This window comes from Ahaetulla prasina, chromosome 1 (assembly GCF_028640845.1).
Source record: "Ahaetulla prasina isolate Xishuangbanna chromosome 1, ASM2864084v1, whole genome shotgun sequence".
NCBI lineage: Eukaryota > Metazoa > Chordata > Lepidosauria > Squamata > Colubridae > Ahaetulla > Ahaetulla prasina.
In genome coordinates this window covers 111,855,856-112,000,034 of record NC_080539.1, presented here as the reverse complement: position 1 = coordinate 112,000,034, position 144,179 = coordinate 111,855,856, and positions in this window count along the sequence as shown.

Genomic DNA, 144,179 nt, shown 5'->3' with positions numbered 1-144,179 from the left:
TACTGTGGAGATTACCTAAATATCTCATGGAATATGGATGGATGACTTTAGACAGAATGAGACTGCCTGAACTGAGGGCTTACTTCTTTAATGAACACCTGCTGGGAGTGGACATTTAGTTGTTGCTCTTCACTCTAAGGAAGCTTTAGGGTGCCCTTCAGGTTGGGATTGCTTCTTTCTCTCCTTCCTCATGCAGAATGTGCCTGTGATGCAAAACAATCTCTTCAGTGCATCAAAACTATCTGAGAATCTCCGAGAATGTTGCTGGCAGATGTAACTGAAAAGAAAAACCTCAAAACAAAGTGACTGCATATTTGCCATTTCTGTTAGCTTGTGTGTATGTTTCCACTCCCTTGCATGTTGTATGCATGTTTCTTTGCATGGCTGTTTGCATGTATTAAAAGCACAAAGGAATACACGAAAAGCCAATTATGAATCATCAATCAGTCTGAATCATGTAACCAAGACACAGGAGGGAAGCAGTCTTAGAATGTCATCGTTGGCAGCCTTCTTAGGACCTGTCCAATTGCATCTCCCTCAGAGATGGGACTGGGAACATTTTATCCCGGAGTATTGTTCTCGGCTGTATCTGGCCTCATCTGGTCATCTTTTAAAATCGACATCTTTTGCTGTCTTCTGCCTCCGTGTCAGTTTTGGTTCTGTTACATACTGACTTCAGGGAGTTGAATGGAACAGCAGAGAAGCATAATTGCCTTTTATGGCACAAAGTAGGGAAAGATGCATGGTGGAGAAACCTCAGCTCCTCCATTCAGGTGCAGAAGATGAAAATGAAGAGTGGGTGGAGAATGGCACCAGATGACAAAAATGCCTAAGATTGCCTCTGGCCTTTCAAAGTAGTGCTGCATATGCTTTATAAATAAATCACAAGAGTTGGGAAGAAGGAAGTAATTCTTCTTCTAGGAGATAATAACGCTGGGCAAATCTGCCTTCAAATGCACACAGCGTATTAAGGCAAAACTAATGTGTATGTATAATCATATGGTACAAAGAGTATCCCTTTAAAATCCTGCCTATTACTCTGTTTGATACTTTAATTAATGGCTATCAATAGAACGTGACTCTAATAGAGGCTTTTGCTTTGAGTGGAGCCCTGCCAGGCGCACCATGTTCCAGATGGTTCTTTATACTGATTTAGTACAATCGAAATGCTTACTGAAAAACAGAACAACAAAACTCCCTCCCAACCCCGACTGGCAAATATTTCATTTCATTTCCCCCCACCCCACCTTGGTTTCTATCTATAGAGGTTCCTCAACAAATCAAGGAATATTTAACTGCAATACAGCAACATCTTCTGGATGGCATGTTTTACCTTATCGTTCTTCAGCATAATGGCATGGCACTGCAATTTGTCAATGAATAACACTGCGGGACATGAAACATCAAAGAAAAACCAATATTTTCAGCAATATTAAGTGGCCCGGTTTGAGTAAACGGCATGCCAGCCTTATTTTGTTTAGATATGTGGCCAAGAATTGTAGGTGGGTGGAGAGACCAGCAGGACAACACTTCCTGATGAATGTTCTATTTACAAGTCAGTGCTTTCTTCCCATGTGTTCCAGCTTATTTGAAAAATTAACACTTGTAAAAATGATGAGAGTTTAATTCCCGATTCCAAAAACAAACAAAACAAAAAGCCCAAACCCACCATTTTTGGAACTGCAGTTTGTGCCCAAATAGCACAATTGAAACTTGCCTCGCTCTTTAAAAAAAAGATTGTCAGACTCTTGCTGGGTTACAAGTTGAGAAGAATGCAAACCTCCAGAAATATTCCTCTTATAATAGAATAGTTCTCAAATGTTAACCAAAACTGGGAATGGAAGAAGAAAATTATGCTTGTTCATCTATCCACCTCTCCGCTGTAATCACCAATCGTGGAGAGGGAGAAGCCTTCAAGAATAAACAACGTTTCTGTATAAGGCAACAAATGTGCTATAATAAGAGAGAAGAACATGGGAAAGAGAAAACGTTATGATTCATCTATATATTTTTATTGTGGTATGAATATGCCTCACTTATCCCATTATTCTGAGGTAATTGTACATGCCCTGCGTAAGAGACATATCCATTTTTCTACCTTCTATGTGGCTCTTTCGATTTTAGGTTTTTGATCTAGCAAAACTAGCTGATTCTTTTGTCTTCTTTATTAGAATTGTTTGGAAATATTCCTTAGTTTTGAAGAACACCAATACTTTATAAATTTCCTTTTTCTGATATGGACTCCTATATAACAGTGCTATAAGCCAGTGGGTTTTAAACTGTTTTACCCAATGTCCCCTTTTCCAAGTCTAAAACAAGGTCATTACCTGCTCAAAAATAACCAGATTCTTATTTTACACAAATGTCTTGGCAGTAGCAGTTCCAAACTGGATCCTCAACTTGTAAACAAGCAGTAACAAACATCTCAACCACATCTAGGATATGCTCGAATTACTCCCTTGAGTAGTTACCCCCTCTCCCCAGTTTAAGAACTACCAGTCTAAGTTGTTTAAATCTGTTTTTAGTTGATATCAAAAATATCAGCATTACATGGTCATATTCCTCTGAGTTACTACTCCTACTGTTGTTGATTAAGACATCCTTATTAGTTAGGGTTAGGGTTAGGTTAAGGATTGTTGAATCCCTGTGTGAATCCCTCTTCTTTTGAATGAGCAAGTTGCCGTCAAAACACACCAGGAGTTTTCTAGTAGAGCCATCCTTTACAGAGTTTGTCTTCCAACAGATGTCAAGGTAATCAATATCTCCTATCACTAGTACTTCATTAAAAAAAACACCAAAAAACACCTTCATTTGCTTTTGGAAAACATCACCCAGAGTTTCTTCTTCATTGTATGGTCAGAAACACCATCAACAAAGTTGCTTTTATTTAATCTTCTACTTCTTTTAATCCAGATAGCCTCTGCAGTGACAATAGATTCACGTGATTAGTAATAGAATCCATGATACCAAATGCTAACCTACTAAACTTTAGGAGGAAGGTTTTTTTTTATACTTGCAGTGTTTTATTTTGGTGGTCTCTGAAACTCAGGAGCCTAGTTGCTGCTATCTGTGCCTCTTCTAAAGACCCTTGATTTCAGGAGTAGTCAATGCTTCATATTTTCTTTTTAGCTTCATCTCTACCCACTGCTTACCCAGAAATTTATCAGAAAAGATCTGTTACTGCTGAAGTACACATTGCCACTATTGAGAGTCTCTGTTGGCTTCATTACAGCTATACTAAATGTGTTCAAATGGCTAAGAAGTATCCGAGTGTCAGATGTTTTGCACATGCTGAAATATAGAGGAAACAGCTGCAACAACCAAGGAGTCTGGCATGCTGCTGGCAGTCAGATTCTGTCTGCCCTTTTTTTATTTGGCTGGGGATTTAAATAGCATTTTAAAACATTTTCTATTAAAATAATGCAGTGCAGCAAATAAAGGAGAAGTCCGCAAGTATTTAGTATAGGTTCCATAGGTCAGCATATCTTCCATTCCTCAGGAGGAGGTGCCCCTCTGAATGATGTACAATAGTCTTCTCAGGTTTGGACACTCTCTAGATCGGGGGTGTTAAACTCGCGGTGTCACAGCGGCGTCACATGACGTACTGCGACTTTTTCCCTATTCGCTAAACAGAGTGTGGGTGTGGCCAGTGTGTGATGCATCTGGCCCATGGGCTGTGAGTTCGACAGCCCTACTCCAGATGAATGGATTTAAATTCCTGAAATTCACAAAAGTAAGCCTTGTTCAATTCTGGAAGCTGAAAATCCACCTATCCGGGAGGCATTCCAATCGGGAACAGTAGTTCCATCATAAATTCTACCTATTTGTCTTTTACATTTTTGTAACTTGGCAACCTTTCATTCTATTTTTTTTTTTTGACATGAGTACAATGTAACTCTTCCTTCAAGAGATTGAATGAATGGTTATATGGTTATCCTGCTGATAATTTTTTTTTTTTTTTTTTTTTTTTTTTTATTGAAAGAGTTTTAAAAAAAACAAAAACATTTTCCCCCTTTTTTCCCCCTCCCTCCCAAAAAAAAAAAAAAAACAAAACATCCCCCTCCCCACCCCGGCTTCCGGGTCAATCACAAGGTAAAGTCCAATCCAAATAACCACATCCAAAGCTTTTCGTCTCCCAACCCCCTCCCCATTACATAAAATAACTTTCTAATTATTCAAAGGCAATCTGATATTTCTTAATCTGATATCTGTTTTGTAGATAATCAATCCATTTTTTCCATTCAATTAAATATCTTTCCTGCGTATTGTCTTTTAAAAACGCTGAGATTTTAGCCATCTCAGCCAAATTAATAACTTTCAATATCCATTCTTCTATTCTAGGTATCTCTTCTTCTTCCAGTATTGTCCAATCAACAGTCTTGCTGCTGTTATTAAGTTCAAAATCAGTTTAGTCTCAATCCCTGTACAATCCATTATAATTCCCAAAAGGAAAAATTGTGGCAGGAACTTTATCTTCTTCTTCAGTACATTTTGAATAATCCACCAAATTCTTATCCAAAAGACCTTAATTTTCTTGCAAGTCCACCAAATATGAAAATATGTAGCATCATCACAATCACACCTCCAACATTTCGCTTGGATATTAGGATACATACATGATAATTTTTTGGGATCTAAATGCCATCTATAAAACATCTTATAAAAATTTTCCCTTAAATTCTGTGCTTGTGTAAACTTAACATTTCTAACCCAAATTTTCTCCCATGTTTCCAACATTATTGGTTCCTGAATATTCTGTGCCCATTTTATCATACAATCCTTTACCAAATCCTTTTCCGAATCTATTTCAAGCAACACATTATACAATCTCTTTATATGCTCCTGGGTCTGATTTCTAATTTGCTTTATTAAATTTTCCTCCCTTTGCATTATACCAATTTTTTGATCTTCTTTCCATCTAGCACTTATTTGCCCATATTGAAACCAAGTATAATTCCTCCCTTCTTCATTTAATACCTGTAATGATTTTAATTGCAATCTACCTCCTTCAGCATACAAAAGTTCTTTATATGTAATCATTTCCTGTTTCTGTTCTATATTTATATTCTCTATTGCATGTCTAGGGCTCGCCCATATAGGAATCTTATTATCTAATTTTTAGCGATATTTATTCCAGACCATAAAGAGCACTTCTCAACACATGATTCTTAAAAGCCCTATCCACTTTTTCCATAAAATAAGTACGCATGCCATCCATATAACAAGTCATAACCTTCTATATTCAAAATTCTTTCCTCTGTTAAGTTAAACCAGTCACTTATTACTGAGAGGGTTACTGCTTCATAATATAGTTTAAAATTAGGCATTCTTAAACCACCTCTTTCCCGTGAATCCTGTATTATTTTCATTTTAACCCTCGCCCTTTTACCCTGCCATATAAATTTATTAATCCCACTCTGCCAATCTTCCAAATTTTTATCCTTTTTAATTATAGGTATCATCTGGAACAGAAACAAAAATCTAGGTAACACATTCATTTTAATAGCCGCAATCCTTCCCAATAGGGATAACTGCAATTTCTTCCAGCCATTCATATCATTCTGAACTTTTTGCCATAGCAAGTCATAATTATTCTTATAAAGTTTCTTGTTCGATGAGCTAATATAGACCCTAAATATTTAACCTTTTTACTACCTCAAATCCTGTCATTTCCTCTCGTTTTTGTTTCTGTTGTATAGACATATTTTTAATTATCACTTTTGTTTTTTCTGATTTATTTTAAATCCTGATACCTTTCCATATTTATCAATTACTTCCAACAAAAATCTACTTGAATTTATAGGATTCATTAACGTAACCACTACATCATCTGCAAAAGCTCTAACTTTGTACTCATATTGTCTAATCTTAATTCCTCTATTTTCATTAATTCTCGTATTTTATCTAATAATGGTTCCAGAGTCAAAACAAACAATAATGGTGATAAGGGACATCCCTGTCTTGTTCCTTTCGCAATCTTAATAACTTCTGTCAAACTACCATTTACTATAATCTGTGCTGTTTGCTCTCCATAAATCGCTTTAATTATTCTAATAAAACAGTCTCCAAATTGCATTTTCTCTATTAATTTAAATAAAAAATCCCAATGCAATCGATCAAAGGCTTTCTCTGCATCCAAAAAAATAAGTGCCGCTGAAGTATTCTTCTTTTCCAAATATTCCAATATATTAATAATCTGTCTAACATTATTCCTCATCTGCCTCCCTTTTATAAAACCAGATTGATCAGTATGAATTCTTTGTTGTAAAACTAACATTAATCTATTTGCTATTATTTTTACAAAAATCTTATAATCATTATTTAAAAGTGAAATCGGCCTATAGTTACCAGGTTTAGAGCAGTCTTGCTCCTCTTTCGGTATCAGTGAAATAAAAGATGTTTTCCATGACGGGGGTATGCGCAGTCCTAATTGTATCTGATTAAATAATTCTTTAAGTGGGCCTAATATTTCATCCTGTGTTTTTATAATAAGTTGCTGTAAGACCATCTGTACCAGGGTTTTCCCATTTTAATTGTTTAATTGCCTCCACTATTTCTCCAGTAGCTATCGGCCGGTTCAGCTCCTCCTCTGTTCTAATGTTAGAATATTCACCTTATAATCTTTCAAATAATCATAAATGTCCCTATCCAATATTTTGTCTTTTGCATATAGTGCAGTATAAAATTCTGAGAATGCCTTTTAATTTTATCCTGTTGATATGTCTCTTTACCTTTATATTCTATTTTTGTATGACACGTGCTTTCTGTTTCTTCCTTAAATTATATGCCAACCATCTCCCAGGTTTATTTGCATTACAAAAGTATTATGTTTAGCATATTGTATATTCGTTGCCACCTGGTCTGCCATTAACATATTAAATTGACTCTGTAATATTTTTATAGCCTCTTTAAGTTTATGATCTTGTGGGTTTTGAATTAATAACTGTTGCTTCCTTTGAATTTCTTCTTCCAAATATCTACGCTGCTTTTGTTTATTATTCCTTTGCCTGTTGTCCAAATAAATCAATATCCTCTAATAAACGCTTTGCTCGCTTCCCACACAGTTCCTATAGGTGTCCCTTTGTACATATTAAAATCAAAAAATTCTTTTAACTGTTTCTTACAATAAGTTACATTATCCTCATATCTAAACAGATTTTCATTCAACCTCCATGTTCTACCACCTTTTTTCCCTTGTAATAATTCCATCCATACTGGGCTATGGTCAGTTAAACACCTCGAAAATATCTTCGTTTTCTTCACCCTAGAAAGCAAGTCATTAGAAATTAAAATAAAATCAATGCGTGAAAAAGATTGATGCCTATCAGAAAAAAGTAAAATCTCTCTCATCTGGATTCCGTAACCTCCATATATCTCTAAACTCAAAGTCTTCCATCATTTCAAAAAGATTTTGGTAATTTTGCATGTATAGGTATCTTCTTGGAGGAAGTTCTCTTATCCTTCTTGTATCAATTACTCCATTCCAGTCTCCTAATAAAATAAACGAACTATAATCCCAGAGGGTCAACCTCTCATGTAACATTTTGTAAAACTTTTCTTGTTGCTGATTAGGTGCGTAAATACCTATCAACAAAGTCTTTTTTGCATCTATCACCAGTTCAATAGCAATAAATCTTCCTTGAATATCTGCCTCAATTAGCTTAGCTGGTATATCCTTCCTGATATATACAACAATTCCATGCTTCTTTTCCAAAGCTGATGCAACAAAATGGTTACCCAATTTTGAATTAATTAAATATTTTTGGTCTGATAATTTTATATGTGTCTCTTGCAAACAAATCACATCATTTTTAAATTGTTTCAAGTAGTGAAATATTTTCCTTCTTTTCTGAGCTGAATTCAAGCCATTAACATTCCATGACAAGATTCTATTTGCCATTACTGGCCTCCTGAAGCTTTGAAGCAGACAACGGAAGCTCCTCCTCCGGTATCTTCCGTCTAGCTCCTCCCACAGCTTCCATAATGGGATCCTGACTTTTACTTTGAGACTGTTGCTCTTCTTTACGCTTAAGGGCTCCTCTTGTCACCCTTTGCTCTTGTGGTTCCTCTAATACTGGCAGCAATAAAGGCTCTTGGGTCACCACGCCTTCTTGAGTCTCTTGAAGTTTTCTATCACTTCTATTTCGACTTTCAAAACTGTAGAAAGAAAATCCTTTGCCTTTAAAACCGTGTCAATTCTATATCTCCTTCCTTGATAGAATAGTGTCAGTCCAACTGGCACCTCCCATCTGAATTGAATCTGATGTTTTTTAAGTTCTTGTGTAAAAAGCAAATTCTTCCTGTCTCTTAACATCTTTGAAGGAATCTCTTTCAACACCTTCAACTCCTGTTCTCCAATTTTTAAAGTTGTCTGATATGAAACTTGCAGAATTTGATTTCTCATAGTCCTTTTCACAAAATAAACCACAATGTCCCGAGGAAGCTTTCTCTGTCTTGCAATCCAAGAATTAACTCTATATATTTTATCAATTTGGTAAGCTACCTCTTGGGGTCCGCTTCAATAAATTCAGCCAATGCTTCTGATATAATTTTCTTAAGTCTTCTCCACGCTCTTCTGCATACCACAATTCTAAGAGCTCCTTCCATAAGTTTATATTGTAATATCACAACCTGATCTTCATTTTGATCCACTTTTTCTGAACACCTTTCATTTCATCTTCTAAATACTTATTTGACTGAGAGATCTGTTGCATTTCCACTTCCAATCCTTCAATTTTTTACTCAGTCCTTGAACTGCCATAAGAATATCTTCTCTTATTTTTGCATTAAAATTCTCCATCATCTCTTTTGCCTATCTTCAGAAAGTTTTAATTGTTCTTTCAATATTTCCTCAAGACTTGGTTCAGATCCCTTCTTCCAGAAGGCTTTAAAGGTTTAGCTGCCATTCTGTCTTCAAAAGAATCAGGAATTCAAACTTAATAACTCTCCTTCCCTCCTTTCAGTATAAAAAAAACTCCGTTTGTAACAATCCACAAGTAACGCTGCTTCATCGTACTAAAAAATTTTACTTTCACTTTTAGACGCCATTTTAAAAGTCAATTAATCAAAGACAAAGAAAGGTTTCAAATTTCAAAAAGGGAGTCGGTACTTGCCGTGCTGATTCTACATCAAAGTTCGAACGCTTGTGAAATTCCCGTCTGCTTGGAATATCAATCAATTTAATAAGTTCTCTAGAGCAGAAGCAACATTCCTCTCCTTTTCCCTGATAAAAACAGGGGCGTGCTGAAGTTGGAAGGAGTGGAATTCGGTGGGGTCATAAATCCAGGAAAATTCGCTCTTAAGAGCAAACCCCCTGTCAGACCTGCCACTCTTCCACAATTCTGATAATCTCTTTCACCCAGAGATTATGCTAAGCTCAGTGAACAGTGATTTATTTTCTGTTTCACTGACTTTTACAATCTTCTAACACGGAGTGCTCTGTTTGAGCACCCAGCAGGAGGGTGACGTCACTGGAGCCTATATCATCCTGCTGATAATTGACTCTATATGCATCCTTGTGTTATAAAATACAACTGGATATTTATTATACCTGTTACAGAGCATTCTTCATCATATAGATATGGTGTCTAGAACTATATGCCTCTATTCATACTAGTAATAATAATAACACAATAATGTCTCCCTAAATAAACAACATTTCTGTCTAGCAACAGAACCCATCTTATTCTTTTAATTCCAAATTTTCACATATAGTCAGACAAAGCAATTTAGGGCTGTTGTATTGACTGACAGAGTGAAGAATGACATTTTTTATACAATTCATGTTCCTTCCTAATGTAATTCTACTTAAAAGTAAATGTGCTTCTTTCAATAATTACATTTAGAAAGCAAAACAATTGTCATAATTTTGATTGCGATAGATATTTGGAATAGGTTAACAGACCTCCTAGAGAGCTATCTGATCTATTAGCTAATTTTATTTTATTTTTTAATTAAACATGTAAGTACAAATTTGAAAAAATAAATAATCCCAACTCCGCAATGAACTGCAACAAAAGCAAATCATAAGCAAAAATAAAAAACACCAAATTAATTAAAAAAAAGAGAAATAAGAGAAAAAAAGAAAGTTATATACTTTATACAGTACATATCAGTATTAAATGCTGTATGAAATTTTCAAACACAAAAGTATCTTGTAAAATATGAAATTTGTGCTAAACAAAAGCATATTGCTTTATTTATTTTTTAAAAAAAATTGAGGCCTAGTGGCTAAGGGTCTGGCCTAGGAGCAGGAAAAACCTGGGTTCTAGGCTTGTTTTAGATGCAGAAATCAACTGGGGGACTTTGGACCAATTTTCCTCTCAGCCCTTGGAAGAAGGCAAGGGCAAAACACTTCTGAACACATTGTCTAGAAAACTGCAGGGACTGGTCCAGGCAGTTGTAAGAAGTCAACAATGACTTGAAGGGTAAGAGGTAAAAATGGTTTCCATGGATATATGGAAAGGAGCTGGATGGATGAATAAACAGGCATGGATAGATGGACAAACTTTCCAAAAGAGAAATTATGGGCTAGAAGGAATTGCCAGTGCAGTTTACCATGACTAGTAATTCCTGAAGCTCAAAGTTCTCCTCTCCATTCTTTGAAGAGAGGCCATCACTTTGATAAATAACATGAACTCCACACTTTATTTTTCAATGAAATAATAATTATAGAAGGGAATCTTCCTTATCATGCATAAATGGAGGTCTCTCTTTTCCCTTTTCAGCATGATTGAGACAACCTTTCTCCCAACAAATGTTCGGATAAATTCCTCTTATCTGTCACACGTTTTATTGTAACTCTAATTATTGAAATTCAATGGACTTGTAATCAAATGTCAAAGAAGAGGTGGAGGGTTGCCACTGTCTCTGGATTGAAGTTCATCTAAACAAGATAACAGTCTTAAAGTCAGGGGAATAGATGACTGTTCCCACTGGCTGCCATCTCCAGACTACAAGCCATTCCATCATGATAGTTCATTAAATGAAACAAAGATTATCCTCCTATCCCTGTAAATCTTTTTGCAGAACACAGCAGGTTGTGAGAGCATAATGTTGAATGGAAGCCTCTACAGAAAAAGCAATTTGGAAAGGTGGCTAGGTCACATGTCCCAGTCATGAATGTAATGAAATTATTGGATGGCAATGAGTAGAAGAAAGCAATGTAAAAACAAAACTGAACCTTAAAGGAACTTTTTAAAAGTGCTGCAGTATCAAGTCAGATACCCATTCAGGGCCATTCAAACCTTTCCCTCCAATTAGTATTGAGAGACATGCTGTCTTTTATAATGAGAAGTAGCCCTTCTGCCTTTGCCTTCTCCTCCGTGGATGTTTCTAATCTCCTTTGAAAGTTTGAAGTTATTGCATACTTTCCTGCTTCCCAGTAATTCACCAGCTTTTGCAAACAAGCAAGCATGAACGAAATGCGCAAATTAAAATGTTAACATATAATAGATTGTGACTTGAAAAATGCAGAGGTGGGAATCCAATTACTGGGACTTTGGAAACAATTAGGCCCATATGCCAATCTTTTTTTGAGCAGAAGGTAGAGACCTCTATAAATTGGCAGTCACTGGCTTTTAATTGCAAGTCATCTCACCTATAATATATTGAATATCTGGGTTGGAAGCTTCTGTGGTATTGAGTAATTTGGATAATTCACGGAAAGATGCCTGGCATGTTTTCCCACAATACTGAGCAATAAATTAGAACATTTAAATGTTACATCTGAGCATAATTTGTCCCACAGAAATATAAGTGACAGTCACTTATCTGAAATGGTATAAGTTCTTCTGCTTGAGCAAGGGGCTGAACTAGAAGATCAAAGTCTCTTCCAGCTTCTATTCTATTCTATTCTATTCTATTCTATTCTATTCTACCTGGAAAACAGATTACAATATTCTGTATGTTCTTTATTTGAAATCTGCAGAATATAATTTTTCATGTAAGCATTAAATTGGGTCCACAGAAAAATCATTTAGAAAAAAAAAATCCCTTCTCACCTCATGGGTGGTCTGTGCCTTTCTCAATCTCAATCTGGGAGTTTGAGAGTTCTGTGCAATATCTTAACTGTTCGTAGTACTGCACTCTTCTGGAGAGATAGCTCTGATGTTGTTCCTAAGATCTATTGAAACCACTCTCCCAACCTAGGGGGTCACTGGATTTCTCCTTAATTCTAGGTTACTTCTCTATTTGATTAGTTTTCAGCCATTGTTTCTTGTCCTGCCCTTGGGTGCTTTGGAGAACAATTTGACTCCCTCTACTTTGTGGCAGCCCCTCAAATGCTGGAATACTGCTATCATGTCACCCCTAATTCTTCTTTTCTTTAAACTAGCCAAACCCAAAACCTGCAACCATTCTTCATATGGTTTAGTCTCCAGGTCTTTGATCATCTTAATTGCTCTTCTCTGAACTTTTTCCAAAGTCTCATCTTTTTTGTACTATGGTGACCAAAATTGGTTTCAGTATTCTAGATGTGGTCTTACTAGGATTTTGTAAAGTGGCACTAACACTTCATGTGATCTTAGAATAGAAGAATAGAATATAAATTTATTACGGTCATCGACCAGACAAGATCATGTGATCTTGATTCTATGCCTCTGTTTATACAACCCAGAATTTTATTAACTTTTTTGGCTGCTGCTGCATATTGCTGGCTCATATTCAAATGATCATCCACTGGGACTCCAAAGTCCCTCTCACAGTTACTGTTTTTGAGCCAGGTCTCGCCTTATCTGTACTTATACCTTTGATTTTTCCTGCCTAAATGTAAAACTTTGCTTTTCTCCACATTCAAATTCTTTTTGTTGGATAGGGCGCATTGCTCAAGCTTGTCAGGATCTTGGATCCTAATTGGTCAGTTCCTGCCTATTCATCTGGATCTGAAAGCCCCACAGAATCTTAACCTTGTTAATTAATCCATTATCTTCTGTGGAATTTCCCTTCTGGATTTGAAAGTGTCTAACCTTTACACTCTGCAGATGCTTCTGTACACAATGATTCCTGCTATTTCGTTGTGCCATTCAATGCATGTAATTCCTGCCTGTCTCTTACACCCTGCCACTATGTATTGGACTGTCTTTGACTCTTTCTGCATTGTTTGCACCTGTATTGATCTGGTGCCAAGTGCTGTTCATGTGCTGCTATGATCAATGCCTCAGTGCTGACTTACAGTCCAGTCCTTTCCAGCCACTGGTAGGATTTCCCAATGTCAGCCACCTCAGCTATTTGTCAAAGGTACATCCATGCAAGGCCTTGTTTTGCCATGTTTTTTCCATTGAGCTGGTTTTTCAGATGGTTTCTCTTACTCTTTGATAGTACTTGGATGTTGTTTTCTTCCTTGCCTCCTCCTTATCGTTCCCATTGACTTTGGAATACCAAGATAGCTGGTCTTTATAGCTGCTATGTGACCCACTGATAGTTCCATACCATCAGTCTTGATCATCAGTCTTTCCTCTCTTGTCTTCCATCTGGCTACACTTCTCCAGTCTGAATAACATCCCAATATCTCACTGTTGATCTGTGTCAGGTGGATCAGCAGATCAACGTGTTGTTCACTTCTAGCATACAACTTAATGTCATCTACAGTACATAAAGGGGGTGGTTGATGATAGTTCCACTCTTGAACTTGAATCCAAATTCAGTCCTTGAGATTATCTGGTTGATGGGAGTTAAGCTTATGCAGAACAGTAGCAAGGGCAGTGCATTACATTGGTATATTCTGCACTGGACGACAACTTGTCTGATCTTTCTTAATTTGAGGTTTGCAGATTATTTATGCCAACACTGAATTCATTCATATTCTCTAAATATTTCTCTTAATCAGTGTATATTTCTACATTTGCATCTGTAATATATTCACGCATGCATATGTTTGACAAACTATATCATGAAAAGATATTGGGCAGCCAGTTGTCTGAAATGGTATAGGGTTTCCTGTCTGAGCAGGGGGTTGGACTAGAAGACCTCCAAAGTCCCTTCCAACTCGGTTATTCTATTCTAAGTACCATTTTTTTTTCCACAAAGGCACCTATAGAGAGATTTTTAAAACATTTTTGTTAATACCTTTAAATAAATGAAATGATTAATTCCAGTGATTTGGAAGCAAAAGCTTTCATTTTTATAGTCATTAGAGCAGTGGTTCTCAACCTTTATAGTGCTGCGACCCCTTTAATACAATTCCACACGATGTGGCGACCCCCAACTGTAAAATTATTTTCGTTTTGAATTTATTGCGCCTGAAGCCATATTGGCTAGCGATCTGAACTGCTTGCGATTGCCTTGAGGACGGAGGCATTAAAGTGGAGACTCCTCCCCTATTAAGTTTATCGCGCCTGAAGCCAGATTAGGCTAGCGATTGGGAGTGATTGCAGCTGGCTTGAGAGGGAGACATCAGAGCAAACATTTCTCTCTTTTTTAATTCATCGCGCCTGAAGCCGAATTCGGCTAGCGATTTGAAGAGCCTGCAGCTGGCTTGTGAAGTCAACCATTGGAGCGCGATTCTTCAACTCGCAAGTATACTTCCCACATTTCCGATGCTCTTAGGCGACCCCTGGCAAATCGTCATTCGACCTCCAAGGGGGTCCCGACCCACAGGTTGAGAACCGCTGCATTAGAGCATCCGTGAGGTGAGAAATTTGTCACGCCAAGGGACTTTTAAAAATTAATAAAGTAACCTATTTTTTTCACCCCCAAATCAGTGGAAATTACCACGAGAAACAACATGTACTTTATAGGGAAGCCTCAACCCTCACCCCCATGATTAAATAAATAAATGCCAAACATTTAACTTGGGAGTTATTTGGTTTTCATTTCTGCTTGGCTTCTATTCTTACATCCCTCATGAACTTTGAAGTGGAGAGGCCATTTATGCAGAGAAAATCAAATCACTCACTCACTCACTAACCAGCAACAGGCTTTTCAGGGAATCCGTATGGCTCCTGGGAAAAATGGCCATTGGGGGAAAAAATCATTCAACTATTTTTCCACAAAGAAACATGCTATAGGTTTATTGTCTGTATTACCTGAGGCATATAAATGGATGCAACGTGAGAAATTGATTCAATACTTATTCTTGGCTGCAACTATTATTTTTTTAATCAAGAAATACAGGGAATCTAAAATACATCTTTCATAGGCTCAGTAGTATTTAAAAGTTGGGGAATTTGTTTGGCTGTAACATTAATATAGCAAGAAAGACCTTTGAAAAAAAATCCAACATGAAATAAATTCATTGAAAGTGGGTCATGATTACATTGTCGCCTTTTGCACTAATGTGAATTTTTTTATTGTATTTCATAGATAGACAGTCAGACAGACAGATGATAGATAGATAGATAGATAGATAGATAGATAGATAGATAGATAGATAGATAGATAGATAGATAGATGATTTGTTGTTGTTAGTTGCGAAGTCATGTCCAACCCATCGCAACCCCATGGACAACGTTTTTCTAGGCCTTCCTATCCTCCACCATCCTCTGGAGTCCATTTAAGCTCACGCCTACTGCTTCACTGACACTATCCAGCCACCTCATTCTCTGTTGTCCCTTTCTTTTTTTGTCCTCAATCTTTCCCAGCATTAGGGTCTTCTCCAGTGAGCCCTTCCTTCTCATTAAGTGGCCAAAATATTTGAGTTTCATCTTCAGGATCTGGTCGTCTAAAGAACAGTCAGGGTTGATCTCCTCTAGGACTGACTGGTTTGATCGCCTTGCAGTCCAAGGGACTCGCAGAAGCTTTCTCCAGCACCAGAGTTAAAAGACTTCAATTCTTTGGCGCTCAGCCTTTCTTATGGTCCAATCTTCACAGTTGCAACTGGAAAAACCATAGCCTTGACTATACGTACTTTTGTTGGCAGGGTGATGTCTCTGCTTTTTAGTATGCTGTCTAGATTTGCCATAGCTTTCCTCCCCAGGAGCAAGCGTCTTTTAATTTCTTTAATTAAGTCCCCATCTGCGGTGATCTTGGAGCCCAGGAAAATAAAATGTCACTACCTCCATTTCTTCCCCATCCATTTGCCAGGAATTGAGAGGGCCGGATGCGACTTCCGGGTGGCTCCACCTCTTCGCTGAGCCCTAATTAAAGGGGCTCCGCACTGAACATCGTAAAGCCAGGAAAAGCCGGCTTTAATCTTTTTCTCTGGATGAAAGAGGAAAGATAAGAGCAGCAGGAAATGTTGGTAGACCTCCCCAGAGGCTTTGTTTTAATTAAGCAGAGCTTCGAAGGGTTGATGGGTCCCATAAATATTCCTGCCATTCTCCGACTTCAGTGCGCTCCTGCAAAAGCAGGAAAAGAAGAAAGTGTCCATCTCTGCTAATTGTCTTATCTTTATGGATCTCTTTAAGCAGACGGAATGAGTGCCAGCGGACAATTATTGGATTGCAAGTATTTTTGACTTCCTGACTTCTACCTTCTAAAAAAGAGAAAATTTTTTTTTCCTTTGTTCTAATTGACTCTTAAAGATGGCGCCTGAACGGGAGTGAAGTGACGAATGGAATTTTAAACAGTCTGTCCAACTAAGAAGATAAGAAATGTTATGTGTGGATTTTAATGAAGTGAACTGAGCTCTCCTATACTTAAAGGGAAAAGAAGTTTCTAGACTTATATTTTGTGAATTTTAAAACTGAAATGGCTACTAAACCACCTAAGACTGGGGGCAGAAGGGGTTCTGAACCAGCTTTAGAAGATCTGATTAAAGAGCAAGGGAAAGTGTCTGAAGAAAGGTTTAAGGAGATTATGGATAATAATGAGAAAATAAGAGAAGAAATAAAAGAGAATAATAAAAAAATAAAAGAAGATATCTTGATGGCTTTTCAAGGTTTGGCAAAAAGACTGGAGGTGGTGGAGGAGGAGGTGCAAGAAATTGTTCAGTCAAATCAACAAATAGAAAATAGAATGGGGGGAATGCAAATCAAATTGGATAAAAATGAAGATCAAGTGGTGGTGATGCAGTATAGAATGATGGAAGGAGCTCTGAGAATTAGAGGTTTGAATGAGGACAAAGGGGAAGATTTAAAAAAAATTTTATCAGAAGCTCTGGCTGAATTTATTGAACTTGATCCACAAGAGGTTGCTTATCAAATTGACAAAATTTATAGAGTTAATTCTTGGATTGCTAGGCAAAAGAAACTTCCTAGAGACATTGTGGTTTATTTTTTGAAAAGAACAGTGAGGAATCAAATTTTGCAAGTTGCTTTTCAGAAAAACTTGAAAATAGGGGAACAGGAGTTGAAGGTTTTGAAGAGATTCCTCCCAAGATGTTAAGGGATAGAAAGGACTTTACATTTTTCACTCAAGAACTTAAGAAATACCAGATTCAATTTAGATGGGAGGTTCCAGTTGGCTTGACAGTGTATTATCAGGGAAGGAGATATCGTATTGACACAGTGCTTAAGGCCAAAGATTTTCTTTCTACAGTGCTGAAACTTGAAATAGAAATAATAGAAAAAAGAATTCAAGAGACTCAAATGGGTGTGGAAGCTGAGGTGATTCCAGTGATGTTACCATCTGAGGAACAACCACAAGAACAAAGACTGACGAGGGGAGCCCTTAAGCGTAAAGAAAAGGAGCAACAAACTCAAAGTAAAGTTCAGGATTCTGCTACAGAAGCGGTGGGAGGAGCACGGCCGAAGATACGGGAGGACGATCTTCAGTTGATTGCTCAAAGGCTTCAGCAGCCCAGTAATGGCAAATAAAATCTTGACTTGGAATGTCAATGGTTTGAACTCAGCTCAGAAGAGAAGAAAATATTTCATTATTTGAAACAATTTAAAAATGATGTTATTTGCTTACAAGAAAGCATATTAAATTATCAGATCAAAAGTACCTAATAAATTCAAAGTTAGGTAAACATTTTGTTGCTTCAGCTTTGGAGAAAAAACATGGCATAGTGGTTTATTTGAGAAAAGATATACCAGCCAAGTTAATAGAGGCAGATATTCACGGAAGATATATTGCTATTGAACTTACAATAGAAACAAAAAGGACTCTCTTGCTTGGTATATATGCACCCAATCAGCAACAAGAAAAATTTTATAGAATGTTATATGATAAGTTGAATCTATGGGATTATAAATCGTGCATTATATTGGGAGATTGGAATGGAGTAATAGATACACGAAAGGACAAGAGAATTTCTTCCAAGAAGATACCTGCACATGCAAAGCTGCCTAAATCCTTTTTTGATATGATAGAAGATTTTGAATTAAGAGATGTATGGAGACTGCGAAATTTGGAGGAAAGAGACTATACTTTTTTCTCTGATAGGCATCAATCCTTCTCACGTATTGATTTTATTTTAATTTCTAATGATTTGCTTTTTAGAGTGAAGAAAACTAAGATATTTCCAAGATGTTTGTCTGATCATAGTCCTGTTTGGATGGAATTGCAATATGGAAAAGAGGGTAGAAGAACTTGGAGATTAAATGAAAATTTGTTTAGATATCAGGATAATGTAAATCAATGTAAAAGGAACAGGATTGTTCTAAACCTGGGAATTATAGGCCAATCTCACTTTTAAATAATGATTATAAGATTTTTGTTAAAATAATAGCTAATAGATTAATGTTGATTCTGCAGCGAAGAATTCATAATGATCAATCTGGATTTATAAAAGGGAGACAGATGAGGAATAATGTTAGGCAGATTGTTAATTTACTGGAGTACTTAGAAAAGAAAAATTTTATTCCAGCAGCATTTATTTTTCTCGATGCAGAGAAAGCTTTTGATCGATTGCATTGGGATTTTTTATTTAAATTAATAGAAAAGATGCAATTTGGAGATGGTTTTTTAAGAATAATTAGGGCAATTTATGGAGAGCAAACAGCACAGATTATAATCAATGGTAGCTTAACAGAACCTTTTAAGATTGCGAAAGGAACAAGACAGGGATGTCCTTTATCACCATTATTGTTTATTTTAACTCTAGAACCATTATTGGATAAAATACGAGAAGTAAAGGAGATAGAGGAATTAGAGTTAGACAGTATGAATATAAGTTATGAGCTTTTGCAGATGATTTGGTGATTACTTTAACAAACCCTATAAATTCTAGTAAATCTTTGTTGGAAATAATTGATCAATATGGGAATGTCTCAGGGTTTAAGGTAAATCAGAAAAAGACAAAAGTGATAATAAAAAATATGGTCAGACAACAGAAAGAAAAACTAGAGGAAGTAACAGGATTTGAAATTGTAAAGAAGGTTAAGTATTTAGGGGTTTATATTACGTCATCAAATGTGAAATTGTATAAGAATAACTATGAGGTTTTATGGCAAAAAGTTCAGAAGGAGTTGATTGTTTGGAAAAAATTGCAATTATCATTGCTGGGGAGAATTGCTGCTATTAAAATGAATGTTTTACCTAGATTTTTATTCCTCTTTCAGATGATACCAATAATTAAGAAAGATAAGAATCTTGAGGAATGGCAGAAGGGAATTAACAAATTTATATGGGATGGTAAAAAGCTAGGGTTAAAATGAAAATAATTCAAGATTCTCGGGAAAGGGGAGGTTTAAAAATGCCTAATTTTAAATTATATTATGAAGCAGCTGTTCTCTCTGCAATAAGTGATTGGTTTAATTTAACAGAGGACAGAATTTTGAATATAGAAGGTTATGATTTGTTATATGGATGGCATGCATATTTAATTTATGACAAAAAAGTGGATAAGGCCTTTAAAAATCATGTGCTAAGAAATGCCCTTCATGTGTTTGGAAAAATACTCTTATAAACTAAATTATAAGGTTCCTATATGGGCAAGTCCTAGACATACAGTAGAAAATATAAACATAGAACAGAATCAGGAAATGATTACATATAAAGATCTTTTGTATACTGAAAGAGGTAATTTGCAGTTAAAATCTCTGCAGGTATTAAGAGAGGAAGGGAAAAATTATACTTGGTTTCAATATGAGCAACTACGTGCTAGATGGAAGGGAGATCAGAAAATTGGTATAGAGCAGAACGAGGGAAATTTGGTAAAGCAAATTAGAAATCAGTCTCAGGAGCATATAAAGAGATTGTATAATGTGTTACTTGAAATAGATTCTGAAAGGGACTTGGTAAAGGACTGTATGATAAAGTGGGCACAAAACTTTCAGGAGCCAATATTATTGGAAACGTGGGAAAAATTTGGGTTAGAAATGTTAAATTCACGCAGGCACAGAATCTGAGGGAAAACTTTTATAAAATGTTTTATAGATGGCATCTAGATCCTAAAAAATTATCGTGTATGTATCCAGAAATGCAAGCAAAATGTTGGAGATGTAATTGTGATGACGCTACATATTTTCACATTTGGTGGACTTGTAAGGACATAAAGGCCTTTTGGATAAAAATTTGGTGGATTTTACAAAATGTTCTGAAAAGAAGATAAAGTTCCTGCCGCAATTTTTCTTGTTGGGAATTATTACGGATTGTACAGTAATTGAGACTAAATTGATTTTAAATCTAATAACTGCAGCAAGATTACTAATAGGACAATATTGGAAGAAAAAGAAGTACCAACAATAGAAGAATGGATATTGAAAGTTGCCAATTTGGCTGAGATGGCGAAGATATCAGCCTTTTGAAAGACAATACGCAAGAAAGATACTTAAAGGAATGGAAAAATGGATTGACTATATTCAACGTAGATATCAGACTAAGAGTTATCAGACTGTTTTGAATGATTATGATGTATTATTTTGATTGCTTTTGGGGAAGTTAGGAATTGATGATTGTAGGGGTATAATTAAGTTGGGACGAAAATTTTTAGCATATGTTTGTTTTATTTTTAACTATACCTTGTGCTCGTTCCGGGAAGTCGGGGAGGGGTTGCGAAGGAGGGGAGGGGGAAAGGGGGGAAAAAATTTTGTAAAACTTTTTGAATAAAAAAAAAAAAGAAAAAGAAAAAAAAAGAGAGGGCCGGATGCCATGATCTTAGTTTTCTTAATGTTGAGTTTCAAGCCAATTTTTGCACTCTCCTCATTCACCCGTATCAAGAGGCTCTTTAGTTACTCTTCACTTTCTGCCATTAAAGTGGTATCATCTACATATCTGTGGTTGTTGATATTTCTCCTGGCAAACTTACTTCCAGTTTTTGATTCATCTAGTTCCACCTTTCTCATGATGTACTCTGCATATAAATTAAATAGGCAGATAGATGATAGTCAGGCAGATAGAGATGGATGATAGATAGATAGATAGATAGATAGATAGATAGATAGATAGATAGATAGACAGACAGACAGACAGACAGACAGATGATAGATAGATAGATAGATAGATAGATAGATAGATAGATAGATAGATAGATAGATAGATAGATAGATAGAAGAGAGAGAGATACTAGACAGACAAACATATGGACATGCACATTCTGTAAAATCCCAGGACTATACTGGTCTTGTTTGGTTCTAAGGCAAATGATTATCTGTGAAAAATTTTATGGTTTTAGTTCTGGACTTCTTTCACACTATTGTGTGCTCCAAGCAAAATCTGTCACCCAATGTGAACAAGCAGAAAGGCCATGTTGTAGGTCTCCACCCTAAAGAATAATGAGGAATATCCATGGAAATGAGCCTTCCGTGGTTTAAACCCCTCCCTTTGGAAAAGATTGCCTCCTAAAGTCAAAACAGTTCCTTCCTTAATATTCAGGAAGATAGCGAAAATACTGGTTTTCTGCAGCACCTTTTTTGAATGTGTGTTATGTTATGCTGCAACAATGTTAACTGCCAGTTACTGTATATGCGGGCTTGATTGAGTATGCTGGCTGGGGAATACTGGATGTTTAAATCCACACATCTTAAACTTGTCAAATTTGAAAAACACTGATTTATTTTATTTTGGGATGAACGAATGAGTAAATCGATCAATGCACTGTTTTGCTTTGAAACATTGTCTTGAATTAGAATATCCCAGCAATCCAATTGAGATAAAGAGCACTTCTCTTTATACCTCTGTAGTATGGAAAAGGAAGTTGGTACTCTGGCATCCCCCTCCTTTTCCATATCTTTTGTTTGATAGCAATGATACCAAACATGTTCATAACTGTTGTTACATTTAGAAATGCTTGAACTGGGGCCAAAGTGACAATCCAGCAAAAGCAACTTGGAAGGTTTGATGTCTAACCTAACCTAAGTGGCCTTTTGATTTGAATAGCTTCCATTTAATGTTAGCATTTTTGCTGAGTAATTTGTCTCTCTAGGAGGAAAGTGGTATGCATGCTAAGAGCTGCTTGTCTAACCTGATGGAAATAACAGTAATGTGGCACTCAGTAATCTTATACTCAGTGGTACAGCCTACAAAATTGCTCAGATCCTGTTGTTTTCAGCTGACCCATAACAATTGCTGTATGCTGAACTTTGCCAAAGTGCCAATGTTTTCTAGTGAAAAAAAAAGTAGAAAAGAGAAGTTGGTTGGTAAAGATGTTCCAGAACTACCCCTTTATTTGTTTTAAAAAAGAAAAAAATTCTGCTCTTACAAAGGTCATAACGAAGCATGAAATGGTTTAGGAATCCAAACAGCTCTTAAAGAAGTTAAGATTCAGTGGTTAAAAAGAAAGTATCCATACAATTTTCTCTCTTTCAAATAACAGAGATTCGATTTGTTTAACCTGTTGCCTGTAGCAACAAATCCAGAAACAAGCCTTTATGATGTCAGCTGGTGTCTTGGTTGCTTATGAACTTGAGAAGGGTTGCTATGTGATCAAACAGAGGACGATAATCTCAGGTTACAAGTGTGAAGTCACTGCCTGAACTTTGATGGCCATAATTCAGTGTATCTGACTTGAATAGTTGAACAGGCTCTGCTATTTCATATCAAGACAATGTTATTTTTTCGTACGCACAAGAATCATCCCTCTTTAGATCCATGAAAAGTAAATTAAATATTTTCCAGAGAGAATCTGGCATTCATTTTTATTCAAATTTCAATTCAAGGTTTCTCTGTAACCTGTCATACCTGCTTGTCTTTGTCATGTCAGTCAAAATTATTCCTCATTACTTCCCATCAACATGTAATTCATTACAGTGATCATATTCAGAGTTTAAAAAACATATATGGAAGTCATATTAATACAACGTTAGATTTTCTTTCACTGGTATTTAATTCAAATTCATTGTACTGGTTTCTCTATATTTAACTGTGTTAAACAAATCAACCTAAATCCAATCCATGTCAATGTGACACAAATTCAGCTATTATACTATTCTATAAAAATGTTCATACATCAATATTTAAATGTAAGACCATATCCTGAATGTGTGTCAGTACACTGCAAGCACTCCTGAGTTGATAATAAGCTGGCAACAGGATTTTGGCTTACAAGATAGTTTTTGGATTCAAAATCCCAGTTTGTATAGAATAGTGTGAACATGTACATATTGGTCAAAGTAATTTGACTGATGAGTGCTGCCATTATGATAAGGGGAGAACATTTCATGTGACATCAACATGTCTAAGGCTGTTAAGCTACTCCATACTTTACCTGTCTTATTAAAAACTGTTATGTCATATGTGAAAATCTTGACTGACCAAAGCCATAATGGAAACACAGAGACTATCTATGAACTCACCTAGCAGTGGTCATTTTTTTTTCTTTTGTTCTTTTTCTTGGGTTTCCCCCCCCTTCAGCATCAGTGTTGACTCCTGGCAACTGCCTGGGCAGGTCCCTAAAGTTTTCCTTCTTTTTGGGAAGTGGTTTCCCAAAGCCTCCTTCCTGTAGCTGAGAGAAAGTGCCTGGTTCAAATGGTCACCTGAATGGCTTTGTGCTTAAGGCAGGAGTAGAATTCATGGTCTCCTGATTTTTAGCCTGGTGCTTAACCAACATACCAAATTGATTGTCTTAGTACTGACCATGGGATATGAGTCACTTGATAAAAATATTTTATTGTGACTTGGAAGATCATGACTTGGAATATAAAATGGCTAAATGGTAAGTTAGCAAATGAAGTGACTGGAAGAAAAATAGCTATGCTTATTATACTAAAAGAAAGGAGGTTATAATAGATTTGAAAGGAGATGGTTTGATCTTGTAGAAAGGAATTGATAAATTCTTGCTGGGAAGTGAACATGAAGATTTAATCATGAATTATAGAGCAAAAATGTATGTCAGGAAGTACAAAGTAATATCATTAAGTATGAGTATATACAGTGTGAACATAGGAACCCATAGGCTGGTAATAATTTTATGTTATACTCCAGTGAAAAATGTGGGCTTGAGGGAATCTGAACAATCTGAATCAATATGACACAAGGAAAAAAATATTCTGTTAGATGACAATAATGAATGTGTGGAATGAGATGAGATAGTACAGAAACAGTGGTTAAGTTATTCCAAATTCCAAGAATGAACAAAGCAAATGACTGTTCTGTTTTATTGTTGTTTTGAATTTATAGCTTAAAAACTTTTGATATACATGCTTGGAAAATGGATGGATTAAAAAGTATGATTGATTTTATTATTTATGAGTAAGATTGAAAGAATCTAAGATATCGGCTGGAATTGGAAAGCACTGCATACCACAGAAGCTCATTGGGTGACTTAGGGGCAGCTACTCTCTCTTAGCCCACTAAAAATAGGACTATTGTGGGGAAAAATAGAAGGGGGGAACACTACAAAAAGAGCTCCTGAACAAGAGAGACTGTAAATAAATAAAAAAAGAAAGAATAGATATTTGACGTGGCAATACCAGAAGACAGTAAAATAGAAGACAAAGAATTGGAGAAGATCATAAAGTATCACGATCTGAAAATCAGTGTTGACAGATTATGACATAAACTAGTCATCGTGCTACCACGGGTTATTGGCACACTGGGTGTTATACCAAAAAATTATGGATGGCAGATTTAGAAAATGTGCATTGACAAAATTGTCATCTGTCAGTTGCCAAAGGCCACACTGCTTGGATCCACACATATAGCAAACTGATACATTATGACATCCTAGGTTCTTGGGAAGAATTTGATGCATGTGAAGGCTATCACCAGCTAAAAAGTGGCAGCTGTATTTTTGCATTGTTATGCAGATAATAAATAATAATATCGCAGAACCACTAGAGCACCACTTGAACACCATGGACATTGACAAAATAACCATCAGTCAATTCTAAAAGGCAGTTTTGCTTAGAACAGGTTACATCCTACAATGATACCTTTAACACCATCAAACAACAATTATATTTATGTATGATGATTGGTGTTACTGTTGTCCGGATATAAAGACTAATGTAACAAGACTGAATGCAAAAGCTGCAGTGGTATTAGTTTGTTAAGTGCCCCTGGAAAGGTGTCATCCCAATTAGGTAGACCACACCAGAAAATCAACTCCACAAGAAGGATTAAAAAGGTAAAGGTTCCCCTCGCACATACGTGCTAGTCGTTGCCAACTCCAGGGGGTGGTACTCATCTCTGTTTCAAAGCCGAAGAGCCAGTGCTGTCCGAAGACATCTCTGTGGTCATGTGGCTGACATGACTCAATGCCAAAGATGCACGGAATGCTGTTACCTTCCCACCAAAGGTGGTCCCTATTTTTTCTACTTGCATTTTTACATGCTTTTAAAACTGCTAGGTTGGCAGAAGCTGGGACAAGTAACGGGAGCTTACCCCGTTACACGGCAGCACTAGGGATTCGAACTGCTGAGCTGCAGACCTTTCAATCGACAAGCTCAACGTCCTAGCCCCTGAGCCACCGCGTCCTTATACAAGAAGGATTAGAATCACTTTTATTGAAATTGGCTACAATAACAAAATCTTGTATGTCTGATCGCATTATACACCCTACCACTCCCTGCTTCTTATACTCCAGTGAATCAGAGAGATGTCTGCCTGAGCTGCTTACAAAATTTATCTTGTTTCTCAGTACCTAAAAGTGTTATCACCCCTCTTTGCTTAAGTAACAGTTTTGGCATATTTCAGTCAGAGTCATTTTCCGTATTCTTTACAGAAAGACAAAAATTGTGATTAAAAAACTAATGACAATTGACTGCAAAAATAGCAATTGCAGTTTGAATTTTTATTAGGTAAGGACAGTAAGACAAGGTTTTTCCTCTTCACAAGTTATTGAAAATGTATAAATATGAGAAAGAAAGCTAATTGTATGACCCAATTTAGAAGTGTGCAACAAAATAAGTAGACTTCAATATTGGAGTTTGCATAAATATGGAATTGAAGATTAATTGCTGAATGCAGTTAAGAACAACAATGTATGGTGGAAGTAAACCACGCATGGAAATAAATGGCATCCTTAGTGAATGGTTCAGCACTGAGCATGAAGTAAGACAAAGATCTGCAGTCTCCTTAGTTGTTTGTTGTATTATGGATAAATGACAAAGAATGCTTATAGTGAAGTTGGAAGCTGTTGGTTGAAAATGCATTATGACTTGCAAATAGCAACAGTGAGATAGTGGATAGTACATGTTGTTTGTATGTGGGACTAACTATTAATCAAAAGGGAAAAAAGTAGTTTCATATGATAGCATGCTTCTTTGCACTTCAGGAAATATATATAAGACGAATGCAGCAAGAATATGTGTGGTAAAAGAAGAATAAAATTAAGAATGAATGAAAGATGACAGAATCTGGAATAGCTCAGGCTGTTACGAAGCCTGTTATTAGAACACAGTAGCCTGCAATTACTGCAGGTTCAAGCCCGGCCCAAGGTTGACTCAGCCTTCCATCCTTTATAAGGTAGGTAAAATGAGGACCCAGATTGTTGGGGGGGCAATAAGTTGACTTTGTAAAAAATATACAAATAGAATGAGACTATTGCCTTATACACTGTAAGCCGCCCTGAGTCTTCGGAGAAGGGCGGGATATAAATGTAAAAAAAAACAAAAAAAAACAAGAATGTGAATGGAATGTAGGTTGAATGTAAAAAATGATAACTAGTACAAAAGAGGTATGTAGGCATAGTTTACTTGTATGTGTGTATGTATGTATGTCCTAATACACAGACATATATACATATTTAAATTATTTTTTAAAGAAGTACTCCTAAATTATTCCCAGCCAAAGATGCATTAACATTGATCTTCAGGAAATAATTGAGACAGTTTTGTCTAGTGATTAAGGCACCAAATTGGGTGACTTTGGGCCAGTCACTTTGGGCCAGCCCAACTCAACTCAAAAGGTTGTTATGGGGAAAATAGGAGGAGAAAGGTGTGTTGCAAAATCTCCAACCATCCAATGCTCAACCATCCATTGTTCATCCAAATGTTGAACAACCATCCAACCTCCAACCATCCGTCGTACATAACCCCCAACCAACTATCATTCAAAACTAGATATGCATGCCCCTTACTTCTTCTATACCAAACACTGCAGATTTTAAATGCAAATTGATAAATGCAAGAAGCATTGTAAATAAATTGCCTGAATTTATCCTCTTGTTAAACATTAGTACATTTGATATTATATTTGTTTGCAAAACATGGCTGAACTCATCCCTCCCTGACTCCATTATTTCAAACAAAGAGTATCATGTTTTTCGGTCAGATCGCGAAACCCGCAGAGGAGGTGGAGTGGCTATCTCAACCTGCATCACTGCAGAAGACCACTATAAAGTGTTCCTACTTGAAGTCAATAGAGTCATTAATCTTTAAAAAAGCTCCAATCAAAAAAAAATCCCTCTGGAGAAGAAACAAAAAGGGCTATGTAGCAAATTTCAAAAACTGCTACAGAAAAATATGCAATCAAATAAAAACTGAATGCACCAATTACCACACCAAGCAAGAAGAAGACCTCTTGAGCGCAAATTCCAGTCGTGCTTTTTATAATTTTGTGAACAACAAACTTAAAGATTTAAGAACCTTCCCACCACTAAAAGATTCTAACGACAAAGAATATAATGATGAAACAATTAAAGCAAACCTCTTTAACATATTCTTTGGCACAATCTTTGTTAAAACTGTAATGACTTATACCCAACATTCCCCAATCGTACCAACAATGAGTGCAACGACCTAAAACACATAGATTTCACAGAAGATAATGTTGAAAAAGCTCTTCCCAAACTTAAACCATCCCTATCTATTGGACCTGATGGATTATGTGCATACTTCTTAAAAAAGATTTCCACTAATATAGCAGAACCCCTAAGCATAATTTTTGAAAAAGCTTTCACGACCAGTTCTCTTCCCAAACTTTGGTCACTTGCCACGGTCATCCCTATCTTCAAAAAAGGAGATCCCAGCCTAGTTCAAAATTACAGACCTATCTATCTTTGTTGTGTCACCTGCAAAGTAATGGAATCTATCATCAACCAATCCATTACCCTCCATCTAGAAACAAACAACCTACTCTCTAATAAACAATTTGGTTTCAGAAAAAAATTATCATGTAATTTACAACTTCTTCACTGCAAAAACATATGGACTACAAATCTTGATCAGGGCAAAGCAATAGATGCAATCTACATAGACTTCTGTAAAGCCTTTGACTCAGTAGTACATGATAAACTTCTCCTAAAACTAAAATCCTACGGCATCTCAGGACCCCTCCACAATTGGATAACAGCTTTTCTATCAAACAGACAACAAGTGGTCAAAATTGGCAATGCTCTATCAAACCCTGTTCCTGTTAAAAGTGGCGTTCCCCAAGGCAGCGTTCTTGGACCAACACTCTTCATATTATACATGATCTTTGTGACCATATTACAACTAATTGTGTTTTCTTTGCTGATGATGTCAAACTATTTAACACCACCAACAATACAGCTATCCTCCAAAAAGACCTGGACTTCTTATCTGAATGGTCTAAAACTTGGCAACTCCAAATTTCAACCAGTAAATGCTCAGTCTTACATATTGGAAAAAAGAATCTAAACAATAAGTACAAGCTTGATGGACATTACCTTACTGATGACCCCCACCCTGTTAAAGATCTTGGAGTTTTCATATCAAATGCCACTGTAACTACATCGCAAAAAAGGCCTTAAAAGTTGTAAACCTAATCTTGCGTAGCTTCTTCTCCAAAAACACTACACTATTAACCAGAGCATATAAAATATTTGCTAGACCAATTCTTGAACACAGCTCGACTGTTTGGAACCCATACCACATTTCTGACATTAATAGAACTGAACGTGTCCAGAAATATTTTACAAGAAGAGTTCTCCATTCCTCCAAATACAACAAAATACCTTATGCCACCAGACTTGAAATCCTGGGTTTAGAAAATTTAGAACTACGCCGCCTTCGACATGCCCTGAGTTTAACTCATAGAATCATCAATTACAATGTCCTTCCTGTCGAAGACTACTTCAGCTTCAATTGCAACAATACACGAGCACACAATAGATTTAAGCTTAATGTTAACCGCTCCAATCTTGATTGCAGAAAATATGACTTCAGTAACAGAGTTGTTAATGCTTGGAATACACTGACTCTGTGGTCTCTTCCCAAAATCCCCAAAGCTTCAACCAAAAACTGTCTACTATTGACCTCACCCTATTCCTAAGAGGTCTGTAAGGGGCGTGCATAAGACACAAACATGCCTACCGTTCCTGTCCTATTGTTTCCTTTTGTTATATCCAATTAATATAGTTATTACATACTCATACTCATATATATGCTTATATATTGTATAATTATTTCATGCTTATGCTTATATATACTGTGTGACAAAATAAATAAATAAATAAAAATAAAAGCTTCGTCCTCTGCTTTGTATATGTTTTTGTTTTTGTGGCTTCTGGGGGTTTGCCAGGAAGGACCTTTGGCAGTTTGCCTAATTGGACTGAGGTTTGTGAGATAACTGAAGAATTTGTGTTGGGAGGCATTTGTTTTACTTTGAGTTGAACGACGCTGGGAATGAAGTAGTTCCCAGCTGTTCGAATAAAGTTTGTTTTTCTGCGGATTAAGTTTATTACTACCTACTTGGGCCCGGGTTACCACAGTGAGACAGCCTGATTCATTTTAATTAAACAGGCCTAACAACTCAGCCTTCCTATCCCCTGTGAAGAAAACCATTCTTAGTGAAATGTATTTCTTCCAAATGAAAAACTTAGCCCTAGGAGGTAAAGGCTGCTTGCTGAAGTGTTATTCTTCTGCTCTTTCTACACAACATCCTTCGGGGACTAGATGCTGCTCCTTTTGCCTTTGTTTTCCAAGCAGATACTTCCACATCATGTCCTAAGACATCTCTTATCCTTCTCCTTCCACTACTTCTTTTATGATGAAAAAAAAAAAGAAAAAACAAACTTGACATTTTCATCCGTAATTTTCTTTCTTTTTGTTTTAGCAGATGTTTTCTTCATGTCTTTGGAAAACATGCATTCTATGCTTCTGCTAATAGCAATGTTGCAGTTACAATGATTTAAAAACCCATTTGGACTGATCGTATGTTTTAAAGTAAGCCGAGCTGTGTTTTACATTTTCATAAAAGGAAATATTATCAACCATCAATGTAAGTGTACAGACACACAGACATGTACAGGCACACAAACTGCTAAGTAAGAAGTGGCTGACTATGTGCTTGTATTATTTCTGCCACTTTTCAGCCTGACTTTCAAATCCTTTCTATCAGCAGCCGGGTGTTCATGAAAGCTGTTCAGTCAAATGCACAGTAATTATGCTGCTGTACTTCAGTAACTGTGAATGCAAATGTTAAAGTAGCTAAATACGCAAATCGATAAAGGAAATAGGCATTCCTTTTTTTTTTTTTAGGATCTTGTTTTTGCATGATGACAGCAGATAGCACACCTGGCATGAAAACCATTCCTATGTCACAGTGGGAAATGGATCGGGCCATTTTCCTCAGTGCCCTCCCTTCTCACACATGTTTATAATCATTCACACCAGGCAGAAGAATCCGATCTCCACAGAGATGGGATTGATTGAATGCCTTCTCTGATTGCATTATATGAAGGCGTAGGGAAAAGAAAGGGTAGAAAATACAAACATGCTAGATGCCAAATTTGAAAAGCAAAAGCTTAGTAGGAGATCTTGAATGGCATCCCATGTAGCAGAAATCTCATCTTTTGCTTTTTCTGCACAGTTCAAAATTATGAAACATTTTATGGCCCCATCACTGCTACCACTGCCACCTCCTCCTTGACAACTATCCCGGAAAGTTGTTAAGTAAATGAAACGAAATGAATTCCGGTCATCCCACATTTATTATCAAGTGATTCATTACGGGTAGTCCTTGACTTATGACAATAACTGAACCCAGCATTTCTGTTGCTAAATGAGACACTTGTTAAGAGAGTTTTGCTCTATTTTACGACCTTTCTTGCCACAGCTGTTAAGTGAATCACTGCAGTTGCTAGGTCAGTAACATGATTGTTAAATGAATCTGGATTCTGCAGTGACTTTGCTTATCAGAAGGACCTCAAGACCAGTGGTGGGATTCAAATAATTTAACAACTGGTTCTCTGCCCTAATGACTGGCTGGGTGAATGTGGCCATGGTGGGCATGACCAGGGGTTGTGACAGGCAGCACTTGGTCTCCTGCATCCCCCTGGGAGCAAAAACAGCTGGGGAGGGCATTCCGTACACACACACACACACACCGAGCCCTGTTTTGGGCCTAGTAGGCCTCCCTGCAGCCTCCTAGGAGCCAAACGGATACGTGGGAACTCCTGAAAGGGGTGGGGAGGGAAGGGAAGGGACCAGCCAGCAATCTAACAACCGGTTCACCTGAACCGGCCCGAACCAGGTGAATCACACCACTGCTCAAGACACTGCAACCGTCATAAATATGGTTCAGTTACCAAGCGTCTGAATTTTCGTCTTGTTACTATAAAGATGCTGCAGTCATAGAGATCATAAGTGTGAAAAACTATCATAAGTCACTTTTTTCAGTTCTATTGTAACTTTAAATAGTCACCAAACGAATGGTTGTAAACTCAGGACTACCAGTAATTACAGTTCTATTACTCTTAATTTAGAGAGTTGGTTAAATCTCAATTATTATGAGAGGAAGAAATTAGGTCTGTGCAAATATTCAGATTCAAAGGGCAAAATGTGATTTTGAAGGTCCATGGACTCTAGCACCCACTTTAAACCAAACATTTATTTATTTTTTTCATGATACTCATTTGTATTCCCTGTACTAATATCTGGAGATAGGTAGCTATCTGGGAGTTATTGTTAACCTTATTTTTCATTGAAGTGTGTAATTTCTCTTTTAAACTGCTACACTTGGTGATGTATACATTTTAAATGAATAATAGTATAGTCCACAGCTGCTCTGCTATTAATCAGCCTGTAACATAAACCTGGTAAACCTGTAATAGACCTATATCTTTTTATTTGTTTTTATTTATTTACTCAATGTATATGGAAGCCCACTCACTAAACAACTGTGGTAGTTAACATGAATTAAAAATATTACAGTAAAAGAAAAATACACAAAACACACCACCCTGGGGGCAATCACATCCCCTTGTTAAAGACTATTGGGGCCATCTCAATCCTGATAGGGAGAATGTTGTTTCGTAGGGTAAGCATTCAGTAACTATAGAGAAGGTACACCTCTTAAGGTATCTCAAAAGGGACACTGTTTCTCCGATAGAACCCAAAGCCTATCTGACCTTGAATAATAGGTAAAAATAGTTGGAGACAGACAGTCCTACAAAATATTCTGGCCCTGTGCCATGCTGGCCATTAATTCCTTGAATTGCACTCAGAAACACATTGGTACCCAATGCAGCTTGTATACTGGTGGTGTTACATGGTCATACCCCAAGATCATTGGGAAAATCCTACTAGTTTGGGTGAACCGGTAGTGATAAAAGCTAGCGGTTCAGTGAACCAGTAGTAAAAAAAAAGCTACTGGTTGGTCCGAACCGGTATTTCCAATGATTAGCTGCACCACACAATTTTATATTCACTAGAAAGCAGGAAATCCTACTTGCTAATGAATCTAAATAGCATGGCACAGCGGTTCCCCCCCACACACACTGTTCTACTTACCTTAGAAAGCGTCCTCTTTCTGCACAAAACGTGCGTTTGGCGTGCACTGCGCATGTGCATTGTGCATTTGGTGCGCACTGAGAATGCATCTGCACACAGCGTGCATTTGACACCCACCACGCATGCAAGGGCAGCGAACTGGTGGCAAATCATGGAGGATTTCACCACTGCCCAAGATATATCCTTAACTACCAATGCTGCCACATTCTGGATAATCTGTAATTTGCAAATGGTTTTCAGTTACAAACAGACTATGTTACAATACTCCAAGCAAGTGACAGAACAGATCTTCTTCTGAAACTGGCAAAATTGAATGGATTTGCTATAGCTTCTCACATATTATGGCCTATTTCTGATAATCTATCATGATTACACTTGTCACTGTTTCACTGCACAGCTCCTTGGCCATAAGCACCCTGGGTTTGCTAGCACTTGCTCTCCAATTGCTCTAAGGTTGGAAAACAGAAGGTTGATCCCTTGTAGGCCTCCCAATGTTCTGTTTCCTCCTATTCCTTCTACCAGCAAAGTTGCTTGAAATCTGCTTAATAAAAATTCCTCTTTAAATAATTAATATTAATTAAATAATTAATTAAATTTAAATAATTCATGTTTAATATAATTAAATAAATACCTTAAAATATTCATTTATCCTTTTGTAGATGCAGTTAGAAACACATAAAATATGGGTATACGCACACACCTTTAGATAATCAAAACAGACTCAATCTGATAATGACCCCCAACATCAATTTCTCTGGAAAGAATTCATGGCTGTCATTCGGTATAGAACTTAATTATGAGATCTCTGTGAAATCATTTTAAATTACCATTTCTACACATCATCCGTGTTCAAAATGTGGCTATGTTTCTCAGTACCTGCCTATGTAATGCTTTTGATACGTACTTAATTAAGACAGAATAAGATAGGAAATACAGGAGACATAGGAAAAGATCACATATATTATTAGCAAAAAACTCTTTCTGCTGAATTAGAAAAGGTTACAGTACATTACATAATAAATATGTTTTATTTATTGGACTACAGCATGTTATTTGAAAAATGAAGTACCCTATCATTGAAGGAGAAAATGTGTTTGTGTGTGTACAGAGTAAAGAAGATGACCTTGACAGAAATATGCAGGAACTGGGCAAAAGGAGTGAAGAATTTTTAAGTCAAGAATTATAACGTCTGAAAGTTGTTCAGAAAGATACCTCCTTAATTGATTAAATGTAAGAAGGAGGAAGAGGGACAGCATGTCAGACTTCTAAGATTCGGTTGTTGTTGTTGTTGCTGTTGTTATTGTTGCTGTTATTATTATTATTATTTTCTTCTGTTACCCCCTTCCTAGGGCTAAGAGAGAGTTGCTGGGCCAAGGTCACCCAGTTTGTTTTGTGCCTAAGAAGGAACTAGAATTCATGGTCTCCCAGTTTCTAGACAGGTGCCTTAACAACTATGCTAAATTGTTATTTCTGCTATTATAGGCTATCTAAATAAAAGTACCTTGACCTTCTTACAGAGGCAATTTCCTGATCTGGCTATTGGCAGACAGTAACCCCCAAATGGAGGTGGGAAATTAGACTGATGTGACAGAAATTTGTGAAGAGAAGAAAGGAAGTTGATTGCTAGGAATGTGGTCTGGGGGGAAGTTAGAAGCAGAGGAAGTAGGATCTTTGAAGAGGGAGGGAGGGAGGGAGGGAGGGAGAGGAAGAGGGAGAGAGAGAGAAAATGAAATTTAGATGATTTTTTTGAGATATAAAAACCTGCTAGTGTATCTGCTAGTCTGAGACAGAAACACAGGCACTTACACAGGGAAGAGAAAGGAGGGAAGTAGAAAATGTCTTGCCTGAAGGCAACGGCTAGGAAAAAGAGGAGCAAGAAAAGAAAACGATTGTAGCAAGAAGTAGCCTAAGGAGGTAAAGAGAATAAGAGTCAAAGCTATAAAGCACAAGAGACAGAAGGAATACCTGCACATAAAAAGTAACAGGAGGAAAGCCCAAGGCTTGTCGCCATTCAACCTGTGGCCCAGCTGGCATTCCAGTCTCTGCTGACACAAAAGGAGTGGGCAGGCATCCAAGGGATTCAGATTGGCTGGCATATATAGTTGAGAGGAAATAAAAAGGCTGGCAAGTTTTACTAATGAGAAGCTCACCCGATGGATTTGCCAGGGAGATTGTCACGGCTTGCAAAGCCAGAAGAAGGGAAGCAGTCTGATGGGATGGAATTGGTCCAGCCCTTTCGAAACAACCAAAATGTTAGAAGTAGAATGAAAGGAAGACATCAAAGTTATGCAAAATCCGAAGGCATTTTGCAAGTAAGGGAGAGAATTGGATTGTTCAAATATGCACTGTGCTTTTCAAAGGGACTGCTCCTTTAAGGAGACTGTGCAGCACTGGGGAGGGGTGGGGGAAAGAGCTTGCTATCTCTGAGCAAACCTCTTAGGACACACACAGAGGGATTCATTCCCACTGAGTCCAATAAGTACTGTTGTTTAAAGTTATAGTTCTGCCTGTTTAATACTATTTACTATTGGTTTCTTCCAGGGGTGGGCTGCTGGGGGTTTTCAGGGGTTTGGGAAGAACCTCTAGCTAAGATTCTGTGCAGTTTGGAGAACCCACAAATTCCACTCCTGGCTGGCCCTGCCCACCCTGCCCTACCCTTCCCAGGAGTCCCCACGCAGCCCATTTTGGATGCAGGTAAGTGCAGGGCATGTGCGGTGGCTTAGGGAGGGTGAAAAACAGGCCTACTGGAAGTTTGGAAAGGCCGTAAACATCCCCGTTTCCAGCCCCCAGAGGGTCTCTGGAGCCTGGGGAGGCTGTTTTCGCTCTCCTGGAGGCTCAAGGAAAGCCTCCAGAGTCTGGGGAGGGCAAAAACGCTCCCCTGTGGTGCAGGAGGCTGACTAGGCCACGGCCACCAGGGCCACACCCACTCAGCAACCAGGCAGAGAACCCCTTGCTAAAATTTTTGAAGCCCACCTCTGGTTTCTTCATGCAACTAGTAAAATCGTCACAGCTCACCAGAGGTGGGAGGCACATGAATTAACAACCGGTTCGCCCAGCACTGAAAATGTGAGCACGCATGTACGGGGCTTAAAAAACACGGCTTAATAGGACGGGATAGTGCCAGGGATGGTGGGGGGCCCCACTCCACCCAGAGGTCACAACTGCCAGTTTGCCCGAAATGGTCCAAACCAGTAGCAGCCCACCTTTGGAGCTCACCTATTCATCTGACCTACTCATCCCATACCATGAAGGTTTCTATCAGATTCCCTCCAAGCACAGTAATAAAGTTTAGGAAAAACTAGGCCTCCGGTTGCAGCTTTTGAAGATTTTTCACTAAACCTTGTAGCTACCTATTGGAAAGGCATGACAGCTAAAAGGCACTAAATGTTCATTCCCTATAAAAGAAGCTCTGAGAAACAATGACCTTTTCACATCTTTAAACAAAATATTTTGAGAAAGAGGTATTGCTAAGTTACAGCACCAGCTACTATCTCCTGTATTAGTGCTGGTGCCTTTACTGCAAGATCGGTGAAAAGTAATTGGAAAGTGATGCATAACACATTTCCTTGGGTGTAAAGTATTCCTAAGTAATGGTTGACTATGCAATTCAGAATTAAGCATTTATTTTAATAACTGAAGCAGTGTTTCCCAACCTTGATAATTTTAAGATATCTGGACTTCAACTCCCAGAAATCCCCAACCAGCCATGCTGGGAACATGCAAACCTCCCAATTTTATTTCATGTACAAATTTGACAAGTATTTATTTTATTTATTTATTTATTTTGTCACACAGTATATATAACCATAAGCATGAAATAATTATATGAGTATGTAATAACTATATTAATTGGATATAACCCTATAAAGTAAAATATAAATACTATAAAGTATATAAATATACTTATATAATATAAAATATAAATTATATAGTATAAAATATAAATACTATAACGTAAAGTATAAGTAGCCCTATAAAGTGAATACTACAGATCCACTGTTCAATATATAGACAATGTACATGTGTTGACAGTGTTGGCTGGGCTGACATATCAGGCTCCTTCTCCCCCTTCCCCCCATAGACAATATACAGTCAATATATAGAATAATGAGTAAATAAATATAACCTAAATTTTAATTTCTCTAAATTATTACTTAAAGGCAGGTCAAATATTATTTTTTATTATTATTATTATTTTATTTTGTCACAACAGTATATACAATCATCAGCATAAACAATAACCCATCATGAGAGAAAAAGTATATATAAATAAAAGTATAAGTAAAAGTATGCATATAATACTATAATGAAGGGAACAATAGGACAGGAATGGTAGGCACTTTTGTGCTCTTATGCACGCCCCTTTTAGTCCTCTTAGGAATGGGGCGAGGTCAATAGAAGAATACATTTATCTCTAGAATTACCAAGAATCCAACTTGTTCAACTTGGCAGCACAACGTTTATTTATTTAAAATATTTATTGCAAAGTTTGGTTTTCATACTTGAACAAAAAAGACTGATGTGAAAATCCACAGTATTGCCAATGAGGTCAAGTCAGAGCCTGTCTTAATTCCAAATGCCCTGCTTTGTTTATTTTTTGATGTGAAAATAGAAGCCTCAATCTCTAGGAAGGAAAAGCCCTGAGGATTAATTATATGCCCTTTTTACTCTTGTACTTATATTTTATTCACTTGAAAGTGATTGGAAATTCCTGGCACTCTTGACCCTCATTATTATAAGGAAATTATTAGGTCTTTGATCAGGTTGATAACTATCCTCAATTACAGGGTACCCAATCATTGAAAGGGTTGCATTTCCTCTTCCAATGTTCCTAAATTAACTTCCGTATAATTCTTGGAAACTTTTAACCAGACCTTAGGCTTCTTTAATTCGTGGCATTATTTCCCAAAAGGAAATGTCCATGACATACTAAAGTCAATAATATCTACTTAAAAAGAAGTAAGTCTGCAAAACTACATTTAATTTGAAGACTCTAAGACATTGATAGATTATAATATCTCTAGGCTGCTATTTGCATTTAATTTCTTTTCTGTATTCAATTTAAATTATTTAAATTGTTTTTAATCATTGTTCATTTCTCCCCCCCCCCCAAGTCACTGATTTGAGATAGGCTATACAAATGGAATGAATGAATGAATGAATGAACTTTAGCTTTTTTTTTTTTACGACCCTGTAATTCCTTTTATTAAAGTGGAATCGGGGCAGATGCCCGTCCCGATGCCTATGCAGAGTTTACAGCAGATATTTTCTCTTTGTGTTTTGGAAGAGAAACATCTGTCGTTGCCTAGGATTGAACTCTCAACCTTCTGAGTGTGAGGCAAACAGCTTCACCTCTACACCACTGTACCATCAATTAATGAACTTTATTAATGATAAAAACACATATTTCCATTGCTTTAACCACAAATCAAGCAAGTACAATATTTCCTTTTTAACCCCTGGTATCTTCAAATTGCTCTGGATGATCTCCTACCTATCAGTATAGGAATGTTAGCAGAAATGAAGTGCTGGTATGGTACTGTATACAGGAGCTTTCATTCTGTTGAACTAATAGAATGAATAAGAATCAGGAAAAAACAGAAAAAATACAGATCAAAGAAAAATGGAACATCATCCATCTAAATGTTAGATGTGTGCACAGATCTATCTTATTTCATATTCTTACTTTCATCATCAGTCAGGATTTACAGTATTTGGATGCAGTAGCGATGGGGGAGAGAGAGAAAAAAAAATATTGTTGCATATTAATATGCAGAGATGACTTAATAGCACTTCAGAAACTTTGGTACGTTCTTAACTAGCACTGTGAAATTCTGAAGTACTCTCCCATACCATCAATATAAATATGTGCAAATGTGCCTACCGTTCCTGTCCTATTGTTCCCTTCATTATATCCAATTAATATAGTTGATGCATAATTTTAATTATATATATATATATATATATATATTTGTTTTCTGAGGTTTTCACGGGTGTTTGTATGTAGGTCTTTGGTTGTTCGGTTTTCTCGTGTAAAATTGGAAAACTTCCAATTTTATATATATATATATATATATATATATATATATATATATATATGTATATATATATATATATATATATATATATATATATATATATATATATATATATATATATATATATATTCTTCAAGATATGCTGTTTTATCTATGACATTTGTTTGTGTATACTGTTGTGACAAAAATAAATAAATAAATAAATAAATAAATAAATAAATAAATAAATAAATTGTTACACTATAATTGCAAAAGTGTTACAGTATTATGCAAATATAGCAATCATAAATAACAGTAATTCACATCAACTTTGTTTTTGACACTAGATAAGTGCAAAAAGTTGCAAAGGTGACTATTGGTTTCATTTCTATTTTCACATTCCAGATTTCTATTTGTCTGCATGAATTTACTCAAGGAAGCTGGAATAGATGCAGCATGAACTAAGCCTAATTGTCTAACACCTTTCGATGCTTCAATAAGTGAAGATGTGCAGCTTGATAGGAAAAGAAATGTGAAAATAGCATCAGAGGAAAGAAAATGGAACAGATATTCATGATCTCATGGACAATATGCCTCCCAAGCTAATAATTCTGTTACTTTATTAAAATATACCAACATACAAACAAAAACCCTTCTGGCCCACTGAATAATTTTTGGCAGTTCAAGATAAAACTCCATTCAGTCGGAATAATTCAGGCAGTTCAGGCAGAGAAGTTCTAGTTTGGGAAATTGGAAAAAATCTCAGCACAGACATGATGTTGCACTCGAAAGAATTCTGCAGGCCAGTGCTCCTGAAGTTAATTGCAAAACTGAGAATAGATACTCATGAAGAAGCCGGCGCTGCTTGAGAGTTTATGAAAATAGTAGGGAATGCATTCCCAAGAATGCTGCAGCATGCAGCAGGTTCTTAGAATAAAGTTTCATTTTAAGGACAGGAAGAGAAAAAGGATATATATATATTTGGTGAAAAATATAAGTGATAAATGGTTGCTTAGTTTTGTTTTCTCCAATCAACAACCGGAAACTATCTGACCTGAACTGTACTTTTCAAAGTAACATGCCAGTGTGAAAGACTGTTGAGAGATGTGGGGGGGTGGGAACCAAAGAAAAAGGTCCATTTTCTTCCATTTAAATAATCAGGAGAAAGTAATTCAGTTGGCAGCTTATCTCATAAATGGCAATTTAGCTCAAGTGGTGGGGAACCTGGGAAGAAGCATTTCATTTCATTCAAAGAGTCTCCGTCTTACTTAACTCACCCTAAATGGGGTGAGAAATTAAATTCCCATTTCAGTTTTCAAAATTCTGTACTTACCCCAGATTAATGTTAAAAGATAGTTTACTGAAATCCCTGTAGCTCTTGCTTCCTTCATCCTGTCCAGATGAATGAGGTTTGACAATCAATAATAAAATATTGAACCTGAATGTGTATAGATACACATATGCACACATTCCTCTGTGCACACATATTCTATTTAAATGTTTAAAGTTGTCTGGGAATAGTATTTTTGTTGTTGTTAGTTGCGAAGTCATGTCTGACTGATTGTCACCCCATGGACAACGTTCCTCCAGGCCTTCCTGTCGTCTATCAGCCTCTGGAGTCCATTTAAACTCATGCCTATTGCTTCAGTGACTCCACCCAGCCTTCAGATCACAATGCTCTGACTTTTTTTTTTAAGCCCAGGCTGGGGGGCAGCCAATCATGTGGAGCAGATTGCAGGGAAATCGCAACCATCATGATGAAAAGAATGCAACCTAATGTTTTGTTAGATGGAGGTACTACTTCCTCCTATGGAATACTTTTACTGCATCCAATTAAAGTCAAACCAGAAGTAGCTTAATTTTCCTGAGATACAGGACCTTAGAGGAGAAATGGGAATGTGCATAAGAGCCTCTACTGATCACTTTCAGAATTTAGTTAGTTTATTTATTTGTACCCTATGACTATCATTAAGTGTTATACCTTAGAATTCTTTGTGAAGGTATCTTTTCTTTTATGTACACTGAGAGCATATGCACCAAGACAAATTCCTTGTGTGTCCAATCACACTTGGCCAAAAAAAATTCTATTCTATTCTATTCTATTCTATTCTATTCTATTCTATTCTATTCTATTCTATTCTATTCAATTGCAATGACTTAAAAAGGGAAATGTTGCCTTTTAAGGGACAATTGTCTCTTGCTGGGATAGGGAACACAAACCATTCCATGGATTACATTTCATCTACCCCAAACATAGTAAGCTTGGGCTCCAGGAAGAACAAAAACATTTTTTTCTCTTTTACGCCCTTCTCCATTCATCCAGTATTCCTTGCTTGGCAAATAACCAGCTAAGAAAGAGATCCTATGGGCAGATGGCTGGACTGGGTAAACTACAGATTCTCCATCCTGATCCACAGGGATCAATAGGGAGAAGAAACTAGGACAAAGAATTAAGCAAGAATTCCAACGACTCGAGGAAGGGGTAGATTTTCAGGACTTTCAAAGCTACTTTTCTCTTAAAGAGAGCCTCCATGAGGAACAGAATAAATTAGGTTACTTAGGCAAATAAGTGCAAATATGCTTAATCTGCAAAAAAATTGCAACTGCAACATTAATTATACACATCACAGCACACGTATTTAAAGTTAACTAAAACGTCTTAGTCCCAGAACTGAACCTGAATAAATTGATCCTCCCATCCCATCTTCTGTTTTTCTCAAATTTGTGTCATTCTTGGCTTACATAGGAAGACTTTTGTAAACTTATTCCGCTGCTACTTTAAGAAACAGTGTTCACTCAGTTCAGTTATTCTAAAATGTGCCATGCTTGCTACTTGAGGGCTCTGATTAAGGCCTACCCCATAATCACTTCACTTAAACCTCCTACACACATTTACATGCAGAACAGGAATGTGTGCATTAGTTGTACATGTATTAACTGGAGGCTGATTTGTATGGAAAACAATGTTCATAGAAATTGTATGCAATTTTGGAAGGAGACAATCACACTCTATATGTAAATGTTGTTGGAAGCTAACGTCACTCGAGCAGCATCCTTCAGAACCCTGGACTATTTTCTTGGACCATAAGATATCACCTGTCCATGGGCAACTCAAGTAGGAGGAGGCACATATCTGCTTTTTCAATAGGTTCTTCAATCTTACGATGTTATCCTCTTGTCACTGAATCAAAGTGAGATGCTATCTTAACTGAATTGTGGCAAAGGAACTGAACTGCAGTAAGATGGGAATAGGGACACGGCGGCTCAGTGGCTAAGATGCTGAGCTTGTCAATTGAAAGGTCAGCAGTTCAGCGGTTCGAATCCCTAGTGCCGCGTAGTGGGGTGAGCTCAGCTTCTGCCAACCGAGTGGTTCGAAAGCACATAAAAAATGCAAGGAGAAAAATAGGGACCACCTTTGGTGGGAAGGTAACAGCTTGGCATTTAGTCATGCCGGCCACATGACTACGGAGATGTCTTCAGACAGCGCTGGCTCTTCGGCTTTGAAATGGAGATGAGCACTGCCTCCTAGAGTCAGGAACAACATATGTGTGAGGGGAACCTTTACGTTTAAGATAGGAATAGAAACAAAATCTTCCTGAAAATTTCAGAAATTTCAGCAAAATTTTAAGTGGGGAGGAGAAAACAGTTCCTAGTGGTTAAGGATAGAACCCATTCCAGTCAGAAGGACACTCTAATAGCCATCCTTCGCTAAGTTGTGATTTACTTAGCAATATATGGGCCCAGTCATTATGTCTGGTTAGTTTGCTATACATTATTGTTTTTTAAAAACAATATTTTGTTTTAATGTAATGTAATGTTTTGTTTTGCTTGTAATGTAATGTAAGTGCAGAAAGTAAAGGAAAAGAAAAATATTTAAAGAATGACTTCTGATCTTTACAGCCATTACAGAGTTAATATCACTTCTCCCCCTTTGAAATTACATTATATAGATCACTTCTTCCCATTTCTAACCCTTTTCAGGTGGCAAATCAAAAGTAAATTCTGTCCATTTTCAGCAAAAAAAAAAAAGTCCATAAAGAATACAGTAACTTGAAAAGGTACTAATTACCTTATTATCCATCCACTGGAGTTGAGCATTCAATAAATTTTAATTAATAAATAAAATTAAAACAAAACTCTTTCTTACCAGAGGGGGAAAGTATTGTATTGTATTGTATTGTATTGTATTGTATTGTATTGTATTGTATTGTATTGTATTGTTTTTTCATTTGTTTTAAAATACTTTAAAGTCAATCATTTCAAATTTACCTACCTATCCCCTTAGTTCATTTTAAACTTTCTTAGTTTAAACATTTGGCAAACTTTTTGCTTTTAAATCCTTTAAGTTGTTTCTTTTTAAACACATTTTATCTTTAATCCAGAATGAAAGAACACTCGCCGGGTGGCTTGAATGCTTTGCTGCTCCAAAGATCTCTCTAATTTTAAGATAATGGTTTTCAAAATCAGGGGTGAAATCTAAAAATTTTCTCTACTAGTTCTGTGGACATGGCTTAATTGGTGGGCATGGCTTGGTGGTCAGATGACTGGGTGGGCGTGGCCGATAAAAATAAATAATAAAAATAATAAACAAAGTATACAAAACAATAAGAGGTACCAAAAACCAACTTTCATACTTTACACACACACAACACAACACAACTGACTCACACACAATGTAAAAGCAGCTACACTTCACCCAAAATGGCCCCTGCAACAAGCAGGAACCTCACACTTTCACACTTTATACACACACACAACACAACACAACTGACTCTCTCTCTCTCTCTCTCTCTCACACACACACACACACACACACAAAATGTCACATACAGCTTTGTGAGATTTTGTGTGTTTGTGTAGTTAGAGTGAAACACTACAGAAACACACCAAATCTCAGAAAGCTGCACAAATATTTTATTTTATTATTTTATTTTATTTATATTTTTTAGATCAGGGGTCTCCAACCTTAGTAACTTTAAGGTTTGTGGACCAACTCCCACAGTTCCTCAGCCAGCAAAGCAGGCAGATTGAGTTGCTCACCGAGGAGATTGATTTTAGGCAGGCAGATTCAGTTGCTAGCTGATGCAACTGATTATAGTAGCTGAAGCAAAGCATCGCTTTGCCACCCTGAAAGGAGCAGTAATTAGATAAGTGGGGATGGGGATGGGGTGGGCATGGGCAGGGGCTGTTGTAAGAGGTTGTTAAAAGCCTGTGATGATCAGGCAACTCATCTGGTATCGCCAGAGGAAAAAAAGATTTAAAAGACTCCTCTGATGATCCCAGCTGAAGTTGCCTCACCGTAGCCCAGAACCTCTTAAAAGGAGGTTTTCTACAAGCTCTTCGGCTGAAGAGCTTGTAGAAAACATGTTTTTTAAAGGTTCTGGTGATCAAGCAACTCAGCTGGGACCGCCAGAGGAGCCATTTAAAACCTTTTTATTTACAACCTCTTCGGCCGACAAGGTTGTTAAAAAAAAGAGTTTAAAGGTTTCTGATGATCCCAGCTGAGACGCAGGATCATCAAAGGCTTTTTTTTTTTTTTTGCTTTCAAAGGCATGTTTTTGGCTGAAGAAAATATGTTTTTAAAACTAAAAAAAACCCAAAACCTCTGATGATGACGTGTCTCAGCAGAGGCAGGGGGCGAGGCAAGGGATTTTTGCTACCGGTTCTCTGAACCACCAGCCGCCATCGCTATTGGATTGGGCAAGCCGATCCGAACAGGGAGCATTTCACCCCATTCCAAATGTATTTAAGAAAGCATGGGCATAGTTGTGAACCCAATATCTTTTTCAGACCCCATGAGCATGTTGTCTCTTCCATGGCTCCTGGTGCTTGGACTGTCAAGATGCTCATAAATCTTTTCCAATTTTATAGGTCTTTTCCTTGGAAGAAGCCTTATAGAGAACCAATGGACAATCTCCCAGGCTCTTCTCATCTGGAGAGGTGCCATTAACCTGGATTTAATGCCTGGTCATCAGTCTTCACTACAACTTTGTCTCCACTGTTCGCAGAGGTATATCGGTATGCTATTTTCTCCCACCCCAAATTCCCATTCACCTTTTTTCATCCCACGCCCAATATAGAACTTTAGAAACTCTCATCTACAGCATAGTCAGACTGACAGGACTTCAAGTCCAATCTCAAACAAAAGAGCACAAACAAATTAATGCCACCAAAGGCATTTATTTGGGTGGCATTTATTTGCTTCACAATGGCTTTTTACCACTCCTTTAGCAAAGGAATGATCAGAAAGTCAAATAAGAAAGACCTATTTCTTTTTTCAATATGCCACCAGAATTGGATCAGCAGAAGCTGATACCTTGGAGCTTCCACTTTTGTTTTTTTTAATTTGCATTTATATTTATATCCCGCCCTTCTCCAAAGACTCAGGGTGGCTTACACTATGTCAAGCAATAGTCTTCATCCATTTGTATATTATATACAAAGTCAACTTATTGCCCCCAACAATCTGGGTCCTCATTTTACCTACCTTATAAAGGATGGAAGGCTGAGTCAACCTTGGGCCTGGTGGGACTTGAAGCTGCAGTAATTGCAAGCAGCTACTGTTAATAACAGACTGCATTAGTCTGTTGAGCCATCAGAGGCCCTTGTTGCCTGATTGGGATGATATCCAATGGTTCTTGCAGTTTCTCTTCCCCAATGAAGGAAGAGTTGTACCAAATGAAAGGATGGGAGATATTTCTGCCCACGAAGAAATGTAAAACTGACAAAGCTTAAGGGGCATCAGCCCAGATCTTTGACACCTTGCAACTATCTGACCAAATCAAAAGTTCCCATTCTTACTTTATAGTAGGGGCACTATTCAGCAGGTTCTGACAGGTTCTGGAGAACCGGTTGGAGAAATTTTGAGCAGTTTGGAGAACTAGCAAATACCATCTCCGGCTGGTCCCAGAGTGGAGTGGGAATGGAGATTTTGCAATATCCTTCCCCCAGGAGTGGGGAGGGAATGGGGATTTTGCAGTATCATTCCCCTGCCACGCCCACCAATCCACGTCCACAGAACTGGTAGTAAAAAAATTTGAATTCCACCACTTAGCTAAAGGTATAAAACATTAAGTCTGTGAAATTTATTAACCAAACCATGGTAGAAACAAAATGTGCAATGTGTGTATACCAAATCTTAGAAAATGTAGCAGCTTTGGGGAATGACAACTGAAGCTAATAACACCATCTAAAAGCTACTAACAGTTGCTAGAAATAGCTCCATGCTATATAGCAATTTCAGTTAGACTTATATACCACTTCACCATGCTTTACAGCTATCTTTAAGGGGTTTACAGAATCAGCATATTGCCTCAACAATCAGATCCCCATTAACTTCAGAAGGAGGGGTGGCTGAGTCAAACTTGAGCTGGTAAATGGGCTATGTCTTCCCTGAGATATTGCTAACAGTGGCTCCACTGATGACAAATGGAGAAAGCAGGAAATGAAGGGATTTATTTGCCTTGGGTGGAGAGACAACAAAAGAGTTTTGTGGCACTTTGAAGAGTAATATATTTATTATGATATAAACTTTTTTGGGCTAGAGTTCATTTCAACAAATACATGAAGTGTCTCTGAAGATCTGTTGAAATTGATATCCTGTCCACCAAAGTTTATAAGGTATATTTCTTTTTCTTCAGTGTCAAAAGACTCTCTTTTACTGCAAAAAAGTCATGGCAGCCCACATTGGCCAATCTCATGGATGGATGGATGGATAGATAGATAGATAGATAGATAGATAGATAGATAGATAGATAGATAGATAGATAGATAGATAGATAGATAGATGGATGAAGATGAAGATGTAGGTCAGGGGTGGTATTCACTTACCTTCGCTACTGGTTCGCAAATGGGAGCTTGCACGTGCCACCTCCACGCATGCGCAAGACCTTCCGTGCCTGCGCAGAGCTTCAAAAACGGGATGTGATTACATCCAGGTGGGTGGGCGGAGCTACCAGTTCACCCAAACTGGATATAACTGGCTGAATACCACCACTGATGTAGACATAGACGTAGATGTAGATATAGATGTAGATGTATGAATTGATGCCAAGAAAATAACAGGAATGTTTCCACAAAACCAACTGAAGCTGAGCTCAATTCCAAGGATACACTATGTTTTATAAACCCTATATATGGAGTATTTCTCAGATCCTTTGGTAATTTCTGCATTTATGTCATTAATGCTAAATCACATTTCATAAAATGTAACTTCAATTGGCCCTGTCAAATGTGCTTTTGGTTCTTGACTGGCTATAATTACATTTTCTTGAATCTGCTAGGGCTGGATCTTGACATATAGTAATAAATGCAAATAGATTCCACATTGCATCTTTCAGCCTAATCTGTGCATCTCTTCACTTTCCTTTGACTTTTACTATGTCACCCATTATGATAATAAAATGATTTCTTTGACTATGAATCTTCAATCGTAATCTTAAAAGTACATTAGTGTTAATTTTACATTTTTATTTTAAAGGCTGTTAATGTTCCCATTGTATTCATCAAAACTGAATTATGGTTCAGGAAAATGCTCAGTATATGCTGTACCACATAAGTCCATAAATGAACCAGCTGACAATTAATTGCAATTATTTAGGAGCACATTGTCTAGGTCGGTTAAACTAGTAGTGAATGATCCATGAATCATCCAACTGGACATTTTATGATAAAACTCAGTATACTAAATTCAGAATTAATGGGGAATTTCATCGATAATTATCTTTTTCTAAACTATTGTAAATATTTCAGAATTACTTTAGTATGAATTCAATATTTACTTTACTGGAATGGATACAGAAAGGAAAAAAACAAACAAAAAGAACCTCCATCAGCAATAATGCTTGAGCAAACTTAACAGGTGAGGAGTATAGGAAAAGTCCTATTACAAACTATAGCTTCATTCAAAATTTCAGGTTACAAAACAAGAATGAATGGAAACTTCTTGCAGTGGATTGCAGCAGAGGACTTTTCAAGATCCTCCTTTACAACTAGTTAGTATAATCTCTGGCAACTGAGGACACCATAGGATTGTTAGATTGCAAACTTAATTTGGGGACCATTTTCCTTTAGGTGCAATCTGCTGGGTTTATGTAATCAGAGAAGATAAGGTTGTTTAAGCACCCTACTATGAGAGATCAAAAGCAGGAGTGCTATTCAGCAGGTTCTGACAGGTTCTGGAGAACTGGTAGCAGAAATTTTGAGTAGTTCGGAGAACCGGCAAATACCAACTCTGATTGGCCCCAGAGTGAGGTGGAAATGGAGATTTTGCAGTATCCTTCCCCTCCCATGTCCACCAAGCGATGCCCACAGAACTGGTAGTAAAAAAAAAATTGAATTCCACCACTGATCAAAAGTCATGGACCTCAAAGTAACCTTTCATAGCACACATAAAGGCGCATTAACACACACAAACTCACACTTTGCAATGTGAGACAAAGATAGTGTCAGGCTACCTCCGACTATAAATAGGAAAGAATTCACCTTGACTTCATTTGGAATGAAAACAAGTACTTTTACTTTTACAGTCTTGATAGCAACCAAGCAAAGTTGGAACTGAGACAAAATATGGCTAACATATCATATCCCCCCAATTGTCCCTCCTCCTCCAGGAGGTCAGGCTGGTCTGGTCCAATGCCAACTCCTTCACGGCCCCTCGTGGTAATCTTCTTCCACAGGTCTCTGGATGTCAGTCAACTTAGGAATGCAGTGTCGGTTAGAAAAGCGCGCGCTGATAACATTCAATCGTTAATCATCCCTCCCCCCTGTTATGTCAGCCGACACTCTTAATAGGCTCCTTCCCCTTACCCTGGACGGTGGTATGATACATCTCATTTCCTTAAGAGTTTATAATACAGAAATAAACATTTTACATTCTATCTACTGATATAATCATTCAAAAGCATATGAAGACTGGAGTGGAGGCTGACATTCGGCCCTCCTGCAACAAGGACGTCAGTCCTAGAAAGAAAAAAGAGAAGTTAGGGTTTGTCAGGATATTTTTTATAGAATTGTGCTATCTTTTCCGATGCACGAACATCTTCTTTGTTCACCCATTCAGCTTGGGATAACGGGAAGTGTTTCCAGGAAATAAGATATTGAATTTTATTTCTATGTTTTCTTGAATCTAAAATTTCTTTTATTTCAAAGTGTTGTTCTCCCTCTATGAGAATTGGTATAGGAGGGGGTGTATGGTTAGGACGGAAAGTAGACGTGTGTTCAGGTTTCAGCAAACTCACATGGAAAACGGGTGGATTCTTCTAAGTGTTTTTGGTAAATCTAGTTGTACCGTCACAGGGTTGATGATTTTACTATGGGAAAGGTCCCACATATTTGGGTCCAAGTTTCTTAGATTTCTGAGTGGTTTGAAGATATTTGGTGGAAAGATAAACCTTATCGCCCACTTGATATTTGTTCTCAGGGACCTTTTTTATCTGCTTGTTTTTATGCGCGGTGGCGTCGTCGATCGCCTTGAGTCATTTTCCATGTGCTTTGTATTTGATCTATCCATTCTGACAAAGAGGAAACAGTAGTTTCTTCCTTTGGGAGTTCGAGATAGGAACAAAATCTTGACCTGAAGCTATTTTAAAGGAGTAAATCCGTGCTACTATGAATTGAGTTGTTGTAGGCAACTTCAGCAAAAGGTAAGAGATCTGCCCAATTGTCTTGCTGGTAGTTAACATAACATCGCAGATATTGTTCTAGTACAGAGTTCGAACGTTCACAGCTTCCATTAGTTTGAGGATGATGGGAAGAGCTTAATCCTTGGGCGGAGCCAATGAGTCGTAAAAATTCTTTCCAAAATTGAGAAGTGAATTGAACTCCTCGATCTGAAATGATGCGATCAGGAACTCCGTGAAGTCTATAAATGTGTTGTACAAACAACTTTGCTAGAGTCTTTGAGGAGGGTATTTTCGAACACGGAATAAAATGGACTTGTTTGGAGAAAAGGTCAGTCACAACCCAAATAACAGTATTGCCTGAACTTTCAGGCAATTCCACTATGAAATCCATGGATATTTCTTTCCATGGGGTTCCTGGTCTGGCTACCGTTTGAAGTAGTCCAGGAGGTTTTCCCGGAGGCCTTTTGGATGATGCACAGATCGGGCAACTTGCTACATATGCTTGAATGTCTTTTTTAAGACTTGGCCACCAAAATTGTCTTTTAAGAAGATGCAAAGTTTTCACAAATCCAAAATGCCCTGCCATTTTGGCATCATGGCATCGTTGTAGGATGGTTTCTCTGAGTGATAGAGGAATATATAGTTTTGTTCCAATCCAAGCTAGTCCATCACGGAGTGTGCATTCATGGGAATGCGTTAAGTACCAGTCATCGGTGTTTAAAGCTTCTTTAAACGACTTGGTTAGTTCATCTGGGAGTGAGGGGTCAACTTTGGAGTGGCTTCTAGTTATTGCTGGGGCAGCCAACTGTTGCACGGGAAGTATTGGTTGAACCACCTTGGAGCGAGTGCAATTGTATTGGGGCAAACGTGAGAGAGCATCTCCTAAGAAGTTTTTCCCTCCAGGAATATAATGTAAAGTAAAATTAAAACGGTTAAAATATTGAGCCCAGCGGGCTTGTTTAGGTGAAAGTTTTCTAGGAGTCTTTAGAGCTTCTAGATTTTTGTGATCAGTCCAAACTTCAAAAGGATGATTTGAACCTTCTAAGAATTGTCTCCATGTCCGTAGAGCCCAATGAACTGCAAATGCTTCCTTTTCCCAAATAGCCCATCGTCTTTCAGTTTCAGTTAATTTTCGAGAAGTGAAAGCACAGGGTTGTAGATTACCATCAGTATTGTTTTGGAGTAAAATGGCTCCGACTGCTACATCACTTGCATCAGCTTGTATTACAAAAGGAACATCCATGTCAGGGTGCTTTAAAATAGGTTCGGCGGCAAAGAGTCGTTTCAATTTTTCAAATGCTGCCTGACATTCCATTGTCCATTCGAGGGGTAATGATGGTTTGGGTTTCGTGTCTCCTTTAGTTTTCAAGAGGTTAGTGATTGGTAAAGCAATTTGAGCAAAGGAGGGGATGAATTGACGATAGAAATTTGCGAATCCCAAAAAACTTTGGAGTTGCTTGCGTGTGCGTGGGGGGGCCCATTCCAAGACAGCTTTCACTTTTTCTGGATCCATTTCTAACCCATCAGCTGAAATGCGATACCCTAAGTAGTCTATTTTGGTTTGATGGAAATCACATTTGGATAGCTTGCAATATAGTTCTGCAGATAATAACTTTTTGAGAACAGCTCTTACTAGTTTAATATGTTCTTCCATTGTTTCTGTATAGATAAGTATGTCGTCAAGGTAGACAAGAACTCCTTTGAACAAATGCTGATGGAGTATTTCATTTATTAGTTGCATAAAAACTGCGGGCGCCCCCTGCAGTCCAAAGGGTAGTACTCGAAACTGGAAACATCCTAGTGGACAGTTGAAAGCGGTTTTCCATTCATCCCCCTCTTTTATACGAACTCTGTAGTAGGCTTCTCGCAGGTCCAGTTTGGTGAAGAATTTTCCCTTCGCTAAATGTGCTAACATATCTTTCATGAGTGGCATGGGGTATATGTTTTCGGCGCACACGGCGTTTAGGTTCCTATAGTCAACTATAAGACGAAAGGAGCCATCTTTCTTTTCCCGGAACATCACTGGCGCAGCCACGCGAGGTCTAGCCGGTTGGATAAACCCTCGCTCAAGGTTTTTGTCTATGAATTTGCGTAGCTCACCCAATTCTTTTTGGGTCATGGGATAAGCTTTTGGTTTTGGAAGCTTTACCCCGGAAGGATGTCTATGGCACAGTCAATAGGCCTATGGGAGGAAGTACGTCTGATGCTTTCTCACTAAAGACTTCATAAGTCCCAGTATTCCTTGGGTATTCTCTCCTCCCGTCTATCCGTTCGATTATTGCCCCAACGTATCCTGGTGCATGGCCACAGTAGATCCTTCTTGGGTTCCCCTTTTCCCTTTTAATGTTTTGGAACGGAAACGTAGGACTCCCGTTCTCCAGTTAATATGGGGGTTCCATTTCCGCAACCATGACAGGCCTAGCAACAGAGGTTGGTCCATTCCTGGGGCTACTATGAAGTTCAGAATTTCACGGTGGTCTCCTATTATCATTTCTATGGGTTCTGTTACGAAATGGGCGGGCCCTCCCCCTGCCACAGAGCCATCCAACTGGGCAAACGCTATGGGCCTACTTAGGGTTCTCAATCTTAGTTCCATTTTTTCTACTAGTTCAGGACTGACCATACATCTAGTGCATCCAGAATCGAGTAGAAAAAATGGAACTAAGATTGAGAACCCTAAGTAGGCCCATAGCGTTTGCCCAGTTGGATGGAAAGAATTCACCTTGACTTCATTTGGAATGAAAACAAGTACTTTTACTTTTACAGTCTTGATAGCAACCAAGCAAAGTTGGAACTGAGACAAAATATGGCTAACATATCATATCCCCCCAATTGTCCCTCCTCCTCCAGGAGGTCAGGCTGGTCTGGTCCAATGCCAAGTCCTTCACGGCCCCTCGTGGTAATCTTCTTCCACAGGTCTCTGGATGTCAGTCAACTTAGGAATGCAGTGTCGGTTAGAAAAGCGCGCGCTGATAACATTCAATCGTTAATCATCCCTCCCCCCTGTTATGTCAGCCGACACTCTTAATAGGCTCCTTCCCCTTACCCTGGACGGTGGTATGATACATCTCATTTCCTTAAGAGTTTATAATACAGAAATAAACATTTTACATTCTATCTACTGATATAATCATTCAAAAGCATATGAAGACTGGAGTGGAGGCTGACAGATAGGGAGGGAGGGAGGGAAGGAGAGAGAGAGAGAGAGAGAGAGAGAGATCTTAAATATTTAAGATAGAAGTTTTCAAAGGTCATAGTCTTAAACTCAGAAATATTTTTACAATTCTTTGCCTCCCAAGAAATCCCTAGGTATCTGTCATTGCAAATCTCAGTATCCAGCTTTGGCTATACTGTATGTGGCACTATCAGCTGAGACCATACCACTTTGAGACTGTACAGTGGTCCAGAACTAACCTTTCTTCTGTCCAGGACTTTACTTTGAATAATATGTTGATTCTGCATTGCACGTTTCACAAAAAAACTGGGTGAGTGAATTCTGCCACTATGTTTATTCCAGAGATGGTATTCAGCAGGTTCTGACCAGTTCTGGAGAACTGGTAGTGGAAATTTTGAGTAGTTCGGTAAACCAGTAAATACCACCTCTGACTGGCCCTGCCCCCATCTATTCTCTGCCTCCCGAGACCCAGCTGGTTGGGAGGAAATGGGGTTTTTGCAGTAAACTTCCCCTAGAGTGGAGTGGGAATGGAGATTTTACAGCATCCTTCCCCTGCGATGCCCACCAAGCCATGCCCACCAAGCCATACCAAGCCCATCAAGCCACGCCCACAGAACCAGTAGTGAAAAAAAGTGAATCCCACTACTGGTTTATTCCATTCATATTTGGCATTGCTTTTCATTATGAAAAAATGGGACAGAATATTAATCAACCTACAATTAATCAGTCAATCCTATAAGATTCTGGGAAGAATATCCACACTCTATAAAGCTGTTCAAACTTTACCTTCTGTCAGGAGAACTGTCAGGTAAATTAAAATAGAAATTGTTAACCTTATGGCATGATTTAGATTTCCTCTGTCACCTCTTCTGGCTTAATTCCACCCAAAACTAGGAAAATAGAAGAGTTCCACTGAATGAAGGGCCCAAGACTTTTGAAGATTGTTCCTGATCTTCCAACTGAAAATATTTACTAAGTTCTTGGAAATCCCAGGATTCTTCAAAAATAAATTACTCGGAAATATTTCTTAAATTTTCTTTAAAATGCTGTATGGATTTCTTCCACAGTTTCCAACAGTAAGACAAAATATTGAAAGAGAATGTTACTTTCATCATCACTATCAGCTCAAATCATTATCAACATGTTCATGCATTGGCAAATCCATATTTACTTTTGTGGGGAGGGGTCATGTGTTAGGCTGAGCATTTCCTGTTCCCACTTCACACTTTTCTGTGTGCGGCTTTCAACTTCTGTATTGCTTTTGGAACCATATATCAGCAGAGGTAGTACATAGTGATTAAACAATTTCCCCCATAATGTACATAGCATAGCATTATCAAGATGTTCTCTAAATTTAATCCACGACATAATTTCTGTTTTATGATGTTGATGTTAGCCTCCATTGTAATTTTTTGACCAAGATTACTGTGGCTGTTGACCTTCTCCAGTTCATGATTTTTGATTTTCATTGGTAAAAGTTGGGAGTAATTGTTGAACCAGGACTTGTGAGCTTTTCATATTTATTTTCAAGTCTGCTAGCTTGCTCTATCTTTCATTCCTGGTTAAAGGTTTTCAGCATTTGAAGAAAAGGGCAGTGCCACTAGCAAAACATGCACCTACCTTTATTCATATTTCAGACCATTCTCTTCCTGAGAATGGTTTTAAAGAAATTGGATCACTCTGTGAAACTCCCTTTTTATATACTGATGGTGGCAGTCTTTTCATTTATCTGGCTGATAGCTATAGTGTTATTATATTTTCATTTCATGAGGCTGATGTAAAGTTCCTTCAAACTTCATCCATATAGGGCTTTGAATATAGAACCACATTTCACACACACACATTCATGAAGACTAGACAATGTGTTCTTTTAGTGTTAATAGCAAAGTCCGATATGGCAATTTGCTGAATTATTAGTATAGAGCAATAGCACTTAGACTTATATACCCCTTCATAGTGCTTTACAGACATCTCTAAGTGGTTTACAGAGTCAGCACATTGCCCCCAACAATCCGGGTCCTCATTTTACAGACCTCAGAAGGATGGAAGGCTGAGTCAACCTTGAGCCTGGTGAGATTCGATCTGCCAAACTGCTGGCAGCCGGTGATCAGCAGAAGTAGCCTGCAGTACTGGACTCTAACCACTGCGCCACCACGGCTCTTATGATCTATAGAACTAAATTCAAAATTCACCCCCGAAACTAGAATGTTCTCTTAATTCTCAGTGTTGTTTTGATTCACTTTGCCCAGAGAATGGCCAATCATTTAAAACATATGATTTTTTTATGGATAAAAATCTTAATATCCTTTGATACTATCCCCCTCACATCCTTGTTTTCTTTTCTGTTACTATTAATTTTACATTTAGGATGTACCACATTCTGATTAGGGTTGATCTAAAATTGATCAATCCTAATATAAAACATTAGGAACAATTATCCAAATTGCAGCCAGAGGTGAAGAAAAAAGCAGAGGTGCCATAAGAAATGTGACAACTATGCATTATTATTGAACACTTATGACTTGTTTGGAATGGAATTGAAATGAATCCATAAATTAGACATAGCAGGCATTTTATTATCTAAATAAAGGTATGTTGGCAATATCTTCTATTGCAACTTGGTGTGCAGCAAGGATAAAAAAAATTACCCACTTGGGTAACTTCAGGCACTATATAGAGAGAAATATTATTACAGCTGTGTATGAAGAAATTACATTTTTCAGATGCCTTACACTGTACTATATACTCAACAAGCTCATAAAATCAACTATTACAAGTTTCAAATCCTGTATAAGAATCTGTCAAATTCATTTAACTTAAAAAAAGAAAGAAATATAGAAAAACAACCATTTCATGGCAGAAGAAACAAATATGTCCATAATGGGCAGAAATTCTTAAAAAAACAAATATTTTTGGTTTTTAAGGCACAATGCTATTAAATATTAAAGGAACAAAAGCAGATTATTAAAAATACAATTCCAATTTCCCAATGAAGGCAAATATTTGAAGACAGGGAAAAAGCCCTACTAAATAAAAATTTTAAGAGAAAATCTGAACATCGGAAAGAATAGCTGTATTAGCCAGAAAGTGGACCCAGTGACGATGGTATACAGCTTTCCTGGATTTGTAAAATTGTGCCAGGTAAACAGTATGGCAGCTGCTCATAGAAGATGGTGAAAAGCTAAAAGAAAGTAATGGAGAGCTAGTAAGTTCTCTTTTGTTTCCTGCCCAATAAGATGGTATGTGTTTCACAGGCAATTAGTAAAAGCAGAATGAAGAAAATAGTATTAAAAATTTGAGATTGATAGAAACATGATTACAAAATCTCTATTTACTTTGAATAAATCTCCAGGCTGGATGAATTGCTTCCTAAGGTGCTGAAGAAACTGATTTTCTGGATGAATCTTTTAAATATTTTTATTTTATCCCAGATGATATGTGAAGTAACAGGTGATGGAGAAGGGCGCAAATCATCTTGAAAACTACTCCAAGAGCATCCATTACAGATTCCCCATCAAATGGAAAGGAGGTAACAGGGGCCCTAGGGTTCAGACTTGATGCTCATTAACATTTTTTTATTATTGATTTGAATAGTAATTGTGGAAACCGTCATCACATTTACAGATGACAAAAAAAATGAATGGGATAGCGAGAAAACAGAAACAGATTTCAAAATGACTCACTAGAATTCCTTGAAATGATTGTACTGGCTGAGAAATTCTTGTTGTTTAATTCAGGAGTGTATCAGAAGTAGATCCAGACTGGAGAAGGCTGTCATAGGCCTTGGATTAATCCAACAAAACCCTTTTGAACTTTAAAGTATCTATGCAAAAGCTTTGATTTCAGTATTTCTATAGCCACGTTTCCCATTGGCCTAGATAATGACTTCAGGGGTGGGTTCTACTTACCTTTATTACCGGTTCACAATGGGAGCATGTGCACACTTCTGTGCATGCACAGAAGCTTCTGCGCATGCACAGATCACCCATGATGACGTTGGGCGGGTGGGCGAAGCCTCTCACCAGTTTTATTACCAGTTCTATAGAACCGGACCAAACTGGGAGCAACCCACCACGGAATGACTTCCCTCTCAACGCCAGTTAGAAAAGGTCATAGTTACTATTTTCTCACTATATCCTATAACATCTCCTGAACAATTGCCCTGGAATACCAGTCATATCAGTGGAAAGACTGCAGAGGAGGTGAAATTGACATCACTTACTTTTATCTTTCTGCTGTCTCAACCTTTTTATTCGTGGAGGAAAGTCTTCCAGTCATGGGACATTTTTACATTCAAGCTTTGTCCATTGGCATCCTAGCATCTGCAGAAATACGTCTTCCATTTCCCTGTTCACTTTTTCCAGATGCTATCTTAAATACCTCCATTTTCACATCTAATTCTGTTCTTGTCACCAGGAATAGGATGTAAAATCAACTGCATTAGAGCAAATGAAGGAGTGATACAGTTGTTGTTGTTAGTTGTGAAGTCGTATCGCGACCCCATGGACAACGTTCCTCCAGGCCTTCCTGTCCTCTACCATCCTCTGGAGTTCATTTAAGCTCATGCCTACGGCTTCAGTGACTCCATCCAGCCACCTCGTTCTCTGTCGTCCCCTTCTTCTTTTGCCCTCAATCTTTCCCAGCATTAGGCTCTTCTCCAATGAGTCTACACTGTATCTACAGTGATACAGTAGGAGGATATAAATATAAGCCTTAAAAGAAATATCTCAGGGCATTTCTAAACTGACATAAAAATAATCAATATGGTTAATGATCAGCACTTGAATCAACTTGTCAAATATTCTTCTTAGCGTGATGCCTTAACTGAATATGGAGGCAAGATCGGTGAAGTAAAAGAATAAAAAAAGAAGCCAGGTCACTCAATCAAATGACAGGACTGTGATTAAATTTGACAAACAGTAATTTTTTAAAATCAAAATGACAAACTAGTTATCCCCAAACTAGAAAAACAACATTTGACTCTAGGAAGATCAGCCTGAATGGCAAGAAAATACATGTGTTGATAAATTGGATAGATAAAACTGTGAAGAATGAAATGTTTGGTTGAGAGAAATGAAGTGACTCATGAGCATCAGCACTGAATATGAATGACAAATATAGATGAGGGTCAGAAATTACAGATGAGCTTCCACAAACAGTCTCTGGAAATACTTTTAAAATAGATCGATAAAAAATGGGCTGTGAGAAACAGGAAATGACAACACATGAATTAAACCAGAAAATGCTTCACAATAGCAATGAAATGGGGAACTCCAAAAATTCATAACAAGAACTTATGTTGCAATTAGAAATAGCAATAGCAATAGCTCTTAGTTATATACTGTTTCATAGTGCTTTACAGACCTCTCTAAGCAGGTTAGAGTCAGCATACTGTCCCCAACAATTTAGGTCCTCATTTTACCCACCTCAGAAAGATGGAAGGCTGAGTCAAGCTTGAGCCTGGTGAGATTTGAACTGCCAAATTAAAAGTCAGTCAGCAGAAGTAGTACTGCACTCAGGGGTGGTATTGACTTATCTTAACAACTGGTACGCAAATGTGAGCAACCACCTCCACATGTGCCACCACCACACATGCGCAGGACCTTTTGCGCATGCGCAGAGCATAAAAAAAAGGATGGGATGACATCTGGGCGGGTGGGCGGAGCCTCCCACAGCCCCAGCTACCGGTTCGCCCGAACTGGGTAGAACCAGCAGAATCCCACCACTGACTGTGCCACCATGGTTCAAATACTAAAGCACTCTTAGATTTTCATTCTGGTAACACAAACATGATACAAGGAAGAAAAGAGAAAGTGAAATGAAATAAATTCGGGATTAACAATGGGAAACAATCTATCATTATGATTTTTGATTACATGTAACATTCTGCATAGATAGGTATACCTACTTTTCTGAAGTTCCAAAGGAAGAACTACACAATATTTCTGATCAACCAACTACCTTATAGCTTTTTTAAAAAACTAAAATGACCCAATATGATGTCTATGCCACATTTTTTAGTTTTGACATTAGAGACAATGAATTCATAGCAGCATAGCAACTCATAGAGGTCAATAAAAGGCACTGTGTTTTCTATTGTAATAATAGCGCTTTATTGTCCACTGAATAGACTTCCATATGAATTATATAAAATATAATAAAACAATAAATATTATTTCCCTAAACAAAATTGGTAGAAATGCCAACTTCACTATCCTTAGCCTCATCAAAGCAAAAGACATCAGTATGACAATCACTTTTTATTGCTCTTCAATATTTGAAAGAAATCTTATATGCATATGCAGCATTAATAATTCAAAAAAAAAAATCCATGTTGTTGTTCCCTCTTCATTCCAAACTGTATATTAGAACAACTTAAAGATGCTTCTTCTAATTTCATGATGATTAGGAGGCTAAGCAACCCATAATAACACATCTCTCTGGTGGCTCAATGATACTTAAAGAATTGTGTCTCAGGATGTGAGAAGTGAAGGTTTAAATGGCAGGTTCTGAGATAATTATAACAGTTATCAGGAGAAGAGAAAAAAATTAACATCTTCTCTAGCTTCTCTCCAACTCCTGTGAAGATAATCTATCTGGATTCTTGAAGTAGCAGGGAGAAAAATATGTCTCTCTGCAAACAGCTGGCTGAAACCTTTCAGTTGTCAAATTATGCACAGATATTTAAATGAAGCCTTATGTGGCAAACTAAGATAAAGTGGATCCTTTCCAGCTGGGATCCAGCCACAATTACTAATAAACCTTACTGTTCCATTTTATATAATTTATCATTATATCAGAATCTTGGTAATTTGGGGTTATTTTGTTTGCCTTCACTGCCCTTTTTTTAGTTTTAATCTTGAAGAACACAATGCAATAATCAGAGTGGCTCAGCTGACAAAATAACTTATTCATTTGTATCATATTAAAAGATATAGCAGCCAACTTTCAAGCCTGGGAACCATAAAGATGTGATGAAATATGCTATTTAATATTGGAACATTTTTTCTTTTGTTCTGAAGACAAAACCAGTAGGCTGGGTGGTCTACAGGATTTAACAGATTTAACAGATTAACAGAGTTAAAAGGGACCTTGCAGGTCATTTAGTCCAACCCCTGCCCAAGCAGGAGACCCTACATCTGCTTACAATCCTACAACCTCCTGATTGTGAGGCAAGAGGTATAGATCAGGATCTACAGGATTATATTTTAGTTTATTTTTACCAGAATGGAAACCATCATTGGCAATTTCTGATTCAGGCAATAGAAGAGTTGAAGTCTCTAAATGATATATTCCTCTTTACTTTCCTAATATAAATTAGTCCAACCTAATTTATCATAGTTGGGTAAAATCTAGAAAGAGGAGTCCTCTACATACTACCATAGGCTTGCAGAGATAAAAATGGAGAGGAAAAAAAAGAAGATTTAATGTATCATAAAATAATTTCAGAATAAAACATAAAGAATAATATTTCCAGATCAAACAGAGCACTAATCATATACATCTATATCAACTCCTATGCTGCAGATTAGCTATTTTCATCATATAATTCTTGATGAAGGTATCTTTTCTTTTATGTACACTGAGAGCATATGCACCACGACAAATGCCTTGTGTGTCCAATCACACTTCGCCAATACAAAATTCTATTCTATTCTATATATAACACCTTTCACATAAAGGCAGGAAGTAGGTACAAATGCCAGATGAGGGTGATTTATACATATCGGAGTTCACTTGTGGTTGGTCCTTACAAAATTTGTAATGAAGTAGTTTTGTCTCACCTCTCCAAATGAATGGAGGCTAATTTTCACATCATTCGTATAAGGTCATGTTTGCATAGACTGGGTAGGAATGTGCAAGGTTGAAGTACTTATTCTGGATAAGAATGTGCAAGTAAGAATAATCTCAATTTCTTCCCTTTCTTGACTCTTCTAAAACGGTTTAGAAAAATTAGATAAGAAACTTACAAATATGAATCTTTCAATAAACTTTCTTTAGTGTCATCTTAAGATGAGGAGCAGGTTTGTGAATTATTCTTTTCCTCCTCCTCCTCCTCCTCCTCCTCCTCCTTCCTTCCTTCCTTCCTTCCTTCCTTCCTTCCTTCCTTCCTTCCTTCCTTCCTTCCTGTCTTCCTCTTTTACCACTTCAGGTATCAAGGGAGATACAAAGGTCTGGATCTTGCTCTTCTGTTAGCCTCAACCACTGTTAATTAATGCCATTGTAATGTCTCTTTATATTATCTCTCCATCTTCTTCTGGGACTGCCTCACGTTTTGTGACCTTCTCTGCTCCACTTTTTTTATATGCCTTGTATGGTATGGAATTCCATGACATCCTCACCAGGTGAGCAAACCCCTTTATTCAATGTTTTTGTATGTAGTTTCAGATTGCTTCTATGCTAATTGTTTCTTTTATGGTCTCATTTCTGGTTTTATCCTTTCTAGTTACTCCAGGAGCTTTCCTCAAATGTCTCATTTCCATGGTAACTAATTTGTTTATTGATAGATAGATAGATAGATAGATAGATAGATAGATAGATAGATAGATAGATAGATAGATAGATAGATATGAAATATCTTTATATGAGGATATAAGATGATATGAATAAACTGACATGATTGAAGTTCTGCAAATTTCTGAACTGGTAGTACAGGCCCAGATTAGGTAATTTCAATATACAGTAAATGTTCCCTCACTGAAACTGATATAAAAGACTCAAACACCATCAGTCTCTAGAGAATTTTATCCATTGGGAATAAATGTTTAACAGCCTTGTTTCCATCTAATGGTAGCACAATTTAGTCTACATTTTGAATCTCCTGAGAAATTTTGTCAAGTGTTTATCAGAAATCAAGATATACTGTACTTACCATATTCTTGTGAGCTACTAAAGTGATTATTCTGCCAGAAGGAGATCAAACTGGTTTGACACAATTCATTCTTCAACAGCCATGTGATCTGTGCCAAACAGTGCATTCTTTTCTAAATGTTCACAACCAGCTGCTTTATAATTGAAAAAAAATGTTCCAAAGTTTTGCCTGGCATCAACATCAAGCTGAGTGGTTTGTATTTAGCCCTGATTTCTTTTATTGTATTTTGGAAGATAAAGTATAACAAAAAAGGGCTTTGAGATAACAGCAACCAGTTCCTTTAAAACTCTTGGCTATTATTTGACTAGTGTTAATTGTTACAAAAACAATAGATAGTTCCCTAGCTATCCCCTTACTTATGGAAAATTACCACTGCCTCCTTTTTTCCATTGTTCTTTTTTAACTTTGGAGAAAAAGCCAAAGCAAAATAAAAGCTAAAGAACTTTGTTTTCTCCCTTTATATTGTGATAGAAATTCTTCCCTTAGATAATTGCGTGCAACATCATAATACAGGTATGAGGCAAAGCTTGCCTCATGATGCCACAATGCGTGTTTTGTCATTTTAGTGATTACATTGTTAGGGATGGACAATAATGCATCAACATGACTGGTAAAACTGAAGATATCTGACCATCCTTCCCAAAACAGTGGGGTAATCAATAATCTGATGAGAAAATCAAACAACCTAAGGGTAGATTTGTCACTTACTGAAAATAATGTGGCCCTTTCCTTACCTCTCCTCTGTGGTATTTGATATAAATACAGAAAGAGGAATTTGTACATTATACAAATATTTAGTTTGGCAATTAAACTTCAGTGCAATTCAAATTCTCCAAACTAAATCAAGTTTCCAGATCAGTTGAGAAGGTATTATCAGATCAGTTCCGTTGTCTAATCAAAAAGATCTTATGGACCTTTGCATATAAAGTACACAACTTTTTTTTCTGAATCAACCTGACTTTCCAAATCATATTGATGCTTCTATTTAGAGATTTACATTGAATTGATGGTCTGCATCAGATTGCTTTGGGTATCAAAGCAAAGCAAAGCAAAGCAAAGCAAAGCAAAGCAAAGCAAAGCAAAGCAAAGCAAAGCAAAGCAAAGCAAAGCATCAGACTGAAATCAATCTATATAACTTTTCCCCCTTTTCTTTTTGAAGTAGTCAGTGCAGTGCAGTGTTGCCATTTGCAAAATTCAGACCTCTGAGAAAACAAATTGTAATTGTAATTTCATGCATGTTTGTTGTATGAAATTATGGGGCCTTGAAGAACGTACACAGCAGTCATTACAAAAATATGAACATTGGGGTAAAACCTCAAATATTAAGGATGTCTTTCCACAGTGTTACACAACCTAAAACCTTTACATCAGTGTCTTGCAAATATATTTCCTTAAATTCCATTCCTTTTATCTTTTATCAAAGAATAAAAAAAAACTATTGTATGAGGAGGTAAAAATAATGTCCTTCCAGAGGCAATTTTACATTAGCTTCTGTGATCACTTGCAATGTTTTCTTTCAAAGGGGCTTTGATCCTCTTACCAGTTTACTCAACTGTTAATCAGGTATTTATTTACAACTTAGAATTAACACTCATTCTCCTGGGGGTGAGCTGTCATTCTATAATAGCATATACCTTTGTGTGCTTCCTAATAATGTACTTCCAGAATAATTCCAAAAATGCTTTATCAGTGTAATGGAAATCAAAGTTGTTGAATCAGAAAGTAGCTTAAATATTTTCCTGTTAATAATTTATAAGAATTTATAATTTATTTAAATATCTTATTTGTCTAAGAATTTAAATATATCAGGACATCCAGCTATTTGTATCAGCCAGAAAAATAGCCGCATGTATTAAACTTTCCATATTCAGCTCCATGAACTACCGAAACTTCTAAATGATTCTTAGGTTGTACTTGCTAAATTTTTATTTCAATCATTTTTGTTCTACAAATATAGTGATAGACTAGATTCAAGTTCTGGACCTGAACTGGGCAAATTCAGATTTGATTTTGGGTCCATGAAATTTGTAAGCCTACTTTGGGCTTGACGCTGATTTTTTTTTAATCTCAAAGTACTCAAAAAGCCCATAGCGGTTTATCTAAGAAAGTCTTAATGATTAAAGTCTTAAAGTGCTAATGAACTATAATATAAATAATCATGTCAGTCTGATTTTGTGAATGGTCACAACTTAGAGATTATAAGAATTGGATAATACTATTTTTTTTATTTCATTTTGTCACAACAGTATACACAAAACATTGACATAAAAAAAACAACACATCATAAAAGAAAAATATATATATAAGCAAAAGCATGCAACAGCTATGTTAATTTGATATAATGAAGGGAACAATAGGACAGGAACGGTAGGCACTTTTGTGCTCTTATGCTTTTTTGTCTAGCTGACAAAACAGAACTAAAACTGATGGAGAAATCTAAACATAGGAACTCTATTGCCGCAACTTCATAACAGAAACCTTTAATTCTACTTGGGCTATAATGAAAAAAATGTATTTGAGTTATAATGTGGTGGTATGCCTATTGGCAGCATCAAACATTTAGTTATTTATCTCATTAAACCAAGAGTGGCATAGTGGTTAGAATGTAGTACTGCAGGCTATTTCTGCTGACTGCCTGCTACCAGCAGTTTGGCAGTTCAATTCGCAACAGTTCAAGTGGCAGCGTCTGGAAAGATTGACTCAACCTTCCATCCTTTTGAGGTCAATAAAATGAGGACCCAGATTGTTGGGGGCAATATGCTGACTCTGTAAACCGCTTAGAGAGGGCTGTAAAGCACTGTGAAGCAGTATATAAGTCTAAGTGCTTTTGCTATTGCTAAACACTACAATGTGGGAGTCCAAGTTTTTAACTCATACAATCAGCCTCAATATGAGATATTTTAAAGTTTAAAAAGTAGTATGTAGTACATACAGTATATCCACTTACTTTATCTTTTAATTTCCAGTGCTACCAACTGTTTCTATATTAGGTGAAGTGAGGCCGCCTGTCTTCTGTCTTTCGAGAAGGTGTTGGCTCTGCCAGTTAGCATGGGTGTTTAAATAACGTACAATCCTGGAGATTGCTGGTGGCTTGAGGACATTTCTGTTGCCTTGTTAACATTTCTAGCTAGTTCAGAATAGTTAGCATTCTGAATTTTTAACATTGATTTTTACTTTTAACTTGCAAATTTTGTTCTTAACTCTGCTTTTCATCTGTGCTTTTATTTGGGTGTTTATATGATTTTAATCAGTAGTGAGTTTAAAATCCCATCGCTACCGGTTCGCTCATGGGTGTGCACGCAAAACTTCTGCGCATGCACAGAGATGTTCAGAGGGATGAGCAGAGCCTCCCGCTGCCACCGCTATCGGTTCACCTGATCTGGGGCGAACTGGTAGCAATCCACCACTGGTTTTAATACCCTTTTGTAAACTGCCCAGAATAACTTAGGTGAGATGGACAGTATAGAAATTTAATAGATAAACAACACATGGCCAAATTTCAATCCCACAGGAGTAATTTTGGATACATTTTATAAATTAGACCATTTGAGGTATGTTGTTTCAAAAATTGTTGCTCTATGATGCACTGTTTGACCCAGCTGAAAGTTATAAACAAACAGACATGAGAGATTTAGTAGTATATAAATAAGATAAAAATTGCTTCATTGGGCATTAAATTTATATTTGGATCAATGGCTACTTAAACATTGCTATTTAGTTGACAGATATATCCATTTTCATAAGATATTAGTTTGCTTTTTAAATACATATTAGTCAGAATTTAGTATCCTGTTTCTAAAACAGCATGCACAAATTATTTCCAAGGATTATACTTAAATTTCCTTTTGGTCAGCATGCCAATTTTTCAGCCCAAAACATTCTTGTTGCTCAATGAAAGCTTCAAGCTATTTGATAAATATGGTATCAATGAATATAATAAAAGTTCTGGCTAATACTGATATTCCAAAATTTCGGCTCTTATGATTACAGATATTGCCTCAACTTCTAGTTTTTCATTCTTTAGTTCTAGACAGCCACTTTTACAATCTGGCTTTTTAAATTTTTCTAAACTCTTCTCTGAATTTTCTTCCCAACTCCAGTTCAGGCAGAAGAGTGTCTAGTTCAACAAGTATTCTATATAAAACCTGGCATTTAATGGGGGGAAATGGATATTGTTGCATGTTTCTTTCTTTCCTTCTTGTCTTTAAAAATGGCTTATGATGTGATGGAATGTAGTAGGCTAGTTTAATAAAGGGGGGACAGCTACATTCCAGAGGAATAAGAGACAACTCAGTCCAGTCCAGATATTTTGTGTGGTTGAAAGTTGGTTAACACTTGTTGTTCAGTCATACCTAAGTCTTCGTGACACCATAGACCACAGCACACCACCACCACCCCCTTGTCATCGACTGTCTCCCTGAGTCTGCCCAAACCCATGCACTGCACTAATGACAGTGAAGACAGACTCTCCCTAATAGTTCTCAGAGTATATGATTGAATACAGATTGTAGACTGCTTAGTCTGGCAAGATTCTGTCTACAGGTGTGGAAACAATAAAGAACTCAGCTTAGATGAATCACCACATGTCATTCTTGGGTTTGGGGCCAGACAGCAATGTGGGCAAAATACGATAAAAAGACAGTAATATAATGACATTACTTTAGCATACTATTCCCAGGGTAATGTATTAAAATTGAATGAAACCTCACAGATAACTTTCTCCACCTGCTTCATGTAAATGAAAAGCAATATGCCAGCCCTTTAAGGTAGTCAAGGAGACTTGGAATGTACTTTAATGCAATTAGAGTATTGTAACAAAATCTTGGGAGCCTGCCAATATCCTTGTCTGCTTTAATTTATACTAACACAAATGAGGTGCAGTTTTTTTTCTTCTTTGCACTTCCTCAGGACTCAAATATTTTTTCCCTGTAGTGGATACTCTCTTCTCTGAGTCAAATCAACAGCTTGTCACACTTTGCAGCATTCCAGAAAGATGCAATAATGGACCATTCTCCATACCATTACAAAAGAGGGGCTCCAGCCCCAAACCTGACATACAGTGCAGGAGGATTCCATGGCAAAAAGGAATTTTCTAATTCCATCCAGGATCTGACAAGGTAGTCATTTTGTAGAACTACCCGTGCCACCTCCATTCCTTTCCCAGGACTCAACTCTGACTGAAAATGGATTAATGTGCTACAAAATAGCCTTGCCAACCATGATTTCAAATATCTTCCCCAGAGAAGTGAGGCTGGAGACAGGCTAATAGTTATCTGGTATATGCATCTCTGAAGGACCTCTTAGGAGGCAGCCCACCTTGTCTTCTTCAAGGCTGCCAGCAGAACTCCTTCCTAAAGGGAATAGCTGACAATCTGCCAAAACCCGATATACTATGTCATCTCCTTTGTTCATGAAATTATATTTTGCCAATTCTTTCTTCCTGTATTGTTTAGTTGCTATTGATAGAGCTGCAATATGCCCTATTCAATTTTTAAAAAGCAATACAAACAACATGTGACAAAACCTATTATTTAGCATATATATTTAGCCTTGGGGTTTTTTTTTTTTAGTATAGTTCCTGGATATGACATTATTGAGGCAATCAAATATTTTAAATAGTATTGGCTGAATATGAACAAAAATATTAAGGCTGGAATTCAAGATCTTGTTCCATTCTGCCAGCATTTTGTTGACTATCAACAATATATGTCTTTTTCCAAAGTCTGCCTGAATGACAGTTATGTTTTAACAGTAAATGAGGCCCTGTTCTTATTTTTGTCATGGCAAAAAATAAAGTACCTTTACTATGCTCTTTTAGATTAGAGTGATGGATGTCTGCTTTAACAAAAACTCTGAAAGTGAGATCTGTTCTAGGTAAGCGACAAAAGATAATAACGGAAAGCACGAAAGGGGAAATGCACATACAACTGATACATTTTGGTAATGGTCTCTGTCATTATTTGGTTTCTATTGTACTCCTTCTTCTTTTAAAGTAATTTTCGCATTTTGTGGAAACAACTGGACAACTTCAATAGACACAGAATTGCAAAGACGCTCGAAGAACATAACCTGTATCACACCTGTCTGCTCCTAGAGATCAAGCCACTCTCTACTTTTCTCTCAGACATATCACATTATTTCCATTATACCTCAGGATAAAATATCATCTACCAAATTCAAAGTGCTATGATTTTTACAAACTTTAGCTCCTGACTGAAGATTTAGAAAGAGCTGTTTATTGATTTATTGTTACATAGTCTCCTTTCAGGTGAATTTTCCTTGAGGAAGATAGCTGTTAAGGTTTAGAAAATATGTTTGCAAGCAAAGTCTCAAAGGTTAGGAGTCCAGATTCCCCACTTTGAAGCTTCGGAGCTAATGCTGATTATACCTAAGTCGTTTTAGCTCAGACACAATGCATAATAATCAGCTTTTCTTTTTCTACTGAATTGTTCGTAGCAATGTCAATTAAAATAATCTCTTGTTTACTCTGTTTACCTCCTTCCATAGAAGTTGCAGCTCCTCTGAGAATGTGGATTCTTGATTCTTCCACCTAAAGCCTCAGAAGGACCAGAAAATGAAAGTTGCATCAAAGCTTCATCAGCAGTCCCTTTTGCTACTGATGCCACCTGAGATTTGGCGGAAAGAGAGCTGGGGCCATCCGCAGCAGAGGGAAGGGTGATAAGTCTTCTGGTTTTTGATGCATGATTAATGATATCATTAGGGCAGCAACAAGATCTGAGTGTTAATATGGTAGTAATTAATTAATTAAATAAATAATTAAGTGATTAGATTTACCCTGCTGCAGTTGAGAATACTCTTGGAGGTTAATAATATCCGTCAGTTCAAAATAATTAAGTATCTGCTACATAAATGATAAGTGCTATGTGTTTCGAGTGCAATCCATTGTTAGAGATCCCACACACCCATTTTACGGTCTGTTTGTGTTGCTCCCCTTTGGTAGGAGGTTTCAAAGTATTTCTAGCATGATTACCAGATTCTGTAACAGCTTTGTTCCCTATGCCATCCATTCGGTAAACTCGCAAGATTCATTTTTCTTGCCATATGCAAATATATACCTGAAAGAGACTGTGTTTTTTCTCTGTGTCATATAATATATGTGGGTGACAGGTGAATGCCAACCCATCTTAAATCTAAGATTTAGATAACCATCTGCCTTGTTGCACTGTAAGGCACTGAATACTGGGCAGCAACAACAGGGACCAAAAGCTATCTCCATGCCATGGAAATACGAATGCTCCATTGGATATCGGGCATCTCCCTTCTTGACCACATCACAAATGATGCCCTTCAACAACATTTTGGCATGGCACCAATTATAGAGAAGATGAGAAAAGGACGGGTCCACTGGAATGGACGTGTCCCGAGAGCAGCACCAGTGGTGGTATTCAGCCAGTTCTATCCAATTTGGGAAAACTGGTAGCGGCAGCTGCGGGAGGCTCTGCCCACCCGCCCGCACATCATCACGTCCCATTTTTGACACTCTGCATGCGTGCTCACATTTGCGAACCGATAGCAAGGATAAGTGAATACCACCCCTGAGCAGCATCTTTCACCACTGCCAAGACTGCCTACCAACTAGAAGTCAATGGGCAGCAACCTTACAGGTGCCCAAAACAGAAATGGCAAGACACCATCAACAAAGATATGCAAGCCACAGACCTGCACCCTTGAGATGCAGCTGACTGTGCAAAGTGGCATTCAATGATCCAAAAAGCAGACCCTTCCCTGCAAGAAAATGCTAGGAAGAAGAAGATATAATATATGTGGGCATGTGGCGCCATGCATAATTTTGTATTTATTTATTTATTTAGTCATGTTTATGTAGTGTATATTTCAGTGACCTTTTTAGAGCTGTACGCAATGAAATTTCATTTTAATGTATGCCAATTAGTGTACATTTAAAGTGACAATAAAGTTATTCTAAGTCTAAGAACACAATATTTTAATAGTAGACCTGTGCCTCCATTTTTAATCCCTTTCAGACAGTCAACAAAGTAGAGGAAGATTGAATTTGAGGGAGGGAAGATCCCCAAAGGCACATATCTCCCCCCAAAAAATCACACCTATGAACCTCACCTTATTCTCTCTTTGCAGATGTGTGGGACCACCAGCAGATTATCCCAGGATGTGTTGGCAGAAGTGTCTGCATATACCTTGTTGCCAATTCATGTAAAATAAGTTTTGAATTCCACTCAGAAGAAAGCCCCAGTATGTAGACCAGACTATAAAATCAAATCCATAAGAAAGTATAATTTATCAAAACTGGCTATAATAAGAACATCATGCAAGTGTGTGCTGTACCTGCTCCTTATTCTAATAGTTCAGACAATTATGGAGGCATTATTCAGACCCTGAGTTCCAGCAGAGATGTTAAATGAAGATCCAGCATCAGAGAGCTGAAGTTTGTTGACTGGGGGAATCTATCCAAAAGTCATGTGAGTGACAACAGTCCACTTTGCAGCTACTATTTGATGAGTCCGAATTGTGTGTTAGGTAGAGGCTCAGGATGCCATTTTTATTGTACTCCCTAGTTCCAGGTAGTACCAATATCAACTTCTCTAAAACTCAGGAGTTGTCTATGAAAAGCATGCTGTCAGCATTCCAAGTAATGCACCCATAGAAAGCAGAACTCCAAGGCAGGTAGATTCCTCAAAGAACAATTTATTGGATACATCATATTGGCACAACTGGTGAAAACCAACTCTGAAAGTTCCCTCAGTTTTCACCCAGTTAAAAGTGAAAGGTCCCCCTTTCCCACAAGTCATCCGTCACATTGTCCAATAGAGGTGCTGGCTGGTTGCTTGGTTACTCTACTCCTCCTCCTTCCAGCCACCTGTTGAAACGTCCTTGGTTCCCACAGGAAAACTTTCTGCTTTGGCTACAAACCCCAGCTATCTCTTTTCCTCCCCTCTCCCATCCAGAGGCAACCCTGAAGCCATAAAGATGGCCTTAGCCAGGTTCGCTTCAGGGTTGACACATGCTTTGCCATTCTTGAGACTTCATAACTTGCTTGTCCTTTGAGTCATTGCCTGATTGATAGTTTATTGATCTTGATCTATGCCTTGTCTGATGGTCCACAACTGCAGTCTATCCTCAAACGTGCTGTGACCTTTTTAAAGTCTCCTTTACTTCAGCCAGCTGCAATAAAGCCTGAACTAAAACACAGAACATCGATACTATTTGCTTAATCAATCTTTTTATAAAAATATAACTTAATACTTCTTGGTGCAGGGAACCAAAATTTAATGTCTTAGATTATTTGGGCAAACACTATACTCTTGTCAGATTAGTATTTGCCAAAATAATTGGAGTTGCCAACTGTCATAGTGCAGCTAGAAATATGGATAATAATTACTCATCCTGTGATTTTGACTAGAGGAAATTAATCTTTTACTATGCCCAAAGTGGATTGCTTCTGATTTTCAGGGCATTTTTGTCAACTTTGTTGACAAGTATTAATGGGCTCTAATTGTAGTTCATATTATGCACATCCAGATTCAAATTTTTGGAGCTGATAGAACAAAAACTGTCTCTATCTGGAAAAATATATTAAAAGGAGTGCATATAATATTTATAGCATCATTAATCCATTGGTTAAGGTAACCAATCAAGGAAATAATTGCTTTAATAAAGTCTTCTCTGAAGTCAAAATTATTTGTTTATACATTTTTAATCTCTTCCCACTCCAAACCCTAATTTGTTAAAGAAAACTAAAGATGTCAGTAGATCTGACAACTAGCATATTACAATAATGAATACCAGATTGGAGATTGCAATGATCTCTATCTCCTTTGTGTATCTTTTATAAACAAATTAATAGAAATAAATAAACTGTGTTATCCATATCAAGAAATGACAATTTAGATTTTGCTTGCAGGAAAGAACTTCAAAGTCTCCCCTGAACCAAAGGGTGATCCAAAGGGAGATTATTGTCTGCCAATAGTCAGACATCTCCAAGAAAATGTTTATAAATGCAGACAGTCTTAACAACCACAATTGGGACTGGAAATTCTAGGCTGTTAAGCAAAACATCACATGGCCAACATGGGTTTACAAATTCATATTCAAATGTAGTTGTTAAGCAAATCGCTACAAGTGATTAAGTGAGATGTCATATGATAGTGACTTGAGATTTTACTGGTCCCTTCTCCATTAACTCTTCTTGTTGCAAGCCAGTTGTGAAGCACACAAATGACAACCATAATTAGAACAATTAATCAGTGGAACAACTTGCCTGCAGAAGTTGTAAATGCTCCAACACTGGAAATTTTTAAGAAAATGTTGGATAACCATTTGTCTGAAATGGTGTAGGGTTTCCTGCCTGGGCAGGGGGTTGGACTAGAAGACCTCCAAGGTCCCTTCCAACTCTGTTATTGTTATTATACACTATGTTCATAAAATGCATGTCACTTGTGAACAGCCCAAATTTCAATCACATGAAATGCTCAGGTATATTGAGGCAGTTCTGAGGGCTGGTTGTAAGGTTACTTTTTTCAGTGTTGTCCTAATTTTGAATGATCACTAAATGAGGTGGTCCATGAGTGAGTATCTATATGTCTTCATTGGTGTGAATTGGAGGTGCTACTGTGCCCTTATAGCTTGATAGTGGTTGAGGAGGAATGTATTATATAGGTTTATACGTTTTCCTTTTATTTTCAGTAAAATTTTGGCAGTTCCTGGAAGTATCAAATTACAGCATGCCATGCCAAGGGATCTTTCCATATCTTAATCACATTTGTGCTAATCCAGTGGAACAATTAAAGTGTTCTATTCAAGGATTCTGTTTCTTCCTTAATCTTTTAGTCTTAGAATCCTGTTTTCCAGAACTAATGCTTTTACATGGATACATAGTAAAATCGTCTTTCAGCATGAATTCTTGATGGTATAAAGAATTTCTTTGATTTTCACGGGTAAAATGAGGGGAAGCTTAAGGAATGTTCAGACAAAAACTTGAAAGTCTTTTTATTTTCACTGATTTGTAATGTAAGATGAAAGATATCAGAACCCAAAGTTCATATTAGAGTCATTCATTTTCTTTGAATTAACCATAGTCAAAATGTAAATAACTGACAAAGGCTTAAGGGCAATTCAAGGCTGGTAAGGAAAGTCTTTGTATGCTTTTTAGTTTTGTCATATTTATTCAAAAAGAAACTGAACAAAATCTGATGTTATCTATAGGATATTTTATTAAAATAAGAGATTATCTTCCTAATTAAGTGTTGCGTGTACATTGTTTTGCTAACATTGTATACAAGAAAAGATCAAAGAATGAAGAACTGCTTCTGACTACATTATCCTAAGAAGCAACCCATGATTATGACACGCTGTATCTTTGTATCACTAACATAAATACTTATGACTTCCACAATCTTAAAATCTCCTTCTAAATGTCAGACTTCTTTTGTCCCATCTCCCATGAAAGTATCATTTGTGCATGATGAGAATTACCATCAAAGGTATGCATATGCCAGAAGTAGACAACCTGATAATTTCAGGTGGTTGTGCTACCAGTCTCATAAGTCTTTGCCATTAGAGTTCTGGTTGAAGCTGATGAGAACTGGAGACTGGAGGACACCAGAGTATTTGTTGTTGGCTATGCCCATGGAATGGTACATACGCTTTTTTTTTACTTCCCACTCAAACTATAACTATCAAGGAGTGGCGTGGATGTAATGACAGAGTAGAGCTAGTAGGGCTAAGTCTTGTTCCCCTCCATAGTATAGGTAAAGTGCCATTAAGGATGTAAAATAATTATTTTAAAACAAGTGGATGTAATCCACCTACCTGTATCTATTAATACAGGTTCCATCAGGTCAGTTGGCAACAATTTGTAGAATCCATGGTTGTTCTCTCAAAGCTTCAGAGCACATATTTGGAAATGTTGTCCATACAGAAATAAATATATTATTGATAGCTATAGAAGAGAATAAATTTCCACAGTACTGTTAGGGCTACTCAGGTTATAGTGTACAGGTAGACCTCAGGTTTTGACCACTCATGCAGCATCCATTCAAAGTTACAATGGCACTGACTATTTCAGTGGTGGGTTGCTACTGGTTCACCCTGGTTCAGGCGAACTGATAGCGGTGGCGGCGGGAGGCTTCGCCCACCCGCCCAGACGTCATCAAATACACTCTGAGCATGCAAGCGAACCAGTAGCAAAGGTTAGTAAGACCCACCACTGGACTAGTTCTCAACATTGTGGCTGCTTGCCTGATGAATTTTACTCTCTCTTTTTTTGCAGTGGATTTTCTTTTCTTCCTTCCTTCCTTCCTTCCTTTTCAATTATCTTTCCCCTTCATTTTACCACAATGCAGATATTTTTTTTACTTTTTTTATTTCCTTTCCTTTCCTTCCCTTTCCAATCCAAGTGCCTCTTCTTTTTCCAGGTCCATCTTGCGTTTTTTTTTCCCTTTATGCTGTTATTCTTTCTAGAAAGATGAATCTGTTTGTAGATGTATATCTACAGCTACAATTATTGCTATAAATGAAAATTTCAAAAAATACTGCTATAAATGTACTATTTTCTTCTGTGTTGTGTTTTGCTTAATTACTTACTGCCTTTTATTATTTGTACACATATGCACAGACAGGTACACACACAGACACCCCCACACACACATATCTGATAATAAAATTTAATTCCTATATATTTTACTTAACAGATGATCTAAATGGATGAGTAATTCAAAATATAAATATCATTTAATATCCCTTACATTTTCTCTTAGGTTGATTCAACAAGGATCCTAATCCATTTTTCATTTGACCTGCTGTTGACATCATATTGATTAGGGCAATAACATTCAACACTGTTCTTGAGGCAAAGAGGGAGGTTAGACCTATTGATGAATACATGTCAGTCTGCCAGATGTTTTCTTTTTCTTTCTTTTTCCCCTACTGGCAAAATACCCTATTTTATATTCTTCTCCATAACTTTACAGCATACAGCATATCTTGGCCTGGGGAGGGCATGATAGACCAAAATATGAATGCATCATCTATGCATCCCATAAACTGAACTGTATCTCCTAAAACAATAAATATAAACCTCTCACAAAGATTATCATATATATATATATGTTTTCTGAGGTTTTCGCGGGTGTTTGTATGTAGGTCTTTGGTTATTCGGGTTTTCTCCCGCGTAAAATTGGAAGTGTCTTGCCAAGAGCAAGAGAAATTGAGGCCATTGGTCTACAAACTTCACCTGTTGCAATAAGACTCACTCAGATTCTTTCAATCTGGCCAATGGGCTGAAGACACTGATTCTGTATTATGGAGAAAGATATTTTGTGGAACTAGTACTCCATCCCATAAGAACTTTGCCTCTGAAAGTATCATTTTCCCTTATGTAATTTGTTTATGGCTAAAGGATATAGGGAAAAAATTCTAGATACAGCTTCTATTAAATCTGAATTCAGTGGGAAAGTGATTAAAGAAAATAGGTGAGAACATCTAGAATTGGCTTAAGTATTTGGATCATCTGGTTGTTCTAATTGGTAAAAATTGGTATTTATAGCACTGGGTTTTTCATGTGCTGCTATTTATCATAATGGTACAGCATGTATCCACCATGCACATGGCCAATGCAATTTATTAATTCTGAAAATAGAGAGTTGGGACACTTTTTTCAACTCAAAGTGTTATATTGGTTTGTATTGTTTGGTGTCACAGCCAGTGGCAGCTCCTAGCTATGATTGATGACTTAGTTAATAAGATCATAGGACCTTAGGGTTTGGTTAGGTTAGGATTTGGACAGTTCTAGGGCTGTAGAAAATATCCCAGGCTATAGACCACTCTTGAAAGTTCTTTTTAAAAAACTCAGAAGAAGGCATTAGCACGATCTTGCATACAGTATGCACATGTAGTCACCAGAAGCAGAATTTGATTCAATTGAAATCTTTTTGATGTTTTGATAACATTGGCAGCTAACATTCACAATGTTCCCGTTCTTCGGGGCTTTAGAGCTTGAATATCCTGGTATCAAACCTCTTAGTGGAAAATGGAGAAAGATTATGAATAAGAGCAATTCTTTCTTAGATGATGAGAACCTGCTGATCTGGAGAACTATCCATCCACTGCTGCATGTTTCCATCACCTTTCAGCCCTTCTCCATGTGGATGTAGAACCATTGAATATTCCAATGATACGAAACTCCCACTCCCCTTCTATGAAGGAGTGGCATTCCTTATTGATAAAATGCAGAATAAAATCAGCAGTTATAAGATGGAATGTGCCCCCAAAGATTAGCATGTCACCTCAGCTACTCCCTAATAGACCGCCAAGGCTAGACTAAAACATAATCACTGGCAAGGAATCAGTGATACAAATGTAATGGAGGAATAATAATCAAGAATTGGCAATCGCTATGGAGTTTACTGTACTGATCTGATGAATGAAGACAATGCAAGTGAACAAGCAGAATATCAATCTGGTTACTAATTGAGTTGAATGGGCTTATAATGAAATAATGGGTAGGCATGTTATATATTTGAAAACTATCAAATTTATCAGCTGCTCCATGAATGGACTTTCTGCTCTTCCAGAAAATCTATTTGGTCCAAGATTAGACACAGCCCCTTCAGCATCCATTTAACAGGTGAGCAGTACCATGAATGTCCTGTGAGATTCTTCTGCATTCAGGCTGTGAACTTTTAAGAATGGAGTAGAACTCTTTCCTACTGAGAATAATCCCACTGCTATTCTAACATAAATAGGCTTAAAGAGGAGTGTTAATATTCAAATTGGAAAGCTTTGAAGAAGCATTGAAGCATGTATCTAATTGGATTTTTTTAAAAAAACTTTGGGAATTATAACATTTTATAAGGCTATATTATCCTCACATTAGGAAGGCATTAGGCAATTCGGATTTATGGTAATTGATATTCTGACCTTAAAAAGTACCCTACATAATCTGAGCTATCAAAATGGGAATTTAGTTTTCTCATGATTTCTAAGCATCTGAAATAGTCAGAACAAATGGCAAAAAGCATAGTTCTGAAACTTCATCCTTTCACTTTCCCTAACCCAGTACCCTTCAAACATATTGGGTTTTAACGTTAAAAATTTCAATTCAAGGTTTATGGCTCATTGGGAGACAGCTGATAACAATTTGGCCATATCAGCATATTAATAATAATAATGGTGGTGATGATATTGGGAAGAAAAAGTATAACGTTCAGCCTTTTTAATGCTGTTACAGGCAGTTTAAAGAGATATCTAGGAAATGTTCACTTGAACCCTCCTCACCATTTTCTTCTGACATTGTACATCAAGGTAATTTTTACTCCAGTGAAGTCACCAGCCAGTGAATGAGAATGTGGAGAAAAACCAACTTCTGTAATAATTGTAAGGCATAAATTAATTAACTCATCGTTCATTAAAATAATAATAATAAAGTTTATTGTCATTGTATACCCATACAATGAAATTCACACCCAGAGACCAGACCCAACTCACATGACAATCCCCAGACACACTCCCACCCACCACAATTCCCCACCACTAAACCACCCAAACATCCACACAACAGACCAAGTAATGCTGTCCAACAGCTCACTGATGGTGGCCCTTTAGTTCATTGTTGAGTGCAATTATAGCTCTGGGATAAAAACTATTCAGAAAATGTGTGGTCCAAGTTTTAATTGTTCTGTAACTTCTGCCAGAAGGCAACAGTCCAAAAAGATTTTAAGCAGGAAGGGAAGAGTCTCTGAGAATGTTATGCAACTTCCTCAAACAGTGAGATTCAAAAATGTCATCCAGGGCTGGTAACTGGAGCCCAATGATATTCTGGGCAGTTTTAATAATTCTCTGTAGAGCTTTTATGTCTGCTGCAGAGCTGTTCCCATACCACATAGGAATGCTGTATGTCAGGACACTCTCAGTGGTGCTGTAATAGTAGGACAGAAGTAGATGCTGAGATCAATTTATCTTCCTGAGCATTCGCAGGACGTATAGTCTCTTCTGTGCCTTCTTCACAAGCATGTTAGCATTCATAGACCATGAGAGGTCCTCCGAGATATAAATGCAGAGAAATTTAAAATATTGTGCCAATAATTATTTCAGTAGCTGGGCTTTTTCCATACTAATGTTGAACTGTATGAGAAATATTGGCCAAACTGATCAGTTCAAACATTGGACAATATTTTTAATCAGCTATCCACATAAATAGAAAGTGGGGAAATTATTTTCCTGAATGAAAATAGATTGATAATAATTGACCAAGACAAGAACACATCTTTGTGTAAAGAAAGGAGAAATAAAGCAGGATGAGACTACAGTTGTAAATCTATTTCTTTATCCATAAATAAAATAAATAAATAAATAAATCCAATTAAATAGTCAAAGGGATATCTTCCTACATGTGTCATACCAATTCTTCTGTGGAATACTGAAAACTAAGCCAACTGTACATATTTGCAACTCCATGTATCCCAATCTTTCAAGGTAATTTAAGCATGATTCTAAAGGGAGCTGGTGTAAGTGGTTCTTCCTTTTTCTGCCTTTTTTAATGGTTGTTTTGGCTAAAACATTTCTGTTTCAGTCATTTTTCCTCTCATTTTTTCACTTTGAGTCACATTCTTTCTTCTTTATTCATGTCAGAAGCACCTTCAAATAATAAACATATAACATTTTAACACTGAGCAAATAATATAGGTATAAAATAGGTCATAAAAATATAGCACTGTAAAAAGTATGTGAAATAAATAGGATTAAAACTAATCCCACTTGTTTCAATTAAATCTATGAAACTAATTGATTCATATTGAACACTTAGGTGTCTGGTATGGCCAAAGTATTAGAAATATTTTTTTAAAAAATGGTCTAAGTGTTCATTGCAAATTGAAATTCTATTTTCAGAGGCTGAATTCCCCTAACAATTCTAAACTAGGATGCTGAATTAAGTTCATTTTGCCATGGATTTGTTGAAAATAAACCATCCAATTTCTCTTCCACGTTTCAGGTTTTGTAGTGAAATTCTTTTACATCCCAGTTTTATACTGATAAAAAGTTACTGCCAGACATCTGCCTTTCTCACTTTCACACATATGTACACCGACACATACTTCAACAAAAAAAGAGGGGTTCTGAAACACGCAAAATGTTTGCCATCTAATTGCTTATTCCAGACAAGAAAGAAGGAATAACAGCTGTAGGAGGAGATAGGATCCATACATCTGCCCATTTGCCTGTTGAGAATCATCTCCTTAAGGTATCATCATTCAAGATGTTTTGTTGCCAGAGGCAATGAACCAGATGGCATCCTTCCCCAATCAACAAGCAAAAACCAAATAGGCTGTTTAGTCTTATTTCAATAGCATCTTTTCGTGTACCTGAGAACTTCCCCAGCATCTGGTCCTTGAGGCAGCATCCTCACTCTGCCCAACCAGAGGAGTGGCTCTCTCCTGCTCCTACACTAGGCAACTGGAAACTGCTTTATTTCAGCAATCTAAATTACCTCTGTTATGCTTTGGCAATATGCATACATTAATGTTATAAATCAATATATTTTCTGGAAGAGAAAAGCATGGAGGGAAATGATACACAGTATCACTATAAAGCAGAGGTCTTCAAACTTGACAGCTTTAAGACTTGTGGACTTCAACTCCCAGCATACCTGGCTGGAGAATTCTGGGAGCTGAAGTCCACAAGTCTTAAAGCTGCCAAGTTTGGGGACCCCTGCTATAAAGGAATGCCTTCCCCACTAATGACTTCTATTCTTTCTTTTGTTTCTGAGATGTATAAGAACTATGCATGATTTCCCCTCAGATTGTTCCTGCATTCTCATTTTTAAACTGATTATATTGGGATATATTTTAATTGCAACCCGAATATATATATACTGTGTGTGTGTGTGTGTGTGTGTGTGTGTGTGTGTGTGTGTGTGTGTGTATTAATGCTTCAAACTTAAATATGGGGTTCTTCACTGAAATACTTCTGGGTGATCTGGACGTAAATAAATCCTCTCCTCAATTTTAGTAATTTAAGTGTGCAATAGTGATATAAAGTTTTAACTTCTAAATGGAAGACAATTAGTTTTCATAAAGAAATGACAGAGAATTCATTTTCTGCCTCCATTCCTTTAATTTCCTTAAGTGGCATTGATTTTATTAGAAATTAAGTCAGATCTTCTTTTAGCAATATATGCTACAGGAAATAATCTTTTGCTACCCTACTTAATGTTGGTAATATACGATATGACAGGTTATGTGACACATTTAGACTATCTGGAAAGATCTAATCAAATTCACTAAAGAGCTTAGTGAAATATAAATATACTGTAGGCAAGATATATGTATAAATCTATACATCTGCAGTTGTCATGTCTCTCTACTAGCTTGTCATGTATCTGGATTTCCAGGCTGTGTTAGGGCCAGTTTTACAACTTGGCTGATAAAATGAAGCTGAAAATAACTATTAGTTTAGATTCCCAGGGAAAAGTTTCTCTCATCGGAGACAGAGTGCCACTGAATTGATGTGACATCAAGGGGAAAAAAATCAGACATTATAAAAATAACTTAAATGAAAGGGTGGAAAATAGCCAGCAACTAAAGATGAGTAGAGATCAAATAGGAGTTGAAGATGCATTATTAGTTTGGCTAGTAATATTTGGCTGGATAGTGTTTATATTGCTGAAAGGTCAAGAGAGTGGCCAAAGCCCACAGAGAAGAACAGAGCGTGCTAAAAACCAGAAGATGAAGGACAACCGCTAGCCACTAACCAACATAGATGGGTTACTCTTTGGGGCCAGAAGATGGCGGAAGAGAAGAACAAAATACTCCTGCTACAGAAAAGCCAATTACCAGACAGAGGGATTGAGAGATGAGTGCTATTAGTCTCTGTAAGTCTTTCCTTAACTCTAGAACTAAGATATAGGTAGGGTTAAAAATTGAGTTATTCAGTTTGTATTATGTAGCATTTATACACATGCATATATAGAATTGGAGTTGCTTTATTATAATGTCCTGAGGTTGGTTTTAACAGCTAACATCAAAAACATCATCAAAAAAGGACAACAAAGAATGTTCTTTCTGCGCCAACTCAGTAAGCTCAAACTGCCCAAGGAGCTGCTGATTCAGTTCTACAGAGGAATTATTGAGTCTGTCATTTGCACCTCTATAACTGTCTGGTTCGGTTCTGCAACCCAACAAGAAAAACACAGACTTCAGAGGATAATTAGAACTGCAGAAAAAATAATTGCTACCAACCTGCCTTTCATTGAGGACCTGTATACTGCATGAATCAAGAAGAGGGCCGTGAAAATATTTACAGACCCCTCGCATCCTGGACATAAACTGTTTCAACTACTACCCTCAAAACGATGCTATAGAGCACTGCACACCAGAACAATTAGACACAAGAACAGTTTTTTCCCGAAGGCCATCACTCTGCTAAACAAATAATTCCATCAACACTGTCAAACTATTTACTGAATCTGCACTACTATTAATCTTCTCATAGTTCCCATCACCAATCTCTTTCCATTTATGACTGTATGACTATAACTTGTTGCTGGCAATCCTTATGATTTATATTGATATATTGACCATCAATTGTAAATGTTGTACCTTGATGAACGTATCTTTTCTTTTATGTATACTGAGAGCATATGCACCAAGACAAATTCCTTGTGTGTCCAATCACACTTGGCCAATAAAAATTCTATTCTATTCTATTCTATTCTATTCTATTCTATTCTATTCTAAAAAAAATTTTTTAGAATGATTTAAAGATAAATGGTTTCCTATCTTCTCAACTAATTTATGGAGGAGGAAGAAATAATTCACAATACCATTATCTATGTATGAAAGTGTTTCATTGTTCCATTTATCAATAGTTTGAATATATAGGAAAAATTGAATGTTGTTTGTAATAAATTCCAATAAATTCCCATAAATTGTACATACACATCATGACAGTAAGGTTCTGGATTAATTTGACTATCCTATTCAGATCCTATGGACTGAATCAGCACAATTCCTTTTTTTTCCCCTTTATGCCTTTTTTTCCCCACCCCATGATTGGGAACTTGGCTAGATTACAAATTTAATAAAATATCTCCTTTTCTTTATCTAGAAAGTCTATGGAGCAATGTAAGATAACAAAAACAGTTATTTGAATAAACATTTTCATTATTACTCAAAAGGTATGCTTTTATTTTGTTCCCTTGGTATTGTTTCCCCATAGTTTAAGATCAAAGGTGAAAGGCTTTTCTGAAAACTGGTAATATGGGGAAGAGTAGAGTTTCACTGCCATTTTATGAGAAGTATTCAGTCTGCATTTCAAAACAGCTTATCTAATTCCACCACTGAAACTGAACCAGTATACAATATGAAATGCTGTTTCGCTTTGAAATTCACACTTTGGAATGGCCAGGCTAAGGGCTGTCTGACAGGGATAAATAACTCGTCTCAAAATGTTTAATCTCCATGTAGAGAAGTAGGCTTCAAAATCACTCAAGCCAAAAAGGAATCAATAAATTCAGATAATGCAATGATACTGGAAAAGAAATAACGACCAGCTTACATTAAATTCATAACTCACATTAAAACCAGTTTGCTTTTTCAGAAATGGATTGAGCACACTCTGAATGCTGATTGGGCTGTAGCAAAAGTCATCCCTTTTGTTTAAAAAATCTGGCAGCACAAGTGAAATAAAAGTCAGAACTAAGAACATGGATAGATCCGTACTAGGACCAAGTAAAATCAAACAAGCAGTAAACAAATGCAATAAATCTTTAGATCACATTTTAAAACATATTTAAAGGGAAGGAAAGAAATAAAATTTTACTGTGAATATTGTCCCAAAACCTGAAATACTTACTGAGTAGAAAAAATATTATGCAGAGATATGCCAATCATGCAATTTTTTAAAAAGCTCAGTCCCTAGCAAGTATGTTTAGCACTGGAGCAGTGGTGGGTTGCTACCGGTTCGCACCAGATTAGGTGAACCGGTAGTGGTGGGAGGCTCCGACCACCCACCCGGACACTTCTATGCATGCACAGAAGTGCTGAATGAGCGCGTGAGCGTGCACGCACACACACAAGTGAACCAGTAACAACAGGATTTGGAACCCACCCCTGCACTGGATTTAGTGTGCTTGGGGTTGGTCAAAAAACACAGAGCAATTAATTTTCAAGCAACTCTCTAAAATGTATGTTGGATGCACACACACACAAACACACACACATATACACACACACAGAGAGACAGACAGACATACACCAGACCATATCTCTATCAATATTTAGAAGACAGTACAATAACTATCACACATTAGGTGTAATCAGTACAAAATATCAACATATTGAAGTGAGAGAAAACTTGAAAATGAGAATGGTTTATGGTTTTATGATTTACAGTCAATGCATAAAATCTTTCCAATACAAAACTTAATTACCCTTTCTGAACATTTTGTCAGAACTATCTCAAACACTCCATGTACCGACCAAACAAAATCTTAAATTGTATTAAATGTTTCAGAATAAGAATTGAAAGAATTCTCTGCTTCCTCCTTCTTCAACTTAAGACTACAAAAATAGGCAAGCACTAACCCCATGAGGTACGCAGTGGCTCAGTGGCTAAGATGCTGAGCTTGTCGATCAAAAGGTCAGCAGTTCAACAGTTCAAATCCCTAGTGCTGCGTAATGGGGTGAGCTCCCGTTACTTGTCCCAGCTTCTGCCAACAAATGCAAGTAGAAAAATAGGGACCACCTTTGGTGGAAGGTAACAGCATTCTGTGTGCCTTTGGGGTTTAGTCATGCCAGCCACATGACCATGGAGATGTCTTCGGACAGTTGGCTTGGCTTTGAAATGGAGATGAGCACCGCCCCCTAGAGTCGGGAACAACTAGCACATATGTGCAAGGGGAACCCTTACCTTTACCTTAACCCCATGATATGTGTTATCTGCTACCCATCTTATAGGAAAAATTGACCAAGAGTATAACTTTTACATTTAAAAATATTCCCATTGCAAACAATAGTGGTAAGTATGCTTTTTGTACCCCAGCCTGTCTATATAAATAATCAGAGAATTGACTCCTAGCAAAAAAAAAAGTAAACAACAGTAAAAGGTTTAACTTCAACATAAATGCATTAATGTGAACAAAAGTACACATCTGCTACAAAGCTCAACAAAATTAGTCAACACAGTTTTTACAGATGCAACCTAAAAACTGAACACCCTAGCAATATTTGTAATACACATGCATCTGTAATGGATTTGGTCATTTGCCAGGAAAATAAAGCACAACACACATACAATATAGCAATAAAAAAACATTAAGCTTATCTATCAGGCAGGCAGTGGCATTTCTGCTATCGAAAATGTTTTTCACGATATGAATATAAATTCGTAACTTTTCCTTGTTCCTATCACAATTTTTCCCATAACTGTTCTAACCAATAGTACAAGCAATGTTAACTATGTCCACTTTTTCATTTGCTATATATTTTCATGTTTCAATGGCTTATGCAAATATAAAGGAAAATAATTACAGGATGTTTCAAGAGAAAGAGAGAGAGAGAGAGAGAGAGAGAGAGGGAGGGAGGGAGGGAGAGACCTATGTAGAAAGAAATGTGCCCATTTTATTTCAAGGATAAAACTTCAGAACACAAAATAGGAAACATGAAATCCTGGAAATAGCTGTTTCAGATAATAAATGTAAAATGTTTTGTATATCCCTTGCATTTTTCAAAAGGCAGTGTAGAACCTTGCTTAAAACAATGGTAAACCAGAACCAGATCAAAATAATCTTTATTCATTGTAGTTGCATCTTCTATCCCCGCTCTCTCCTGATTTGCTGGTATTTTTAATTACTTTCTTCTTTAGCAGAGCTTCATTAATATTTTAAGAACATTTTAGAGGTAGAAGAAGAAAAATTCTGCTAAATGTTACAATAATTAACTGTGGAAGAGAATTGACTCCTTAAAAAATATGTTAACTTTCTTGTATGTATATATGTGTGTATGTTTCTCTCTCTCTCTCTCTTTTACACACACATACACAAACACAAACACACACACACACATGAATGATGCCAAAGGTTTTTAAGCATTATCTTAACATATTGCCAGATAGAGATTTGCTGATCTTCTTCTGAAGATGACAACAAAAGCTTCATTTTGGACATTATCTGAAGCTACACTCAATTCAAAAAATAGGGCCCTTTATAAAGCTTGGAGATTAAGAAAAAACACATTTCCAGTGCCTAGTTGTAGATATGTCAGATAGGGGAAGAGGCTGAACACATACTTGCAAATCAAGACATTTACTATGTCTGGATCACATAGATATTGCATGTGTAAAAATGTGAAGAAGACAATTCATTAAATACTATTCATCTATTTCAAAATGACATCCACAACATTTCTCTTTAAGATAGTTCATTAAAAAAGAAAGTGAAGATGAAAAAAATAATACCATGCTATAGAACATCTGACAGCTAATAAACGAACATCTTCAAAGCTCTCCAAGCAAGTTCTTGAAGTGATTGTTGCTGAACAGAAACTTGCATTACAGAACTCAAGGGGAAATACAGTATTCACTCAGCTAACCTTAGCACAAAAGTGATTTTCAAAGCTATATGCACTCTGCTCTAGCCATACATCAAAGAACTTTAGTGGGAGAAATGTATCCAAGGGAACAAGTCTCTTAAATAAAGTATTTACTGGTAGAGCTTTACAGAAGCTAGATTTAACTTCTATAAAGCTAGTCCTCTGTGTGTGTGTGTTGCTAGTACTGTTTTCCTTTATGGGAGGAAAAAAATCTGCAATAGACCTGTGCAAACACATCACAGCATTGTCTTATGATGGATATGTGAACAGAAACATTTTGTGTTGAAAAGGGATGATTTTAAGGGAGGTCGGCAAGCCATCTTTTAATGCTGCAATTATTTTCATATTTATTTTAAAGATTTATAAACCATCCCACTCACAATTTGCATATAAAAACAGTATAAATAAATAACTCCCAAATCCAGCACAATCAAAGATCTAACATAACCATAAAGAAGTTGGTGCCAAATCTAAATCACTGGAATAGCTAAAATTACTTAACTACAAAGACAAAAAAACCACCCTATTTTTTGTTCATTATTGAATGGGTTTCTTCCTATAGAAATACCAGTTGTAAATGAAGCAATAACAATAAAAACAATCCCCACTTTGACAGCATATTACAGCATAAATTTGGAAATAATTTGTTGCACTGATATTTCACCTTTCTTCAGAGGGTACGTCTTTCTTTCTTCCTATATTGTAGTTCAAATTTATCTACTATATCAAATTGTACAACCACTTAATGAGTTTCATGTTTCAGTTAGGATTGAAACCTGAGTTTCACCAGTGCTTGTCCAACATTCCATTTTATCACAATGAACGCACAATGCTTCCGGATGCATTTTTGGGAAAGTAAAAAGTTTTCAAACCTTAGATTTAGCCAAGCTAAAATTCGAAGGGATGTCATCTCTATGAGCAAAATGTATTAATTTTCATCAATTCATCAGTTTGTTCCTTGCCTTCTCTGGACCTGAAATTCAGTAATTCAATATTAAATAATTAAGTTCATTAAGATACATAATGAATATTTTTGCCTTTGCAGTAAAAATATTACTGCAGAACAGAAAAATATGCAGAACAGTATTGTTCTGTTCCTTTCACATTATGGAAAAAATGAGAATTTGTCTGAAAATACTTCCATGGTATTGTAAGCCACCCAGAATTGTTTGGAAAAGGAGATGGCATATCCATTTAATAAATACAATTAAATTAAAATTTCTCAGGTTTTGTTTGTTTTAAGGAATGTCAACTAGATATTAAACAATATATCAGTTTTGCATTTTTTCACATATATTTTACAAAAGTTTTTCATCCTGTCCATCAAAATATATGTCTATTTTGATTCATTGTTGTTGTTGTTGTTTTGTAAAAAAAAAAAAAAGTGAAATTCTCCTATTTGTATTAGCATGGATTTACTGTAGTTGCTCATTGCACAGTGTCCTAACCTTCTGCCTCATTTATCTTCAAAGTATGTACGGTAATCTAAATTAACAGAAGCAGAGCTTTTGATACTACCCTATAAATGCTACAGTATATCTCACATGATAATCTTCTCAACCGAGTGCCCTTCAGATACGTTAGTCTTCAGCTCACATATCCTTTGCTAAATTAATGCTGATTGAGAGATTATGGAAATTCAATACAGGTGCAGAATGCTATTCTACACAAGTGTAATTATTCCAAGGCATACTCTTTTATGCAGTTGTGGGATGATAACAAATTTCAATCATTTATTTGGCAATCTCAAGCAATTACAAATGGAAAGGAAGTATTAGAAGTTTAAGTTAGAGTTTGGTACAACCATTATGGAAATGAATAATATCAATCTACTTGGGGATTTTTCCAAGTAAAATGGCCCAGATGCTGTAAAAGGTGCCCCGAGTTTTCCCTTGATATCAATTAAGAAAACTGAAATTAGTAATTTGTCAAAGACTGACAGAAATGCTCTTATATAATCCCAACTGTCTAATTGTGTGATTAACTGATGTTTATACAGTGGAGCAGTGGAGATGCAGAAATCAATGATGGCATCACATTTGCCCATTGGTTCTACAACAATGCAGCTGTTTCTGAGTTCCCAGCCTCTATAACCTTGTCCTTATGTTGCTTTTATAAAACCTAGGACTATTGATATTTTAATTCTTTATTGTATGCTAAAATATTCACTAGGTATTTATTTGAAAATATTTACAGGCGCACTAAATGACTAAATGACTTCTGTGAAAATTATGAACTCAGTCAGTGAGATAGAGCTCATCTCCAGGAATTTTATTTACAGTGAATTCAGAATTTCCTTCCCAACCACAAGTCAAAACCCGTTCAAGCAACAGTTGTACTCAAAGCTAGAAGTTCTAATATGCATTAAACCATGTTTAGTTTGCCACCTGGAGTAGAAACTGTCCAACTGCCACAAAAATCTCATTACATTTCTCCATAATCTGAAACACAAGGCAATTCAGCCAATGTTGGAATCAGGAATGAGAAATTCCCAGTTATCTCCACAAACAACTATGATGATTTTTGGGTGCAGGTAACCACAATGGGCCACCTAACAAATACATCTAATTCTGTTGTCCCTGCAGGATGACAGTATAGGGGAAAGTTTATATTAACATTCACACCCCTAGCAGCTCTCTTATTATATTTCATGGTTACAGGTATTGACATTCAATGTTGGGTTGAACATTTTAGCGACATATTGAACCAACCTAGTCCATCAACAATGTATGATTTTGCCAACATTGCACAACCAGAAGAACTTGAGATCACTAGGGAACCAATTACAATTACTGTTTACCTAGGAACAAAAAATATCCAGATTATATCTAATTTGCAATGAAGAAAGTATAGCATAGCTATCTGAATACTGAATAATATTGATCATTTTTTAAGAAGTATTACAAATCATTTAATAGGTAGATTTAGAAGACCTAATACCAGGGGTGAAATGCTCCCGGTTCGTACCAGATCGCCCAATCCGGTAGCGATGGTGGCGGGTGGTTCAGAGAATCGGTAGCAAAAATCCCTGCTCCCCCCCATGCCCAGCTGAGCTGCCCGATCATCAGAGGTTGTTTTTTTTTACTTTTAAAAGCATTTTTTTTCTTCAACTGGAAAAATGCTTTTAGAAGTTTTTAAAAAAAGCCTCTGATGTTCATGCGGCTCAGCTGGGATCATCAGAGGCTTTTAAAAGCATTTTTTCTACAATCTCTTCGGTTGAAGAGGCTTGATAAAAATGCTTTTAAAAGGCTCTGACGATTCCAGCTGAGTTGCCTGATCATCAGAGGCTATTTTTTCTTTTAAAGGCAAAAAAAAAATGCTTTTAAAACAAAAGCCTCTGATAATCAGGCAACTCAGCTGGAATCATCACAGCCTTTTAAAAGCATTTTTTTACAATCTCTTCAGCTGAAGAGGTTGTAGAAAAAATGCTTTTAAAAGTAAAAAAAAAGTTGGCCATGTCCACCCAGTCACATGACCCTCCCTCACCAAGCCACGGCCACAGAACTGGTAGTAACAAATTTTACATTTCACCACTGCCTAATACATACTAAACTCTGTTTTAAGAGAATTTACAATGCTTCCTAAAAAGAATCAGGACTGGACATCAAAGATTTTCCAGTACAGAGAAAATGTAGAAGAAATAGGTAGATTTGCATTGTAAGGTTGTAGGAAGTAGTCACATTAAAAAGTGATTGGTAGGTGCACAGTGAGACTTTAAAGGACCTGATCTAATGTTGTTTGGAATTCCATGTCCCAAGTATAGACAAGAGGATTTATCAGGTAAAAATTAAAGCATATTATAGTTATAAACATGAATTATATAATAATATCGAAATGTTGACACAATCCAGGGCTTATCTTGGTGTTCATTTGTTTATAGAATTCGTGTGTCTACATTTCAGCTTCTAGCTAGTTCTGCATGATCAGGTTTTCTTTTTTAAAAACCATTATAAGTGCATGAAATTAATTCACTGAAAATTGGCAGTGCTTTTCATTAAGGATATATAAAACACAGAAGTTGATTCCCAGCACATTCAGAAAAAGAAGGAATTGGCTGATCTGATTGTCCCATAGATGACTCATTTCTTGAAGCACATTCTCTAGAATAAGAAATGATTAGTGGCATTCCAGACCTTGTCTAGCCCCAAAGTAGGAGAAATTAAACTTCCAGATTAGGAGCACAAATATTTCAAACATTAGCTGTAATGTGTCAGCCCTTCAATGGTAGATCAGACTAGAAAACCAAAGTTCTGAATGCTAACATTACTTTTATTAGAATATACCCCCCACCCTTTTTTTCTCCATAATCTTTCTGAGAACTAGGGAGGGTCAAGTCTAAGATGCTTTCTCGAATTCTATTTCTGCTTCAGACTTAAATTTCTTTTATCTGTTCACTATCTTGGTTACAGTTCTTCCTCTGATTCCTTGAGGATGTTCTTACTGCCCACTGCATTATGGTAAGTGACACTGCCTTCAAAGGGTCTTGTTCATTACACATAGTGTTTGACTTACAACAGTTCATTTAGTGACCATTCAAAGTTACAACAGCAAAAGTGAAAAAAGTGACTTACAACCATTTTTCACACTTATGACCATTGCAGCATCCCCATAGTCACATGATTTATATTTGGATGCTTGACAACTGGTTCATATTTATGATGGCTAAAGTCCAGGGGTCATGTGATCACCTTTTGCAAATTTCTGACAAACAAAGTCAATGGGGAAGCCATATTCCCTTAACAACCGTGTTACTAATTTAACAACTGCAGTGTTTCACTTAACAAATGTGGCAAGGAAAATCATAAAATTGGACAAAACTCACTTAACAAATTTCTCACTTAAATTCTGGGCTCAATTGTGGTTGTAAATTGAGAATTACCTGTATTCCAAATGAAACTTTCAAAAAAAAGTTTCAAAAAAATTTGAAAGTTTCAAGAATGATCCTTCTCCCCAGTTGTATCAAGATGTTCAATGCTAGAAGTGTGCTTTTAGTGCAGTGCTTAGAATGTGGTAACCAAGAGGGCAAAGGGTGGCTTTGAGAAATGATACACAAGCAGCAAAAAGATCATATAAAAGGAAATCTGTGTAAAAAATGGAACAAATGCTAACAGTAGCATTTTATGACATGAAAGTACTATATTCCTGTATCCTTTAAGGTCAGTTGATGTCCTGGGCTATGGGCCTAATAGTGCACTACTGAGTATTATAATAATGCTCAAGGAAAACACTTAGGGGCCAAATTCTAGGCACCTATGCTTAGAGGAATGTCTCTCTGAAAATAATGTACTAGTTTCTAATTAAATAAAAATTAACCGGTGGGCTTGCAGATTTAGGTTATAGTCTTTAAAATGAATCTCTTATAGATAGACGTCAATATTTCCAATTAAAATTAGTCTGGAGTTTGTAACCTAAAATATTGGGATGAGAATAACTAACTAACATCAGTAAATAATTGTGAAATAATTTGTGTCATTATTCTAAAACAAAATTTCACACTTGGTGATAGAGCAATTAATATCTTGGGATTACCAGTTGTGGTTTATGATTTATTATGGCTGAAATCCAGAGAAGATAATCCCAGTGAAAATAGTAGTCCCCAAATTCTTTCAGGCTGTTTTCTTTCTGTCTCCATCTTTATACAGTTTGAGAAATGTATTTCAAAGTGGATCTGCATTAAGATATGTTAATTTAACATTCATTTGTTTCTACTATAGAGTATTGGCACTACCACCCCACCACTCCCACACATAAACGTTAACACACTGTTGTAATGCTATAATATTTGTGGGAGTGATTCACACTGATCTGAGTAGCATAGTATTTACACTGTAAAAAGTGGAAATGTTCCATATTTATCATTCTGAATCTGCTTTTATCAAGCGACCAAGTTTAATATTTATTTATTTTATTTATTTGTCGAGTACGTATGAGATAATATATAAAAGTATAAGCATGAATTGAATACATAAAATGAATACAATTAAAGGGAACATTAGGACAGGGATGGTAGGCATGCTGATGCTCTTATGCATGCCCCTTACGGATCTCTTAGGAATAGGGTGAGGTCAATAGTAGCAAGTCTAAGGTTAAAATTTTGGGGGTTTTGGGATGAAACCACAGAGTCAGGTAGTGCATTCCAGGCATATGCAGACTTTGTTGCCTAAGTCTTAAGTAGACAAATTTATCTGAATGAGAAGGATTGCTTTTGTAGTGTGCTTGTGTCTGTGTGTGCACTTGACTGCTGCATGTTCTGTTAATAACCGATACTGGCTTTAAAGAACATAATTACTATTTTGGATGGAAAATTTCCAACTTGGCAGAAATCCTCTCCTATTTAGTATGTAAACATAGTAACTCCCTGAATAAGCTTTATGATGCTTCCTAGCCACATCTTCCATTAATCACTCTTCAAGTGTCTGCACTATAGCCTTCACCATGGTACCCAAGCACTTAATAGGTTTTCTCATTTATACACCTCAAATATCTGATGTATGAAGGAAGGAGATTAGAGTGGATTGTTTATCAGCAATACAGAATTTCAGATCAAGGGTGAAGACTACAGCAGAAGTGATAGTGGCAAGACAAAAGAAAGGATAAAGAGCTACAAAAAATACAAAAAACCCACAGATTTCTATAAAGTCACCTTGAAATGTGGATGGCTGTTAGCCATGATTTTAATGCTTATCTACTATTTAGTTTTCAAAATATATAAAAGGCCTGGAATTATAAGTACATAGTGCAACCTCTGCCAATGACAGCATTTTAGTCATAGGAAAAAATGGAGGTTGACACATCGTGCATCTAAACTAGCATCAAAGCCCCATCAGAACCTGGTTCGGAGGAGGAGGAGTTGGAACTGGGATTGTCTGAAAGAGATGGCATGGCACATCTTCCTTGGCATGTTTGGAGAGGCCAGGGGCTGAGGTGGTCAACCAGACAGAGAGCTGCCTGTCTTCACATACACAGGGGAAGATTGGCTGCTGACAGGCAATGGTGCTGATAAGCAGCCGATCCCCTCTGATGAGAAACAGCTGCCTCCTCCACTCGATCCAAGAGCACTGAGAGTGGTGTTTAGGTAAGCTCAGAGAAGAGATGTGAGGCTACTCGGGAGAAGGACACCCCACCCTTCCTCACAAGGAACATCTGGAGTGGATTGACTTAAGGAGAAGCCATGTGGAGTTAGTCTTTGTGAGGAACAATTGTTTGTTTTGGCTTACACTCCCCCAGCTTTGACTTATGCTTTTTGCCTTGCCTTGCCTTGCCTTGCCTTGCCTTGCCTTGCCTTGCCTTGCCTTGCCTTGCCTTGCCTTGCCTTGCCTTGCCTTGCCTTGCCTTGCCTTGCCTTGCCTTGCCTTGCCTTGCCTTGCCTTGCCTAGTCTCGCCTCACCTCGAGGATTGCTTTTTGCCTATTTTGCCTTGCCTTGAAAACTGCCTTTTGCCTTGTATTATGCCTTTGTCTCGATGATTGCCTTTTATTTTGTGCCTTGTGGACTATAGTTTGCCTATGGATTCATGGATCATGGATTTGTTTAGCTGGGTGGAATGGACTTGGGACCCAGACTCAATCCATCCACGACGGAGTGGCTGTGGATGCCGGCACCCCAGTACAGTCAGCTGCAACCGCGGCTGACTATTGGGGGTGAGTCACTGGCCCCAACAGAAAGGGTACGCAACTTGGGCGTTCTCCTGGATGGACGGCTGTCGTTTGAAGACCAGCTGGCGGCCGTCTCCAGGAGAGCCTTCTACCAGGTTCGCCTGGTTTGCCAGTTGCGCCCCTTTCTTGACCGGGATGCCTTATGCACGGTCACTCATGCTCTCGTCACTTCTCGTCTGGATTATTGCAATGCTCTCTACATGGGGCTACCCCTGAAGTGCACTCGGAGACTCCAGTTAGTCCAGAATGCAGCTGCACGGGTGATTGAGGGAGCTTCACGTTGCTCCCGGGTAACACCACTCCTGCGCAGTCTGCACTGGCTACCTGTGGTCTTTCGGGTGCGCTTCAAGGTGCTGGTTACCACCGTTAAAGCGCTCCATGGCTTAGGGCCCGGGTACTTACGGGACCGCCTGCTGTTACCTTATGCCTCCCACCGACCCGTACGCTCTCACAGAGAGGGTCTTCTCAGGGTGCCATCCGCCAAGCAATGTCGGCTGGCGGCCCCCAGGGGAAGGGCCTTCTCTGTTGGAGCACCTACCCTCTGGAACGAACTTCCCCCCAGTTTGTGCCAACTATCTGACCTTCGGACCTTTCGCCGTGAATTGAAAACTTATTTGTTTACCCAAGCGGGACTGGCTTGATTTTTAAATTTTTAAATTTTTGAATTTTTAATAATTTTATTGGGGTATTTTAGTATGGGTCAATTTGACAGTTTTAATTCGGCCATTTATTGAATATGTATTTTAATTGCTATTTTAATTTTGTATATTTAATTGTTTTAATCTTGGCTGTACACCGCCCTGAGTCCTTCGGGAGAAGGGCGGTATAAAAATTTAAATAATAAATAAAATAAATAAACCCTGGACATTGCTCTGTAAGCCTGCTCCTGCTCTGTGGACTTTCTTTGTTATATACAGGTTGTTGTTTGGAGGACTGAGGGTAGCTGCCTTCAGGGTAACTTGGAGTGGAGCCTTACTGGTCATTAGAGGGTTGTTTGTTGGAACATTTATTTGGAATAGTAAAGGACTCTCTAGAGGCCTACCTTGGCTTCATAACCTGGGTCAGAACAGCCAGATTGTTACTCAGTAACATAAAGAGGATATTGTAACATCTCATAATGGTGATCCAGATTGAATTTCCATAAGTTGTAGGCAATATAATTTGATAATGATGTCCTCCTAGATTGATGAGTGAAGGAAGAATTAAATAAAGCTATAACTGATTAATCTGAGTGAAAGTTTATTGGATTTTATATTTGGGATTCTATTTCTGTAAACCAATCAGAGTCATCATAAGTTAGTTGGGCAGCCAGATAAATTTTTTTAATAAGTGAATAAAAAATAAATTGGTCCCCTTGCTTCTTCTTCCCTTGTTAAAAAAAAAGCCCTGATTTTAATAAAAAAATTTTTTAAATTAAACCCTTGCAACAGCTCTAGAAGTGTGTTGAATAAGCATATACGGTAAAGAGATGCTTCTAGAAAAAGATTTATTTAAACCATTTTTCATTCATTCTATTATCTATTTTGGGAGAAATACAAATGGTACACATGTACACACACAAACACACATTTATGTATGTATAAAATGTATCAACAGAGTAGGAAAATACAACTTTCAGAGAAGCTTGTCTTTTGTGATGGCTTCAAACATGCCAGATTTAAGCAACAACAGTGTACAGATTTTTGACTTATGTACTTTAAAATCTATTTTAATGGTTACTTTGTATCTTGGATGTATTTTAACCATCCAAATATCCATTTCCTTAAATTTGCTATAAATCCAAGTCCTTCCTGTGAACAATATCCAAGCCATATTTCAGAGATATTAATTGAAAGGATTCACAGGGAATGACTGAGGTTTCCTAAATTCATGAGACTGATATTTGTGAGGTTCAAAGTACTTGCAATATAAACACATAAAATTCAGAATGTAATTTAATTTTTTGATGACAAGTCACCCAGAAATTGTAAAGTGACAGTTCAAGAAAGCAAGAGAGCTCAAATTTTAGAGCAAAATGGTACAAATTGTACTCAATAAGCATACTGTGTCAGGAGATAAAAAGCTATCACAGCAAACCAAAGAAACTAACAGCTCATCGTTTTTCAGAATATGCTGACTAGGAATTTAAAAAAACAACCTTCAGTGGCACAAAAATGCACATTCCCACCTTCACAAAGCTGAAATTAGATTGGTTCTGCTTTTATGATCACTCGACATACTCTAATTGGAAGAACAAGGTGGCAGTCATTGAAAACCCATTGAGATACAGTAGGTCAGGTCAATTTTTCCACTAGCAGAGGTTTCTCTAATAATTCTGGATAATTCATACTTTTTGCAAGGTCAGTTCTAAATTCCTATGTTATAACAATTGGAGTTGAACATTTGTTTATTGTTTACCCTCCCTTTCTCATAGCATGTCCAAAAAGCCTAATTTTGGAAAAGCACTGTCATGGTAGCCCAATTACATCACGGATCCAAATTTATTTATTTTTATTTATTTATTTTTCGCATTTTTATACCGCCCTATCTCCCTAGGGACTCAGGGCGGTTTACAGCCGGATAAAAAATACATATAAATACAGAATAAAACCACAATTAAAAAACTTATTAAATAAGGCCGAATATTTAAAATAGAAATACAAATAATAAAACCCCATTAAAAACCAAATTCAAAATTTAAAAATTCTAGTCCAGTCCTGCGCAAATAAATAGATGTGTCTTAAGCTCACGGCGGAAGGTTCGAAGGTCAGGAAGTTGGCGAAGTCCTGGGGGAAATTCGTTCCAGAGGGTGGGAGCCCCCACAGAAAAGGCCCTTCCCCTGGGTGTTGCCAGTCGGCACTGCCTGGCCGACGGCACCCTGAGGAGTCCCTCTCTGTGAGAGCGCACGGGTCAGTGAGAGGCAATCGGTGGCAGCAGACGGTCCCGTAAGTAACCCGGCCCTATGCCATGGAGCGCTTTGAAGATAATTACCAAAACCTTGAGGCGCACCCGGAAGGCCACAGTAGCCAGTGCAGTCTGCGCAGGAGAGGTCACATGGGAGCCACGAGGGGCTCCCTCTATCACCCGCGCAGCCGCATTCTGAACTAACTGGAGCCTCCGGGTGCTACTCAAGGGGAGCCCCATGTAGAGAGCATTGCAGTAATCTAGACGAGATGTCACGAGAGCATGAGTGACCGTGCATAGGGCATCCCGGTCTAGAAAGGGGCGCAACTGGCAAACCAGGCGAACCTGGTAGAAAGCTCTTCTGGCAACGGCCGTCAAGTGGTCTTCAAAAGACAGCCGTCCATCCAGGAGGACGCCCAAGTTGCGCACCCTCTCCATTGGGGCCAATGACTCACCCTCAACAGTCAGCCGCGGCTGCAGCTGACTGTACCGGGATGCCGGCATCCACAGCCACTCTGTCTTGGAGGGATTGAGCTTGAGCCTGTTTCTGCCAATCCAGACCTATACGGCTTCCAGGCACCGGGACAGCACTTCGATAGCTTCGTTGGGGTGGCCCGGTGTGGAAAAGTACAGCTGAGTATCATCAGCGTACAGCTGGTACCTCACACCGAAGCCACTGATGATCTCACCCAGCGGCTTCATATAGATGTTGAACAGGAGGGGTGAGAGAATCGACCCCTGCGGCACTCCACAAGTGAGGCGCCTCAGGGCCGACCTCTGCCCTCCTGTCAACACCGTCTGCGACCGATTGGAGAGATAGGAGGAGAACCACCGATAAATGGTGCCTCCCACCCCCAATCCCTCCAACCGGTGCAGCAAGATACCATGGTCGATGGTATCAAAAGCCACTGAGAGGTCTAATAGGACCAAGGCAGAGGAATAACCCCTATCCCTGGCCCTCCAGAGATCATTCACCAATGCGACCAAAGCCGTCTCAGTGCTGTATCCGGGCCGGAAGCCGGACTGGAATGGGTCTAGATAGACGGTTTCATCCAGGTACCGGGGTAATTGACATGCCACCACACTCTCTACAACCTTCGCCGCAAAGCGAAGGTTGGAGACCGGACGATAATTACCTAAAACAGCTGGGTCCAGGGAAGGCTTCTTGAGGAGAGGTCTCACCGCCTCTTTCAAGGCGGCCGGAAAGACCCCCTCCAACAAAGAAGCATTCGTAATCCCCTGGAGCCAGCCTCGTGTCACCTCCTGCGTGGCCAGTACCAACCAGGAGGGGCACAGGTCCAGTAAACATGTGGTGGCGTTCAACCTACCCAGCAACCTGTCCATGTCCTCAGGAGCCACAGGGTCAAACTCATCCCAAACAATCTCAACAAGACAGCTCTCTGACATCTCATCTGGATCCACCCAATTTTGGTCCAGACCATCCCGAAGCTGAACGATTTTATCGTATAGATAACCGCTAAACTCCTCAGCACGTCCCTGTAACGGGTCATCCCACTCCCCCTGTTGAAGGAGAGAGCGAGTCACCTGAAACAGGGCTGCCGGGCGGTTATCTGCCGATGCAATGAGGGAGGAGACGTAGCAACGTCTCGCTTTCCTCATTGCCACTAGGTAGGTCCTGGTATAGGACCTAACTAGTGTCCGATCAGCCTCCGAACGACTGGACCTCCAGGAACTCTCTAGGCATCTTCTCCAGCGTTTCATCCCCCTCAGCTCCTTGGAGAACCAGGGAGCTGGTTGAGACATACGCCGGGTCAGAGGCCGCAAAGGCACGACACGGTCTAAAGCCCCAGCTGCGGCCCGTTCCCAAGCCGCGACTAGTTCCTCAGCCGTGCCGTGAGCCAGACTCTCAGGAAGCGGCCCAAGCTCCATCTGGAACCTCTCCGGGTCCATCAGGTGCCTGGGACGGAATCAACGTATTGGCTCTGTCTCCCTGCGGTGTTGAGTAGCGGTCAGAAAGTCCAGGCGAAGGAGAGAGTGATCTGACCATGACAAAGGTTCGATGACTAAATCCCTCAAGTCCAGATCCTTCAACCACCGACCAGAGATAAAAATCAAGTCCAGTGTGCCTCCCCCAATGTGAGTAGGGCCATCAACTACTTGAGTCAGGTCCAAGGCCGTCATGGAAGCCGTGAACTCCCGAGCTGCTGTCGATGACATGCCGGTCGATGGCAAGTTAAAGTCCCCCATGACTATAAGTCTGGGGGTCTCCACCGCCACTCCAAAAAGCACCTCCAGGAGCTTGGGCAGGGCTGCTGTCACGCCGCAAGGAGCCAGGTACGTGACAAACAAGCCCATCTGACACCTATGACCCCACCTAACAAAGAGGGATTCACTCCTGGCAATCTGAGGTACGGTGGTCTCCCTCGGCTCTAGACTCTCTCTAATAACAACCGCTACCCCCCCACCCCTACCCTGGGCCCTCGGCTGATGGAATGCTCGGAAACCCGGTGGGCACATTTCAACAAGGGGCACACCCCCTTCAGTGCCCAACCAGGTTTCCGTAACGCCCATAAGGTCCGCGGCACCCCCCTGAATAAGATCGTATATTAGGGGGGCCTTATTGACCACGGACCATGCATTGCAGAGCATCAGCCGAAGGTCCAGGCTCTGAGGGTCTTGACCATCCGGGGAACGGGAAAAGTCAGAGGGCTCGGGGCGCACGATCGCCTGCAAACATCGAGCACGCGCCCCCACAAAATGATACGAGCCCTCACTTCTGCCATATCTGCCCCTCCCACTTACCGTACAAATAGGACCACCGTCTCCAGACAGAACGCAATCCTCCCCCATAACCTTCGAACCTATTAAATCGCAGCCACGAGCACACGCAGGAACTGGCCCCCCTTCCGACGGGCTACCCCCAACACCCGCCCTTACCCTCTCACCCCTTAAAAATGCCCTATCTAAAAAACATCAAAGGCTCTTTCTCTTCGCATGCCACCTCTGTGGGTCCCAAGACCCGTCATTGAGGCCGGCCCTTGGTAGTGAAGCGGGCCATTCCTGCAAGGCGGGATAGCCATATAATCATATAACCATAATATTCTTTAATCAGTCTCCAAGAATTGGCTTCTCTTAACCATTTCTTTAGGTCTCCAGAACTTCTATGAGCACTGCATTGTGGAAGTCATCTGTTATTGGCGCAACAGCACTCGGAAGCTGTAATATAGAACCTGAAATCATCTTAAACGTCATACCTAATTTCATAGCTAATTTCACACATTCAGAACTGACGCTGTACTACTAGAATTTAGCTTGACAAGTTTTAATGTATTTAGTTTATGGTTCAATCCTAAATGTGCACACATAAAAAATTCAGTTGTATTTAGCAGAATATATTTGCTACCCATAACACTAGAACTGCAGGGAATCCTTAGGGTGAAAATACGACATGAAATTGCTACAAAATATCAAATGCAAATGTTTAGTTTTCTAGCAATAGGAAAGAAAATTGAGAAGGGTTGATCTATCATTAGATATAATGAAGGGGAATAAATAACAATAACAATAGCACTTAGGCTTATATACCGCTCCATATTGCTTTACAGCATTCTCTGAGTGGTTTACAATGTCAGCATATTACCCCCAACAATCTGGGTCCTCATTTTGCTGACCTTGGAAAACTGAGTCAACCCTGAGCCCTGTCAGGGCTGAACTCCAGACTACGGGCAGAGTTAGACTGCAATACTGCATTCGAACTACTGGGCCACCAAGGCAGATCTAGAATATCAAGAAAAAAGGGTAGAAAAATAATGTAAATTTCTTTTAGATTATTTCATTTTTACTCTCTGACACTGACATTTCTGCAATTTTTGTAAGAAACTCTGAGTCAGGTGCCGAAATAATTTGGTTAGTCATAAATCTATGAAACTTGACTTCAGCTGAGAAAAGATAACATTAGCTACTCTGCTTTAGACATCCAAGTATCCTAAACTAGAAGCATAAAGAATACTATTACTACTAGTATCACAATAAAATTGGAAACTGTTGGAAGTCATTTCTCTCCATTTTTTAAAAAAAAATGTTGTTTGACCGTAAAAAATGCCCATTAAAATTAACTCAGAACATGCATATCCATGAACATGCTGACTAGGTAAGCTTTACATTTTGAAATTTTTACCTTTATCTCCAAGGTAAAGAATGCTACCAAATTTCAGCAAAAAAAAATAAAAAAAATTCACTCTCGGCCCAGAAGAAACCAACGACATTTCAAAACTAAATTTGTAGAAAAGCTATTGCATAAAATCTCCCTTTACATTGTTGGGATACAAGATAAAGTATGCATTAGATAAATTATTTTTTCCAATACCATTTTAGATATAATTTTCTAATCCTAACTATAAAACATGAACAGCTCCCAATATTTTAAAGCAGACTTTTGAAATTAGTGCTTGGGTAAAAGATAACTTAGTGCTATGGCATAATTGGTTCTTTAGTAAATCCTTCTAAAAATGGATTTTTTTTGCACTTCTTACCTTATTATATTGAAAATACATTTATTCACTGGCTTATGCTGTGGTTAATCAAAATATGATGCTCAAAAAATTCTGATGGAAAAGTCAGCCATCCAGCACCTTGGACAGATCCTCTCTAATAAACATGAACCAACAGCATCATTTGACCATACTAATAAAGGAATGATGCTAACAAGGGAAAATTATTGTCATAAGTTGATCCCTCTTTCCTAATTCTAGCTGATGTTTTTAACTTTCTTACTCTGAAGAGAGCTATAAGCTAGTGAAAGTTCATTGAAATTGGAGTTGCCTAAATAAGGCAATTAAATAAACAAGCCAGTTATACAAACAAACAAACGAATACAGCATTGTTCTACTATTATTGAAGACTCTAACCATCAGGTATATCCTATTTTCCTTCTTTCTCTCTGTCTCTTTCTCTCTCTCTCTCTTCAAAATATAGCACTTATAAAAAAAACTATCCTTCCCTCTCTCGCTTCTTTTCTTCTGCTTAGCCTGCTTCAGCCTGAATTTGAGGGACTTCACTTCTTGGATTTCTTAGATAAGATAAAGTTTTCCTCACACATGTGTGCTAGTCGTTTCTGGCTCTAGGGGTGGTGTTCATCTCTGTTTCTAAGCTGAAGAGCCAGCACTGTCCGAAGACATCTCTGTAGTCATGTGGCCAGCATGACTAAATCCGAAGGCGCACAGAGCACTATTGCCTTCCCACCAAAGTAGTCCCTATTTTTCTACTTGTATTTTTTACATGCTTTCAAACTGCTAGGTTGGCAGAAGCTGGGACAAGTAATGGGAGCTCACTCTGTTACATGGTGCTAGGGATTCGAACCGATGAACTGCCAACCTTCTGATCGCTCAACATCTTAGCCACTGAGCCACCATGTCCCTTTCTTAGATAGGAAGCTTCAAATGCTTGCTTTATAATTTGCTGCAACCTACTTTTTTCCCCCCCCCCTGCATCTTCTCCTACTCTGTTAATAAACATTTTCTGGCCATTTCTTCATGTATTCCTGCATGCATGTTTTCTCATCTACACCAGAACAACAAAGGCACTGAAGAACAATGATCAATAAAGAATTTTCCTTCAAACTCACTAATATATTCAGAGCACAACTCTCTGCTTTAAATCACATGAATTAAAGTAGAAATGGGGAGCATGTAGTCAACAGATGTTGCTGAACTACTAACTCCCCTGGCAGCCTCAACAGTGTTTGTCTTTTTGATGCTAGTGCTCCACTGTCAGCAGAGGCAAATATGGGTGGATCAGAAGGCTTATCATGAACAGACAGGGAAACTCTAGAGTCAGAAGATTCAAAGCTCTACCAGTCCCCAGACACATAGGGAACATGTGGAAAAGGAAAAATATATTCACATCACTGTTAGACCTGGGAAAAAACAAAGAGGAAGAGGAAGAGGAGGAGGAGGAGGAGGAGAAAAGGGAGAAGGAGAAAGGGAATGGGAAGGAGAAGGAGAAGACATTCTTTTCTTTTTTTATTTACATTTATATCCCGCCCTTCTCCGAAGACTCAGGGCAGCTTACAGTGTGTAAGGCAATAGTCTCATTCTATTTGTATATTTACAAAGTCAACTTATTGCCCTCCCAACAATCTGGGTCCTCATTTTACCTACCTTATAAAGGATGGAAGGCTGAGTCAACCTTGGGCCTGGTGGGACTAGAACCTGCAGTAATTGCAGGCAGCTGTGTTTTAATAACAGGCTATCTTACAGCCTGAGCCACCATGGCCCTTCTATCCTGCTTGGAAGAATCAGTTCAGTCACTCCACAACCTTTTATAACAGCCATCTCTTCTAATATAAAGCTGCATAGTTGCTGCTTTATCCAGAAGAGATTTTAGAAAACCTGCTGTATTACTTTAATTTCCTACATAGTAAGAAATTATTGTTCTTGTTATTTGTCTCCTTCTGTCTTTGAGATTGCCTACATGCTATTTTCAAAGTTCCCCGATTGTAACAAAGAGGCTGTGCCTATAAGAGAGAAGTTTACAACAACTTCTGAGTGCTAATGGAGAATGAAAGCTAACGAATTTCAAAGTATAAAATTCATCATCATTTTAGTTGCCACATTTCAGACACTAACTTTGTTACACTGACTTTACTAAAACTTAGATCTCTCCCAGATCAAGATCAAAGGAATAGCATCTGAAAGTCTAGATTATCTATTGACCACCATTGGTATTCGTATCTTGTCCATATTTTTGAAATGAATCATTTGCTCAGTATATATACACAATTATTTTTCCAGTCTAGCAAAATGATTGCATTAATTGGTAAACATTTGTGCCTTTTTTGGTGGTTTTTATGAATTCACCAGTTATATATATCCAATTTAATTTTGTGTTTAATTGGATGGCATGACAAGCTGAAAGAGAAAATAACATGTATTTCCCAATAAATCAGTATAATTATTTACTATAAATACTGTAAAAAGCACTGGTTTAATAGGATAGATCTGCTTTATTGCAGCTGCTTTTAAGGTTACATTGTATTGTTAATTGCTACAATGATATATTATACTTAGTTTCTTTTTTTCTGTTGCATTCTTTTCATTTTAAGCCCTTTTTATGTATAGTTTTGTATATATTTGCATTATAAGTATTTTTCTGTTCGGTCTCTTTTTTTCTAAAAAAAAGCATTTTTTTTAAAAAAAGTAGCATGTTTCATATACATGGGGGGAAAATCTACTGTTGCCTTGTGTACGGCTCTGTTACACAGTGATGTATTTTCTTCCCCTTTTTTCTTTTTGCCAACCCCTCCCCTACAGTGGCCCAGAATGTGCTCAGTAGGTCTTCCTATATTTCAGAGCAGAGCTTGTATGAAAGTTGCAAGAAAGGCTTCCTTCTTGATCCAACTGTTGGAAGCTGTAGATGTGATTCCATAGAGATTTGCCCCATAAGAAAAATCCACAGGCTCAGCATGTAGCATGATACTGTGGTATAGATGTAGAAACTCCTCCATTTGAAAATTCAACTCTTAGAGAGATAGTTTGTGAAGTTTATTGCTGCCTAAGGTAAGTTTCCAGGAAATATATTCTCAACGGAAAAAAAAGTTCCTGCCACAAATTAGCATGAAAGACTTGAGTGATTTCTTCCGCATCTTCCTGTGTTAGACTTGCTATTCTATTCAAATGTTATTGTGCTCAGGATAATAAAGCTTGAAATATACTGATCATCATATATTTTACATTTCTGAAATAAATCAGGAAACATAGTTTAGAATGAGTAAAGAGAAAGAGGCTGGGGCAAAGCACAGATGTTCATTACCAATTGTTTTTTTTGTTTTTGTTTTTTACTGATCAGCAGGTATTCTGTGAACCAGTTCTGAAATAAGTTATCAGTTATTTCATTTTTTAAAAAAAGAGGTGTTAAAAACCTGTGTTTCCTAGGGCCATTATTTCTGTTTAATTCAGTACTTACTTTGAGTCATTAACCCTTTCCTTGTTTCTTTTTTGAGTCACAATGGTCTATTGAAAGTTCTAGCGATGCACTGGAATACCAGCTATGTACTAAACTGTGCTCAGGAGTAAGCAATTATTTTGAGAATCCTGAAAAGGAAGTAGGACAAGCGATTAACCCAGATGTAGGACTGCTTTCAGCTTCTGCTCCCATAAAGAATTAATGATACTAGACTTCTAGAAGGATCTAGATTGCCAATCCACTCAGTAAAATTAGATAATTAGATAATTAGAACTGCAGAAAAAACAATTGCTATCAACCTGCCTTCCATTGAGGACCTGTATATTGCACCAGTCAAAAAGAGGGCTGTGAAAATATTTACAGATCCCTCACATCCTGGATATAAACCATTTCAACTCCTACCCTCAAAATAATGCTATAGAGCACTGCACACCAGAACAACTAGACACAAGAACAGTTTCTTCCTGAACGCCATCACTCTGTTAAACAAATAATTCCCTCAACACTGTCAAACTATTTACTAAATCTGCACTACTATTAATCTTCTCATCGTTCTCATCACCCATCTCCTTCCACTTATGACTGTAATTTTGTTGCTTATATCCTTATGATTTATATTGATATTGTTTCCTGATTGCTTATTTGTATCCTGTGACTATCATTAAGTGTTGTACCTTAGAATTCTTGATGATCTTTTCTTTTATGTACACTGAGAGCATATGCACCAACACAAATTTCTTGTGTGTCCAATCACACTTGGCCAATAAAAATTCTATTCCATTCTATTCTAAAAAAATATTGTATTGTGGCTGAGCTGCTCAATATAAGAGCTACACCAAAAGCAAAGCAGAAAGGCACAGAAGATTCCATTTAGTAGCTAGGTATGCTCATCCTATTTATTTCAGAAGTCAATTCTATAGAGAGTAGTCAAATACTTCAGGGAAACTTGCAAGCACATAAGAAAGCCAAAAAATCATTTCCAGTTGTTTTATCACAACATCTAAAGCTCATAAATGTATTGCTTTTGAATGCCAAGATTTCATCTGATGATCATAGCTAAGGGCATTAGGGATTTCTCTTCTGTTCCTTAGTAGACTGTGGAACCTATTCTAAGAGAATCTATAAATTTAATTTTAAATGGCTATAAAAATCTATATGCATGGGCTTACATTCTATTGCACCAGCAGCTGTTTGAAAGGCAGAAACTAATTAACTGACAGGAGTCATCAAAAGTTCAAAAGGAATCAAGCTGATGAGCATATCAGACAGGGCCTTTTATGTGTAGGATCAACAAAAAACAAGCTGTCTCTTTCCCTAGTCAGTTTCAAACTTGTGACTGAAGAAAGAGTAGTTAGCTGGACTTTTAAAAATAAATTTTATTATTATTTTATGGAATGTTTTATTTCTGAAATACTTGTATTGAATTATTCTATAACATCCACAGTGTTTAAATACCTTAATGGACAGAGAGACAGTTATTCAAAAATCTGAATGTATTTATCAATTTTGCTTAATTACAACAGTGTGAAACCTGTTGGTGATCACAGCCCATTCTCAGTTATTGTTATTTTATTTTGAAAAGTTCTCAAATATTACTTTGGAGAAAGTAATCTATCTATCTATCTATCTATCTATCTATCTATCTATCTATCTATCTATCTATCTATCTATCATCTATCTATCTATCTATCTATCTATCTATCTATCCATCCATCCACCCACCACCCACCCACCCATCCATCCATCTATCTATCTATCTATCTATCTATCTATCTATCTATCTATCATCTATCTATCTATCTATCTATCTATCTTCATCATCATCTACTACCTACCTATCTCACCAAAGATGTATGGTTAATGATTCCAGACTACATGGAACAGAATAAACATAAGCATAAAAACAAAAACATAAACCCATTATGAATTAATTTAAATAAATACAACTATATTCCTAAATTATAGAGCAGGGGTGTCAAACTCAATTTCATTGAGGGCTGGATTATAGTTGCCCTCAAAAGGCCAGTTGCATGTAAGAATATGTATCATATTAGTTCAGGAGTGCATTATGTCTGGAGTATAAGGGGGATGCACTCTTCACGGCACTTTTAAGGTCCCAATAACCTGAGATTGGAGAGTGAGCAGTAGAGAGACCAAGCCACAGATTTCTTGCCCAGAAGGGCAGCAGCTTTGAAGAAAGTGTATCCACTTCAGCAGCATGTGGCTTGGGTTTCTCAACTAGCTTTGGCCTGGGCCCAGCATGTGCAAGCTTGTCTCGCGTTTCCTTGCATCTTTGGGGAAAAATCTGTGAGGCGAGCAGCTACTTGTGAGAAGTGCAGCACAGATGAAGGAAAGTGCCATTCCAGAGGATGAATGGTGAAATCCATTTTTTTTTACTACTGGTCCTGTGGGCGTGGCTTGGTGGGCGTGGCAGGGGAAAGATACTGGAAAATCCCCATTCTCTCCCAACTCCTGGGGCTAGCCAGAGGTGGTATTTGCCGATTGTCCGAACTACATGAAATTTCCACTACCGGTTCTCCGAACTGCTCAAAATTTCCACTACCGGTTCTCTGAACTGCTCAAAATTTCCACTACCAGTTCTCCAGAACCTGCTGGATTTCACCCCTGAAGTAGACCAATGCAGAGCCCATACAGAGGAGAAAAGGAAAGGGTGAAAAAACTATTCCGGATATTTTTTCCCCCCACCCAAATAGGAGAACAACCAAAATGTTCCAATTTTAAGTTCTGTAGTATTTTAGGAACAGGATGAGTGTTTCCATTTCAAAACAAACATTTTCCATTTTCTGTATATCCCTACAAACCTATTAGCCAATGAATATTACCAAAGCAAGAACAGCAGGAAATAGGTGAAACCACCTTTATGTTGGTATGCTCTATGAACAACCGTTGATTCTGTTCCTCGGAATCAACTTTACCATTTACTTATTTCATTGCCTTTTTTAAAAAAGGCATACCCTGACCAATTTACGTGAAAATAAAGGAAAAAGCAAGAAAATTGAGCCAGCAAGAATATAATTATGCCCATATTTCAGAAAAAAAGGAAGCAAAATAATATTGGATTTGCTGGGATTTTAACTTCTAATAAATATTTGAAAAAGATATATGTTTGTACCTCTTTCCTTGCAATAATTTAATAGTGGGCTAATTCTGGCCTGGATTAAATTGTTGCCAATTTTCTCCTCCTGCTGGATATTTTCAGAGGTGGAAGCGCTTTCTTAAAAATTGTTCTATGCCCCACAGTATCAGGTAAAACAACCATGAGTCTTTCCAGTAGTGGGATTCAAATAATTTAACAACCAGTTCTCTGCCCTAATGATGGGCTGGCTGGGCGTGGGCATGGTGGGCATGGCCAGGGGGTGTGACAGGCAGCACTCAGCCCCCTGCACCCCCCTGGAGCAAAAATAGGTTGCAGGGGGACACACCGTGCCCCCCCCATGGCCCATTTTGGACCTAGTAGGCCTCCCTGCAGCCTCCTGGGAGCAAAAATGGGACACATGGGGACTCCTGGAAGGGGCATGGAGGGGCAGAGCCAGCCAGCAATTTAACAACCGGTTTGTCCAAACTGTCCTGAACTGGCTGAATCCCACCACTGAATCTTTCTCTCAGTCCTGAGAAAAAGCAGCATACATCATCAAAAAAATACATTTGCAGAGTTTTGCCTGCTTTGAGAGGTCATCCAGACCAGAAGCGCAGTCAGAAATTCTAGTTCTAACTTTATTTTAAGGTTATAATAACAGAATCTTACAAGTCTAAAAGTACATCTCTCCTTCCTTAGCTTTACAGACCAAGAAATTAGGGAACGTCCCTTCTAAGACTTTTGCCAACTCCACATTCATTCTATAGTCTCAGCTGCCTCTTATCTGACCATTGTCTAGTCTGAGGCTCTTCCTCCTTTTTCCCAAATCAATCCCACACCATTACAAGTTTTGAATTTCAGTTGCTTTTGAGTTTTCGCTGTTTTTTCCCCCAACTTACACTTACTACATTCCAGCATATCTCTGCTCCGTAGAATGAACTAATATACTTATTTATCCTAGGACTGCCAGCACTGAATGTGTGTCCTTAGGCACTCCAGGTAATAAGCAAAAGAGTTCTATTTGACTCTTGCAAAAAAATAAATAAAAATAGACACTGACTGACAAAAGCAGAACACTGCTAGGAGAGCTGAAAAGGCTAATACAACTGTACCGGCTCTGCTTCCTGTTGTCACCTGTGCATTTGTGTGTTGTATGTCCCTTGTCCCATTCCAGGCATCTATTCCAATTCCATATAAATTGGGCAGATGGAGTAGTAGTCCGAAGGTAATCACGTAAGCCCAAACAGATTTTGTTGAAACTGGAAACCTGAGCCACAAATGATACCTAAGAAATGCTGATTAGAATTATAGGTTTCTTACACTATTGTTTGATGGATCGTGTTAAGTTCGGGAAGTAACGAGGCTGGAGACCAGGGTAGTGACAACAGCTCTTTAATATAGGGTGAACCCAGCAACAGGCTGGGGGAAAAACCTCTCCTTTTATACAGTTCTGCTGGAGGCTTCGTCCAATCAGCAACGTGCTGATTTCCCGCTCAAATATTTAAAGGCACAACTGTTAATACATAACACTCCTCCCCTCCCAGAAAACACTTGGTCTTATTTACATATTTATTTACATGTTATTTTTCGACGTAGTCACGCAAATAACCTGGGCGTCTCCTAGTTCTTTCTGACCTGCGCGGTTCAGTTCTGGGTGGTGTTTTGAGCTGGTCGGAGGGGCTGTTTTCTCCTCCCAGCTCTTTCTCTGGGCCATCGGGCTCTGGATTATTGGCCGACTCTTTTTCTTGGCCATCCGGCCTTGGATTAATTTTGGAATTTTCCTTGCTGTTTCCCTCGGGGACCTGATGGCGTCGCTGGAACTCTGGGACCTCAGCTAAGTCTTGCGCCTCCCCCGGGTCATTGTCAGCTGTGGATTCAAAGTGGTATTGGTCATTACCTGTCTCTGTTGGTGTGGTTTGGTCAGTTATTCGTTTCCTTAACTGATCTATGTGGCGCCGCCACATTCGGTTGTCTGGTAGCTCTACCACATACGATTTTGGCCCTGTTACTTTTGTTACTTGTCCTGCGAGCCAACTAGGGCCGTCCCCATAGTTTCGGGCCCACACCCGGTCGCCTATGCTCATTTCCCTTGTTTTTTCTAGCTCCCCTTGTAACCCTCGGGTGTGTAATGGGGTTCAAGCAGTCAAGTGGGCAGCGGAGTTTTCGTCCCATTAGCAATTCGGCTGGGCTTTTCCCAGTGGCTGTGCTTGGGGTTCTGTGCTGGATGGCTAGGAAAATGTCTATTTTTGTTTGCCAGTCACCTGGCTTGAGCCTGGACAATGCCTCCTTAGCGCTCCGGACGGGCGCTCTGCAAGGCCATTCGGCGCGGGGTGGAAAGGTGCAGAGAGGGCATGTCGGATGCCTTCCTCTGCCAGGTACTCTTCAAACTGGGCTGCCGTGGTGGGGCCCATTGTCGGACACCAGAGTGTCCGGCAACCCGTGAGTTGCGAATAGGTGGCGCGGGGTTGCGATTACTGCTTCGGCTGTGGTGGACTTCATAAGTATGATCTCTAACCATTTGGAAAATCGTCCACCACCACTAGGAACGTTTGGCCGTGAAAGGGCCAGCAAAGTCAATGTGGATTCTTGACCAAGGCCCTTGGGGCTTTTCCCATTCTCTGACTGGGGCTGTTGGGGTAGCGGTCTGGACTCTTGGCAAGCTTGGCATTTCCCTACCCTCTCAGCAATCTCTGCGTCCATGAGTGGCCACCATACATAGCTTCTAGCTAACCCCTTCATCCTTACGATGCCTGGGTGACCCTCGTGGAGGAGGTCCAATACCTTGCCCCTTAACTTAACAGGAATTATTACACGATCACCCCATAACAGGCACCCCCCTTGAGCCGAGAGCTCATCACGTTTCTTAACAAATTCTTTGAACCGTTCGCCCGGCGCAGCGGGCCACCCTCTCTGTACCCAACCGAGTACAGTCCTTAACACAATGTCGGTATGATGCCGAGCCACTTCCTTTGATGTGACTGGGCCAGAGTCCAACGAGTCAATAAGGAGGATGGGTGTCCCGGAGTGGGGTCTTGATCGCCCCCGGCAGTGGGCATCGGCTCAATGCGTCTGCATGCCCCACTTCTTTTCCCGGTCGATGCTGCAGCTTGTATGAGTAAGCGGCTAAAAATATAGTCCATCGAGTCAAACGTGGCGATAGTGCCACAGGCGTTGGCCGGTCGCCAGCCAGTAATCCCAATAACGGTCTGTGGTCAGTCACGATTTCAAAATTCCGCCCAAAGACATACTCATGGAATTTTTTGACCCCTGATACAATGGCTAATGCTTCTTTGTCTAATTGGCTGTAGTTCCTCTCTGGGAGGACATCGTTCTAGAGTAGAACGCTATAGGGGCTTCTGTGCCGTTTGGAAGTCTATGGCTGAGTACAGCCCCCACCCCATAAGGATGCATCGCAAACCAGCACTAGGGGTAGTGAGTCGTGATATTGGATGAGCAGGCTATCACTTGAGAGCAGGTTCTTGACTGCTTCAAAAGCCTTATTTTCTGACTTTCCCCAAGACCAAACAGTATTTTTCCCTAAGAGCCTATGCAGCGGTTCCATAGCAGTTGCTTTGTTCTTTAAAAGACCGCGTAAAATTAACCAATCCCAGGAATGCCTGCAGCTCTGCTTTGTTTTTGGGCGCTGGAGCCTTCCTAATTGCCTTAACCTTGCTCCCAGTAGGGTGAATTCCTTTCTTATCTATCCGGTAGCCCAAGAAATCGACCGATTCGACCCCTATCTGACATTTATTTGTCTTGACTTTTAATCCGGCTGTCCGGAAAATGCTCAAGACCTTTCTTAACCGCTCCCCCAATTCCTCCATGTTTTCCCCTGAAATTAGGACATCATCAGTAGGAACTACCCTGGGAGCCCTTGCAGTAGTCGTTCCATCAGGTTTTGGAACAGCCCTGGTGCCACACTAACCCCAAATTGCAATCGGGTGCACTTGAATGCCCCCTGTGCGTCACAATCGTTTGGGCTTGGCTGTGCGGGCGTCTACTGGCAGTTGTTGGTAGGCTTGGGCCAAGTCTAACTTTGCAAAGACTTGCCCTTGCCCCAAAGAGTGCAATAAGTGTTGCACCACGGAACCGGCACGCTTTTCTGTAAGGCTTTGTTAAGCGTCGCCTTGTAGTCAGCGCAAATTCTAATTGACCCGTCCGGTTTGATGGGGTGACGATTGGCGTCTCCCACTTTGCGTGATCGACTGGCACCAAAATCCCTGATTTATGAGCTTGTCCAGCTCCTTATCAATTTTGGTTTTAGGGCAAAGGACTCTCCTCGCCTTAAGCCTAATGGGGGCTACCTGGGGTCTAAGTTGAAGGAAATAGGGGTCCCCTTGTACTTGCCCAGGCAGTCCTTGAAGACATCTTGAACTCGTTAAAGAGAATGTCTTTCAAATTGCAGTCACTTCTGTAGATGCCAGTCACTCCCATGCCCAGGGCACGAAACCAGTCTAGTCCCAACAGACTGGGCAGAGTTCCTTCGGCGATCGTGATGGGCAGGGTCTTTTGTGAGGGCCGTACTCGACTCGGACGGAGGTGGTCCCTCGAACAGGGATGCGATTCCCTGGTAGTCGTGCACTCGTAGCCGCTGTGCTTGCAGATGGCGCCGCGACGGACGGCAGCGACTTCGCCAGGTGTCCCAGGACATGATGGTGATCGCTGATCCCGTGTCTACTTCAAGCCTGCACCGTACTCCCTCGATCTTGGGCTTTGTGAAAATCTTCTTTCCACTTTGGTTGAGGCGCGCCTATAATGACAGTCGTTTGGTTAGACTTGGCGCCTTTCTTGTTTGAACCAATCGCGGGCCGCCTTTCCGGTTCAGCGTTTTGATTGGCGATTTGAATTTTCGGCGGGAAGGTTGGGCGCTCTGCAAACCTGAGCTAAGTGTCCTTTCTTCCCACACCGCCGGCATGTTGCGTCTTTAAACCTGCAGCGTTGGCGCTGATGCTGCCCTCCGCAGCTTCCGCACTCGTCACGGTCCTCAGTGTCGCGTTTCTCGGTCCGGCAGACCCTTCCTCATCCTCGCCCTCACCTTCGGATTCGGACTGAATCTCCTCCTGGTGTACTGGCGTTGGCTTTGCGCCGCCTTGGATTGAAGAGGCTTTGCAGAGTCTCTGCTGCTTTAGTAGACATTTCGTGTGCTCTGGCTTCGTCCAGAGCGGTGGCTAGTCAGGTTGCTCCTGGCTAGCAGTCGTCGCCGTGGCGGATGTCTTGACCCCTCGGATGAGTTGCTCGAGTAGCACTTCGTCTAAGTCTCGGTATCCGCAGTCCTTGGGCGCTCTTCTTAAAGCGGCCATGTAGTCACCGATGGACTCGCCCTCCATCTGTCTCGTTCTCAATTCAAACCGCTGCACGTATTTGGACGGCGTCGGTGCGAAATGGTTCTTCAGTAAGGTCTGCAGAGTCGGCCACGATGCCGATTGTATCGGCGTTGGCTCTGCCAGGGCTTCCCCAATCTCGATTACCTCCCGCCCGCAATGGCTTAGCGAATAAGCCCGTTTGCGGTTATCGAGATCCTGTAGTTCGTTGGCTTCTAGAAAGCTTTCGAAACGGGTCATATATGTACCCCATTTCTCCTTGCCCGGGTTGTACGGTGCGGGTGGCGTGTTTGCCATTTCCGCGTTTCTGCCCTGCGTTTGCTGGGTTCGGAACTAGCGTGCTTCAGCTCGGCTCTGGTTCCCTTTAGCCTCGAGATCCCATCCTCGTCGCCAATGTTAAGTTCGGGAAGTAACGAGGCTGGAGACCAGGGTAGTGACAACAGCTCTTTAATATAGGGTGAACCCAGCAACAGGCTGGGGGAAAAACCTCTCCTTTTATACAGTTCTGCTGGAGGCTTCGTCCAATCAGCAACGTGCTGATTTCCCGCTCAAATATTTAAAGGCACAACTGTTAATACATAACAGATCGAATTAAGTTTAAATGTTCCGTTTGATTGTGGGCAACTAATTATGCTTATTTTAAGAAACTGGAGGAGGAGCTGTTTACAGCTATACAATATACTCTTTATATCACTCTATAAAAATTAACTCCTTTGTAGAGATACTCACATAACTATATGGGAAGCTGCAGGTGTTACTTTGTCCAACAGTTCAAACAGATTATTGCTAACATGCCTTTTAGAAAGAGAAATCCAAACACTTTTTATGTTCCCTATGAGGTCTCCCTGCAGAGCATTTGAAAATATGGAATATAGCTTTGGAATGTTATTAAAAGTTACATGTTATTATGTTAGAAATAGAACAAACATATTTTATATCTATATAAAGAGAGAATCAAACTGTGTTCATACAAGTGACTCATTGTTTATTGCACAGCTTGGAACTTTTTTTATTTTATGTGTGTGTGTGTGAATTGTCATATTTAAATGAAAACTGTTCAGATGGTAACAATTTGGAAAGCACAAGTGTACTGATACATTTAGAGGTATGAGTCATTTTTAATGGATAATAAAGCAATAAAGCAATGCATCATTCTATACTACAAACTTGCTAATCTAGCCCAGTTGAAAACGAAGAGGTATCTATGAATTCCAATAACATGGATCAAACAGAAATGCTGTAAGTAAAACGGATCAAAACAATATAAATATTACCAGTCACTTCTTTTAGGTAAAAATTAGGTTCTTCTATCCATGTACAGAGTTTGCTTCATACGATTCTGAAAGAATTCTGAAATAAAGTTTGTAGGGCATATTTAAGTCACACATCTAATCTAAGATGTCAAGTTTGAAGAAACATTTAATGTATTGTTGCTCTTAAAAACTTCATTGGGGTGCAAAATAGATTCTGCCATTCATATACAGAGCTTCTTTTATATAATTCACATCTAATCTGAGATTTCAAGTTTGGACAGATGTTTAATACATTATTGCACTTAAAAACAATAAAGGTTTTGTTCTTATAAAAAGTCTGTCCATTTTTCCAACCAAACAAAATCCTGAGACCTAGGTACTCAGTGAGATCCACAGATGAGATAAGTTAAATCTAAAATTGTATAGCTTTTCACTTCATAGTGACCATGATGACATACGAAGAATCTGTAAAATAGTGGAATATCTATACTACCCTTCTTTTTTCTGTTTTTCCCTTTGCTTTTACAAACTTATTGACTTCAGTTTTAGCCTCAGTTTTGAATTTGACAGGAAAAAGCCTTTTTACACCTGCCTCCAAAGATATGCATTGCTTCAGTGCTCTTTCTAGCATGGCACTTTTGCAAGCTCTTGGACTAAAATACCTGTGTTGTGCAATCTAGAAAGCCTAGATTCAACTCCTGATGCATATTGTTATCCTATAAGTTCAAGGAGATGGAATATGTTATTTTCATGTAACATTCATTTTATTAATTCATTATTTATGTGAAATTCTTAGCTACCTTTAGATTTCTGCTCTTGGCGGGAGGAAAAGAGGCAAGTATACAGATCTGTGGAGTTGTTTCTAAAACCAAGCTGAGTCTGATGCAATCTTCCAGCTCTACAGTTTCCTTAAGTGTTAAGGACATTCCTCTTTGCAATCTGCTTTCTGCTTTAGCTCACATGTATTATCTTAAAGTACAGGTTTGGCTTTTTTTCAAATAGCTACTAATTTAGCATTGCTTACATTTGTAGTGTTGCTTATTAGAAGAAAAGAAAACCTGGCAAAAAAAATTCATTTTTAAGAATTCATCAGATGTAGCTTTTCCTTATCATGTTCCTTTCTGGCATTAAATGGTGACAGAGCTATTCAAAATGTTGAAGAACCTGGGTCCTTGTAGAAGTCAAGAGATGAGAGAAAATGAGGACCTAGTTTGTCTAAATCTGTCCTTGAGAAAGAGATTTGTTGCTACTTTTCAGCATTTGGACACTGAAATTACAGACATAGTATGATGTATAAGCAGTATTTGGGGTCAAGCTGAGATGAGAATGGCCACTGTCATCTCATTTGGGGATCATATTGAGGAATGGGCCTACAGTGTAAGGGATTATATTCCACTGACACTCTGTTGTCAATCAAACAATAACATTCAAATTGAGGAACAGGGGACTTAAAGGGCATTAAAAATGGAGATGTTGTTTCTTGCATTCATAGTCCACTAGATGGGATAAATCTTAAACTGATACTTTAGAGCAGGGGTCTCCAACCTTGGCAACTTGAAGCCTGGCGGACTTCAACTCCCAGAATTCCCCAGCCAGCTTTGTTGGCTGGGGGGTTTGGGAGTTGAAGTCTGCCAGGCTTAAAGTTGCCAAGGTTGGAGACCCCTGCTTTAGAGTACTGGAAAATGTATTGAGATCCTTATACATCACGGTTATCATATGGTCCCCAACTTTAATCATCTTAACAATAAAGGATCCATCTTTTTGGCTAGGGCTGCTGGTTGTCCCAATTCATTTTGAATAGATCCTGCTTGGTAGAAATCTCCATGGAGATTTAGTTCTGTCTCGGTTTCTGATTAATTGGTCACCTCCACAGAATGGGGACTGTTTGACTACCATGATTTTTATATAGTTAACAACTGAACTTGAATTCAACTCTGTTTTTCCATCATCTGTTGCGTTTTGCCTGGCTCTCCAAATGCTCATATACAGGTTAATGTTAAGTATTGTTTCACTACATCACTTAATTGCGTAAAAGACATACCATTCATTTAAACCTGTCTTTTAATCATTAAATGATTGTTTTCATAGCATAGTAATGAAGAAGATTCTTAAACAAACAAACAAAAAGTCATTTAACCTTTGGGCAATTATTCTAGCTCATACAACATATTAACCTTTAGGCCTTTTCATCCTAAATAGGTAGAATCAAATATTTGTGCTTTGCTCTATGTAAAATAGATTTTTTTTCCCCTTAATGTGTGTAGAACACATATTTGATGATACAAGTCTTGGATCCTCTATAGGCTATTATCCCTTAAACCTATTGAATTATTTCCCCTGAAAGATGCTGGAATGGTTGGGTTTTTTATATATATATATTTCTAAAAATTGTGGAAATGTACCTAACATTGCTTGCAAGCTTTCCACTCAATCAGTAAAGCACCACACTGTGCTAATTTTAGTAATACAATCATTTATTCACTTTGCATTAATATTCTGCATACAAATCTTATGAAGGTGATGATCCAGGACCATGTTCAAACAAAAGAATGATGGATGCATGTGGTTGTGAATATTTTTTGATTGCCATACTTAAAAAACAAAGTGAAAGAATACTCATTGTAGAGAATTCAGAAAATAAGCAAGTTCAGACTTGCCAATTTAGGGAATGTGTTATCCATGTAATCTAGCAATCCTATCATTTTCTCTTGGTTTTTCTTAGATTGATCTTTAGCAGATTTTAAATACAAAAAGTCTTTACAACCCTATTCCGAATATGATGTGCAATTTCATGGTGTTACAAGAAAAAGGGAAATAAAATATGTTAATGAAAAATAGTATGGGCCATTTTGATTTACACATTGAAACGAGAAGCAGAATTATAATAATCTATTTGCTCTTTCCATGAACAAAATGTGATCACACCAAAGATATTTTGGAGATATTCATGTATCATTCTTGCTCAAGGTAGATAGATATATGTTCTGCATAGTCTAGAATGAAAATATTTCCATCCTATTAATCCTTGCGAGTCAAGTTTTGGTTAATTTGGTTCATCACAATAAATCACCAAGAATGAATCTCCAACTTCATTAATATAAAAGATGCCAAGTTCCTCTGTGCCTCTGTTAATTCTACAAGGAAGGTGTATATTTCATTTAAGACTGCAGAGAGAGCTATACAAAATCTAATTGAAAAGTGGAACAGAATGAACCAAATTAAAGTAATAAGAAACTGCATGAAACTTGAGTACTCTTATTTGTTCTCTGCCATTAAAAAAAATTCCCTTCTCATCCTTAGGGGTGGTCTGTGTTTTCCTCAATCTCAAGTCTTAGGGGCCGGTTTAGCTCACGCTGGTAAAAGCCTGTTATTAAGGCTTATTAAGAACACAGTAGCCTGCAATTACTGCAGGTTCGAGCCCGGCCCAAGGTTGACTCAGCCTTCCATCCTTTATAAGGTAGGTAAAATGAGGACCCAGATTGTTGGGGGGGCAATAAGTTGACTTTGTAAAAATATACAAATAGAATGAGACTATTGCCTTATACACTGTAAGCCGCCCTGAGTCTTCGGAGAAGGGCGGGGTATAAATGTAAACAAAAAAAAAAAAAGTCCTCTATCAGAAGCCTGGGAATTTGAGGGATCTGTGCAAGATTTTAGCTGTTCCTAATACTGCATTCTTCTGGACAGAGAGCTCTGCTATCATTTGTGGAATTTGTTGCAACCACTCTTCTCAGCTTAGAAGTCCCAGCCCTGTGTGTTCCTATCACCATTGGGACCTTTTTGGCCTTTACTTTCCACATCTTCTCCAGTTCCTCCTTCAGGCCCTGCTAATTCTTCAGTTTCTCATACTCTTTCTTCCTGAGGTTGCTGTCCCTTGGCAGTTTAAGCACAAACTCTAGTATGAAAGCAACAAGACTAGACAGAGAGAAGCAAAGAGCATCTGGGATCTGGTAATAGCAGTCCATAGTATAATTTAATACAGTGAATCATACTTTTTGATACAGTACTGGGATTGTGGAGGATCATGTATCCTTGCTATAATGTAGTAACCCATCATAACTTTCAAGACAACTAGGTGCTCCAAATTGTATATGCATACACAATGCAGGGTAGCAATTAAACACTGTTAATATTCGTTCAAAATCTATTTTAAGTAGACTCTTGGAATGCTTCTCTGATAGTCCAATTGGAGTAAGAAGTATTAAGAATTTAGGACATAAGAAGTATGGGTACTTCAAGTACTGATTCTTGTAAGTAAATAAATATTCCTTATTCAGAGTGTTAGGCTGACTGAGTCTGTATTCATCACCGTTTTAGCTCTATATAAGGAGATTATTTCATGAGATTGTCAGCTTTAGTTGGTTCAAGATTTCCTTCAGAAAAATCAGTTCCATGCCTGTGGCCCAAACAAATGACATCATCAAGTTCTATTTTATGTCAGTCTTGTTTTGGTGTTAAGAATCTGTTCAGAACATTCCAAATTGGGTTAGTAATATCTCAAGGGAGATTGCTTTTTGCTGATAGAATTTCATTTAATGTATTAGAATTGGATAGGGCCTGAAGATGCCTCAGTCTGGTAATGATTTCTGACTGTTCCACTTTATCATTTCAGCTGATCTCACAAACTTGTTGTTTGAAGTTTCTTTCATAGACCTGGCCAAGTAGGCATCTAAGGAGAACACCTAGAAGGAATCCAGAATATGGTTTCTACCAGAATTGCAAAGTTTTTCACAAAGGCAGTTAGCAGATTCATAGAAGGGAGAGGGCAAAAGGTATTACACAAAAATGATGATAAATAAGAGATACAACTCCTTGAGAAAGGAGCTGAGGAAAAGAGAGATAAAGAGTTAAAAGGGCTATTAGTATGTGGATGAAGAATTGAATCCTTAGGCCTTCAAAAATACATTTATATGAATCACTATTTGTTCACCTCTGTTCTCTGAATTCTATTATAAGCCTTTGACATTTCATATATGAGTATTTGTTTCCAGTGACGAATAACTATGTAAAAGCCTGAGCTATATTGCTTACTTAGGGCTAACATAAATGTTCTCTTTCTCTATTTAATATATTGTCAGCACTTCCAAAATAATGCTTTAATAAATTAAACTTCATTCCTTCAATTTTGGGTTATGATGGAGAATGTGATTTAGAAAATGGCAAAATAATTTTTGATCATTCCTAACAGCTTTAATGCCTTTTTGACCTTATCCAGAAAAGAAACAAAATGTCTTAGAGTTCTTCAATATGTTTCATTCCTGAATCAGAAAATTTTCCATAACTCTAAAAAAGGTGCTTCTGAAAACATACCAGAAAGCCAATGTGAATGTCAGTAGATCTATTTATTGTCTCTCAACCTCATCAAAATTTTTTTTTAAAAAAAATGAAATGGAGGCTGAAATTGTTTTTTTAATTCAGCAGGTGATTATGAAAATGAATGCAATAAAAGAAAAGAAAACATCTACATAGCATCCTCCAATCCAGTCCCATCTAATGTATTGAGATACAATTCCCAATATCCCTACTGTGTTTAATTCAGTCTATGTGTTATTCCAATGGGAGAAGTGGGAATAAATAATCCAACAGAAGTGGTTTCTCTAGTTGGGGAATCTATATAGATTCAAGTTGAGGTTTTTGAGAGCAGCAATGTGTTGAATACATGCCAATAGTCTACACACAAGGTGATTGAGAAATGACTTGGAGAAGGGACTCACAGTCCAAGAAATATCACAACTGTACAGACAAATCTATGCAAATGAATTCCTGGCCAATTTGCCTCCTCTCTGAGTATGAGTTCAAGGGTTCACCCAAATTGTACCCCAGTTATGTCTAGGTAATTATAACCACATTCAGAAGTAAAGATGAAAAATCCACAGCATTGGAAGAACCATCAACCCAGAGCCACTCAGTATTGTCAGAGATTAACCTAAAATTGTTTGTCCCTGCCCAGACCTCACCAGGCTCCATACATGGTGAAAAGGCCTTGAAAATATCACTTGGTTGACCAGAGGGTCAAGATGTACAACTGGGTATGTATAGGGTCCTTCAGGACCATCTCACACCACAACCCAATCACCTTCTCAACATTATTTCACAAGAAGGGAAATTGAAGATGAAATGAAAGGATTATGGACTAATAATGGATTCTTGAAGAGAGAGGCAGTACTTTCCTTTCCCTTCACTTACCACCACATTAACCCAAACAAATGGTACCTCCATGGAGCCTTAATTAGACTGGACAACATTAATCTATAAAAAAGATGGCTAGGTTATGAAGCCCATGGCTCTTGTCTATTTCCTCAAGAATATATCAGATATTTCCCATATAATGGCATTGGATCATATCTCAATCAACAGAGTCTAAGTTGTTGTATAACCCTAACCCTGAATAATTGTAGATTTCCTAAATATCTAGCAACTTTTCCAGAAAATCTAGCTTTTAAGCCAGTGCTGTATGCCAATTTCTAGATATGTTAAATTATAATGCCAAGCAACCATACTAGTTTAGCAATGTGCTTTGAAACAATGTGAATGACATGTACACATTTTTACCAATTAAGTTATTATAATGATATATTTTAGAAGGCTTAAAAAGTACATTTAAAAACATGCCCATTAGAAGTTGCCATATCTTTCTGAATTAGCAATGAAAAGTGTCACAATAGTGAAATGGCATATGTACCAATGTTTGCTTCCTCCCACTTCACCCACTACGTCTGAGTCACTGCTGAGATAAGAAACCCAGATGTAGGCGTCATTTAGGGAAGTAGGAGCTTGTCTACCCAGGAAAGACTGATGGAAAAAATCAGAATCAGCTCAGTGCTGTAAACCCCAAAGTGTTCTCTTGAGGGCTGCTAGATAACATTTATTTTATGTTATAACCTTTGGGAAAAAAAAGAAAAAAAAATGCACGGAGGCTGTTTGATGAATTCTTCCAAAGTTCAGCTGCTGTCAGGTATTATGGAGGAAATTGAGTGGATTTTCACTAACAAGAAATTGATTTTTTGTTTTAACAGGAAGCTCAGTCCCCAAGTCATGCTTAAACCTTTTAGTATCACAGCACTGCATTATGGAAATCCCTACAACTTGGCCAAAAGAGAGAGACAGACTTGTATTGGCCCCTAAGTAGACCACTCTGTTTAGTTAACACCTGTTGTTAAGTCAATATCAATTGGCCTCTGAATGTTGCCTTGGGAGGTAGGAGAGCAAGAAAACCCAAATCAGGATGAAAATTTGGCATGAAGATGGACAGATCAATGAAAGAAACACAGTACATTCCTTTTTTGACAGAATGCTGTTTCTGAAATTCAAATACCTGCTCATCTGGGAGAATGAATATAATTTAACAGAACTTTGGACTTGTCGGCGTTTATGGAGTAACAACAAGGACTGCTTTCTGCAATGAATGTTAGCTCTATATTCATTTAGCAATTGCTAATAAAATGAGAAGTTGTTTTTAGAACAGTTTATCTAGTGCTAAGATCATGTTGAAATTTAGTTAAAAAAATGATTACCTCAAAAACTGCTAGATACTTGATTATCTTCCCAATTGCACTCCAGCTGCCTCAAGATTAAGACACTCAGTTTCACTGCTTATTAGTTTGAGACAGTCTAGATGCTTCTGTTAGTTGAAACAAAATCATTTTGTAACAACTGGACAGTAATGAAGGAATTGAGTAGTCAGTTGTTGTTGTAATTGCTGCATTTCTAGATTTGTCTGAAGCATTAAACCAAGACTCAGAGTGACAAGACAGATATTATTATGAAGTCCTTGGTATTCTCTGGTTGCTGTTTCTTTGCTTGGTTGTTTCTTTGCTGATATTTCATCACTCAACTAGGTAACATGATAAGGTAAAAATAATGGATAATGAGCCATCTGCAAGAAAACAACCAAACACAGAGAGCACCAAAGACCCGGTAGTTTAACCCTGAGTTACAAATATTCCCTTCTATTGGTATATATATGTTATACCATAGATGCAAATTGCTTTAGAAGTAGAGTCCAAACACAGATATATCCAGGCTATGATTCTAAATTATCTGTTGACTGGATAACCTGTTGACTGACACTATACAGAATAGTGTATACCTTAGAAGTGGTTTGGAAGAAATACTTAGCAATGTTAGCACTTCTTTAAAGCAGCCTTGTCTTTTTTCAAGTTTTTATATGAGCCTGAAAAAAAAAGGCTGTTAATAAGTTACCTATTAAAGACACAACCATCTTAGAGACAGTTCACTATGTCTTTTTCAGGCTTGCATAGAAGGAATATATATAAGCTGCTCAAAAAATAAAGGGAACACAAAAATAAGACATCCTAGATCTTAATGAATGAAATATTCTTATCAAATACTTTGTTCATTACATAGTTGAATGTGCTGACAACACAATCACACAAAAATTATCAATGGAAATCAAATTGAGCAACCCATGGAGGTCTGGATTTGGAGGTACACTCAAAATTAAAGTGGAAAACAACACTACAGGCTGATCCAACTTTGATGTAATATCCTTAAAACAAGTCAAAATGAGGCTCAGTAGTGCGTGTGGCCTCCACATGCCTGTATGATCTCCCTACAATGCCTGGGCATGCTCCTGATGATGTGGCGGATGGTCTCCTGAGGGATCTCCTCCCACACCTGGACTAAAGCATCCCCCACCTCCTGGACAGTCTGTGGTGCAACGTAGCATTGGTGGATGGAGCGAGACATGGTGTCCCAGATGTGCTCAATTGGATTCAGGTCTGGGGAATTGGCGGGCCAGTCCATAGCATCAATGCCTTCGTCTTGCAGAAACTGCTAACACACTCCAGCCACATGAGGTCTAGCATTGTCTTGCATTAGGAGGAACCCAGGGCCAACCGCACCGGCATATCACAAGGGGTCTGAGGATCTCATCCCGGTACCTAATGGCAGTCAGGCTACCTCTGGTGAGCACATGGAGGGTTGATCGGCCCCCTAAAGAAATGCCACCCCACACCATTACTGACCCACTGCCAAACGGTCATGCTGGAGGATGTTGCAGGCAGCAGAACGTTCTCCACGGAGTCTCCAGACCCTGTCAGGTCTGTCACATGTGCTCAGTGCGAACTTGCTTTCATCTGTGAAGAGTACAGGGCGCCAGTGGCGAAGTTGCCAATCTTGGTGTTCTCTGGCAAATGCCAAACGTCCTGCATGGTGTTGGGCTGTAAGCACAACTCCCACCTGTGGACATTGGGCTCTCATACCACCCTCATGGAGTCTGTTTCTGACTGAGCATCCACATGCACATTTGTGGCCCGCTGGAGGTCATTTTGCAGGGCTCTGGCAGTGCTACTCCTGTCCCTCCTTGCACAAAGGCAGAGGTAGCGGTCCTGCTGCTGGGTTGTTGCCCTCCTACAGCCTCCTCGTCTCCTGATGTACTGGCCTGTCCTGGTAGTGCCTCCATGCTCTGGACACTACGCTGACAGACACAGCAAACCTTGCCACAGCTCGCATTGATGTGCCATCCTGGATGAGCTGCACTACCTGAGCCACTTGTGTGGGTTGTAGACTCCATCTCATGCTACCACTAGAGTGACAGCACCGCCAGCATTTCAAAGTGACCAAACCATCAGCCAGAAAGCATAGGAATTGAGAAGTGGTCTGTGGTCACCACCTGCAGAACCACTCCTTTATTGGGGATGTCTTGCTAACTGCCTATGCTTTTCACCTGTTCCATGTGCACAACAGCATGTGGAATTGATTGTCAATCAGTGTTGCTACCTAAGTGGACAGTTTGATTTCACAGAAGTGTGATTGGCTTGGAGTTCCACTGTGTTGTTTAAGTGTTTCCTTCATTTTTGTTGAGCAGTGACATCTGCTTGCTTTTATTACATCACTTTGAATCATTTTCAAAGTATGCTTAGACCACCAACAATATTTGTTATTCTATACTTGGAATAGGAATCAAAATGGCAAATTATAGCACAGTAGATTTTCCTCCAATTTTTTTTTACAGATGTGGCGTCCAAGGAAATATGTGCCAGACTGAAGCCCTCAACCCTGTTGGGAATTAATAATTATGTCTTCAATGTAGCAAACTAATTTATTCTACAAGCATAAGATATTATATTGGACCCCTTGAACCAAATATTACATTCTTTACTAGATCCTTTCTTAGTAATAACATCCTGGTTGTAGAATGTTCTTTTCTGAAGATATATTTTTCAACTCTCCCTAACAGTTGTTCATATTCATAAAAGTATACATTATTTTTCTCAGTTTTACTGGTCCAACTTTGAATATGGCTGTTTTACTCTGCTCAGTGATTTGGGGAGTTTCACCCTCTTACAAAACTAGAAAACTGTAGTCCTTCCCGCCACAATTCCCAGCTTGTGATAGATGCTGACAATATATGGAGAGTCACCAGATCTTCACCCACACTATATTCTATTTTGAGTGGTGCTTTCCTTTGTTTTTTTCAAAGCACGATTGTGGGGTTTTTTAATCGATGGAATATATTACATTATTGAGAAATAGTGAATGTAACAATATTGAGCTCTGTCAGCTCTTTGAGGCAGACCTGGTAGATCAAATAGGCTACATAATAATAGAATCTTGGAAGACTGATAGCATTTCCCTTTCCCTCTTATACCAAAGAGAGTCAAAGCAGAGCAGCCCTTTTTTCCTTTTCTCTTCCTGTATTCCTGGGATACATTATTATTTTTCTAATGGCCACCCCGTATCTTTTTCAAGGTTTTCTTTATATTTTACTACAGGAAAAGCTATTTCCTCTGCTCACCCACACCGCACCAACCCTTGATGGTCATGTTTTACTAGTATCATGTAATATCTGGGACTAGTCTGCTTCAAAGCATCTGTTTTGTGCTCGCTTGCTTATTTATTTATTGCCAAAATTTAGAGCTAGCCATGTCCTCAGGTGTTGTTCAGCAAATCTTCACTGAAATCATTTGAGCTGCACTAATTTGCATCAGGTGAAAAAACTAACCTTCCGTCTGCTCCCTTTGCTGAATCGATGTTCCCTAACACCTCTCTTTATGAGAATTTCAATGTTGAAAAACAGCACAGTAGATTTGATTCAAATATTTTATTTTTAAATAAGCACTGGTTCAGATTGGTAGAGTTCTGGTGTTTTGTTTTTGTTTTGTTTTTGTATATTAACTTTGTCACTTGTTTTGCCACTCAGTTGGACCTAAAGTAAAGGATATTTTCCTTTAATGTGGTGAAATATGGAAACAAGCTTAAGGTCTCCTGATGCAGATCTTAAAAGTCGTGTTTCACCTCCCCTGTTGCTTCTTCCCCTCTCACTTGAGCAGGATTTTCTTTACTTCAAGGATTTCTTTTTCCCCACTCCAAATCTACATTTCATTTTTTCTCAAACATGGCAATAGAAAATATTTGCTTTGAAATATTTCTAAAATGAAAAAGGAAAATATTTAACCTTGCTCTCATGTTAAAGGAGAGAGGTCCTTATTCTCAAAGCCTGTGGAACTATGATTTTGGACCCACTGAGCGATCATGAATATGGCTCTGTTACTAATGGAGTCGTGGAGTCCAGGGTTTAGTGTATTTAACCTGGACTAAGAAGATCTAAATTCAAGTCCAATATCAGTAGGCATATTTTCATACTTACCGATTGTATGCTAGCTATTCTCTCGTACGCCAACCCATTGTTTGTTTATTTTGGGCAACATATTTATTTTCTTTTATCAACAAGAATAAAATTCAAAGCACTAAAATGAATATCCAACACTAACAAGAACAAAAAAAAATTGTGTACAAAAAAAAGAAGAAGGAAAAATTGGGGGAAACCCTAAATGTCAAATAAATCTAACATTAAACATAAAGAATTTACCCCGTCTAAATGTTGAAAAGCAAAGTGAAAAAAAATATGATAGGTTTTCCTCTCCTTCATGATGGCTCTACAAATAAGCTTTCCCATCCCATTGTTCATTTGTTTGATTGATTTCTATAACTACCAATCTCAACAAATGACTCTGGGCAGCTCACAATTCTTATATTACAATTAAATTCTTAAAAAACATTTTAAAACAATAAAAACAATTAAAAACATTAAAATGTCTAATTTGATTACATACAAATTAGATACAAAGAAAGACCTGTTAACTAATAGCCAGGAGGCAGGGCCCATGTACCACCCTGGCTCAGGGTTGCTAAGTTGGGTATAAAATCAGGGGAAACTAATATTCATGTCGTCTTGATCTCTTTGTGGAAATGGTAGGTATAAATGCAAGAAGGAATGGAGGGAAAAATCCTGTTGCCAGAATTATATGCTCTGGTTACTTTAATTATTCTATCGTATAATAAACTTCCTCTCATGACTCCTTGATATTCTGTGGTCCAATTTTTATAGGAGAGAGAGGGAGAGAGGGCGGGAAGGCGGGAGAGCTTATGTGATCAGGCAAATAAATATCCCCCAGGCCATTCAAAGTATGAGCCATTTCAGTATGAGGAGGTTAGTATACTCATATTATGGCATTAATAAGCTTTTTTACTTCCAGAATTAAAAATCAGAGACATTAGCAGATTTTTAAAAAATAGTGAATTAGGATCTCAGGGAGGTTTATTTTGTTCAGAGGGAAAACATCCTCAATAATATAATTACAGTATATTTCTTGAGCATATCAGTAAAGTTTGAGAAGGGGAGAGTACAAATCTGTTTAGAATCAAAAAAAGCAACTTTGGTAGACACTTCTAGGCCCTTAGACACCATCTATGGAAAGCTTTGGTTAGGTTTAAACACTGAATTATCCTATAAGGTCATAATTTAACTTTTAATATGACATTACGGGATCATTCAAAGTGGTATCTTCCTTCTTTTTCCTTTATGAGATCCCAAACAGTTGATAGTGGGGGAAAAAATCCCATTCTTTAAATGAAAAGGGTTGTTTTAAGGTAGCTAAGTTCAGAATATGGCACTTGTGAATGGCATAAACCAGGGGTGTGAAACTCGTGGCTCACAGGCCAGATACATTACACACTGGCCACACCCACACCCAGTTTTGCGAAGGGGGAAAAAGTAGCAATACATCATATGACAATACTGTGATGATGCAAGTTTGGCACTCCGGCATAAACTAATCACAATGACCAATTTAAATTATAATGAAACACATCTATCCTGAAGATCAATTGTGGGCCTTCAATGTATCTGTATCATAGCTAATTCTCCAGATCAGAGAATTGGTTTATTTAAAGAAGCTTTCAACCAAGCTTTTTTTCTGAACAAAGGTGACTTACCAAAGCTACGTTAAACATTAAAAAGCACAAATAAAAAGCCATTGGGATTATAAAACAATAAAGAGTTGCTCTCAGAGCCTTAAAAAAAAGAAAAGCAGCATCCAAAATGGAATGCAATGTTACAATCAGCAGCAGAGACTACCTCAACAGTGGTGAAGCTAGGAACAGATGAAATTGCCAGGGCTGTATCTGGTATTTATACAAGCATAAATGCTTGAGTTGATTGAGCCACTTTGCATATAGTGACCAGACGTCCCGCTTTTGGCGGGATAGTCCCACTTTTTAATAATTTGTCCCGCGTCCCGTGGCAATTCCAAAAGGTCCCGATTTTTTTTTGTTTCACTCCCATTCTAAAAATGGGAGGCGGCAATGCAAGAGGAGGAGAGGGAGAAGGGGGAGTGGCAGAAAAGGGGGCGCGAGAGGGAGGAGAGACGCCGCTTGACTTCACCCGAGAGGAAGAGAAGAGCCGAGAGGAGAGCTGAGCCTGCCTGGAAGAGCGGAGAAGCAGCAGCCGCTCCTCCTCCTTCAGGCAGATGGCAAGACTCAGCACGCATGCGCAGCCCCCCCCTCCCCCCCATCAATGGTGTCCCACTTTGCCATCGCTGAATCTGGTCACTTTAACTTTGCAGAGAGTTCTACTAAGCCTAATGTCTCTAAATGGCAGTCAAAGCCAGCCCTAAGGGACTGGAGAAGCCCTGTACTTTTCAATGCTTCAACATTTTTGAAGCTCTTTCTAGGGCTGCCCAAAGGGAAAAGCGTGTTCAGATGAGTCAGACCTAGACTGAATAAGTTCTGAATGAACAGCACTTATCATCCAGCAGCACAGGCTCTCTTCCACTTTCCCTTTTTTGCTCTATCTTTTATTTTTAAAATAACTTTGTTGCTGCTGCCCGAGTGAGAGATTCATGGCTCTGGCTCATCAGGGCCTCTTTTCCCCCTTGTCTCTAGAAACTTATTTATTTATGTACAGAGGCTTCTTCATTGCTAAATTCCCATAGGCTCGAAGTAGCTTCCAGAATGCCAAAACAGACGGTTAAAAATATCCAACATATATATAAAAAAAAGCAATCGATCAATCATACTTCAAAATGCTTTTCTTCCTGCAGGGCTAAACTCTGAGGACTCATATCATTTCCTATAAGGGACTTGAAAAGTAAAGAGAGGAATGACTAACTAGGAAAGAGTTAAGCACACTTCTTATTTACCATTCAACAGCTGCTGCTAATTTCTCTTACAATACTAAAATTTCACTAAGTTAACATGGAACTCTGACTTTCTACCTGCAAAGCATATATTCCACATGGAGGCAACAAAGATGATTAGGAGATTGGAGACCAAAATACATAAAGAAAGTTGCTGGAATTGAGTATGTCTAGTTTAATGAAAAGAAGGACTAGGGGTGACACGATAGCAGTGTTCCAATATCTCAGGGGCTGCCACAAAGAAGAGGGAGTCAAACTATTCTCCAAAGCACCTGAGGACCAGACAAGAAGCAATGGGTGGAAACTAATCAAGGAGAGAAGCAACTTAGAACTAAGGAGAAATTTCCTTACACTTAGAACAATTAATCAGTGGAACAACTTGCCTCCAGAAGTTGTGAATGCTCCAACCCTGGAAGTTTTTAAGAAGACATTGGACAACCATTTGTCTGAAATGGTGTAGGGTTTCCTGGCTCAGCAGGGGCTGAGCAGGGGGTTGGGCTAGAAAACATCCAAGGTCTCTTCCAACTCCTGTTCTGTTCTGTTCTGCATTTTTTCTTTCTAATTTCATGACTGAAACCCTAGCTACTATTTATTATTTAGTTTTCTCTAAAGAATTAACCCTTGCCCTCTCATCTCCTTCAGTCTCCATATCATGCTGAGTTGATCACAACTGGAACGCAGTTCTTCTATTTAATTGAAATTCATATTGAATGTAAGATATTTTTTAATCTTTAGGTGCAGAAACCATTGCGTCTAAAATTGTCTTATTCTTTCATTATATGCACCATGTTCTTTCTTTGTGGTGTCATCTTTCTTCTTTGGTGAAATGAACAGAGAGAGTCTGTCTCTGATTTTGCATTAGCAATGGCTTATTGTCTGAGTGCACTCTACCTTTGATCAATTCATTTCATTTTTTTAACCTGTCATATTCAGGGCACTTCGTGCTATTATGATATATGGATTTTAAAGTTTAATAGCTTCGCTTGAAAGATTTATATATTGTGCTTTATCGACTGATTCCAGAGCTGTTTACAATAAGCTAAAATAATCAAATGCAATCAGGATACATACATCAAGCATGTTATGAAATAATTAAAATCCACAACTGAAGCCGCGTTCAAAGTTATGGGAATCAGATCGCTAAACTTCCTAATGCTTGGTTTGGTTTCAATCGAAAATCATTTGATTCATTGACTGTATATAAATTTTTAAGTGTGATGTCAAGCGATAGGATGTTCTAGATCAGCCTTTCCTAGCCTTATGCCCTCTTGAAGTAACAACTATATAGAAGTAGCTGAGAACCAGTTTAGAATAGAATAGAATAGAATAGAATAGAATTTTATTGGCCAAGTGTGATTGGACACACAAGGAATTTGTCTTGGTGCATATGCTCTCAGTGTACATAAAAGAAAAGATACATTCATCAAGGTACAACATTTACAACACAATTGATGGTCAATATATCAATATAAATCATAAGGATTGCCAGCAACAAGTTATAGTCATACAGTCATAAGTGGAAAGAGATTGGTGTTTGTAAGTGCTTAAGGCATGTAAGTGCTTTGTAAGTTTGTAAGTGCTTAAGGCATCAGGCTAGAAACTAGGACACCGTGACTTCTAGTCTCTCTTTGAACGTACAGCAAGCTGTATGACCTTGGGCCAGTCACTTTCTCTAAGCCCCAGGAAGGAGGAAATGGCAAACCACTTCTGAAAAACCTTGCGAAAAAGACTGCAGCATCTTGTCCAGGCAGTCTCCAAGAACTAGCACTAGCACTTAGACTTATATACTCCTTCACAGTGCTTTACAGCCCTCTCTAAGTGGATTACAGAGTCAGCATATTGCCCCCAACAATCTGGGTCCTCATTTTACTGACCTCAGAAGGATGGAAGTCTGCGTCAACCTTGAGCCTGGTGAGATTCTATCTGCCAGACTGCTGGCAGCCAGTGATCAGCAGAAGTAGCCTGCACTACTTCACTCTAGCCACTGTGCCACCATGGCTCTTAGTACATGATTGTATGGGGGTGGGGGTGGAACAGAAGTAGCTATTGGACATTCATAGGGGAAAAAATGGCATCACATGCATAATGAAGTCACTACATAAATAATACAAGTTGTCTAATTTGGGTTAATCACATTAATGATAATTTGGGTTAATCACAATTAATGATAAACTTAATGTAACGCTTAGATAGTAATGATAGTTTTTATTATTTTTGACATCTTGCTGTAGATAGTGCAACCTTCTATGTACTAAAACTATTTTAAGTTTTTCTTGGGGAAGATTTCAAATGCTGTTTTCTCCTTCACATTGAGAACACTCCTGACAGTTTGATAAGTGGTTCCCCCCACCCTTTCTGTCAAGGTTACAGCAGCCTCTGCTGCCACCATGGGAGCTCATATAATGAACCCTTTATGGCAGATTATATTTTATGGCCATGCATTCATTTAATGTGTTTTAGCTTCAGTAAACTGTGCCATATGTATGTACAAATAATAATGACTGGTAGATAAATAGCAAATCTGCCTTCAAAGAACTTGGAGCTTGCTTATGTGATTTTAATTAATTCAAATATCTCACCATACTCTCATGAGCCAGCAAAGATCTGCATATAATTGTTCCCAGAACTGATGTCATCCAATTTCTGCATATATTTTTTTTCCTTTTTAGTTTATAATGGCAAAGTGGGTTAAACCCTCATATGGACCACACATTAGGTGCAGAAATAGCCTTAAACATATGCTTTAGCACTATCATGTAACCTTGGCTACACAGATAGATTATAATGGTAGCTTCCCTGGTGCATTGCCTCATTTTGAATTCTTAGTTTAGATCTCAGAGAAAGTTAAGTTCCCATCATTTATGAGTTCCCTAGAACAACAGTTGTGGGTTGGAGACAGATTATGTACAGTAAAATGTGCACCTTGTTAGGCAATGAGTGGTCTTAGGAGACAGTATCAAAGTGTTTATTAAATTCACAGCATTACTCTTGGTTTCTGATATTTCATGAACCAGCTGTCCTTTCTAGTGGTTTTATTAGATGTATTTCACAAGAACGGGGTGGGAAAATAAGTAATTAAAGCAGGCGATCCAGAGCCACTTAAAACTTTTGTACAAGATAGGCAGAATAAACACCAATGAAGTATTTGTCTGTAAAAAGATGTGGATTTTTTTAAAGTGGTGTCTTTATTTTTTTTTAAAATGAACCTGTTCACCATGTCAATTATCTGCATTTTATTGCTGCTAACTTTATATCATGTTTTTTTTAAAATTTGCTTTGTTATTTTTACTGGAGTTATTTATAATAGGACAATTCACTGTTCTGCCAATTAACATTTAATATAGCTATATATAACATAGTTAATTAACAATTAACATAGCTATAACATGACAAAGGGTGCCAGGTGTAAACAGGCAGACTTGCCTGTACAGAATTAAAGCTAACTACTTTATTATGTTCTGCCTACAATACAGGAATCTCTCCAGTCTGCCAGCCTCCATTTGGGAGCAATTAGATAAGGCTCCAAGGAACTTGGGAGGGAGTCAGCCCTAGCCTTTTTGTAGTTGCACCATGAGTCCAGGCTAGCTCTGCACTTGATCTCTCCTGTCTGCCAGGCTAGGTGCTTCCCAACATAGTGAGATATTTATCCACAATTAATTAGAAGCAGATTTGAAATAGAGGTTCCACATAGCAAGTTATAGTTCAGTAAGTTGCATTATATTATTATCATTGCTCTTTTTCTTGGCCTGAATCCTCTACAATATATGTTCATACGTATATTTTGTTCAATACAAATATCTAGTAGGAAGCTGAAGGATTTTGGCACAAATCCTGTTGGAAACAGATCTGGAGTTTTAATCTGCAATGGACTGATGTAAGGAGAACCACTAGCCAAAAGAAAGCTGGCTTTCTAGTTGAATGTATAACGTGGATCATTCCTAAGATAAGTAGAAATATCTTTGTCTTTTTACTGCTTTATCATTTAATTGATAAACATATTTTTTTATCTAATCCCTGGTTAGGAGGGTCTTGCACTTAATTTATCCTGGGCCCAAAGTTATTAAGTGAGAGAGAGAATAAAACTCTCTCCCTTTGTTTGAGCTTCAAATGAACTTGAAGGGACTTTTGATCATATGGTATATGGACTTGTTCCTTTATTATCATGGTTTGGTTTAAAATCAATAAGTTTGTTAATATCTGGTTTAAAAAGATCGTCACATTTTAAAGATATTAATGTACAGTTGAATTCTATGTCAGAAATTTGCAACAGATATAATTTCTATGTAAAGAATTCTGGACTTATTGTGCATGGGAAAGGCAGCATAAAAAGATTACTTTTCAATGCTGAAAAGAGAATGTGATCCTGGACTCATAACTTTGGTCTCCTGATACGATATTCACTTTCTGTTGTTGAACTGTCTCTCTATCAATATAATAGCAATTTTAAGTACAGATAGTCCTTGTTTAACATCTGCCCTGTTCAGAGAATGTTTGAAGTTACAATGGCACTGAAAATTTAACTTTATAACTCCTCCCCATATTTACACTCATTGCAGTGTCACCATAGTCGGGAGATCGAAATTCAGATATTTTGCAACAGCAGGCCTCTACAACAGTCACAGTGCCCATAATGTGATCGCCATTTGCATACTTCACACTTTGCTTCCAGTTCAGCTATCTATCTTAAACAGCCTCTTGGTCTTCCAACTCATCTCTTTCAGATAAAATTTATTTCTTTTTTAATAGCAATCTGGTACCTTTTTTGACAGGCGAATGTTATTAAAAGTCCCATTTTATTCTATATGCAGTCAGAAAAGCTGTCCAATACTTTTTTGCAACTCTTGTGAATCTTCCCAAGTAAAACTAATATCTCTCAAAAGCATTTCTCTAAAATGCAAGACTAAAAAAATATATATATCTTAGCTTTCACCTTTTTGCAAGAGGCCTTGTAACAATCTTCACATCATTTTTACTTCTAATCCCTCAGACACAGCTTTTGTATTCTAGCTCTTGTATTCTCTACATTCAAACTGTTTCTAATCTTATGAACAACCAATAGCAGTTGAATTTCTCTCTCTCTCTAAATCAACCTTTCTCAACTTTTTTTACCTGGAAGAACCTTTGAAGTATTTTTCAAATCTCAGGGAGCCCCCTGGATTAATATATATATATATATACACAGATGGTTGGTTGGTTTGTCAGTTTGTTGGCCTGTCGATCTGTCGGTCTGTTTGTCGTTCTGTCGTTCTGTCGTTCTGTCGTTCTGTTGGTCTGTTGGTCTGCCTGCCTGTCAGCCTGCCTGCCTGCCAAATTTCTATATGGCCCATCAATAGCATTTAATGTGGCCCATGAACAAAAGGTTTTCTCCTACCTCTTCTAGATCAACCTTCAGGTGTTTCTTATTCTTCCCTTGAAATTGCCTTCCACTGTTTCACCAAATAGTGATGATTGGCAGGTAGAAGATAAAGTAATTGGTGAGAATGTCAAATAGCATTAACATTTTGTGGGGGGGGGAATCAGAATGTAGGTTTTGAGAGACAGTACAATATCTAGAAAAAACAATACTATTCTAAATGTATTTGCCCTTCAGTTCCTCTAATCTGAATGATCCTTTAGGACAACTGTTGAACAGCCAGGGCAAGTTATAATTTAAAGTAGCATAAACATATAAGCAAATAAATAATGTTCCTGTCCCAAAGGAACTAAATCAGAAGTCTTCAAATGTGGCAGCTTTTAGACTTGTGGACTTCAACTCCCAGAATTCTCCAGGCAGCTATGCATAGTCCACAGGTCTTAAAGCTGCCACGTTTGAAGACCTCTGAACTAAATGAATAGTTACAATTATGAAAAATGTGATTAGTAAATTAAAAATTAAAATCCAAACAATACAACCATCGGCCCCTAAAGATCAGGATAAAAATAAGTGATTTTTTTAATAAAAAATCTCGTATTTTATAAAGACAGTGGTAGCCAAATGCAATGAGTGCCTTCCTAACTCTGGGAATGATGCAGGAAAAGGCCATCTTCCACCTACCTAATATATCAGTCTTAAAAAGCAGTGTAGCTTCTGAGTTTATCCTACATATTTCCTTAGATTACTCAGGTTCTAATCTAAGTGCTTAAAGAAAAAGAAAAAAACAATTCCCTCTTCTAATACCCAAGGGAGACATAGTCCAAGCTTTGTGGACACCAACAGATTCCTTATCCCTATCCAGGAGTTTTCACTTTCCTTTTTGTTTTAGCGAAATATTTTGTATTTGCCAATTGTTTTCCAATTGATAGGATGCCAGGCATTTTTAAAATCCTGTGAGTGACAGGGGAATTTTATAAATCTTTCAATGAAAGCAGATGGGTGAGCCAAATTCTCATGGGAGACATTCTTGTTTCCCCTTGTGATTTCCACCAATTAAATTGCGTTTAAAGCTGCAACCTACATTTCCCACTGCAACAAAAGTGTATCTGAACCCTACAGAATTCAGCTTCCCTATTTGTTTAACTTATATGTCACCCATCTCAATTAGAGCCAACTATAGGTGGCTTACAATCAATAAAAAACAAAACAACATATTAAAACAATAAATATTAACTCTAAAGTTTTTTTAAAAATGTAAATCTTACTAAGTATGGGATACAACAATGGATCTCTTGAGCTATCTGTATAATTATCTATACATTAGGCCATCAATATTCCCTGTGAAGAGTCTTTCAACCCATAGAACTTTTTTCTCTTTCATACCACAACAAACACAAAGAGTTCAAAATAGTTTCCAGATGTAAAGTTTTGGGTGCCACACACTTGGTAAAGTATGTGGGAAACATTCTCATGTTGTTCCCAAATGCCAAACAGTAAAGGTAGGCTAACAAGTTGCTTTCTCACAGTTCAGGCAGTTCCCTGTTTGTGGGGTCGCATGAGATCACAACTGTATCAATAAAATTTGAAAACATAATAGAGGCTCAACTATTGATATTCCCAGCTTTCCCCCCCAATGTTTTATCAGAACAGAGGTAGGTGTTCATATTCTACAGTCAGACTACAATTTATCTGCTTTAAGATAGGGATTGTCAACCAGAGTTTTACAGACATCCACCAAGGTGTTTGCCACCTGATTTGGATGACAGAATAGAATAGAATAGAATAGAATAGAATAGAATAGAATAGAATAGAATAGAATAGAATAGAATAGAATAGAATTTTTTTAATCACCAAGTGTTGTCCAAGTGATTGGACACACAAGGATTTTGTCTTGGTGCATATGCTCTCAGTGTACATAAAAGAAAAGATATGTTCATCAAGAATTCTAAGGTACAACACTTAATGATAGTCATAGGGTACAAATAAGCAATCAGGAAACAATCAATATCAATATAAGTTGTAAGGATACGAGCAACAAAGTTACAGTCATACAGTCATAAGTGGGAGGAGATGGGTGATGGGAACGATGAGAAGATTAATAGATTTAGTAAATAGTCTGACAGTGTTGAGGGAATTATTTGTTTAGCAGAGTAATGCCATTTGGGAAGAAACTGTTCTTGTGTCTAGTTGTTCTGGTGTGCAGTGCTCTATAGCGTTGTTTTGAGGGTAGGAGTTGAAACATAAATAAATATTGAAAGCAAAACTGTAATATGAACCTGGCGAGCTGCAAAGCAGAATGCCAATCCCTTTATTTCCATGAATACTTCTATGGCCTACAAGAGCAGAATCCTGGGTTGGTGGTGACATCACAATCCCTCTAGAAGTGAGATTCATGCTGCCCTCCCTTCACCCCACCAAGAAGGCAAAGGGCCAATGGAGAAGATATTCTGAGCAAATAAGAATGGGCTTGGATCTCTGCTGTTGGTAAACTTAATTTTAAATGTCTAGGAGACAACCTGTGATCTTCCAGAACATCCTTTCAAAGCTGTTTCCTTACTAGGATCCTCAAGCACCTGCAACAAGGATGAAGCTCCCAATATGTTGCCTTCACTTGAAAAGCTGGGCATACACTCAGAGATAGCCCCTACTGAGTGATACTAGATAGTGCAATCAAATGACAGCATAGAAAGTGATTCATGACATTTTGTATTATGTCATAATCTACTGACCATTAACTAATGGATAGATGCTAGCTGTGTATCCTCATATACCCCACAGCAACTCTGTAGCTTTGAATATGAAGGATGGTACAGTAAAAGCAAGAGAAAGAGAGAGGGGGGAGGGGGAGGGGGAGGGGAAGGGATGGAAGGAAAGACCCTGATCCATGATAAAACATTTAAGAAGAGTTATTTTGGGTTGAGTTTCTATTCCTGTGAATAAGATGGCATGCCGATAAAATGAGAATGTCACAGCACTGATTGATCCAAAATAAAGAGGGAAAAAAATGTCAGCTCTTACTTCCTTTCTCACCAAAGCAGACAAATTAGTGGAATTACTTCACAGTCTAAAATGCTTAACTTCCTGAAACTTAGCTGCTCATAATCATTAATTGAAGGTATTTGTACCCAACATAAATTCAATTTCCATTCATTTTTTAAAAAATTAAACTCTGATATTGTCAGATAAGTAGATATTTATGTGTGATAAAGGCAGAAGTAGAGAAGATAAAACAGCTCATTAACACCTAAAAGAAAAATGGATGTTCCTCATCTAAAGGAACAAGCCAATTAACATATGAACATCATTACCATGTTAGGCATATCTTAAATCACAATGTGCTTCATCTCTCCTAAATGTGTTTTATAGGATCTCAACTTGTGGAAGCATCTCAACTTTACAACTTTTTTTTTTTTAAAGAAAGGAAGACTTACACTTTGAATTCCATCAGGAAACGCTCCAATCTTGATTGCAGAAAATATGACTTCAGTAACAGAGTAGTTAATGCTTGGAATAAACTACCCGACTCTGTGGTCTCTTCCCAAAATCCCAAAAGCTTTAACCAAAAACTGTCTACTATTGACCTCACCCCATTTCTAAGAGGTCTGTAAGGGCACAAGCGTGCCTACCGTTCCTGTCCTATTGTTTCCTTTCGTTATATCCAATTAATATAGTTATTACATACCCATACTTTTATATATGCTTATATATTGTATAATTATTTCATGCTTATGCTTATATATACTGTGTGATAAAATAAATAAATAAAAAAAAATAAGTAAACTAGCAGTAGCTGTTTTAAAATTGTAAGCAACAGTCACTGGTTTGCTAATGTACCATCAGAATTTCTATACAGTTTTCAGAAGCTTCTCCATATACAATGCATTTCTTTAATCTAGGCAGTGTGTTGCAAAATATCTATGTGCAGAAAGGGTAAGAGTTAGTGTGGTAGTTATGAATTTGGCCCCCTGCTCCTTTCCAAGTAGCAGAAGTGGTATGATCTTATAGGACACTAAAGTTGAAGAACTTTGACTATTCTGGTTTCAGGTAATCCTTGAGGCAGTTGTTAATGATTTGTTATTTCTAAATTTAAAAAATGGTTTCATCAGATACATATACACTAAGCTTCATCCAAAGGGAGATGAATTACTACTATACTACTACTACTACTACTACTACTACTACTACTACTACTACTACTGATTGTCACTGACTCCAAAAATAATGTTGGGTTCAGAATGAGAGAATTGTGAAAAAGAAAGGAATCTCACTGCTCATGAGTGTTTATAAAGTTATTTATTTTCTGGGTGTTGGAATATGCACAACAAATTGTGCATTTTGTTATGAGGCAAACACATATTTTCCAAATATTTCATGGGTTTGAAATGAACAAAAAGATTAAAAAGTGATGAACAGGAGGAGTGAAAAGAAAGAGTGTTTATATTACATAAATCACATAAGCAATAAAATGTAATATCTTATAAAAATTTTGAGGGATGGAAGATGCCCCTTGTGCTCTTCTGTAGAGAGATAATGCAAACTTAAATTTCCTACTTGATCTGCTACTTAAATTTTAAGCATGGATTAAAAGAAAGCTGTCATATTACTACCGCTGTGTGACCTTTTGTAGACGTAAATTTTAAAAGCATTACGATTCCTGGATGGCAGGAATACAAAGAGTAAACAGAAATTTTAACTGATGTTGTAACATTAAGCAAAGGAAGAGTATCCTAAGTCAAAGCACTGTATGACACAAACTAGATAGGAGAGAAGAAATAATATGAGGAAGGAAGTATTTAAAAGAATTTAAACGAACTACTGAGTAATCATAGTGTCTTCTCTGTCAAGAAGTGTAGGTGATATCTGAAGAGCCAGGTATTTCGAAAAATACAAATTCACTGTCAAGTAGCAAATGGGAGCTTCTTTCTGCTGAGAAGACAATGAGACGTTCTCTTTCTCCAAGGTCTGGAAATGTTTGGTAGTTCATATGCTTGTTGCCATAGAAATGCTACAGGAATATTTAAAGGAAAGAAAACTTGCTTTCTCAAGAGCAACATGTATTTAGGTATTAGTCAAACTTCTTTCCCAGACCATGGTATGTATCTGCAAACCCAATACTGGCATGGGGAAGACACCATACTAAAGTGAGTGGTCCCATGGGTACTTGAAAGTTAAACATTAGATGGAGACTGGATTATATAACTTTGATCTTCTGGTTCCTCTTACCTGTAATGAGAATTCTTCTGCATAAAGTTAATATTGGACCTCCAGATAATATATACTGGTATATATTCTTACTATCATTGTTGAGAAGTTAACTATTTCATTTCCTGCTTGGTGCTTACCCAGGTAAAATACTGGAGGTTAGAAGTAAACAGTTTCTTATGGAAGGAAACGCTCACCCTGTTTACTTTAAAAAAAGACTAGAAATACGGGGATAGTCTTTTTGTTCTCATTCTCACTGGTATTCAAGCAGTCCCATCACTAGTCTTTTATGAAAGGAGTAAGGCAGCATCTTTCAATCTCTTCTTCCAGTAGCCAGTTATTGTTATTTCATTTGTTGCAAAATAGCACTTAGCACTAGCACTTAGATTTATATACCGCTTTACAGCCCTCTCTAAGCGGTTTCACAGAGTCAGCATATTGCCCCAACAATCTGGGTCCTCATTTTATCAACCTCAGAAGGATGGAAGGAAGGATGAGTCAACCTTGAGCCTGGTGGGATATGAACTGCCAAATTGCAGGCAGCTGGCAGTCAGCAGACGTAGCCTGTAGTACTGCACCCTAACCACTGCACCACTGAGCCAATGTGAAATTAGGACAAGGATAGAAGCTGGAGTGTACTGGCTATTGGTGGTCTTCTCTGTAAAGCACTTCACAATGTGACAAAAATGGTCATGGTGTGGAGAAGAGGATGGGGTGCTTTGAATTAGTCTGTGAGTTTTGAGGAAAGTGAAAACTGTGGCTGCCCTGAATTTCTCTAAACAAGAGTGTTTGTGAATTGTTTATATATTTTATACTAATCTGATATGGAAATGATGAAATGTCAGAAGGGATGATGTAATTATGTAGGTCTCTAAAACCTACAGAATCACAGGGGAAAATAGCAGAGAACTCACTGGTGAGTCTTGTGGACAACATCAGGTTGAAGAGATTGAATTATGGCAGGACTAGATATTTATTTTTTAATTGTTTTTAGTTTTTGGCAGAGGGGACAATGGTATGTTTTGAGGATTATTTTTTTTGGCTAATTAAAACCTTGCAAAAGAAAATTTGGTCCATTTTAATGGATTGGGAAGGATGAAAGGTAAAATGTGCCTCTTCGATCAGGATCTGAACATTCTGACGCCACGCACTTGGCAGGATGCTACTGGGGCATAAATATGTTCTGAGGATTCTATGTAGTCTTTCTCTCAAGCAAGGTATCTATCTGAGCCTTTTTTCTGTACATACATATTGTATATTCAAAGGCTTGTTCACTGGGTTGCAAGTTGGTTGAAGGATATTCTCTTGACCAGAAGATGACTTGGTGAATATAAGCAAGGATATAAGGTTACATCAGATCAAAGTTTCTTCTGAATTCTTAGCCTGTTGGTGGGTTGGTTTCACTCAGTACCAGTTAAAGTTGTATCCCCAGTTCAAAAAATCTGATGTCTATGGAAATTCTTAGTCATCCAGGTCATGGTTGTCCCAAAGGTGCTTTTTCAAGAGGCAACTGGATTTCCTTTGTTTTTTCTTGAAGACTTTTTGCTTCTCATCCAAGAACTGAAAAACTTCTTGGATGAGAAGTGAAACATAATCAAGGAAAAACAAAACAAGTCCAGTTGCATCTTGAAAAGGTATGTTTGGGATCAAACCTGGTAGTTACAGTGGATTAAAATGCAGTATTGCAGGCAAGCTCTGCCCACAGTCTGGAGACTGATCCTGACAGTGCTTAAAGTTGACGAAACCCTCCAAGATCTGTAAAATGAGAACCCAGATTGTTTGGGGAAATATGCAAATAGTGCTTCTACATTGTAAACCACCCAGAGATCACATTTATAAACTAAATGCTATTGTGATTGCTATCAGACATCACCCTGTGTTTGCTTTCTTCGGTGCTTGGGTACAGTTTTATATATACTACACAGCGACAGCTCTTTAGGTTGTTATTTTCCATCCCTTATTCTTGGCATAGGTCAATACTCTTTTAAGTAAAGTAATCTATTTTGTCTACAGTAAAAATACATACTTCAATTGATTTAAAGGGGAATTAATTATACAAGGATCATAAAATGAATGACTCAGGTAGTTCTTCATTGCTTGAAATAGAAGAAAGTTTATACATTTCAAAATATGATTAAGGAAACAAGGTTATTTAAAGGGAAGACAAACTGTTTGTACTTAAATATTGCATGAATACAAATGTGACAAAATAGTTGTGACAAAATTCTGTGTGAATTCAAATCACCTTGGGTGGTTCATAGCCATCAAGATAGCTTGGTCACATTGACCTATGATCTTATTTGGATTATTGCAATGCACTCAATATGATGTTGCCTTGAAAATAATCCAGAAACTACACTAAATTGCAAAATCAGTTGCAACTTGTTGACAGTATTACCAGTAGCTATCAAAAGTCATATACTATAATTCTGACCTTGACAGAGTATTGGTTTCCTATTGATTTTTTAAAATTTAAGATATTGTCTTTGACCTTTGGACTCGTAAATGATTTGGACTCAAGGACTTGGGCTAAACATGCCTGGGATCAAGTCAAATGCAGTAAATACATACATGTAATGGCAAGGTGTGATGCCATCCACGCCAAATATATATAATGCAATATAATTGAACAATTATATCATACACTAAATAATAAATTCAACAATGCTGAAAAATGCAGTAATTGTGAAATAATCTCTATGCTCTGAAAATTAATTACTTAATGGAGAATGTCTACTGTATTTTCTCAAAGTTTAAGATGAAAGATAGTTGCAGGGCTTCCAATCTAACCCAAAGATGCTTTTTCAAGAGACTTGCTTTGTTTTTCCTTGAAAATGTTTCACTTCTCAGACAGAATTGAAGAAGCTTCTTCAATGAGAAGTGAAAACATCTTCAAGAAAAACAAAGAAAATTCAGTTGCCTCTTGGGGGAAAAAATATCTTTGGAACAACCATGTCTTGAATGACTGAGAATCTCCATAGAATTCCAATTTTACCAAGCACATCTAAATTGTATTAAAAGTAACCAAAATATCTTTACAATTCCCAAGGCATGTCACAACTTTTGAGCACCCCTATTGTTTGGATATTGAAACTTGAAAAATTTGACACTCCCTATTTCTGTTCTGGTTTTGTTACAACAGATAGAAAAAGATATATCTATACTTGGATTTGCTTTCCATTTTATTAGGTAGTATTTAAGTTCTTCAATAATTTTATTAATGCAAATTCCGCTGCAGTATTGACTAATATGGCTTGTATTTTTAACTTCCTTGTGTTGTTTTGAAGTCCTTTGGACAAATAAGTTATGCTTTATACTTTACTTAAACGGTATCATTAGTGAAACATTGAGTATTTCTATCAAATGGTATGAGAAGGAAGAATGCACTGATGTATGCTCCAAGACTCTTGGTGAGACAACTTATATTGTAAAATATATGGCAAATATTAAAGAAGGAAAAGCGGCAATACCTTAAAATATCTTTTTAATGCATGATCATGATGCCACTGCACTTTTTCCTCTTGACTCAACACAACCATTTTTTCTGTATTTCTATTAGTTCCTACCAATAGATTCAATTAAAATGAAATATATTTTGGATACAAGTGGTTTGATCCAAAACTTTAAAAAGGTAATTTGGGAAAGAATACAGTGATTTCTAAAGGCAAATACCACCACTCTGATCTGAAAAGGTCACTGAAGTAATTATAAAGCATAAATTAGAAATGAATTGATCTGGAGTGCTGAAAGATTCTCAACCACCCAAAGAGATTTCTATTTAGAAATATGGTTTGTGAGAGATACAGGTGTTTGGCAGCTGGAATCTATATCTTCCTCCTACTCTAAAGACTCATCATTGCAGCAGTGAAGTGTCATCTTGAAGTGTTATTTTATTATAAATAATATCATAACTTATTTGTGAGTTGCACCTACTTTCTGTATTACTAATGCAAAATTGCAGAGATTTTTTATTACAGGTAGTCCTTGAATTATAGCTTTTCATTTAATGTCTGTTCAAAGTTACAATGGCATTGAAAAACGTGGCTTATGGCCAGGGATGAAATGCTCCCGGTTTGGACCGGATCACCCGATCCGGTAGCAATGGTGGTGGGTGGTTTGGAGAACCGATAGCAAAAATCCCTGCCTCCGCCCCCATGCCCAGCTGAGCCACACGATCATCAGAGGGTTTTTTTTTTTACTTTTAAAAGCATTTTTTCTTCAGCCGAAAAATATACTTTTAAAAGTAAAAAAAAATAAAGCCTCTGATGATTGCACAGCTCAGCTGGGATCGTCAGAGGCTTTTAAAAGCATTTTTTCTACAACCTCTTTGGCCAAAGTTATGACCGTTTTTCACACTTACGATTGTTGCAGCATCCCCATGGTGAAGTGATCAAAATTTGAATGCTTGGCAGCAGGTCCCTATTTATGAGATTACAATGTCCTAGGGTCAGGTGATCAGCTTTTGAAACCTTCTGACAAGCAAAGTTCATGGGGAAGCCAGATTCACTTAGTAACCATGTTGCTAACTTAACTGCAGTGATTCACTTAACAATTGTGGCAAGAAAGGTTGTATATTGGCTCTCACTTAGCAGTGAGAGTACCCCAAGGCTCTGTTTTAGGCCCAGTACTCTTTAACATCTTCATCAATGACTTGGACGAGGGGATAGATGCGGAACTTATCAAATTTGCAGATGACACCAACCTGGCAGGAATAGCCAACACTCCAGAAGATAGGCTCAAGATACAGAAGGATCTTGACAGACTTGAACATTGGGCGCTATCTAACAAAATGAAATTCAGCCATGAAAAAAAGTAAGGTTCTACATTTAGGCAAAAAACAACAACCAAAAACCAATATGCACAGGTACCGGATATGTGGTACCTTGCTCAGTAGTAGTAACTGTGAGGGGGATCTTGGAGTCCTAGTGGGCAACCATTTAGATATGAGCCAGCAGTGTGCAGCAGCTGCTAAAAAAGCCAACACAGTTCTGGGCTGCATAAACAGAGGGATAGAATCAAGATCACGTGAAGTGTTAATACCACTTTATAATGCCTTGGTAAGGCTACACTTGGAATATTGCATTCAGTTTTGGTCGCCACGATGTAAAAAGGATGTTGAGACTCTAGAAAGAGTGCAGAGAAGAGCAACAAAGATGATTAGGGGACTGGAGGCTAAAACATATGAAGAACGGTTGCAGGAACTCGATATGCCTAGTTTAATGAAAAGAAGGACTAGGGGAGACATGATAGCAGTGTTCCAATATCTCAGGGGTTGCCACAAAAAAGAAGGAGTCAAACTATTCTCCAATGCACCTGAGGGTAGAACAAGAAGCAATGGGTGGAAATTAATCAAGGAGAGAAGCAGCCTAGAACTAAGGAGAAATTTCCTGACAGTTAGAACAATTAATCAGTGGAACAACTTGCCTGCAGAAGTTGTAAATGCTCCAACACTGGAAATTTTTAAGAAAATGTTGGATAGCCATGTTGAATGTTGAAATGGTGTAGGGTTTCCTGCCTGGGCAGGGGGTTGGACTAGAAGACCTCCAAGGTCCCTTCCAACTCTGATATTATTATTATTATTATTATTATTATTATTATTATTATTATTATTATTATTATTATTATTATTATCATCATCATCATCATCATCATCATCATCATCATCATCAGAAATTTTGGGCTCAATTTGTGGTCATAAATCGAGGACTATCTACATATACTGCCTCCTGGTGTCTTTATGGACTTTAAATAAGACAAGAAGAACTAAAAGGATAATCCTAGTGACAGTAAACAGACAAATAGACAAAAGGAGAGGCTGACAGAATATAGGATAACTGGGAAGAAATGAAGAAACTATCTCACAAGAAACCATGATTAATTTCTGAACAAA